Source organism: Schistocerca serialis, chromosome 8 (assembly GCF_023864345.2).
Source record: "Schistocerca serialis cubense isolate TAMUIC-IGC-003099 chromosome 8, iqSchSeri2.2, whole genome shotgun sequence".
Lineage (NCBI taxonomy): Eukaryota > Metazoa > Arthropoda > Insecta > Orthoptera > Acrididae > Schistocerca > Schistocerca serialis.
The window spans coordinates 121,089,500-121,233,678 of NC_064645.1; positions in this window are offsets into that span (position 1 = coordinate 121,089,500).

Genomic DNA, 144,179 nt, shown 5'->3' on the forward strand with positions numbered 1-144,179 from the left:
AATCGTTAATCTTTAAATTTTAATGATTTATCATGTAATAGAAATTAATGGAATTTTTAGTACCCATGTGGAGGACGTCACCCTTGTTACGGTTAACGACAGCATCATCTACAAGCGGTCGTCAACTGAATATTAGACGAGCATATTTCTTCAGGGCTCCAAAATTATAGAAATCGCATGGAGGGAGGGGTCCCGATGAGGATGGGAAAGGGCTCCTGCAGTAGTTGAAAAAATATTGGGAATATACGGGCCCATCCATCGACTGGTATTCGTCCTGCTGGTAGTATAACTGAATATTGACAACAACAAAGAATAAGTTTCGCAACTCTGTGACCGACTAGTTACTTCCTGGGCGGCACAGAATCATCTTGCTAAATTCACTAAATTATTCGTTTCATGTCCATTGAATAATCTTCGTGATTTTCACTTAGCTTGTGACATAAGGATATCGTTTTATGATTTTGAGTCCAGAAAGTAGTTTCAGGCGCTAATTGCTACTAAGTCTCGTCTTTCACGTTGCGATCTATTTTTTTCTGGCCATCACTGGGACAATATGAGACGAATGCCGCAGTTCTTGCTATCTCTTACGACAGTTTCATTATCTGCATTCTACTATGGAAGTGCTCGGAATTCATCAAACTTAATACCAGGATGTCACTACAAACTTCCACAATCTCTCATTGGTTCAAACAATCAGTGAAGATGAGATCAGGACATTGGAGTGTTTCTTAACAAGGACAGTTCGTAACAAGGACAAATCCGCCATCTTACAAGTGGTGCGTGGAAGTGGCTTCCGAGTGTTACAGGACGCAGCCAGCTAGCAATGTGCATTCTGGCGGAGTGTCACATTATTTATCAAAGAAACGGGCAAATTAGAATGTGCTTAATGGGATGTGCAATACGGGAACAACGACGATGGTAAATGGATTGCTTACAGACAACACAATTCACAAATACGTATGTGATACCCAAGTTACAACGAGTAGCGTCCGTTTATCCTGTAGTATCTAATACCCCAAAGCAGAATCTATAACTTGGAGCGTAAACCTTATGGTCAGAAATTATTCTGGAGTTGCCCTTCGAGGTTATAGCAACTCCCATTTCGAACGGACTGGTCTACTAAATCCGCGGATTTATTTTCGTATCGTGGTAATAAAGGAGATGTACGGCAACTTTCAATCGACAAAAAATTTCGTCAGAAAAACTTTTATGCTCCACTACGGCCACGCAGACATGTCGCCCCAAACACAGGTATAGCTCAGTTCCCCTTTCCATATCTAGGCAAACCACATTGTTTATGTGATGTATTGGTGAGAAGAACTTACGCCTATCCACGGCTATATTTTACGATAGTCTTGAAGTCACCTCCTCCGTATCCAAGACAGAGCTTCAGCCCTAGAACGAACTGGGTGCGTATGTGGATTAATTTCCATCAATCTTTTCTGCCCACTATAGTCAAGTCACAAGGGTACGATGTTGGCAATGACGAAGTGGTGACACGAGAGAAGCTATTTCGTACTATAATGACGCTGGACCTGTATTGCACTAATTGTGCTCTACAAGACACCCTAGAGCAGGGCTCCGTGTATGCCGATCAAAACAAAACGTCAACGCGGGCGCGTGAAAGATTGGTCCATATTACCAGCACGGTAGCTTCAGCAGAAATAATAGAAAATCTATTACAAGCATTTGGTACTTCTATCCGGCTGCATAGCGGAACAGCTCACTGTATGCAATAAGTGGCTCACTTTGTCTCTTACGTGCTCTCGATTTACAGCCCATTTATAACGAGTTTTCGAGACTACTGAAGTCAGCAACACTGGCTATTAAAGGAAATTTACAACAGAAATCTAAGAATTTATCTGCAATTTTTGGAAGCCTCTCTGTCAGGTAGACTGACGTTCTTATACAGTTATTTTTTTCTACTCTTCATGGAGTCTTATTGTTTTCTCTCAAGAAAATTTCACATCAAGAGTCTTTGTCCTGTTTTTTTTTTCGGGTTTGTTTATTTGCTTCAAGAGGAATGGCTATTGTTTCTTTAGAATTTTCTTTCCAGTTGTCTTCCAGAATAATGGGTCATGATGTCTTCGTTTCCCAAGATGACGATTCTTAGCTTTCTGAGGAAATTTATTTATTTTTCGTTTCGCGAAGAGGTTATTTTATTTATTTGTATGAAGAAGTACTTACTATGTTTTTCATGAAGAAGCTCATCCTCTACCTCAAGGTACTTAAAGAGACTAGAAGACACATCAGAACAATTTCCGCGACGAAATATAATGACGAGCTACAAGCTTGAGTGAGGCAGTTTTGCAACGAGCCTAAGATGGGGTCAAAGTGGAGAGGATGAAGGTTCACCGCAAAAAAAGGAAAACTTAAAAAAACTTCTTCATCAAGAGTCGTCTCACTACTTCCAGTACCTCACAGTGGAAGCAGAAACTATCTTGATACCACGCAACTGATAATGCCTCTTTCCATTTCTACTTACAAAATTTTTGGTTTATCTCATTACACAAATCATTTATCAAAAGCCATTACATAGGACAGCAAGCAAACATAGATGCTTCCGAAGCGCATAATATCTTACTAATCCATGCCGATACAGGCACTGTTGAGTTACAGATATTTTATGTTTTATTAAAATAGACATTTGTATTGGTATAGAGTATATTTCAGTAGCGTTTCCTTTAATTTATTCAAAACAAATTTAAAGTCTAGAGGAAATTAATCTACAATATATTCTCTCACATTATCTAAACCAATCTGACAATGTTACATGTTTACCAATTCTTTGCACTGTAGGAAACTTGTCAACATGATGTCAACAAACCAAGTTTGGATTGCATTTACGACCGAAAAAGAATTTTCTTGAGAGTTATTCGGTAAGAACCACTACACGAAAACATTACTAGTACGCTCATAACGTGCGACAGACGAATGTGTGAGCCACAGCACTTCGGACGCGAGATACAGCCCCTGGAATGAAATTTGAGGAGCAATTCATACTCCGCCATTTGCTTAACTAGTGTCACGAAACGTAACATTCGACGAAGTGATATGTCGGAAGAACAAATGTTATGCAGAGCTTTTCCGCCGTATATCTCGGATCGATGGACAAAATAGATTTTATATTGCGGAAACGTAGCTTAAAGCCTATTTAAAAACAGACCAAGAAGATTGAAATGTATCTGACGTCAGCAAAGGACAGAACGTAAACGTTTGAGGGCATAAGATCAAAATAATAACTGCATGAGCGATGACTTCCAGAAGTCTCCTGAATTCTTTTGTTTGTGAATTAAGCAGCTTTGGCGGTAGGTTTTTTCTTTCGTTTTTTTCACACTATGACTGAAAGGTGCCTAAATTGTTGGCAACAAATGTCAGCTGTCATGGACACACCCCTTGGGAAAAGTTCGTAGTGCACGAGATCCTTTTTGAGCCACCAGACGAAAAAAATTATGTTCACACTACCTTTTGCTGGAGTATATATCTTTTGTTAGAGCTCAGCTGTTAATATATTCCTAAGAATTTAAAATAAAGGCATCATAACGCGTCACCAGCAACAATAATACATGGGACTGCTGAGTGAGCGAACTGACGACGTTCAAGCAAAAATGCAGTAATTGTCATCCTTTTGCTTTTTGTTGCTTTGAATTAGCATATGGTGCTCCCAAACACGACTTCTGGTCCTTGTCTAGTGGCTCAAATGGCTCTGAGCACTATGGGACTTAACATCTCTGGTCATCAGTCCCCTAGAACTTAGAACTACTTAAACCTAACTAACCTAAGGATATCACACACATCCATGCCCGAGGCAGGATTCGAAACTGCGACCGTAGCAGTCGCGCGGTTCCGGACTGAGCGCCTGAACCGCTAGACCACCGCGGCCGGCCCTTGTGTAGTGAATGGTTCAAATGGCTCTGAGCACTATGGGACTTAACATCAGACGTCATCAGTCCCCTATAACTTAGAACTACTTAAACCTAACTAACCTAAGGACATCACACACATCCATGCCCGAGGCAGGATTCGAACCTGAGACTGTAACGGTCGCACGATTCCAGACTGAAGCGCCTAGAAGCGCTCGGCCACATCGGCCGGCCCTAGTGAATGAAAACGGTTAATATTCGAAGTTTATTTCATATGTTATCGAGACTTCCTGAATGTGAAAAATCATTCGTCCCAACACCATCCCTCTCTTAAAAGAAAAAAAAATCCATTTCTGACTCATTTTGTGCAAAATCATTCGCCCCACACACACAATATAAAGGTTTTAAGCTCTCTATGCTGCCTTCACCCCTCTATTAAACCCTAAGCGAAAATGTTAGTCCTTTTTCCATTTGCGACTCTATTTTATAACACTTACACAAGTTCGGAAATTTCAAGTAAGCAAACTCCAATACGTAACTGCAAGATAAATACTAGAACTTGGAATAAGAAAATGACAGTTGATAAACGCTCATAGCGCCGCACAACTGTGGTCACCTAGTCGGATGGCACTGACGTCAAACGGTGGGTGGCGTGTGGGCGGTAGCCAGTAGCAGATTGCCGCTGTAGGGCGAGGAAACTCTCTAGCGTAAACTGTTCTGATTTGACGCAGACAGGATCTGTTTTGCGGAATTGTTTCTGGAAGTTTTTGCTATTAATGATGGGTTAGAAAGTGAAGCGAATTATCTTCGAACAGACAATAACTTTAGATTGACGAGCAGACAGATAAGATTATCAGACAGCCAAAGTGTTGTTCTCAAAGGCAAAGGAAGGAGTGGCCGAACTCATCAGATTGTGACCGCATTGCCCAACGTTTACAATTAGACCGTGAGCTGATATGGTACGTAACAACTCCCGAAGAAGACAACACTTCCTGCAGACATTTCTGCATCGTATAGTGTTACCAAATTGTCCGTATGGCTGGGCTTTGAATTCTGAGTGGCGGACTGTTTTCTTGCTGTCTTAAGTGAACGACTCTAACTTAGTCTCAGCTGCCGTCGACCTGCTGCTTTGTTTCAAGTCTAAGACCGTGCCTTTCGAGCACTTTATTATATGGAAGTAAATCTTGGAGTTTGAGTCAATCAGAAGAGAAGGTAATTGTAGTGTTTGAGGTGTGGTACTATAGAAGGAAGCTGAAAACTACGCAGTCACTTGAGGTTCGTCACAGGATCGGCGAGGAAAAGAACATGTGAGAAATACTAACAACAAAACAGAAATACCATGATTGAACATGTCTAGAGACATAAGGGAGTATTCTGCAGGTTACTAGAGAAAGCTGACGAGGAGAAACACTGTAGGAGAAATCAAGGATTGGAAGAACTATAACAAATACATGAAGACCTTGGTTGGAAATGGTACTCTAAGTTGAAGCCGTGATGGGACACATCAAACCAGTCAGTGAACTGATAACCCAAAAAAGTGTTCCATAACAACTTATTTCAAAAAGTGCTATGCGTATATAGTCACACACTACTGTATTGAACATACTTCTCAGTTTTCCTTGCACTATTAACTTCCTACAGAACATATCAACTAATATAAGAAGTATTCATATCATACCTTTAACATTACTACTGTTATATGTTATGAAAAGGATAGTTGCTGCTCAGTAGTTGCTACTCACCATAGTGGAGATGATCAGTGACATACAGGTACACCAAAAAGATGGTCAAAGTGAGCTTTTGGCCAAGGGCCTATCGAAAATAGACAAAACACACACACACACACACACACACACACACACACACGCACGCACGCACGCGAACGCCAGTCACACACATATGACATGTCTATAGTCTCTGGCAACTGAAGCCAGATTGTGAGCAGCAGGGGAGGGGCAACAGGGTGCTGGGGAGGTGGGGGGGGGGCAGGTGAAGCCTGGTGTGGGGCTGGGGAGGGATGGCAGAGTGGAGGTGGGATACGGTAAAGTGTGCTTGTGGGAGTGTACAGGGATGAGGTGGAGAGAGGGTAGAGCAGCTAAGTTTATTCAGGAGGTAGACATAGGATTGGCAGAGGGGGGTGGGTTGCATAAAAGGAGAGAAATAAAAGGATTAAGGGTGTATTGGTGGCATAGAGGGCTGTGTAATGCTGCAATGGGAACAGGAAAGGAGCTAGATGGGTAAGGACAGTGGATAATGGAGATTGAGTCCAGGACGACTACGGAGATTTAGGATAAATTGCAGGCAGAGTTTCCAACTGCACAGTTCAGAAAAGCTGGTATTGGTGGGAAGGATCTAGATGGTTCAGGATGTGAAGCAGTCATTAAAATGAAGAACATTGCATGGTGTTCGACAGCATGCTCAGAAATGGAGTGGGTCTTCAGTTTCTTGGCCACAGTTTGTCAGTGGCCATTTTTGCAGACGGACAGCTTGTTGGTTGTCATGCCAACGAGGTATGCAGCTTAGGTTGTAGATCACATGACTGGTTTTACAGTTTTATGGGTAGATGATGTTTGTGGTGGGAGGGATGTGTGGGACAGGTCTTACATCAAGGTCTATTAGATATGAACCATAAAGCAGGCTGTAGAATGTATTTCAGTTACTCCAGCCCTTGGTGGTACTGAATCATGATGCGAATGTTCTTCTGCAGTTGGGCGGTGGGACTTTGGGTGCAGTGGATGAGGTGCGGTGGATGACTGGAAAGTTAGGGCGTGGGAGAATCGTTTTGTACAATGTTGGGAGGGTAATAATGGTCTGTGAAGGTCTCAGTGAGAACCACAATATATTTCGATAGGGACTGTTTGTCACTGGAGATACAGTAGCCATGCGTGGCTAGGCTGCATGGTATGGAATGGGTGGAAGCTGTCGAAATTGAGGTATTGCTGCTGGTTGGTGAATTTGATGTGGGTAGAGGTACTGATGTAGCCATCTTTGAGGTAACAGCAACATCAAGGAAGGTGGTTTCAAATGGTTCAAATGGCTCTGAGCACTATGGGACTTGCATCTGAGATCATCGGTCCCCTAGACTTAGAACTACTTAAGCCTAAATAACCTAAGGACATCACACATATCCAAGCCCGAGGCAGGATTCGAACCTGCGACTGTAGCAGCAGTGCGGTTCCGGACTGAAGCGCCTAGAACCGTTCAGGCCACAACGGCCAGCGAAGGTGGTATGTTGGGTGGAGTAGGACCAGGTGAAGCAAAGGGGAGAAGTTGTTGAGTTTCTGAAGCAATGTGGATAGGATGTCCTCACTCTCGATCCAGATCATGAAGATATCATCAGCAAATCTGAATCAGGTGAGGGGTTTGGGTGTTTAGGAAAGACTCCTCTAGATACCTCATGAGTAGGTTAGCACAGGATGGTGCCATATGCATGCCTATAGCCATACACCAGTCTGATTGTAGGTAATGCCTTTTATACAGCCAAGACACCTGTGGCCATCACCTTTATAGTGATGAGCAGGTTCTCTGGAAATATACAGAGGGGTCTCACTGAGCCCTTCAAGCCATAATTACTTTCCCAACTTTGTACAAAAACAGAACTCCCATGCTTTATCTTTCCAGTCATCCACCATCCCCCCAAAGTCCTACTGTCTGGCCACAGAGGAATATTCCCTCGTGAATCAGTACCACCACGACTGGAGCAACTGAATTACATTAGTTGCCAGGGTTTCAACGACGTTTTGGAGTTCCCTGAAATGAGAAATCTCCTACCCACTATCCTTCCCACCCCTCCCACAGTGGAAGTCTGCTGCTCAACGAACCTACACAGTATTCCTGTCCATCTCTATACAACCCTGCTCCCAACTTATCGCTTCAAGGCTCATATCCCTCTAATAGAACTTGATGCAAGATCTGTCCCCCCACCACCAACTACACCAGACCAGTCAGCAACATCACCTATCCCATCAAAGGAAGGGCTATCTATAAAACCAGTAATGTGATCTACAAACTAAGCAGCAAGCATCGCTCTGCATTCTTTGTGGGCATAACAACAAACAAGCTGTCTGTCCACATAAATGGCCATTGATAAACTGTGTCCAAGAAACTGGTGGACCATCCCATTGCTGAGCACGATGCTCAACGTGACGTTCTTCATTTCAATGACTGCTTCACACCATCACCAGCATTTCTGAATTGCACATGTGGGCACTCTCTCTGCAACATATTCTACATTCGCATAATCCTCCTGGCCTCAACCTCTGTTAATCATCGTACTTACCTATCTAGTTCCTTCCCTGTTCCCACTGCAGCACTACACAGCACTCTATTCCATCACTGCACCCTCGATCGTTTTACTACTCTGCTTTTCCGCTACCCCACACCCACACACTCTCTCCCGCCCTCTGTCTAACCTCCCGGCTCCACCTCGTCCATGCATGCTCCCAGAGAGCAGTACTGTACCGTCCCCAACCCCTACCCTGCTATCCCTCTCCCTGCCCACCCCAGCCTCCTCCTTACCTCCGTCACACAGTTGCCTTTCCCATCTTGTGTTACTGCTCACTGTCTGGCTTCAGCTGCCAGAGTCTATGGTCATGTTTGTGGGAGTTGCATTTGCGTGAGGGCGTGTGTGTGTGTGTGTGTGTGTGTGTGTGTGTGTGTGTGTGTATGTTTGTGTATGTCGTCTGTTTTCGGAGAAGGCCTTACTAGCTGAAAGCTCACTTTCCGACGGTCCTTTCGTTGTGCCTGCCTGCGACTAAGCATCCCAGCTAAATGGTGATTAGCAACCATCCTTTTCATAGTATTGTTACGTTCCATCCAAGATCTTCAATTATTTGCCATTGGTATCATTATTACACAGGCATATAGCAGGTTTAAAAGTTAATTTACAAGGGGAGGCCGCCAATTGTGAAATTCAGATTCGATTCATACTGCGCATAATAAAAGCTCATGGCCAGAGGTGTAATGTGGCAAAGCACCAAGATGCACTTCTCAGCCGTTGTCGAGAAAATTGACAGCTAAAAGAAACCGTTGCGGTGAAATACTCTCTACGATTAATGATTCCCTACAGCGTCGTGGCGCAGCGGTAAGCGCTCGGGTTCGTAATCCGAAGGTTGCCGGATCGAATCTCGCGTTATGCAACCTTTTTTTTTTTTTTAGTATTTGTTTTTTATAATTCAAATATATATATATATATATATATATATATATATATATATAATTCCCGGCAATCAGTTGAAACAATTATGCATATAATAAGTTGTTGAAAGTCGTTGTCGTGGAAAAACTGGCGACTTCGAACATCATTATGTTTTCCGCAAACAAAGTTGTATTTCACAAATGTTATTAATTGTCTTCATAATGTTAACCACGTATAGTTAACGGAAGACGTAGAAACGATATTCCGAAACGAATACGTATAGCGTAAGTCAAACGTTCGAATTAGAACAGAGAGCCCACGAACACAAATTTGCTGTGGCAGGTATGAAATATAAACTCCGTTACTCGCTCGTTACACTTGAAGGACAGATGTTGAATGGGCCGAAACGAGCCGCCGCACAACAGCGTAGTTGCCTGCTAACTTCGAAAGAAGGTAGATGCGGTCCATAGCGCAACTTATAACATTGTCGAAAATCAGTGCGGACGGGAGAGCTTTGGTACACCCTGTTAAAAAAAAAAACCGGAAAAATGGAGGCGGTACAATTGGAGAGCGATCCGCCTTCACCAACATGCATAAGCAATTCATGAATATATATATATATATATATATATATATATATATATATATTTGAATTACAAAAAACTAATAATAAAAAAAATTGCATGGGGTGAGATTCGATCCGGCGACCTTCGGATTACGAACCCGAGCGCTTACCGCTGCGCCACGACGCTGTAGAAAACTATTAATCGTCGAGAGTATTTCACCGCAACGGTTTCTTTTAACTGTCGATTTTCTCGACAACGGCTGAGAAGTGCATCTTGGTACTTTGCCACATTACACCTCTGGCCATGAGCTTTTATTATGCGCAGTATGAATCGAATCTGAATTTCACAATTGGCGGCCTCCCCTTGTTAGTAGTTAAACAGGTAAAAATCTAATCATTACAGGCAGTTCGGCATGGCTGCACTTCTCATTTGTGTACTGTACTTTCTGAGTGAGGGCCATTTGTTTTGTGCTAAGCATTAGAACACGAGTTGTCACATCCCAAGTGATTTCCCAGTAGTTCATTTCTCTAATACATAGTGTTAATGAGGACAGTGAGCTATGCACTGCTTCTCTACCAACTGAACCTGCTTCTAGTAACAATAAGAAGAATAGCAATTTCTGTTGTGAACAGTAACACAGATGTATGCGTTCAACGTACTGACGGATAACATGGACTCACGAAACCGCAACGTCATGAATACACAAACGATGGCAATGCGTTGGACCCTGAACCTCTGTAGTTGTATGTTTCCTTTGGGTTTACTCATTGCCAACATTATTCATAATTGCCCCCAGATATCAGGATATCTTAATGCAAAGCGATATTTCATAAGTTGTTGTCCATAACAGACTATAGGGAACGTTGAAATACAACTTGATCTAGTGAACAAGCAATTTCCTTAAAATCGGTTAACATTTATATGGCGATTGGGAAGCTTATGGTAATGTGATTACTTTTAACTGTCCTGTTTGCCAATGAACATTTTGTTTTGTACAGCAGTGAAGCATACGTCTGAAACACGTTTCCGGGTTCAGAGAAAATTGCTCTCCTTATAGAGTCCAGTCCATAGTCTGCTAAGAACGAACGTCCAGGAAAATAAGTAAGGTGAGATCAGCCATTGAAGGACGAGTGGAACATAGCGTTGCGGAGAGTTCAGCCTCATTTCATTTCTGCGATATGGGCTAAAATTTCATATGCAGATGATATATGGAAATATTGTCTGTAGTAAACAGTAAGGCACAATTTTTTAAATCTTAAGCTGAAGAGACGCTCTATCCAGACACTTTTTTTAAAGTATCCCGCGGTACTAAGCGTGATCGAATGACTAGCGTGGAGAAAGCCAGCATTTCGTCTTCACTTTGGGAGAACTTTTGCAAGGGGCGTATGTAGCTTGTATGGATGTCCAAGTCACACCTAGTCTCGCTACTGACTGCAGTCGATGCTGTTTACCGTTTCCCTTGCACAGGCGTGGCGCCATATCTTTTGAAAAGGCGATCGCAACTGCCCAATGTCGGTTGTTGTCGTCCTTCATTGCTATTGGAAGAATGGCTCATACCTTTCTCAGCATTGGAACTTAGGCATCATTCAGTCTTACGGCCTCCTAATAATTAAAGTTATTGACCTGTTTAACAATCTTGAGCGCCTGTCCGTAATACATGCTCGAGGCACTAAGTTTTAATGTATTTGTCTGGTGGACCATTGGTCTAGGCGTAGTAATCAAAAAGTCCTCGGTCCCGGATAAGAATCCTGCCACTGCTAAAATTTTGATTAATAATCAACATTGGCGGCCTAAGACATCCCGCATAAGTCACCCTCATTCTGCCAACGACCTCGGTCAAAAAGGGCGGAGGTGCGGACAGAGGCTCAGGGCACTCTCTTGTCCTAGGGGTGGGAAACTACCCCTAAAGGCGGAAGAATCAGCAATGATCAACGGCACAAGAATGCAGAAGGCAACGGAAACCACTGCATTAAAGACACGTAACATATATACACAGGACATGTGGGCTGTAATCGAAAAAAAGTCGCGATGATCTCTCCATTGGCCAAAGTTTCCAGAATAGTTCACCATTGAACGTGGTAGGCATACTAGAAAATCTAAAAAGGGAAATGAAAGGCTCAATCTAGATATAGTAGGGGCAGTGAAGTGGAATGGAAAGAAGACAAGTATTTGTCGTCAGATGAGTATAGGGTAATATCAACAGCAGCAGAAAATGGAATAACGGGAGTAGGATTCGTTATGAATAGGGTGGGAGTGCAGAGAGTGTGTTACTGTCGACAGTTCAGTGATGGGGTTGTTCTTATTAAAGTCGACAAAAAGCCAACACCGACAACGATAGTTCAGGTATACATGCCGACGTGCAAGCTGAAGATGAATAGATAGAGAAAGTATATGAGGATATTGACAGGATAATACAGTGCGTAAAGGGAGATGAAAATCTAATAATCATGGGGGAGTGGAATGCAATTGTCGGGGAAGGAGTAGAAGAAAAGATTACTGGAGAATATGGGTTTGGGATAAGGAATGAGGGAGGGGAAAGACTAATTGAGTACTCTAATAAATTTCACCTAGTAATAGCGAATACTCTGTTCAAGAATCACAAGAGGAGGTAAACTTGGAAAAGGCCTGTTAGACCACATCATGGTCAGACAGAGATTCCGAAATTAGATACTGCATTGTAAGGCGCACCCAGGAGCAGATACAGACTCACACCACAATGCAGTAGTAATAAAGAATAGGCAGAAGTTTGTGACATCGGTAGGGAAGAACCAATATGCATTAAAGTGGGATACGGAAGTACTGACAAATGACGAGATATGCTGCAAGTGCTCTAAGGCTGTAGATACAGCAGTAAGGAACATCTCAGTAGGCAGTGCAGTTGTAGACGAATGGACATCTCTAAAAGAAGGGCATCACAGAGTTGGAAAGGTACAAAGAAGGTAATTATGAAGAAACCATGGTTAACAGAAGAAATAATTCAGTTAATCCATGAAAGTAGAAAGGACAAAAATATCCCGGGAAACTCAGGAATACATAAATACATCTCACTGAGGAATGAAATAAATAGGAATTGCAGGGAAACTAAGACGAAATGGCTACATGAAAAATGAGAAGAAATCGAGAAAGAAATGATTGCCGGAAGGACAGACTCAGCTTACAGGAAAGTCAAAACAACTTTCGGTGACATTAAAAGCAAGAGCGATAACATTCAGAGCGCAACGAGAATTCCACTGTTAAATGCAGACGACAGAGCAGATAGGTGGAAAGAATACACTGATGCCTCTATCAGGGGGAAGATTTGTCTGATGTGGTAAGAGAAGAAACAGGAGTCCATTTAAAAGAGAAAGAGGATCCAGTACTAGAATCAGAATTTAAAAGAGCTTTGGAGCGCTTAGGATCGTATAAGCAGAGGGGATAGATAACATTGCATCAGAATTTCTAAAATCGTTGGGGGGAAGTGGCAACAAAACAACTATTCACGTTGGTGTGTAGAATGTATGAGCCTGGCGACATACCATCTGGCTTGAGAAGAAATATAATCCACGAAATTCCGAAGACAGCACGAGCTGACAAGTGCGAGAATTGTCACACAATCAGCTTAGGAGCTCATGCATCTAAGTTACTTACAAAAATAATATATATCAGAATGGAGAAGGAAACTGAGGATGTACTAGACGACGATCAGTTTGACTTTAGGAAAGGTAAAAGCAGGAGAGAGGCAATTCTGACAACGCGATTGTAAATGGAAGCAAGACTAAAGAAAAATCGAAACACATTCATATCCTTTGTAGACCCAGAGAAAACGTTTGACAGCCTAAAATGGTGCAAAATGTTAGCAATTCTGAGAAAAATAGGGGTAAGCTGTAGGGAGAGACGGGTAAGATACAATACATGCAAGAGCCAAGAGGGAATAATAAGAGTGGACTGGAATAAACAGTCCAATGAGTACAGAATGTGGACTGAGAGTAAATCGAAGAGAGACGAAAATAATAAATAGTACCAGAAATGAGAACAGCGAAAAAATTAACATTAGGATTATCAAACAAAGGAAAATCCAGGATGGAATGTTGGTAAGTCTTTTTGTTGTGCCTATCTGCGACTCAGCGACTCAGCATCTCCGCTATATGGGAATGGCAACTTTCCATTTTGTAAATTGTTAACGTCAGAATTGATGGTCACGAAGTGTATTAATTTAAGGAATTCTACTATCCAGGCAGTAATATGACCAATGATGGACGAAGCAGACTAGAACTGGGAAAAAAATGCATTCCTGACGAAGAAGAGTCTACTAGTATCAAACATAGTCAACTTGAGGAAGAAATTTCTGAGAATATACGTCTGGAGTACAGCATTGAATGGTAGTGAACATGGATTGGGGGAAAACTGGAACAGAAGAGAATCGAAGCATCTGAGATGTGGCACTACAGACGAATGTGGAATATTAGGTGGAGTGATAAGGCAAGGAATGAGGAGGTTGTGCGCAGAAGCGGAGAGGAAAGGAATATGGGAAAAACACTGATTAGGAGAAGGGACAGGATGATAGGACATCTGTTAAGACTTGAGGGAATGACATCCATGGTACTAGAGGAAACTGTAGAGGGCAAAAACTGCAGAGGAAGACACAGACTGGAATATATATAGGAAATAATGTGGGTTGCAAGTGCTACTCTGAGATGAAGAGGTTGGCAGAGGAGAGGAATTAGTGGCGGGACGCATTAAACCAGTCAGAAGCCCCCGCCCAAGCTGATTCTTTTCGAGAGTTCCTTTGCGTTCCTGTGCATTCACTAATGAATTAGCTGAAAGACAGGAAAAGAAGTGACTGCCTCACTTCCACTCGAGTATTGAGAAAACACGTGACGTTTTGCTCTGCGCGGGAGAACGCCCAGATCAAATTTTAGTGCAGACAGTTGCAAGCAAGGTGTGAATCGGACATTCGTAGAAGCTACAGTACCTATTGGATTTTCCTCTGCGGGTGGACCGGAAACTTAAGACTTCTCTAAGAAATTCCTTCAGTCACGACTTAACATCAAGGAATGTTCCACTGCTGGGAAACTGAGAATTTAACAATCGGTCTAGTTAGTGCCAGAGAGAAACAGGACTCAGAAATATGAGATGTGTCGCTCTCTCTCTCTCTCTCTCCCCCTCTCTCTATCATCCTCCCTCTCTCTATCATCCTCTCTCTCTCTCTCTCTCTCTCTCTCTCTCTCTCTCTGTGTGTGTCTATACGTGTATTTACAGATATATATACACTCAAGCGCCAAAGAAGTATAGGCATACGTATTCAAATACAGAGATATGGAAACAGGCAGTATACGGCGCAGAGGTCTGCAACGCCTGTGTAAGAGAACAAGTGTCTGGCGTAGTTGTTGGATCGGTTACTGCTGCTAAAATGGTAAGTTATCAAGCTTTAAGTGAGTTTGAAAGTGGTGTTATAGTCGCCACACGAGCGATAGGACTAAGCATCTCTGACGTAGCGACGAAGTGGAATTTTCCCGCACGACCATTTCACGAGTGTACCGTGAATATCAGATATCCGGAAAGACATCAAATCTTCCACACCGCTGCGGCCGGAAAAAGGTGTTGCAACAAGAACGCGACCAACGACGACTCAAGAGAATTATTCAACGTGACAGAAGTGCAACCCTTCTGCAAATTGCTGCTGATCTTAATGCTGGGCCATCAACAAGTGTTAGCGGGCGAACCATTCAACGAATCATCATCGATAAGGGCTTTCGGAGCAGAAGGGCCACTCGTGTACCCTTCATGACTGCACGACCCAAAGCTCTATGTCTGGCCTGGACCCGTCAATACCGACATAGGACTGTTGATGACTGGAGACATGTTGCCTGGTCGACTCTCCTTTCAAATTGTATCGAGCGGATGGACGTGTACGGGTATGGAGACAACCTCATGAATCCATTGTCCCTGCATGTCAACGGGGGACTTTTCAAGCTCTGTAATGGTGTGGGTGGGTGCAGTTGGAGTGATATAGAACACTTGATACGTGTAGATACTATTCTGACAGGTGACACATACGTAAGCACGCTGTCTGATCAGTAGCATCCATTTTCATGTCTATTGTGCTTTCCGACGGACTTGGGCAATTCCAACAGGATAATGCGACACCTCAAACTCCAGTATTGCTACAGAGTGGCTCCTGCTACACTCTTCTCAGTTTAAACATTTCCACTGGCCACCAGACTCTCCAGACATGAACATTATTCAGCATATCTGGGATGCTTTGCTACGTGGTGTTCAGAAGAGTTCTCTACCCCCTTGTACCCTTGCGGATTTATGGACGACCCTACAGGATTCATGGTGTCAATTCCCTCCGACACTACTTCAGACATCAATCGATATCAAGTCGTGCTCCGACACTAGCACTTCCACGTGCTCGTGGGAGCCCTATACGATATTAGGCAGGTTTACCAGTTTCTTTGGCTCCTCATCTATATATACACAAGGTGTTTATAAATGAATATCGGGGTTTTAACGCTTTATAATATTTATTATATTAAACTTACAGTTATAAATGATATGTAAAATGAAAGAGCAACTCGAACAGTTTTACCAATAACCTTATAAATGTTCAATGTGAGCACCATTTGTCACACGGCACACATCAAGTCTATAGGCAAGCTCTTCCCAAACGTTGATTAGTGTGTCTTCAGTGATAGTAGCAACAGCTGTTTTAATCCTGGTCTTAATTCAGGGAGGTCTGCTGGTAGTGGAGGCACGTACACAGGATCCTTGATGAAGCCCCAAAGGAAAAAATCACTTGGCGTTAGGTCGTGTGAACGTGGAGGCCATGCAAAGCAAGCGCTGTCATTGGGCCCCTTGCGGCCTATCCAGCTACTGGGTCCAGTGAAGTTCCACCAGTCACGTACTTGGCTATGTCAGTGAGGTGGTGCACCATCTTGCTGGAAAACGAAGTTCTCTGGCTCATCTTCTTCCAACTGAGGGAAGAGCCAATGCTCTAGAATTAAAAACCGGATTGAAGCAGCTGTTGCTACAATCACTGAAGACACACTTATCAACACTTGGGAAGAACTAAGCTATAGACTTGATGTATGCGGTGTGACAAATGCATACCTTAAGAATTATGAGCACTTGTTTAGTAGAAGAGACGTGTTTCAGACTATTGAAGATGAACAGGTGCTCATAGCTCTTAAAGCATGAGATTTAGATCCAATGTTACTTTCTCCTCCCAAAATTCGGAAAGCAAAGACTTCGAACATGTTTCATACTATTGTAAAGGAATAAGTGCTCATATTTTTGTTGACGCCCTATATATAATCACTTCTGGGACGTAAACTCGGCCAGCAATTGAAAACCATGTGAAAAATGCTCATCTGACCAAACGACATTCTTCCATTTCTACGTAGTCAAAGTGTTACTGCTCGGGCACAATGTTTTTTTTCCTGTTACGGGCGTCTGTATTATTAATGGGTGGTTTTGGAATTCCAACTCACCCTACAATTCCCCCATGGAATTCCCTTCGTGTTGCTCTCGTACTGACAGTTTTCACGAGTGCTACATTCAGTTGTGCAATGACTTGAAGCTGTCGTCCTCTTATATTTCGTCACATTTCTCTTCAGTTATCGTCTGTTACGACCACCCGTTGTGACTTAGCGGACGATTTTTCTCAGCTTTCCCCATATGCAGAGTAAATCTTCGATACTGTGCAGCGTGAAACATCAAACACTTCGGCTCCCTTGGTTACAGTAGCACCCACCACATGAGCACCAAAAATTTGCCCTCGTTCGAACTCACCAAGAAGTACACTACTCTGTCCTGGCCACAACGGACAATTGCAAAAAACTGAACACCCTTCACAGGTTCCTTTCGCGAACAAATACAACAACGCAATCTGCTGGCTTGTCTTGACTTCTGAATTTATGAGCAAGCATGCAATTCTCGCTGTGTTTTGATGTTTTCGTCCAATCGATATTGTATTTGGTGTGACTAATTCCTACTTTTGCTGTGCTGAGTTTTTTTCAGTAAATATGCTTGAGAATAAATGTATGATCTACTAGTCACATGATTTGCATTATTAAATTCACAGCCAAATCTCAGATTGTAGTCAGCCATAATGTTGTGGCTCGGGAGAATGGTTATGGTGGATATTTCTTTGAACATGGTGTAACTTCGGTTTTCAGTATAAGTCTTTAGCACTGATGAAGTGCCACGTTCTATAAAAGCAAGAGTTCATTCATATATCGAGAAATGAAATTCAGATGAGGACTGCTATAGTCTGCTATATGAATAAACAATAGTTCTCGCCCCAATGGGATGAAATCAAAAGGCTGTACTGAATGGCTAATAGAAAGAGAGCGAAAACAAAACGAATTTTATTCCTCGAGAAAACTTTTTTAGTGAAGTACTCTTGTTCCGTTTGTGACGTCTCTTATGGCACACTGGAACTCACGTGAAAAGTCATCGAAACATTCGATACAAGCACTTGCGTATTTTTCTGCAAATAACGATTCCACAACGTGCTAACGTATCGAGTAGGGCTCGCGCAGGGATTTGCTCAATCAGAGTATTGAGGGAATCTGACTGTAGAGCGAAAAATATTAACTGCAAATACTGTTGTTTGCCAATATAGCGGCTGTTTGACATCACTCGTAGCGCACCGAGTTAAGTCCTTTTTAATCTGAAAAAGTAATGAGAATTTCCTTTTACTGGAACGCCCATGTTTTTTAAAAGAATTACAGAAGAAACATCTGCCGCACGAATGGTTTCCATCTGAGATAAATGTGAGAGAACCGAGAGTGCTGATACGGCGTTATTTCTAATTTACGTCAAGTGATCGAGATAACCATTTTAGTTTTTCGTGCCAGTATGGGGAGTCCGGTATGTGAAGAAACGTTACTGGCTACCGTTAACGCAGTGACCTACGTCCTTCATACTAAAATATTTTTTAACAGAATAAGTGAAATTTGATCCAGTTTAAATAATGACTTAAGGGAAAAGTTTACATTTCTAACATGCTTTCACTAACCAGGATAATATATCATACTGAAGTCAATGGCAGCTCGTAACCACAGATTAGTAATTGTAAACGGCTCTATTGAGGATACATATTTATTCGAACCTTCTGATTTATTACCATATACTTTCCCCAAGTTGATGTTCGCTGTATGAAAATACGGGGGCGTCGGTTGTGTTCCAAAATTGAGCAGCATAGAAACAGAAGTGATGACACTTTCTGCAGGGCCTGAGACCATCACTTAGCAGGACAATGCTCAAGCACGTACAGTGCAAGCTGTTACTGATTTGTTTGACTGATGGGGCTGCTAAGTGCACATATTGCACTCCCCTGACTTAAGCCCTCGTGAGTTCAACTCGATTTCTAAACTGAAGGAAACACTTCACGGCATTCGCTTCAGAAATGCTACAAATTCGTCGGGCAATAGACCGCGCCGCTCGAACTGTCAACACAACTGCCACTGCTAAGAGTATCGTACGACTTCCACATCGCTGGCAACGGGTAATCCACAATGCTGGTGACTACTTTGAAGGTCAGTAAAACTTTGAAACACGTATCTATTTTGCACGAGCAGTAAATAAATACAGAATGACATTTTCACTCTGCAGCGGAGTGTGCGCTGATATGAAACTTCCTGGCAGATTAAAACTGTGTGCCCGACCGAGACCCGAACTCGGGACCTTTGCCTTTCGCGGGCAAGTGCTCTACCAACTGAGCTACCGAAGCACGACTCACGCCCGGTACTCACAGTTTTACTTCTGCCAGGAGAGCTTCTGTAAAGTTTGGAAGGTAGGAGACGAGGTACTGGCAGAAGTAAAGCTGTGAGTACCGGGCGTGAGTCGTGCTTCGGTAGCTCAGTTGGTAGAGCACTTGCCCGCGAAAGGCAAAAGTTCGAGTCTCGGTCGGGAACACAGTTTTAATCTGCCAGGAAGTTTCAGTAAATAAATATTTCCACTATTAAAGTTCCAACACTCGTATAATAATCGAACGAGGTTGTGGCTCCAGAATGTGATTTTCGCTCTCCAGCAGAGTGTGCGCGGATATGAAAATTCCTGGCAGTATTACAGCTAGAAACTAAGCATTTGTCTTGAAGCTGATGGCGCTCAAATATTCCGATTTCGTTCATCCATTACTCGGAAATGATAACACTTCGCGACTTCCAACAAGCTTGACATATAACTTCAAACTTTTACGAAACTTGTTCTCGCTGACAACTTCCACAAAATGATGGAAGGAAAAGAGTTTATCGCTTACTATCTTTTCACTGTCCATGAGGCATTTGCCATGACGTTTTAATTTTTACTTCTTTACTATTAACGCTATTCGCAACACACCCTGCAGACCGTATCAACATATATTACGGAATGCACCTGCAAAAATATATCACTGTACGGCACATAGGTCAGTGGGATATAACGTGATAGACACGTAGACGTGTGACAAACAAGCTTCTGCTTACATTGGCGTGCCTGTGCTGCTTTCCAGTCTTTAGGAACAGAGCTTTCGTCAAGTGAGCGGTTGTATATGATTGCTAAGAAAGGCGCTACTGTGTCTGCATACTCTGAAAGGAACCCGATTGGTGTACCATCTGGACGGGAAGACTTGCCTTTCTTAAGTGATTTGAGTTGTTTCGCAACACCTAAGATATCTACTTTTATGTCACTCATGCTAACAGCTGTTGTGGTTTCGAATTCTGGGATATTTACTTCGCCTTCTTTCGTGAAGGAGTTACGGAAAACTGTATTTAGTAAGTATGCTTTAGTGGCACCATCATCGGTGACATTTCCATCGCTATCGCGCAGTGACGGTATTGACTGTTTTTTGCCACTGGTGTACTTTACATACGACCAGAATCTTTTTGGGTTTTCTACCATATTTCGAGACAATGTTTCATTGTGGAAACTATTAAAAGCATCTCGCGTTGACGTCCGCAGTAAATTTCGAGTTTCCGTAAAAGTTAGCCAGTCTGTGTTCTTCTGAATTTGGCATGCTTTTTTCGTTGCTTTTGCAACAGTGTTCTGACGTGTTTTGTGTACTATGGTAGATCAGTCCCGTCTCTTATCAACTTATCTAATTGATCTATTGCTGTCGATACCGTATCTTTGAATTTGAGCGATGTCTAGTCTACAATTACATAATTACCATGGAAGGAATGGAGCCTCTCTCTTAGGAAGGCATCAAGCGATTTTTTATCTGCTGTTTGAAATAGATATATTTTGCGTTTATTTTCCATCTAGGTCTTCACAACATCTGGGAAGACATTTACACGCTTCACTGGCACATATGTAAATCGAGTGACATATGTTTGAGTACAAAATATTTTTGAGTTAACCGAGTAGCAACAGAGGTTCTTGATCCCATCGTAGAATTACAACCACCAGAATAAAATCCTATAATATTGTTTTCAGAATCGCTGTATTTAGAAAATGGAAGATTTAGATTCGAATAAAGGTTTTTGCTTGAGGTACCTTAATTTGGCTTGACATATTCATCCTACATAAAAATTTCACAAACGTTCCAAAACTTACTTTCAATTTTATATGTGTCTTTACCAAAACATCTATTCACGACATACAACGATTAACAGATACTACGTCTGTTGATTCGTCAGGAAAGGCACTGAATTCTGTGTCTCAGTTTTGCTGCAATTTCGTTCTTGCGGCTCTCCTCCATCACGTTGTTTACGGTACGGGAACATTTAGTGCGACGCAAAGCTATGGCGTCGGTGATTTTAGAATCAGGATAGCAACTCTTAACTACGCCCTCCAGGTGATCAACAACACTGAAAGGAAGATTTTGTTCTGCCACGAATGCTACCAATTTAACTTCAGCAATGTGAGCATGATTATCTAAAGACGCATGAATTATAGATAATTTCACAAATGTACTCAAAATTGTGTGGCTTTTAGATGATACAATCTTCACTTTTTTGACATGATTTTCACTTTTAGAAAGAATCCCATTTCAGACACAGAAGGTATGTCACGGATCTAACATCTCGCCCTTTCATCGTTCATTTCATCAATGCACACCTAACCTTTAAATTCAGTAATAGTTTCCCAGAATTTTCTATATTTTTATTCTCGCCTCTTACATTTAAACACGTCCACTGTAGATTTCTTGGAAGTACTAGGACCACTTTCAATGTGTTCTGTTCCCATTGACTCAATTTTGCAGTACTTAACACATTATAAATCACTCACTGTTCTACATCTGCATCTGCATCCATACTCCGCAAGCCGCATGACGGTGTGTGGCTGAGGGTACTTTGAGTACCTCTATCGATTCTCCCTTCTATTTCAGTCTCGTACTGTTCGTGGAAAGGATTGTCGGTATGCCTCTGTGTGGGCTCTAATCTCTCTGATTTTATCCACATGGTCTCTTCGCGAGATATACGTAGGAGGGAGCAATATACTGCTTGACTCCTCGGTGAAGGTATGTTCTCGAAACTTCAACAAAAGCCCGTACTGAGCTACTGAGCATCTCTTCTGCAGAGTCTTCCACTGGAGTTTATCTATAATCTCCGTAACGCTTTCGCGATTACTAAATGATCCTGTAACGAAGCGCGCTGCTCTCCGTTGGATCTTCTCTATCTCTTCTATCAACCCTATCTGGTACGGATCCCACACTGCTGAGCAGTATTCAAGCAGTGTGGGCGAACAAGCGTACTGTAACCTACTTCCTTTGTTTTCGGATTGCATTTCCTTAGGATTCTTCAAATGAATCTCAGTCTAGCATCTGCTTTACCGACGATCAACTTTATATGATCTTTCCATTTTAAATTCTCACCTAAGCCAGTATTTTAAGTGTATTCCTTCTCACTTTTGCATGAGTACCGCGCAGGATGCAAAGCAGTCAATATGGTGATTTGCCAAGTGATTCTTCTCGGGGAATAACCTAACCTGACTTCTACAGCAGCAGCGAAATGTAACTGGGGAATCCCAAGACTGGACAGAACGGTAAATAGGCTACTCAAAATCGTATTTGGGTAATAAATTGTCAAAAATTAAGTGAACCATAAAAATTAAATTAATACACAAGACGAAAGCTTGAATTCATCCTACAATAGACGGGCGACCCGAAGAGTGGATCGTATGTTCTTGCACCGTCTTAAATTATGGGATATGTGCCATCCAGATCGTACGGTTGGCAACGCTGGTCCTAACGGATACGTTCGCCGTACGACCGACACTGATTTCTGCGGTATCTTCACGAAGTGTTACTAGTCTATTAGCGCCGCTGCCGGTCGTTAAGTGAAGGCCATCGGTCACTGAATGCCCATGGTGAGTGGTAATACCTGAAATGTGTTATCGGCACACGCTTGACACTATGGATCTTAGAATATTGAATTCCGTAACGATTTACGAAATGAAATGTCCGCTACGTCTAGCCCGGACTACCATTCCGCGTTAAAAGTCCGTTAGTTCCCGTCGCGTGGTTATAATCACGTCGGAAAACCTTCCACATGAATCACCTGAGTACAAGCGATCACTCCACCAACGCACTGCCCTTTTGTATCTTGCGAACAGGGTACAACTGCCATCTTTATATGTGCGTATCGCTATCCCATGAATCTAGTCACCTCAGTGAAAGCTCAACGTTACATGAAACATTACAAAATGTTTCCATCTGTGCAATACATTTTTTATAAATCTTAGACGTAAGCGTATTCATACAGTTGCCATCAGTGTACATATGAGTACCCAAATATTCATTATTCCTCACTTGTAATCATTACATAAATATAAAATGATAGCGTTTGACAGCAGTTAGTTATGAAGTAGCACATAACTCAAAGCAGACTGCTTAGGGCGGTTGTTGTTACCGGATCCAGAATTTGCATGTTATTAATACGGTCCATTTAATGTCATAAATGATGAGTGGTTTTTGATTAATGGTCTTCATCAAGATTCTGTACAATCTATTCTATCTCAATGCAATTCTAAAGTGGGAAAATTTTTTATACACATTCTGATCTTTGCTCCTCTGCTTTTCCTTCCGCTTTCAGTGTTAAGTCAATCATTCGTCAATGCCTTACCAATTTTTCTGCTTGTTTCTTCCTCCTCGAGATCATTTCTGTAGTATGTACACCCTTCGGCAACACACACACCTCTCACATTACCGTATCACAGCTGTCCCATTACTCAGTCAACTTACGAGTACTTATCCTTTCCACAGCTCGTGAAAGCCCATACCCGCCAAAATAGGGTCCACAATTAAATTTTTAAAATTTTATGCCTAAATTAAGAAAATCCCTTGTTTTCTCTTTATTTTTCTCTGATCTGAAATAGAAATGTAATTACTTCTCGAGTGACAGTGTCAGGTTCTGCTTTTTGTTATTGTAATTGTGACGATTCAATTCCGTCACGCCTCGGGTCACATTCAATACCTGGCCAGTGGCTGCCGCGCGCCCTTCGCTCATTGCCTGAACAATGTTGACGTCGGTGGCAACAGAAAGAGAGAGCGTTCCGTTGACTGCGCAGCTTTGATGGACGGCCAGAGCTGTGCGGGCGCAGTTCGCTATGTGTCTTGAGTCGGTGACAAGTGGAACCCATCAACACATTCTCAGTCTGCATATGATTTCCAGCTGTGGTTAGAGGTTGTGGACGCGGGTGTATTGGATTCTTGCCTCGCGGGAAACATGTTACAGACCAGCGTGCATTGATCTGCGGACATCTGCATCTACATGGATACTCTGCAAATCACATTTAAGTGCCTTGCAGAGGGTTCATCTAACCACCTTCATAATTCTCTATTATCCCAATCTCGTATAGGGCGCGGCTAGAATGAACACCTATATCTCTCCGTACGAGCTCTGATTTCCCTTATTTTATTATGATGATCGTTCCTTCATAATTCTCTATTATTCCAATCCCGTATAGCGCGCGGCTAGAATGAACACCTAAATCTCTCCGTACGAGCTCTGATTTCCCTTATTTTATTGCGGTGATCGTTCCTTCCTATGTAGGTCGGTGTCAACAAAATATTTTCCAATTCGGAGGAGAAAGTTGCTGATTGGAATTTCGTGAGAAGGCTCCGTCGCAACGAAAAACGCCTTTCATTTAATGATGTCCAGTCCAAATCCTGTATCATTCCTGTGACACTCTCTCCCATATTTCGTGATAATACAAAACGTGCTGCCATTCTCTGAACTTTTTCGATTTACTCCGTCAGTCCTATCTGGTAAGGATCCCACGCCGTGCAGCAGTATTGTAAAAGAGGACGGACAAGCGTAGTGTTGGCAGTCTCCTTAGTAGGTCTGTTACATATTCTAAGTGTGCTGCCAATAAAACGCAGTCTTTGGTTAGCTTTCCCCACAACATTTTCTATGTGTTCCTTCCAATTTAAGTTGTTCTAATTGTAATACCTAGGTATTTAGTTGAATTTACGGCTTTTAGAATAGATGGATTTGTCGTGTAACCGAAGTTTAATGAGTTCCTTTTAGCACTCATGTGGATGACCTCACGCTTTTCATTATTTAGGGTCAACTGAAACTTTTCGCACCATCCAGATACCTTTTCGCTATTTGTTTTGATCTTTTGATGACTATTAGTCGATAAACGACAGCCTCATCTGCAAACAACCAAAGACGGCAGATTGTCTCCCAAATCGGTTATACAGATAAGGAACAGCAAAGGGCCTATAACACTATCTTCGGGAACGCCAGAAATCATTTCTGTTTTGCTCGATGACTTTCCGTCAATTACTACGAACCGTGACCTCTCTGTCAGAAAATCACATATGTTGTTGTTGTTGTTGTGGTCTTCAGTCCTGAGACTGGTTTGATGCAGCTCTCCATGCTAATCTATCCTGTGCAAGCTCCTTCATCCCCCAGTACCTACTGCAACCTACATCCTTCTGAATCTGCTTAGTGTATTCATCTCTTGGTCTCCCTCTACGATTTTTACCCTCCACGCTGCCCTCCAATGCTAAATTTGTGCCGGCCGAAGTGGCCGTGCGGTTAAAGGCGCTGCAGTCTGGAACCGCGAGACCGCTACGGTCGCAGGTTCGAATCCTGCCTCGGGCATGGATGTTTGTGATGTCCTTAGGTTAGTTAGGTTTAACTAGTTCTAAGTTCTAGGGGACTAATGACCTCTGCAGTTGAGTCCCATAGTGCTCAGAGCCATTTGAACCATTTTTTGCTAAATTTGTGATCCCTTGATGCCTCAGGACATGTCCTACCAACCGATCCCTTCTTCTAGTCAAGTTGTGCCACAAACTTCTCTTCTCCCCAATCCTATTCAATACCTCCTCATTAGTTACGTGATCAACCCACCCAATCTTCAACATTCTTCTGTAGCACCACATTTCGAAAGCTTCTATTCTCTTCTTGTCCGAACTATTTATTGTCCATGTTTCACTTCCACACATGGCTACACTCCACACAAATACTTTCAGAAACGACTTCCTGACACTTAAATCTATACTCGATGTTAACAAATTTCTCTTCTTCAGAAACGCTTTCCTTGCCATTGCCAGTCTACATTTTATATCCTATCTACATCGAACATCATCAGTTATTTTCCTCCCCAAATAGCAAAACTCCTTTACTACTTTAAGTGTCTCATTTCCTAATCTAATTCCCTCAGCATCACCCGACTTAATTCGACTTCATTCCATTATCCTCGATTTTCTTTTGTTGATGTTCATCTTATATCCTCCTTTCAAGGCACTGTCCATTCCGTTCAACTGCTCTTCCAAGTCCTTTGCTGTCTCTGACAGAATTACAATGTCATCGGCGAACCTCAAAGTTTTTATTTCTTCTCCATAGATTTTAATACCTACTCCGACATTTTCTTTTGTTTCCTTTACTGCCTGCTCAATATACAGACTGAATAACATCGGGGAGAGGCTACAACCCTGTCTCACTCCCTTCCCAACCGCTGCTTCCCTTTCATGTCCCTCGACTCTTATAACTGCTATCTGGTTTCTGTACAAATTGTAAATAGCCTTTCGATCCCTGTATTTTACCCCTGCCACCTTTAGAATTTGAAAGAGAGTATTCCAGTCAACTTTGTCAAAAGCTTTCTTTAAGTCTACAAATGCAAGAAATGTAGGTTTCCCTTTCCTTAATCTTTCTTCTAAGATAAGTCGTAAGGTCAATATTGCCTCACGTTTTCCGACATTTCTACGGAATCCAAACTGATCTTCCCCGAGATCGGCTTCTATCAGTTTTTCCATTCGTCTGCAAATAATTCGTGTTAGTATTTTGCAGCTGTGACTTATTAAACTGATAGTTCGGTAATTTTCACATCTGTCAACACCTGCTTTCTTTGGGATTGGAATTATTCTATTCTTCTTGAAGTCTGAGGGTATTTCGCCTGTCTCCTACATCTTGCTCACCAGATGGTAGAGTTTTGTCAGGACTGGCTCTCCCAAGGCCGTCAGTAGTTTTAATGGAATGTTGTCCACTCCAGGGGCCTTGTTTCGACTCAGGTCTTTCAGTGCTCTGTCAAACTCTTCATGCAGTATCGTATCTCCCATTTCATCTTCATCTACATCCTCTTCCATTTCCATAATATTGTCCTCAAGTACATCGCCCTTGTAGAGACCCTCTATGTATTCCTTCCACCTTTCTGCTTACCCCTCTTTGCTTAGAACTGGGATTCCATCTGAGCTCTTGATATTCATACAAATGACTCTCTTTTCTCCAAAAGTCTCTTTAATTTTACTGTAGGCAGTATCTATCTTACCCCTAGTGAGATAAGCTTCTACATCCTTACATTTGTCCTCTAGCCATCCCTGCTTAGGCATTTTGCACTTCCTGTCGATCTCATTTTTGAGACGTTTGTATTCCCTTTTGCCTGCTTCATTTACTGAATTTTTATATTTTCTCCTTTCATCAATTAAATTCAATATTTCATCTGTTATCGAAGGATTTCTACTAGCCCTCATCTTTTTACCTACTTGATCCTCTGCTGCCTTCACTACTTCATCCCTCAGAGCTACCCATTCACCTTCTACTGTATTTCTTTCCCCCATTCCTGTCAATTGTTCCCTTATGCTGTCCCTGAAACTCTGTACAACCTCTGGTTTAGTCAGTTTATCCAGGTCCCATCTCCTTAAATTCCCACCTTTTTGCAGTTTCTTCAGTTTTAATCTACAGTTCATAACCAATAGATTGTGGTCAGAGTCCACATCTGCCCCTGGAAATGTCCTACAATTTAAATCTGGTTCCTAAATCTCTGTCTTACCATTACATAATCTATCTGATACCTTTTAGTATCTCCAGGATTCTTCCATGTATACAGCCTTCTTTTATGATTCTTGAACCAAGTGTTAGCTATGATTAAGTTGTGCTCTGTGCAAAATTCTACCAGGCGGCTTGCTCTTTCATTTCTTAGCCCCAATCCATATTCACCCACTATGTTTCCTTCTCTCCCTTTTCCTACTGTCGAATTCCAGTCACCCATGACTATTAAATTTTCGTCTCCCTTTACTACCAGAATAGATTCTTTTATATCATCATACATTTCTTCAATTTCTTCGTCATCTGCAGAGCTAGTTGGCATATAAACTTGTACTAATGTAGTAGGCATCGGCTTCGTGTCTATCTTGGCCACTATAATACGTTCACAATGCTGTTTGTAGTAGCTTACCCGCACTCCTATTTTTTATTCATTATTAAACCTCCTCCTGCATTACCCCTATTTGATTTTGCATTTATAACCGTGTAATCACCTGACCAGTAGTCTTGTTCCTCCTGCCACCGAACTTCACTAATTCAGTCACATAACTGAGACGATATTCCACAAGCACGCAATTCCCTATGAGCCGCTTGTGTATTACAGTGTCAAAAGACATCCAGAAATACGGAATCGATCTGAAATCCCTTATCAGTAGCACTCGCCACTTCATGTGAATAAAGAGCTAGTTAACCTCGATATGTTAAAAAGTATTTTTATCCAAAAATTTCTATTCATTGCCAATGCATGGTGCAACATCTCTGTTAGTTTGTGTGTCCTACTGACTGGCAGTTTCTGTTAATACTTTCTAGAAGGACGGTAATGACTGATTACGTATTTATTGTCTCTTGCGTTGTTGTCAGTGTATTTGGTGAGCCCTGTAACATACCCCTTTTGTTAAAACCACAATTTATTTCCTTATGTTGCATTTTTAAACTGTTGTAATGCATCTGCAGGCATCAAGTCGCGTTCAGCAAGTGCAGCGGCACGTTCCCCGCCAGATATCTGAAAGCATGGGTGACGTCACAGGGAGAACATCTGCGGAGCTCGAAACAAACGTATGTGAGCTGAAAAGAATACACTGACTGCGAGTTCTCACTTTCAGTCACTATCAGGCAGCTCGGTTACTCCTTCAATTACATTATCTTCAAGCTTAGTATCACGGTAATCACTTCGGCTATGGCTATCTATGCTACCTAAACGTATTATTATTTCATCTACACTGAAGCGCTAAAGAAACTGGTATCAGCATGCGTATTCAAATACAGAGATATGTAAACAGGCAGAAAACTGCGCTGCGGTCGGCAACGCCTATGTAAGACAACAAGTGTCTGGTTAGATCGGTTACTGTTGCTACAATCGTAAATTATCCCTATTTAAGTGAGTTTGAACATGGAGTTATAGTCGGCGAACGAGCGATGGGGCACAGCGTCTCTGAGGTAGCGATGAAGTGGCGATTTTTCCGTGCGACCGTTTCACGAGTGTACCGTGAATATCACGAATCCGGTAAAATATCAGATCTCCGACATCGCTGCGGCCGGAAAAAGATACTGCAAGAACGGGACCAACAACAACTCAAGAGAATCGTTAAAAGTGACAGAAGTACAACACTTCCGCAAATTGCTGCAGATTTCAACGCTGGGCCATAAACAAGTGTCAGCGTGGTAACTATTAAACGAAATATCATCGCTATGGGCTTTCGGAGCCGAAGGCCCACTCGTGTACTCTTGATGACTGCAAGGCTTTACGCCTCGCATGTGCCCGTCAATACTGACATTGGACTGTTGATGACTGGAATCATGCTGCCTGGTCGGATGAGACTCGTTTCAAATTGTATCGAGTGGATGGTCATGGTCGGGTATGGAGACAACTTAATGAATCAATAGACCCTGCGTGTCAACAGGGGATTGTTGAAGCTGGTGGACGCTCTTGTGGGACGTGTGCAGTTGGAGGTGACACGTACGTAAGCATCCTGTCTGATCACCTGCATCCATTCATGTCCATTGTGCATTCCGACAGACTTGGGAACTCCAGCAGGACACCGCGACACCGCAAACGACCAGAATTGCTGCAGAGTGGCTCCAGGAATACTCTTCTGAATTGCAACACTTCCGCTGGCCAACAAACTCCCCAAGTATGAACATTACTGAGCATACGAGAATGTCGGTTGCCTTGCAACGTGCTGTTCAGAAGAGATCTCCATCCCTTCGTACCCTTACGGATTTATGGAGAGCCCTGCAGGATTCATGGTGTCAATTCCCTCCGGCTCTACTACAGACGTTTATCGAGTCCGTCACACGCCGTGTGCCCATTGGAGCCCTACACGATATTAGGCAGGTGTGCCAGCGTCTTTGGCTCTTCAGTGTAATTCACAGTCGATAGAGATTTCTTGTCGCATGTATTTTCGCCCAATATTTTTAACATGCTCTCACAACGGAATCCAATCTTATTTAGTCACTTTATTAAATTTCTCCCCACGCTAATATTTTACGAATGTTGCGTTGTAGAGAACATTCCTGAAAGCTACCCTATGTTTCACGATAGATCAAATATCCTATGTTGGATTTCGTTCTGGATGCTAAGGGGGAAGCCCTAAAGCAACTTGATCAGCAGTTTGTACAGTCTTATTGACGTAATACTCGATAATCCTTGGGTTGATTCTTCAAACAAGCTCATATAGAATTCAGCTTATTATCGAAGAGTAGGATACATTCCTTTGTTAGCCACTTTCTTTAGTGGGATTTAACGTTGGAGCTTTGATTATTTTAACTTTGTGATACGTACCATTGTCGACTGCTAGTATAGAGTTAGGTTTTAAACTGGGAACCACCTTTCCTGTCTACCACTTTTCGTAATTTTGTTGGTTTATGTGCTAGTAGTAGTTTCCCGTTGTTTGCTTTGACTTCCACATGATAAGCGCATTCCGAGTAAACTCATTTTCACCGCCTGCATGAACTATTATTAGGCGTTGTCCGAGTGATACAGGTTTGAGGAGACCGCGGGTTGCATTATGACTCTGTAATTTCGCACTTACGTGTGATTATAATACGAAAGTTTCGTCATAGTAAAAAGTCCCTGTTTCCCTTCCTAGGTTTTTTAATGGCTTCAAACACGCAATTACTTTCTCTCGGACGTTAATTCTCTATAACAACATCAGCCGTCTTTTTTCTTTTTTTTTTCGAGCGGTAAAATAATTTCTCTAACAACCGCCTTAAGCTAGTGTTCCTACCTTGAAGCTCTATGGTTTCTTTCAACTGCCGTTTAATTCCATCTACTGCAGCCACTCGTTTTTCGGTCAGATATGAAGTTGCAAACAATTGTCTTAGCAACGGCATCATCAAACCTATCGATATCTATAGCCTGGAGTTACAAACTTCCGGCCTCCGCCTCCGCCCCCACCAGATTCCGATAGCCTGCCTTTCCTTTTAATTTCCTGGATAGTGTGCTACGCGAAACGCTTGTGGACACTTGGGCTCCCAGTTGAACATGCTGCACCGGAATGTTCCTTCGCTAACTGGACTCATCATCCATAAGAATTAAAACGTTATGTACAATTTCCCCGAGGCTGACTATTCAGTTTCCTGCCATTTAGTTTTGAAGTACCAATAGGCGAGATAATTTCAATCCTAAGTCCCTGCGCACTAGCAATACGAACACGGAAAAACTCACAAACTGACAAACGTGACGGACCTAAGGCAGCAAAATGTATAAGCACTGAACGTTACCTCTCTGCTCACGTGCAGTTGCCATCCGGCATCACACTGTAAAGATCGCGGAACGTTCAGCTACAGTGAGTTGTGTGTAATGGAGGACGGGCACAATCGGGTGCAATATTTCAGTTCCCTCGCTGGCTGACGGAGCAATGGGACCATATGGCGTTGCCAGTGGACTGTAGTGTGAGGCGCTGTGGCAAGACGTGAGAACGCCCGTCACGTCAACAACTACGTACTACGTAGGAAAACCACAGTTGCTGTCATAAAGATGGTATCTGTTCTTTCGGACATGTTCGAAAGAACAGATACTATCTTCATATAGTTAAGGCTAACCAGCCATTGACCTCCTTCTTCTGTGCTGGATGCACACGCAATGTCCGAACTCTCACGGGACTGGGTAAGATTGTCTGCCGCGAGTAATGAGTGTAATGGGCAGGGGCACTACGAATGTAGTATGTGGACATTAAGTTGGGAATGTGGGTCTCACGGGGAGCGTGCAAGGGATAAATCCCTGCAGTCGCACTACCCTCCGTGCCCTCGGTGGCTCAGCTGGATAGAGCGTCTGCCATGTATGCAGGAGATTCCGGGTTCGCGTCCAGGTCGGGGCACACATTTTCAACTGTCCTCTTTGATGTTATCAACGCCTGTCGATAGCTTAGGATATTCAATTATCATTTCATACAGTTAATATCACGCGAAGAAACTAATCTTGCTTAATAAGAATTTGCCAACAGAAGTCACTTTCCAGTACAAATATTAAGAGAAACCTGCAGGTCATTAATACATTTTTACAAAAATAACTTCAGGAATCGATCATCTTAATAAATAAATGAATAATGGCTGGCTCTGAGCACTATGGGACTTAACATCTTAGGCCATCAGTCCCCTAGAACTTAGAACTACTTAAACCTAACTAACCTAAGGACATCACACAACACCCAGCCATCACGAGGCAGAGAAAATCCCTGACCCCGCCGGGAATCGAACCCGGGAACCCGGACGTGGGAAGCAAATGAATAATGTTCAAGCTAACGAAAATGTACGACCGGCTACAAAATATCACGAGTGTAAGTACGGGGTAGAGGCTACGTGCCATATTCGTCAGTAGGCTGCCTTCCGATGTAGTTCTGTCGTAATACCATTGTGGTGTCACCGCCAGACACCACAATTTCTAGGTGGTAGCTTTAAATCGGCCGCGGTCCGTTAGTATACGTCGGACCCGCGTGTCGCCACTATCAGTGATTGCAGACCGAGCGCCGCCACAATACAGGTCTAGTCTAGAGAGACTCCCTAGCACTCGCCACAGTTGTACAGCGACTTTGCTAGCGATGGTTCACTGACTACATACGCTCTCGTTTGCAGAGACGACAGTTTAGCATAGCCTTCAGCTACGTCATTTGCTACGACCTAACAAGGCGCCATATTCAGTTACTACGAATGTACTTTGAACAGATAATATTGTGAATCGTGTACCGTCAAGAGCGACGTTCATCATTAATGGATTAAAGTTAAGTATCAAACTAATTACGTCCGCTTTCTGAATTCTAGTTCCTTGTCATGTTCCAGACCTCACGTCAGTATAGTTTTTCCCTCCTCACGCCAGCCTGCGTGAGCTAAAACGCGTGCATTTCGGCCTCCATTAGTAACACGGTGTTGGCTCTTCTGCCAACACAACAACCATGCTCTCGTGAAATTGTTGGTTTCATTTAATCATTATTAACTGTCTCGATATTATCAGTTTATGGCGTTTAGTAAGTAAATACATTATAATGGCATTATATTGGCATCCCTGTTCAACGTTATTCAGAAAAACATAGCTTCCCGCTTCATCACTTAGAATGGCGGGAGGTAAAATTGCACTTTAATGAGAACTGCATGGCGCTCATAATGCTTCTGCGAGGGACAAACTCCAAGAGCTTCTCGGCAAAACAAGGAATCTTACACGACTCACTAAGATAGTCCAAGACGGATTGTCTTAATCTCCGCAAAACTCGTATGGAATAGCACGGCCAGTCATACTGTACGTACGCCTCATATCATCCGCTGCGGACTCACTGGCTGCACTGGGACATTTCTGGAGGTGTAGTGCAAGTGGAAGGTCCTTGAAAGCCCCATACAAATTAAAGTGTTCTATCAAGAACTGAAGTTGGTTTCGCGCAACTGTCAACCTGAATCTCGAACTGCATGTGAGAGCTCTGGATATTGATGCTGTTTTAAAACTTACGTGTTTACAAACGTATGATCTCAATGCTACTTCCTTTAATTCTGATTTGTTAATTGTGAACTTCAATTTTATAAATTGTTTAACCTTCCACGTAAGTGGTGTTGTGCTTTTTTTTTAAATTATTGCTCACCACTTTCCTCTCTTGATTGGTGTTTGTTTTTAATACACGCTCTTGTGATGATAAGAAAGGAAATATTTATTTCGAATGTTGTTGCACATACCTCTTGATCTTGCACCACCACTCCCATCTACCACCACAGGAACTGACGGTGTGGCAGCACAAACAGGTGAAGTAAAGCCCATGTTTGTCCAACACAGCGAATTAGCAAATCGATTTAATATACAATAATTTACTAATCAATATTAGACCTTCGCTGGAATGTAATCACAAGACTTCGTGGTAGGTACAAAGCTGCCGCTGTATCGAGAATTCCGGGGCCGATATTGGTGAAGCTAGTAGCGTCTGACGGTTACTGCTTTAACAGTAAAGATGTTAAAATGGCACCAATAATCGTAATCGCGTCAGAGAGATGGTACACAGACTGACTACAATGAACACGTTCCTCATTTCTTTCTGCACCGATTCATTGTCTCAGTTTATAAGTCACTTATGCCCAGTATCCTCTACAGAATCTTTTATATACATCCACTTTTTTATTACTGCGTGTTGTTCTCTCGGTAGCAATGTTTAGTTTTAGCAATGTAAACTAGAATACCCGAGACAAATTTATGCGTTTTTACGAACAGTCCTTCTCCGTTGTTGCTAGTGCAACCAATAACTACTATGATGACTCGAATTCCTCCTAGTTTTTCCTGATTACTTCGTTATATATGTGTGTGATGAGAATCATATTAAAACAATGGAGATGCACAGGTATGTCGTCAAATTAAGTGTACTTATGTATAGCACTGTGCACTCTACTGCGTGTCAACGTTCTTTTAATGCGATTCAGATGACGCTTCAGCGAAACAATCACATTCGAAAATAACATTAAGCAGGCGAAATAAGTTTACGGTGCAACATGCCTAGAAGAAGGGACTGGTTGACATGACACATCTTGAGGAATCAGGCGGTATAGTCAGGTTGGTAATGGAAGTAAATGTGGAAGGTAAAAATTTCAGGAGACTTGACTAGTAAGCAGGACCAAGTGGATGTGAAGAGTGACCCTGAAGTCCGTTAACCATTGAAACTTCAATATTTCACTGAATAACATAGGTAGAGAGGTAAAAACTGACGCGACGCACGTGCTTTAAAAGACAAGGGGTTCTACTGAAACCAAAAAAAGTGCACAAAATGGCCAACAGATGACGCTTCATATGATAGAGCAATAATTGGCGTAACAATTAATTTTTAGCAAAGATGTTATCTATAACAAATGCTGAGCAATACCTACAGTCGAGGGAAATGTTGCGAACGGCACTGTGCAGTATATCAGCATGTATGGGAAGAAATTGCCATTGGATGTTTTCTTTTAGCATCCCTAATGAGGTCGGACAGTTGCGGTAGACTTGCGACTTCACGTAACCCCACAACCAATAATTACATAGATTGAGGTTTGGGGCCAGGTCTCGCATATTTACAAAATACAACGCCTAGAAAGCAGCAGAACAGCAGCCAGAACGAATAAGGTTTCTAGAAAGTACTCCGAGTACAAACCAGACTCCACAGGAAGGGCGTTGGTTTGGGTGTTGCCGGGAAATGTTACGTAGACTCGTGATGTATCACTTGAGCTCACAAGTCAAGCCAAGGGGCGTGTTAGCGCATTGGCGGTGACCGTATATATATTCATACTGGGCTGCGTACCTCCCTCTAAGGAATCTTGCAGTTAGAAGTAGTGTGCTTTCATTCATTATCCTATTGTAGTTATTCAAGTCTTGCCTTTGTTCGATTATTTCCCTATCAAGTTCCATAACTCTTTCAAACTTCCAGTTGGCCACCTACATGTTAGCTGACTGAACAGACTTTCTCAAGCATCGATGAACTTCTAGACCGCTACCTTGTCGCGATACAGGGAGGCCAAGCGTGATGAACATAGAGGCTCAGCATATGATCCTCCCCATATGACGTGCACTTTCACACACATGTAGAAATACGGGGTGGAGCGCCATCCTGCATAAAAATCGTAGCTTCCAGCAGGTGTTTTCAGCCAGGCAAGTGATATTGCGATTTTGCAACACAGGGGCATACCTTGCTCCCATCAAGCTTACAGTTTGAAAAGAAAAAGGGTCCGATCACGATTAATGTGACAAATCCTTACGGAATTGCCGGCCGGAGTGGCCGAGCGGTTCTAGGCGCTACAGTCTGGAACCGGGCGGCCGCTACGGTCGCAGGTTCGAATCCTGCTTCGGGGATGGATGTGTGTGATGTCCTTAGGTTAGTTAGGTTTAAGTAGTTCTAAGTTCTAGGGGACTGATGACCTCAGCAGTTAAGTCCCATAGTGCTCAGAGCCATTTGAACCATTTCAACCTTACGGAATTCTGACTTTATCGTCATACTGTGGGGTTTCCAAAACAGACCTAGGTTTTACGGTAGCCCAAATTATGCAGTTATGGGTGTTCTCATGTGATTCACTGAAGTGTTGCTGTCCAAAGCCATCTGTTAATCGGTTTTTTGCACTCCTTTTTGGTGTCAATAAAACATCTAGTTTCAGGCATGTTTGTCAAGTTTTACCTCTTTACCTACATCATTCCTGGAATCAATGCATTTTCAAATGTTAGATGATGTTTACGTCACCCTGTAGGTTGCAGTAGTCGTGCAGGGCATGAAGCCAGTCATCCAGTTGCAGACAACAGACAATAACATTCGACGACTTGCATTATGTGAAAGTTATGCCAAACACACATGGGCGTAGCCAAAACGGGGCAGTTTCCCCCCCTCCCATCCCTCCTCCCTCCTTTCTACCCCGCAGAACAAATGAACTTCATGAACCAAACTCGAATCCTGCCCGACCAAGGACGTATCATTCCGTTACCAGTTAAGTAAAGCGAAACGTTTATTAGATCTCGACTAGCAGCGAATGTACCCAGAAGAATTCCTCGTGAAATCTACAAATTATTTCGGCATTAACCGTAAAAACAATATGCATTGCACCCCCACCCGCCCCCTCTTAGCTCATATCAGTAAACCCCGATTCGAATTCCCGTGAATAAAGCATCTTTTAAACGTCTGAATACATTTGAGTTATCGTGTTAAACATTTTGCTTGAAGCGTGTAAGCGAGAAAAAGTTTAGAAAAAGGTTGAAATCATGTCTTAAGTTTGTAGTAAGTTGTTAAGTCATCACATTATGAAGCACTGGATGTATATAAACTGGATAATTGGCTCTCCCTCTTAAACGGTACTTAGTTTTCACGGATCTCAATGTTTATATAGTTGTATATACTGACCTATGTGTCGTAAATTGGCATAATTCAGCAGGTACATTCAGTGATATATGTAGATACCGTATGCAAAGCGTGTTGCGAGTGGAGTCAATAATAAATGCGTAATAAATTAAGACGTTATGTCTAGTATTGAAGCTTTACGGCGCGATAATTTTTAAGAAAAAGCTAGTTTTTCACCCACTCAAATACACTCCTGGAAATGGAAAAAAGAACACATTGACACCGGTGTGTCAGACCCACCATACTTGCTCCGGACACTGCAAGAGGGCTGTACAAGCAATGATCACACGCACGGCACAGCGGACACACCAGGAACCGCGGTGTTGGCCGTCGAATGGCGCTAGCTGCGCAGCATTTGTGCACCGCCGCCGTCAGTGTCAGCCAGTTTGCCGTGGCATACGGAGCTCCATCGCAGTCTTTAACACTGGTAGCATGCCGCGACAGCGTGGACGTGAACCGTATGTGCAGTTGACGGACTTTGAGCGAGGGCGTATAGTGGGCATGCGGGAGGCCGGGTGGACGTACCGCCGAATTGCTCAACACGTGGGGCGTGAGGTCTCCACAGTACATCGATGTTGTCGCCAGTGGTCGGCGGAAGGTGCACGTGCCCGTCGACCTGGGACCGGACCGCAGCGACGCACGGATGCACGCCAAGACCGTAGGATCCTACGCAGTGCCGTAGGGGACTGCACCGCCACTTCCCAGCAAATTAGGGACACTGTTGCTCCTGGGGTATCGGCGAGGACCATTCGCAACCGTCTCCATGAAGCTGGGCTACGGTCCCGCACACCGTTAGGCCGTCTTCCGCTCACGCCCCAACATCGTGCAGCCCGCCTCCAGTGGTGTCGCGACAGGCGTGAATGGAGGGACGAATGGAGACGTGTCGTCTTCAGCGATGAGAGTCGCTTCTGCCTTGGTGCCAATGATGGTCGTATGCGTGTTTGGCGCCGTGCAGGTGAGCGCCACAATCAGGACTGCATACGACCGAGGCACACAGGGCCAACACCCGGCATCATGGTGTGGGGAGCGATCTCCTACACTGGCCGTACACCACTGGTGATCGTCGAGGGGACACTGAATAGTGCACGGTACATCCAAACCGTCATCGAACCCATCGTTCTACCATTCCTAGACCGGCAAGGGAACTTGCTGTTCCAACAGGACAATGCACGTCCGCATGTATCCCGTGCCACCCAACGTGCTCTAGAAGGTGTAAGTCAACTACCCTGGCCAGCAAGATCTCCGGATCTGTCCCCCATTGAGCATGTTTGGGACTGGATGAAGCGTCGTCTCACGCGGTCTGCACGTCCAGCACGAACGCTGGTCCAACTGAGGCGCCAGGTGGAAATGGCATGGCAAGCCGTTCCACAGGACTACATCCAGCATCTCTACGATCGTCTCCATGGGAGAATAGCAGCCTGCATTGCTGCGAAAGGTGGATATACACTGTACTAGTGCCGACATTGTGCATGCTCTGTTGCCTGTGTCTATGTGCCTGTGGTTCTGTCAGTGTGATCATGTGATGTATCTGACCCCAGGAATGTGTCAATAAAGTTTCCCCTTCCTGGGACAATGAATTCACGGTGTTCTTATTTCAATTTCCAGGAGTGTATTTATGACGTCATATCTCTTGAGCTCTGCCTCGTACAATGGTTTAATTTTCGATGTGAATTCATTGGTTTGTGAGGATATAGTCTGCAAACTGTGTTGTGAATAGAGTTTGTAGTAAAGAAGTAAGAAATTAAAAAGTCGTGCATGATGCTGCTGTTTTGCTGCATCAGTAGTGAAAACGTACAGAGCATAAAATTTTCTCCATTCATCAATTTGTGGATGGTGTCGGGGTGAAAATATTTTCGAATGTGTTCGAAAATATTTGTTACAATTTGTTGGGAGTCGGTAAGTGCTCTCGTTCTCAAATACTGGATGAAGAACGTCCAGGCATTTGCACGCTTTCAGTTACGTTGCTTGGAAATAAACACACAGTTTCAATTGTAATGAGTGGCATGCATAGACAACCTCCAGGGTGGTGTACCCTGGGCAACGGACTGCTAAGGCAGGACGGCGAGTAGTCCACACCAATGGCAGCCATTCTAGATCATAGAGCCCTCATGGCTGTTCAAGACTGCAGCGCAAGAAAACAAACTGCAACAAATTTTTGTCTATCCATCCTTGTGTGAGGAATTCTCTATTGTAAGAAAATTGAACACCTGCAGCCGTCCTTATGTTGTCATTTATTGTGTAGTTACCAATTTCGGTGCACCATCTCCAGGTCTTTATTGATGCTGAATGCTCCGTAAGGGGCCTCCCGGCCAATGACGCCAAACGCTCATTCTACAGGGCTATTACAAATGATTGAAGCGATTTCATAAATTCACTGTAGCTCCATTCATTGACATATGGTCACGACACACTACAGATACGTAGAAAAACTCATAAAGTTTTGTCCGGCTGAAGCCGCACTTCAGGTTTCTGCCGCCAGAGCGCTCGAGAACGCAGTGAGACAAAATGGCGACAGGAGCCGAGAAAGCGTATGTCGTGCTTGAAATGCACTCATATCAGTCAGTTATAACAGTGCAACGACACTTCAGTTTCACGCGTAGCCCGTGGAAGTCGACGAATAAAGCAAGCGGGGAGCTAAACGTACCACAGCCGACGGTTTGGAAAATCTTACGGAAAAGGCTAAAGCAGAAGCCTTACCGTTTACAATTGCTACAAGCCCTGACACCTGATGACAAAGTCAAATGCTTTGAATTTTCGGCGCGGTTGCAACAGCTCATGGAAGAGGATGCGTTCAGTGCGAAACTTGTTTTCAGTGATGAAGCAACATTTTTTCTTGATGGTGAAGTGAACAGACACAATGTGCGAATCTGGGCGGTAGAGAATCCTCACGCATTCGTGCAGCAAATTCGCAATTCACCAAAAGTTAACGTGTTTTGTGCAATCTCACGGTTTAAAGTTTACGGCCCCTTTTTCTTCTGCGAAAAAAACGTTACAGGACACGTGTATCTGGACATCCTGGAAAATTGGCTCATCCCACAACTGGAGACCGACAGCGCCGACTTCATCTTTCAACAGGATGGTGCTCCACCGCACTTCCATCGTGATGTTCGGCATTTCTTAAACAGGAGATTAGAAAACCGATGGATCGGTCGTGGTGGAGATCATGATCAGCAATTCATGTCATGGCCTCCACGCTCTCCCGACTTAACCCCATGCGATTTCTTTCTGTGGGGTTATGTGAAAGATTCAGTGTTTAAACCTCCTCTACCAAGAAACGTGCCAGAACTGCGAGCTCGCATTAACGATGCTTTCGAACTCATTGATGGTAACATGCTGCACCGAGTGTGGGAGGAACTTGATTATCGGCTTGATGTGTGCCGAATCACTAAAGGGGCACATATCGAACATTTGTGAATGCCTAAAAAAACTTTTTGAATTTTTGTATGTGCGTGCAAAGCATTGTGAAAATATCTCAAATAATAAAGTTCTTGTAGAGCTGTGAAATCGCTTCAATCATTTGTAATAACCCTGTATTTCCATTCATGCTGAAGGGGTTATCAGGATCCATGTATACGATGCATCAGAGGCCAAGAACTGGTTTGCGCAGACTACCTGTAAATGTGATGTCGTCCGTCAACTGTTGTCGTCTCTCTAACCATCAGCTGTCAACATTTGACATTTGATGGTTGGAGAGACAACATCACAGTTACAGATAATCGGCGTAAACCAGTTGTTGGCCACTGATGCATCATATACATGGGTCGTGATAACCCCTTCAGCATCAACTAAGTCCTAAAGATGGTACACTGAAGCGATGAAACTTCTAACTACACAACAAATGACAACATAAACACGGCTATAGCTGTTTCATTATCTTACAACTGCAACAAATGTTCTTCGCAGAACCAAACAAAGATTATGAAGAATTTAGGACCAAGTATCCATATTTTACAAATCGGTATGGAAGGACTATCAAAAGACAGATGTGAATACTTCAGGAAACTGATCTTGATCACAATACCGATATCACAGCTCTCCAACAATCCGATCTAAATTAAGATAACAAAGGGTAATGCTGCAAGATACAGAATGATGGGATACCTGTCATCATATATACGCTTCTGTATCACGTAAGTATTAAATGGCAAACGTGATATTAGGGGAGTGTGTTGCCAAGAGATTAGAGCCGTAGAAGTTATTACTCTGGAGTTGAGCGGATTAATTGTTGTTTAGAGTACAAACCACAGAACGTCCAGTGGCCCTCTTCCAGTGTTACAATTTGTACCTTAGCGGTATATATATTTAGATGACTTCAACAGCCATAATACAATTTACGGTTAGTGATGAAAATGTAGAGGAACTAGTAGGACGGGCAGAAGGAGAAAAACTCTGTCTTAGCTACGACGCCAATGGAAAGAAAATCTTTCGCGCTGCTAGATGGCACACTGATTATTGCTGACATGTACTTTCTCTCCACTGACGAAAACACACTTCCTTTGAGTTATACAATATAAGTTCTAAAAAGTTTCCCTAGAAGCCAGCACTGCTCCACAATAATTAAAACAGAGTTTGAGATACCCATCATAAATTCCATTATCAAGTCAAGATGGAATTTCAGGAGCAATATGTACAGAAGACTGACAGCAGCTTACGTTGGATGCCCCAAAGAGCAGAAAACTAAAAGAGATTTCAAAAATGGTTCAAATGGCTCTGAGCACTATGGGACTTAACATCTGTGGTCATCAGTCCCCTAGAACTTAGAACTACTTAAACCTAACTAACCTAAGGACATCACACACATCCATGCCCGAGGCAGGATTCGAACCTGCGACCGTAGCAGTCACACGTCTCCGGACTGAGCGCCTAGAACCGCGAGACCACCACGGCCGGCGAAAAGAGATTTGTACAGGTCATTATGGGGCCAGCCAAAATAATATATCTTAAGGATTCAGGGAACGTTACATCCCTTGCTGGATGACACAATAGAAAACATATATGCGGAATACTACCAAACTAAAAAACTTGACACTGGTAAAAGAATATAGAATAGCCAAACAAAGCGAGAAAGCAGAAATGGATGGACTTAACTTCCAGTTTAAATTTCGCTCATTCAAGCAGAAAGGCATGGACATTATTAACGAAACTTGGCAACACAACCAGTATCTGCAATCAGCAACGGGAGATAACGCCATAGAACTGGCATCAACATAAAATCAAGATCCGAGAAGATCCTCGTATACTGAAGCACTGAAGAAATGAAATCGGTGGCTACCTTCATGACAACAGAACCTTAACAGGTCCCTTTAATGAAAGGTATGCAAATACTGAAAATGTGAAAGCATTAGGACTGGACGGCACATTCCTTGAATTTAATAAACATGCTCACGAATGTGGAAGAACTTGGTTTGGGAGGTTCTAAAACGATACACTCGAGACTGAAAAAGAGTAACAGTTCAAGATTGCACATACACAGCAACCTTCAGATCCAGATGACCCCTGAAGTTATCGTCGAATTGCGCTGCTGTGCGTGTGCTTCACACTCTTGTAATAACTTATTCTTAACAGAATTCAAGGAATAATAAACAACATAACTTCAACATATCAGACTGCTATCGGAGCTGCTGTGAATAGATTCTAACCTTGACATCCTGTAAGGAGGCCGGATTATAGAAGAAAGTAAAGACATCGGTCGCCCTCATTGATCTGTCGGCAGCATATCGTACTGTATGGTTACATGTACAGCTGCAGAAGCTGTAAAAGCACATCCCAATTAAGAAACTGACGACACACGTAGGAAATGTTAAACAGCCGTTACTTCAAGGATAGCGTTGGACAAAATCAGAGTAAAGAATAGGATTCTCTAAGGATCAGTTCCAGCATCCTCGATCTTTAATCTGTACATCTGTGATAGGCCAAACATTAGTAAAAAAACGTTTTGCTATGCCAATGACCTTGCAATAGCCATACAAACCAGCGCACTTCAGGAAGGAGAAAATATATTGTTTAGTGATTTACAAACTCCCAGCACATATTAAAAACATAGAGAATCCTACTAAAAGCAACCAAGGAAGAAGTCTGCGCATTCCACCTAAACAACAGAACTGCAAACCAGCAAATCAGTGTCAACAGGGGATTAGACTCAATTCCAGCATAAATACCTTGGTGTTACTCTGGATCGGTCTTTAACATCCGAAAGATGCCTGCAGAATACTAGCCAGCTGCTAAAGACCTGTAATGACATCCCAAAAAAAAAATGGCTGGCACAACCTGGGGTGCCGAAATGTCCACTGTATGCACAGCAGCTTTGAAACCGCAGCTGAATATTGCGCCTCGCTATGGCAACACAGTACTCTTACAAGAGAAATAGACATCCGCCTGAATGAATCAAAGAACTATTGCGGGCACACAGAAGTCCACAATCATCCTTTGGCTGCACGCCATCAAAAAAATTCTACTACCTGAATTTCTCCGCCAAGAAGCAACCAGCCGAGAATGAAGGGAGCTGCATTACCATGACTACCTCAGAGACATTCCAATTCATATAGCACTAAATCACCCTTCTCCAGACTGTTTGATATCACGCATTACGCTGTGGCATAATGGTAGAAACAAGGACACGTTTGACATGAAAGAACAGTGACCCAAGAGATGGCATCTTGCAACAATAAAACAACAAGGTGTTCAAGATCTATCTACCAATATTTGATCTAGGAGAAGTGATTGGGGAAAATTGAACAGGGTAAGAACTGGTCCGAGGGTGTAATGCTGTGATGCTCAAGTAGCACTCCTAACCTATCCAGGGTGCTGTTGTGGGGCCTTCCACAAATTGCTGCAGATTTCAATGCTGGGCTATCATTGTCAGCGTACTGTCAGAGACTGCCTCAGAGAAAGTGACTGTATTAATGCTGCGCCATCTTCTATTATTCGCTTCATTCACTTGAACTTTGATTAAATGTACCTATTTTAAATAACAGTACTAATTTTATAGTTTAAATGTTCTTGTTGGTATAGTTAAATTATTAATTTTCAGAATTTAGACGAATTAGCTTTGTTTCTAAACCCTTAAACCTATGATAGCAAACTACACTGAAGCGTCAAAAAACTAATATAGGCATGCTTATTCAAATACAAAGATATGTAAACAGGCAGAATACTGTGCTGCAGTTGACAACGGCTACATAAGACAACAAGTGTCTGGCGCTATTGTTAGATATGTTACTGCTGCTGCAGCGGCAGGCTATTAAGAGTTAAGCGAGGCTGAATGGGGTGTTATAGTCGGTGCGCGAGCGATGGGACACAGCATCCTCGAAATAGCGATGAAGCGGGGATTTTTCCGCACGACAATTTCACGAATGTACCGTGAATATCAGGAATCCGGTAAAACATCAAATCTCCACCAGCGCTGCGGCCGGAAAAAGATACTACAAGAACGTGACCAACGACGTCTGAAGAGAATCGTTGAACGTGACAGAAGTACAACCTTTCCACAAATTGCTGCAGATTTCAGTGCTGGGCTATCATTGTCAGCGAGCGAACCATTCAAAGAAACATCATCGATATGTGCTTTTGGAGCCGAAGGCCTACTCGTATAGGCTACCCTTGACAACTGCACGACAAAACGCTTTACGCCTCGCGTGGGTCCGACAACACTGTTGATGTTGGAAACATGTTGCTTGGTCAGACGAGTCTGATTTCAAATTGTATCGAGTGGATGGAGACAACCTCAGTAATCCATGGACCCTGCATGGCAGCAGAAGACAGTTCAGGCTGGTGGAGACCCTGTATGGTGTGGGGCGTGTGCAGTTGGAGTTATATGGGACTCCTGATACATCTAGATAGGACTATGATAGGTAACACTTACGTAAGCATCCTGTCTGATCACCTGCATCCATTCATGTCCATTGTGCATTCCGACCGCCTTGGGAAATTCCAGTAGGACAATGTGACATCCCACACGTCCAAAATTGCTACACTCTTCTGAGCTCAAACACTTCCGCTGACCACCAGACATGAACATTATTGAGCATATCTGGGACGCCTTGTAAAGTGCTGTTCAGGAAAGATCTACACCCCCTCGTGCTCTTACGGATTTATAGACAGCCCTGAAGGATTCATGGTGTCAGTTCCTCCCCCCCTCCCCCACACTACTTCAGATATTATTCGATTCCATGCCATGTCGTGTTGCGGAACTTCTACGTGCTCGCGGGGGCCCTGCGCGATATGAGGCAGATGTACCAGTTTCTTTCGCGCTTCAGTGAATATGTATTCCACAGTGTTTCCTGTTGTCGCCATATGATAAATTAAAAAACTGCAATACTTGTGTTATTCTGTTAAACTTATAACATAAGATTATGCCTCTTAATGATAGAATCTTCTCGTGGTGTCTGCATCAATAGTTGTTATACTAAGCGCTCGTTGTTTAAAATAAACATAATCTTCTGAGCGAATGAATGTTTCACTGTCGTTCTTGAATTCGATGATCAGTTCAGGATGAGCTTGTTGGACTTGGTGCAGTATGTCGTCACTCATATTCACTTTGAGGAAGTCTCGTAGCTGTTTTGGATTCGATGGGTTACATATTGATAGAATCTCTCATCTGTTCAGCTGAAGCTGTGGGTAACGTTTCTTCTTGTGTTCATTCTCAATGGTTGTTGTTTTCCAGTAGTGCTAAGCATTGGCATGCTTCTCTATAGTCTGACATAGGAAACCGTCAACAGTCTTGAGATCTGAAACTTGTTTGGCCCCCTATTTGGTACTGCAACATCCAGAAATAGAAACATTTCGTGTCGTTCGGATGTAAGTTGTATACTCGACCTAGTGCGCCAGTTTTCATGATTCCTGTATCATCGTCAACTGGCATTCCTTGTTTTCATCGATGAAAGATTGTTCCTGTTGTGTTCCACATACAATAGTGATGGACGTTGACATAAGATAATGCATGGTACTGTTGGTAAAAGCTGTTAATGTAGTGTTCTGAGGTGGTTCGTTTGCAATTTTTCTGATGGTGTCTTCTGTGAAGTAAACTCTCTGTCCATTTTCCAAACGTACTGCTAGATGTTGCACAGCTGGGTCGCGTTCGTGTATGGGAAAACCAAAAATACGCCATGTTGCTTTGTTCAAAAAATGGTTCAAATGGCTCTGAGCACTATGGGACTTAACATCTGAGGTCATCAGTCCCCTAGAACTTAGAACTACTTAACCCTAACCAACATAAGGACATCACACACATCCATGCCCGAGGCAGGATTCGAACCTGCGACCGTAGCGATAGTGCGGTTCCAGACTGTAGCGCCTAGAACCGCTCGGCCACTCTGGCCGGCTTCTACGTTTATATCTGCTTGGAACATCTTGGAAAGTAGTGTGTTACGTGGTACTATTCACTGATTATCTACTTCCAGTTCGTCGCTGCCTCGTATTCGTATTTTTGCTGCGAAGCCACCGTTTTTGGGTGATCATCTTCCGTATTTTAGATAGCCATCAACTTCGGTTTGTGTGTAGTTCAGGTATGGTTTTGGGTACTTTTTTGCAAATTTTCCAGAATTGGGGATTAATGGCTTGCATGGTCCGTAAATCATGTTTTTCGCTACTATGTCGTACAGTTCTGGATCTTCTTGTCCTGGGATATACCGCTCGGATTATTTATTCGACATCCATGGGATGAATTCTGCAAGTAGCCATGTGAGATTTTGTGAGTGAGACAGTCCACGTTATTGCCGTTAAATTGTGTACATACATTATTTAACGATTCCAAAGATGTGGCATTTTGGGATGACATCAATAAATCTGATTTGTTTTTGTTGGAAAATTCGGGCGATTATATCGTGTCGATGTATGGGGTCTTGTCCATATCTCAGTTGTTCTTTGATTTCTGATTCCTGGCCACAACGAGTTGCATGTGAATGTTATGAAGAGGTCAGGTCGTCCAAATTATCTTCTGTAGGTCATGACATCTTGAGTGTATTCGTGCATGTGTGTCGGACTTCCTATATATGATGAGGGCATGATTACCATTCTTCCAAAGTCGTCAGTGTTTCCGTCATACATGATTCATTGAAAGGTGAATGTATTCCTCCGGGCATAGTTTCTTCTGATTCACTCTTAGGTAAAGCGTCCGTTCCACTTCTATCTACATGGAATTATTGGAATAAACGACAAGTGTTGAGAGTGTGATTGCTTGTTTCATTGTCTCTGATCGTTAAGCGGGAAACATAGTGCTCCTCGGAAGTGACAGTTTTGTTTGTTTGTTCACCTGTTTCAGGTTGGATTTGTTTCACATTGAAATGATGCACCTCTTGTCCGTGCAGAAATATTAATGGATAGTGGAGGGAATCATATGAACAGTGTGTTTCTACAACGTGTTGTAGTCCTGCTCTTTTTCGTTGTACAATTATGTCACGGCTTGTGTTTTCACAATTACGATGGCGACTTCGTCTGTCTGAGGTGTATTAAATCGACATTCGTGTTCTCCAGGTGGTCTTTTGTCTGTTCGAATTATAACTTTATAGTCGTCAAAAATCATTTGATCTAATGCTGGTGTCAATATGCGAACCATTAGTTCCCGTTCGTGTAAGATCCTCTGTACATCTCGGAGTACTTCTCGTCTCAGTCCATTGATAATTGTGCATCATTGTTCAACTTCTACTTCTTCCATTTCCGATGACATATACTTGCAGGAATTTATGGTCTTTGTAGGGTAGTGGTAGCGATGATCCCACGTTGTGATAGATTTGTTCAAAAATGTTGAAATGTGTGTGAAATCTTATGGGACTTAACTGCTAAGGTCATCAGTCCCTAAGCTTACACACTACTTAACCTAAACTATCCGAAGGACAAACACACACACTCATGCCCGAGGGAGGAGTCGAACCTCCGCCGGGACCAGCCGCGATAGATTTGTCCTTGGACGGAAACAACATAATGGATTTCATCTTTGTTAGTGTTGATCAAAATGACACCGAAAGGGGTCATTTGGAAGCAGGCGTTGTACGCTTTTATATTTGGAAGAAAGTGTTTTGATTCTGTAGTTTCTCCGGTCGTATTATGTAAAAGTTCCTGCGGAGGTGCTTGCAGTGGTGGTAATCGATTTTTTCCATCCATGCAAAAGAATCCTGGTGTTTCTCCCTTGAATTTTCTCGTGTTGCAAAATTGGCAAATGTTATCAGTTTTTCCGATTACGACGTGTTTGTGTTCGTTGTATTCTTTAGTCGGGTTGTAGCGGAATGATTGATTTGTTAGGTTGTACTGTTTACTTGTCCTCGTCCGCGTTTCCCGTAGGGTAACATTTTCACGGCTGGCTTCAGTTGGCAATCTTTTATTATGAGACTGTGTCGCAATTGTTGATTCTTCAATCCGTTCATTTCGTTGTTCTTCGGTTTCTCTGCTTCTCAAGGTGCTCATTCTCGCTCGTTGCGAATTTAAACGTCTTCGTTGGTTTCGTTTTTCCACTGTCCTTTTTGTTTCCGCCTTTTCTTCAGAACTGACAACATTTCCTCCTCTTTTATGTTTGACAATTGCCTAAAAATTAATCAAATCAAATTTTAATTAACAAATACACTAAGCACACATTACATACTTTTCACAGATTATTCACTTTCACTACTCACACTTCACTGTTTGCTTTTTTTCAATCACTCCATTTCTTTTTTGGTTCTTCCCTTCGTCACTGATAAGAAACTGACGTTGGAACCCACGACGCGACTTGCTTTATACACCCCAAACCAGGGGTAGCCATTTCAGTGGCGAATTCCAGAACATACCGAAAAGGCTTAGAATAGTCCACAATGTTGTAGAGTATTCCACCATATTCTGCAGTGGTCTGGAATGTTCCACAATGATCTGGGCTATGAGGTTCCGGGATGTTCCCGAACATTCTGGAACCTTCCCGAGTTTTCCGGACTATCTCCGAACATTCCAGAATATCCCGGACCACTGTGGAACATTCCGGAACATTCTGGAATGTTGTGGAATGCTCTCGAACACTCTGGAATGTTCCAGAATACTCTATAATGGTCTGGAATGTTCTAGAAATTTCTAGAATCCGAAACTTCCCAGCCCTTATATATTCAGAAGCACGCCAGGTAAAAAAGCTAACCTTCTTCATGGATGGGGTTAGAGGGCTACCATACCATATAACACCCTTGAATAACACCCTTGAACGTACTGGGACTTGTTTCGGAGTTTTATCGGCAAACAAATTGTACACTTTTATAATATATATTGATTATTAATATCCGACGACAATTTGCAAACGAGTGTCACACTTTCGCACGTAATTTTTGACACGGCCGGTGGGCCAGGAACATAATATACACGTTCTATCTCTATGGTCAGTAATAAGAGCGGGGGAAAGGAAACGTACTATATTGAAGAGCCAAAGAAACTGGTACACCTTCCTAATATTGTGTAGAGCCCCAGCGAGCAAGGAGGAGTGATGCAACACGAAGTGGCATCGACTCGACTAATGTCTGAAGTAGTGTTGGGGGGAACTGACGCCATCAATCCTGCAGGGCTGTCCATAAATCCTTAAGATTACGAGGGAATGTAGATCTCTTCTGAACAGTACGTTGCAAGGCATCCTTGATATCGTCAATAATGTTAATGTCTGGTGGTCATCGGAAGTGTTTAAACTCAGAAGAGTGTCCCTATAGCCACTCTGTGGCAATTCTGGACGTCTGGGGTGCCGCATTGTCCTGCTGGAATTGCCCAAGCCTGTCGGAATCCAGAATGGGCATGAACAGATGCACTGTCAGTGTCAATGAAATACACCAACGTCCGTTTATCTTAAGATGTTATTTTATTTTATTTGGAAGGCTACCAGTTTCGGTATTTCACTATGCCTTCTTCAGGTCCCATGTGCATCTCTACAAATAAAGGAAAATGTCACATAAAACCATAAATCTCTGGATGTCGTGAATGCAGTCGCTACACTACTGCTTCATTCGAAGACTTGACAACAGTTGCAATCAAGTCTTCGAATCAAGTACCAGTCTAACGACTGAATTCACGACATCCGGAAATTTATGGCTCTATGTGACATTTTCGTTTATCTGAACAGATGCGCATGGGGACTGAAGAAATGGAGTATTTATCTATGTACCTTATTTGTTCTTTATTGTGTTCTCCACATCATTTGTATTATAGTTAATAGTCTTGTGACAATATTGTTTTCAATCTTGTGGGCACCGCCACCTTTAAAAAGTAGCTACACTGGTGTCGAAAACTTAAGGACCAAAGTAAAAAAGCTCGATGAAAGTTGGACCATTCATAGAAAGATCTGCTACAGTGTATAATGAAAAGTAACTGAAAGAAATACGCAATCAGGCGAACAAAAAATACAATGTTATTCAAACGCCATAATTACACTGAACAATGATGATTCATGACGGTCCGCTGGGTATTACCAAACACAGTATTTGGTTCTTAATATGCGGTTTTTTCACCACGGACGGCAATGCATGCTCTGTAACTTTCTCCCTCACTGACGACGAGGTTGGTAAGGAATAGTTGTTGTAGCGCGTTTCTCTCCTAAACCAGCCGATGGGTGAGCGTTGGTACATGTGCTGCAGTAATTCTCCCCAGAACATCCCACACGTTCTCGATGGGATTTAAGGTGGGAGAACGGGCAGGCAAATCCGTTTTCCAAATATCCTCTCCTTCCTGGACCTCCCACTCGGCTTCCAGGAGCAACAAAATTTCATTTTCAGTATTTCATATAAACTGAGGTGACGAAAGTCATGGGATACCTCCTAATATGGTGTCGGCCCTCTTTTTCCCCGGCATAATACAGCAGCTTGACGTAGCATGGACTCAAAAAATAGAAACCCCCTGCACAAATATTGAGCCACGTTGCCTCTGTTGCCGTCCATAATTGCTAAAGTTTTGTCGGCGCAGAATTTTGTACACGAACTGACCTCACGATTATGTCCCTTAAGTTTTCGATGGGATTCATGATGGGTGATCCGGGAGGCTAAATCATTCATTCGAATTGTGCAGATTGTTCTTCAAACAAATCACGAACATTGTGGCCCGGTGGCATGGCGCAATCTCATCTAAAAAAATCCATCGCTGTTTGGGAACATGAAGTCCATGAATGGCAGCAAGCAGCCGACCATAACGATTTCCAGACAATGATCTATTAAGGTGGACCAGAGAAACCAGTCCATTTCTTTCATTAAAAAAGTTACTTCCTCTTTTAAAAATATTTTTTCCACTGAAGTTAACTTAAATCAAGCAGAAGTCCAAAAATAAACCATGGATTACACAAGGAATAAAGATATCATGTGCGACAAAAAGGAGGTTTTATCTACCACGTACGGGTAGCGTCTTTGATTCATAATCAAAACGTCTTCGGTCCCGGGTTCGATCCCCGCCACTGCACAAATTTTGATAAATAATCAGCATTGGCAACCGAAGACTTCCTAGGGGTGGGAAATTGCCCCTAAAGGCGGAAGAATCAGCAATGATCAACGACATGAGGATGCAAAAGGCAATGGAAACCACTGCCTTAAAGACACGTAACGTGTATCCACAGGACATGTGGCCTGTAATTGAAGAAGTGTCATGATGATCTCTCCATTGGCAAAAGATTCCGGAATAGTCCCCCATTCGGATCTCCGGGAGGGGACTGCCAAGGGGGAGGTTACCATGAGAAAAAGATTGAATAATCTACGAAAGGATAACGTTCTACGAGTCGGGGCGTGGAATGTCAGAAACTTGAATGTGGTAGGGAAACTAGAAAATATGAAAAGGGAAATGCAAAGGCTCAATCTAAATATAGTAGGGGTCAGTGAAGTGAAGTGGAAGGAAGACAAGGATTTCTGGTCAGATGAGTATCGGGTAATATCAACAGCAGCAGAAAATGGTATAACAGGTGTAGGATTCGTTATGAATAGGAAGGTAGGGCAGAGGGTGTGTTACTGTGAACAGTTCAGTGACCGGGTTGTTCTAATCAGAATCGACAGCAGACCAACACCGACAACGATAGTTCAGGTATACATGCCGACGTCGCAAGCTGAAGATGAACAGATAGAGAAAGTGTATGAGGATATTGAAAGGGTAATGCAGTATGTAAAGGGGGACGAAAATCTAATAGTCATGGGCGACTGGAATGCAGTTGTAGGGGAAGGAGTAGAAGAAAAGGTTACAGGAGAATATGGGCTTGGGACAAGGAATGAAAGAGGAGAAAGACTAATTGAGTTCTGTAACAAGTTTCAGCTAGTAATAGCGAATACCCTGTTCAAGAATCACAAGAGGAGGAGGTATACTTGGAAAAGGCCGGGAGATACGGGAAGATTTCAATTAGATTACATCATGGTCAGACAAAGGTTCCGAAATCAGATACTGGATTGTAAGGCGTACCCAGGAGCAGATATAGACTCAGATCACAATATAGTAGTGATGAAGAGTAGGCTGAAGTTCAAGACATTAGTCAGGAAGAATCAATACGCAAAGAAGTGGGATATGGAAGTACTAAGGAATGACGAGAACGTTTGAAGTTCTCTAACGCTATAGATACAGCAATAAGGAATAGCGCAGTAGGCCGTACAGTTGAAGAGGAACGGACATCTCTAAAAAGGGCCATCACAGAAGTTGGGAAGGAAAACATAGGTACAAAGAAGGTAGCTGCGAAGAAACCATGGGTAACAGAAAAAATACTTCAGTTGATTGATGAAAGGAGGAAGTACAAACATGTTCCGGGAAAATCAGGAATACAGAAATACAAGTTGCTGAGGAATGAAATATATAGGAAGTGCAGGGAAGCTACGACGAAATGGCTGCAGGAAAAATGTGAAGACATCGAAAAAGATATGATTGTCGGAAGGACAGACTCAGCATACAGGAAAGTCAAAACAACCTTTGTGGCATTAAAAGCAACGGTGGTAACATTAAGAGTGCAACGGGAATTCCAATGTTAAATGCAGAGGAGAGAGCAGATAGGTGGAAAGAATACATTGAAAGCCTCTATGAGGGTAAAGATTTGTCTGATGTGATAGAAGAAGAAACACGAGTCGATTTAGAAGAGATAGGGGATCCAGTATTAGAATCGGAATTTAAAAGAGCTTTGGAGGACTTACGGTCAAATAAGGCAGAAGGGATAGATAACATTCCATTAGAATTTCTAAAATCATTGGGGGAAGTGGCAACAAAACGACTATTCACATTGGTGTGTAGAATAAATGAGTCTGGCGACATACCATCTGACTTTCGGAAAAGCATCATCCACACAATTCCGAAGACGGCAAGAGCTGACAAGTGCGAGAATTATCACACAATCAGCTTAACAGCTCATGCATCGAAGCTGCTTACAAGAATAATATAGAGAAGAATGGAAAAGAAAATTGAGAATGCGCTAGGTGACGATCAGTTTGGCTTTAGGAAAAGTATTCTGACGTTACGGCTAATAATGGAAGCAAGGCTAAAGAAAAATCAAGACACTTTCATAGGATTTGTCGACCTGGAAAAAGCGTTCGACAATATAAAATGGTGGCAGCTGTTCGAGATCCTGAAAAAAGTAGGGGTAAGCTATAGGGAGAGACGGGTCATATACAATATGTACAACAACGAAGAGGGAATAATAAGAGTGGACGATCAAGAACGAGGTGCTCGTATTAAGAAGGGTGTAAGACAAGGCTGTAGCCTTTCGCCCCTACTCTTCAATCTGTACATCGAGAAAGCAATGATGGAAATAAAAGAAAGGTTCAGGAGTGGAATTAAAATACAAGGTGAAAGGATATCAATGATACGATTCGCTGATGAAATTGCTATCCTGAGTGAAAGTGACGAAGAATTAAATGATCTGCTGAATGGAATGAACAGTCTAATGAGTACACAGTATGGTTTGAGAGTAAATTGGAGAAAGACGAAGGTAATGAGAAGTAGTAGAAATGAAAACAGCGAGAAAATTAACATCAGTATTGATGGTCACGAAGTCAATGAAGTTAAGGAATTCTGCTACCTAGGCAGTAAAATAACCAATGACGGACGGAGCGAGGAGGACATCAAAAGCAGACTCGCTATGGCAAAAAAGGCATTTCTGGCCAAGAGAAGTCTACTAATATCAAATACCGGCCTTAATTTGAGGAAGAAATTTCTGAGGATGTACGTATGGAGTACAGCATTGTATGGTAGTGAAACATGGACTGTGGGAAAACCGGAACAGAAGAGAATCGAAGCATTTGAGATGTGGTGCTATAGACGAATGTTGAAAATTAGGTGGGCTGAAAAGGTAAGGAATGAGGAGGTTCTACGCAGAATCGGAGAGGAAAGGAATATGTGGAAAACACTGATAAGGAGAAGGGACAGGATGATAGGACCTGCTAAGACATTAGGAAATGACTTCCATGGTACTAGAGGGAGCTGTAGAGGGCAAAAACTGTAGAGGAAGACAGAGTTTGGAATACGTCAAGCAAATAATTGAGGACGTAGGTTGCAAGTGCTACTCTGCGATGAAAAGGTTAGCACAGGAAAGGAATTCGTGGCGGGCCGCATCAAACCAATCAGTAGACTGATGAAAAAAAAAAAAAATCTCTGATGTTAGTATTGTAATGCAGTACAAAGAATACTGCAGAATACTGAAACAAGTAATACAGAAATTTGATACAGTGAAGACAAAGACAGGTGGAGCCAAAATGGAAGACGAACAGATAGCTCTAAAAATAAATGAAACATTGGTAACAAGTGCATGTAGTGCTCCGAACCTCTTCAACGACTGCTTTGCCTTTCTTACTGACTGCGTAGGGTTATCAGGTTCGGTGAACGGTGCAATGGAGTATTTGAGGCCAGTATTTGCAAATAACCAGTAAAATGTAAATGAAAAATCTTCCAAAGAAGTAGCATCCACCATAAAATCCTTAGAATCTAGGTAGTCTAATGATTATGATAACACATCAAAGAGTGTTCATGTGAGTTGAGTTCTGTCTTAAGTTGTGTAATCAATCTCATATCAGTGGAATATTTCCAGACTGGCTAATATATGCTGAAATTAAGCCTCTCTACAAGAAGGGAAACAAAAGAGATACCATCAAACTATCGACCAATTTCATTTTTTCCGGCCTTTTCAAAAATTTTGTAGAAGGTTATGTTCAAGCGTCTCCTTAAGCATTTGACTTAAAATAATATATTATTCAAGTCACAGTCTGAGTTCCTTAAGGTTTAGAATATAGAGAAAGCTGTTTACACGTACATAATTCATTAGATAACAAATTAGAGGCTACTGACATTTTCTGTGACCTGTCCAAGGCCTTTGACTGACTGAATCATAGCATCCTCTTAAGGAAATTACAATATTGTTGCGTCATTGGCAGTGTTGCGAAATGGTTCGAGTCTTACGTAACTGAAAGGAAACAGAAGGTGTTGTTGCGAAATACCTGTACAGTAAGCAGTCAGTCTTCACTGATTGGGAATTAATTACATGTGGTGTTCCATCTTGGGTCCGCTGCTTTTTCTTGTGTAAATTAATAACCTCTCGTCTGTTAAATTTCCAAATGCTAATTTAGTTTTGTTTGCAGATGATACAAACAATGCTATAAGTAGCAAGTACAGATTTAGAAATGGCTGCTAATAAAATTTTTAGTGTCATTAGTAAATGGTTTAAAGGCAATTCACTGTCATTAAACTTTGAAAAAAACCACCTTATGCAGTTCAGAACTTGTGTGTAACATATGAAGACATGCAGACAGAAAAGGTTGACAGTGTTAAATTTCTGGGATTACAACTCGATAAACGCGTGGGAAGGGCATACCACAGAATTGCTGAAGAGCCTCAACAAGTCTGTATTTGCAGTGAGAATGATGACTGAGGCAGGAGATATAAATATAAAAAAAAGGCCTTGTATACATTGCTTACTTTCAATCTGTTATGTCATATGGGATGATATTCTCTGGTTAAACAGAGCAAAAGCTTTTAGCGTGCAAAAGCGTGTAATAAAACTCATTTGTGGCGAAATTCAAGGACATCATGTAGGAACCTGTTCAAGGAACTTTGTGTTCTAACCGCGGCTTCTCAGTACATTTATTCTTTAATGAAATCTGTTGCAAAAAAATGTGTCTCTATTTCCAATCAATAGCTCAATACGTAGTATCAATACGTAGTATCAATACTAAGAATAAGAACGAATTTCATAAAGACCTAAAATCACTTACCCTGGTCCAAACAGGGAGCCAATATACAGGAACAGACATTTTCAATAAACTCGCGGCAACCATTAAAGACTTGGTTTCAGTCAAAGCACAATTTGAACAAAAGTTTGAAAGACCTTTTGATAGGCAACTCTTTCTGCTCTATAGATGAGTATCTTAACAGGAATTATTCAACCAGCCTGAGTAAAATTGTGTGTTAGATTTCAGTTTTGACAGCTCTTGATCAGAGCAGTCGAGTTATTTTGTGTATGATAAATTTATTAAAAGTGCATAACTATGTTTCATTCTGATAGTGTATTAATTCTTAAAATATTAGCAGTTTCAATTTACTGTAATGTGTGCACTTACTTTGACAGTCTCCTGACAAACGATCAGGGCGGTGAGTATTATATTCAAATGTTTTATGTTTTTCGTATTACACTTTCTCAGTCGTTCTACACTCACGAGAATCATGTCATTTTTGGGTGTCTGGAAATAAAACTTAATCTAATCTAATGTAACCACAACCCCCACCATTATGGAGGCACCACCAGCTTGCACAGTGCCTTGTTGACTGCTTGAGTCCATGGTTTCGTGAGGTCATTTTCTTCATCGGCTCTTAACAACTGAACTCGGGACTCATTTGACCAGTCGTCTAGGGTCCAACCGGTACGGTCAGCAGCCCAGGAGAGGTGCTGCAGTCGACGTCGTGCTCTTAGCAAGGGCACTCGCGTCGATCGTCTGCCGCTATAGCCCATTAACGCCAAATTTTACCGCACTGTCCTAACGAATACGTTTGTCGTAGATACTACATCGTTTTATGTAGTGTTACATGTATGTTAGTATTGACAACTCTACGCATGTTGCTGCTTTCTGTCGTTAAGTGAAGGACGCCGGCCACTGCGTTTTCTATGATGAGAGGTTCAAAAATGGTTCAAATGGCTCTGAGCACTATGGGACTTAACTTCTGAGGTCATCAGTCCCCTAGAACTTAGAACTACTTAAACATAACTAACCTAAGGACATCACACACATCCATACCCGAGGCAGGATTCGAACCTGCGACCGTAGCAGTCGCGCGGTTCCAGACTGTAGCACCCAGAACCGCTCAGCCACCCCGATCGGCCATGATGAGAAGTAATTCATGAAATAGTGTACGAGTATTCCCGGCACTCTCTTGACGCTATGGAACTCGTCGTATCGAATTCCTTAACCATTATCGAAATGGAATATCCCATGCTTCTAGCTCTATCTACCATTTCGTGTTAAGAGTCTGTTAAGTACAGATGTCACCTGCGCCAATTCACTGCCCTTTTATACGTTGTGTACGCGACACTACAGCCATGTGTTTATGTGTGTATCGCTATCTCAAGACTTTTACCTCGTCAGTGTAAATATTGACCCGAATATAAAAGTTTCAAATACTTCTCATCAAAGGGTGTCATTTTAAAGATGTAACACTGGAAGTTAAGCATTAAATTTAGAATTTGTGTACATGGCTTAATATAGCGTAACTTACGACGCTCAAATAACGCGGGATTTATTCATCCAGCCCTCAGCGACTTCGAATCAACTTTACATACATACATTTTCAAAGCTTTTCTAAAGTTTCTCTGACTTTAAACATTTCAAATTCTTGATGTCACACATTTAACACAGTAATTCACTTGCTAAGTAGGTTGTCCATGCTTGCCAGTAATTCACTTGCTAAGTAACTTGTCCATGCTTGCCAGTTTCCTTTTTTAGTGAATCGCAGGTTGGAATACGGATATCATTTTGCCTTTTGAACGTACAGTGCATTCATTTTCCTCAAGAGCGTAACAGACGATTATTACTGCATTTAGGCGAAAAATATGAGTTGCAGTCATACTTTAGTAATCATCATCATCATCATAATTTAAGACTGATTATGCCTTTCAGCGTTCAGTCTAGAGCATGTTGTTGTTGTTGTTGTTGTCTTCAGTCCTGAGACTGGTTTGATGCAGCTCTCCATGATACTCTATCCTGTACAAGCTTCTTCATCTCCCAATACTTACTACATCCTACATCCTTCTGAATCTGCTTAGTGTATTCATCTCTTGGTCTCTACGATTTTTACCCTCCACGCTTCCCACCAATACTAAATTGGTGATCCCTTTATGCCTCAGAACATGTCCTACCAAACGGTCCCTTCTTCTTGTCAAGTTGTGCCACAAACTCCTCCCCCCCCCCATTCTATTCAATACCCCCACATTAGTTATGTGATGTACCCATCTAATCTTCAGCATTCTTCTGTAGCACCACATTTCGAAAGCTTCTATTCTTTTCTTGTCCAAACTATTTATCGTCCATGTTTCACTTCCATACATGGCTACACTCCATACAAATACTTTCAGAAACGACTTCCTGACAGTTAAACCTATACTCGATGTTCACAGATTTCTTTTCTTCAGAAACGCTTTCCTTGCCATTGCCAGTCTACATTTGATATCCTCTCTACTTCGAGCATCATCAGTTATTTTGCTCCCCAAATAGCAAAACTCCTTTACTACTTTAAGTGTCTCATTTCCTAATCTAATTCCCTCAGCATCACCCGACTTAATTCAACTACATTCCATTATCCTCGTTTTGCTTTTGTTGATATTCATCTTATATCCTCCTTTCATGACACTGTCCATTCCGTTCAAGTGCTCTTCCAAGTCCTTTGCTGTCTCTGACAGAATTGCAATGTCATCGGCGAACCTCAAAGTTTTTATTTCTTCTCCATGAATTTTAATACCTACTCCGAATTTTTCTTTTGTTTCCTTTACTGCTTGCTCAATATACAGATTGAACAACATCGGGGAGAGGCTACAACCCTGTCTCACTCCCTTCCCAACAGCTGCTTCCCTTTCATGCCCCTCGACTCTTATGGCTGCCATCTGGTTTCTGTACAAATTGTAAATAGCCTTTCGCTCCCTGTATTTTACCGCTGGCACTTTCAGAATTTGAAAGAGAATATTCCAGTCAACATTGTCAAAAGCTTTCTCTAAGTCTACAAATGCAAGAAATGTAGGTTTGCCTTTCCTTAATCTATTTTCTAAAATAAATCGTAGGGTCAGTATTGCCTCACGTGTTCCAATATTTCTACGGAATCCGAACTGATCTTCGCCGAGGTCGGTTTCTACCAGTTTTTCCATTCGTCTGTAAAGAATTCGAGTTAGTATTTTGCAGCTGTGACTTATTAAACTGCTAGTTCGTTAATTTTCACATCTGTCAACACCTGCTTTCTTTGGGATTGGAATTATTCTATTCTTCTTTAAGCTTGAGGGAATTTCGCGTGTCTCATACATCTTGCTCACCAGATGGTAGAGTTTTGTCAGGACTGGCTCTCCCAAGGCCGTCAGTAGTTCCAATGGTATGTTGTCTACTCCCGGGGCCTTGTTTCGACTCAGGTCTTTCAGTGCTCTGTCAAACTCTTCACACAGTATCGTATCTCCCATTTCATCTTCATATACATCCTCTTCCATTTACATAATATTGTCCTCAAGTTCATCGCCCTTGTATACACGCTCTATATACTCCTTCCACCTTTCTGCTTTCCCTTCTTTGCTTAGAACTGGGTTTCCATCTGAGCTCTTGATATTCATACAAGTGGCTCTCTTATCTCCAAAGGTCTCTTTAATTTTCCTGTAGGCAGTATCTATTTTAGCCCTAGTGAGATAAGCCTCTAAATACTTACATTTGTCCTCTAGCCATCCCTGCTTAGGCATTTTGCACTTCCTGTCGATCTCATTTTTGAGACGTTTGTATTCCCTTTTCCCTTCTTCATTTACTGCCTTTTTATATTCTCTCCTTTCATCAATTAAATCCACTATTTCTTCTGTTACCCAAGGATTTCTACCAGCCCTCGTCTTTTTACCTACTTGATCCTCTGCTGCCTTCACTACTTCATCTCTCAAAGCTACCCATTCTTCTTCTACAGCATTTCTTTCCCCCATACCTGTCAATTGTTCCCTTATGCTCTCCCTGAAACTCTGTACAACCTCTGGTTTAGTCAGTTTATCCAGATCCCATCTCCTTAAATTCCCACCTTTTTGCAGTTTCTTCAGTTTTGATCTACAGTTCATAACCAATAGATTGTGGTCAGAGTCCACATCTGCCCCTGGAAATGTCTTACAATTTAAAACCTGGTTCCTAAATCTCTGTCTTACCATTTTATAATCTATCTGATACCTTCTAGTATCTCCAGGATTCTTCCACGTGTACAGCCTTCTTTTATGATTCTTGAACCAAGTGTTAGCTATGATTAAGTTATGCTCTGTGCAAAATTCTACCAGACTGCTTCCTCTTTCATTTCTCTCCCTCAATCCGTATTCACCCACTATGTTTCGTTCTCTCCCATTTCCTACTCTCGAATTCCAGTCACCCATGACTATTAAATTTTCATCTCCCTTCACTACCTGAATAATTTCTTTTATCTCATCATACATTTCATCAATTTCTTCATCATCTGCAGAACTAGTTGGCATATAAACTTGTACTACTGTAGTAGGCATGAGCTTCGTGTCTATTTTGGCCATAATAATGCGTTCACTATGCTGTTGGTAGTAGCTTACCCACACTCCTAATTTTTTCATTATTAAACCTTCTCCTGCATTATCCCTATTTGATTTTGTATTTATAACCGTGTATTCACCTGACCAAAAGTCTTGTTCCTCCTGCCACCGAACTTCATTAATTCGCACTATATCTAACTTTAACCTATCCACTTCCCTTTTTAAATTTTCTAATCTACCTGCCCGATTAAGGGATCTGACATTCCACGCTCCTATCCGTAGAACGCCAGTTTTCTTTCTCCTGCTAACGACGTCCTCTGGAGTAGTCCCCGCCCGGAGATCCAAATGGGGGACTATTTTACCTCGGGAATATTTTACCCAAGAGGACGCCATCATCATTTAACCATACAGTAAAGCTGCATGCCCTCGGGAAAAATTACGGCTGCAGTTTCTCCTTGCTTTCAGCCGTTTGCAGTACCAGCACAGCAAGGCTGTTTTGGTTAGTGTTACAAGGCCAGATCAGTCAATCATCCAGACTGTTGCCCCTGCAACTACTGAAAAGGCTGCTGCCCCTCTTCAGGAACCACACGTTTGTCTGGCCTCCCAACAGATAACCCTCCGTTATGGTTGCACCTACGGTACGGCCATCTTTATCGCTGAGGCACGCAAGCCTCCCCACCAACGGCAAGGTCCATGGTTCATAGGGGTAGGGTCTAGAGCATAGTCCCCCTTATAAAATTCCTCCGTGATCCCCTGTTCAGTACTAACATTGGTGCCTCTTCTGATGTTAAGCCTATTACTTCAAAATCATTCTTAACCGAATCCAGGTACCTTCTCCTTGGTATACCCCGACTCCTCCTACCCTCTACTGCTGAACCCATGAGTCTCTTGGGTAACCTTGCTTCTCCCATGCGTGTAACATGACCCCACCATCTAAGACTGTTAGCCCTGACTGCTACTTCTATAGAGTTCATTCCCAGTTTTTCTTTGATTTCCTCATTGTGGACACCCTCCTGCCATTGTTCCCATCTACTAGTACCTGGCTAATTTCATATCCGTAACCTCAATCTTATTGATAAGCTAACCTGAATCCACCCAGCTTTCGCTCCCATACAACAAAGTTGGTCGAAAGATTGAACGGTGCACAGATTACTTAGTCTTGGTACTGACTTCCTTCTTGCAGAAGAGAGTAGATCGTAGTTGAGCTCACACTGCATTAGATTTGCTACACCTCGCTTCCGGTTCTTTCACTATGTTGCCATCCTGTGAGAATAAGCATCCTATGTACTTGAAACCGTCCACCTGTTCTAACTTTGTTCGTCCTATTTGGCACTCAACCGGTTTATATTTCTTTCCCACTGACATTACTTTCGTTTTGGAGATGCTAATCTTCATACCATAGCCCTTATATTTCTGATCTAGCTCTGAAATATTACTTGGCAAACTTTCAATCGAATCTGCCATCACAACTAAGCCATCCGCATATGCGAGATTGCTTATTTTGTGTTCACATATCTTAATCACATCCAGCCAGTCTATCGTTTTCAACATATGATCCATAAATAATATGAACAACAGTGGAGACAGGTTGCAGCCTTGTCTTACCCCTGAAACTACTTTAGTAAGTAAATAAGAAATGTTTTTATTGACCCTTCTCTCTCTACATACGTAAACTCCCGTCCACTGACCGCTCCTTTTTGTGTGTTTGGTCTGAGACACTACTTAGAAATTTTGATACGGTCTTGGAATTCTCCTGACCAATATCTTGCCAGTATCGATTTCGATCAGGTGCTAAAATTGTTGAGACTCTCGATTCTCATTTCAAGGTAACCTAAGCGCAGGAAGTTTCTTGTGCCATCTGTCTGTAAATCTTGTTCTTCGTTACATCGTATTTTAACTGCTTCTGTCTTGTACTCTTTGCAGTAGAAGTTGGGAACCAACCCAGAATAAGCCTAAACAGGTGTGGGTAACCACCTAAAATGCACCGTCAGGCTTGCCCTATACCAACCAATGGTCGTTAATCTGCCGCGCGGATTTCATCCAGGCCTAGCCCCCACTCCCCGCCCCGCCTTCTGCGCTGCCCGTTACGTTATAGGAGCGAGTCCTTTTACGTTAAAAATATACACTAGTCTCAACAAGAATCACTTTCCCTGCAGATTTTTAGGGAGCCTTTATATTTAGCTGAGCAAGCAGTAAAGGAAACAGAAGAAAAATTCGGAGTTGGAATTTAAATCCATGGGGATGAAATAAAAACTTTGAGGTTCGCCGATGACATTATAATTCTGTCAGAGACAGCAAAGGACTTGGAAGAGCAGTTGAACGGAATGGACAGTGTCTTGAAAGGAGGATATAAGATGAACATCAACAAAAGCAAAACGAGGATAACGGAATGTGGTCGAATTAAATCGGGTGATGCTGCGGGAATTAGATTAGGAAATGAGACGCTTAAAGTAGTAAAAGAGTTATGATATTTGGGGAGCAAAAGTAACTGATGATGGTCGAAGCAGAGAGGATATAAAATGTAGACTGGCAATGGCAAGGACAGTGTTTCTGAAGAAGAGAAATTTGTTAACATCGATTATAGATTTAAGTGTCAGGAAGTCTTTTCTGAAAGTATTTGTACGGAGTGTAGCCATGTATGGAAGTGAAACGTGGACGATAAATAGTTCAGACAAAAACAGAATAGAAGCTTTCGAAATGTGGTGCTACAGAATGATGTTGAAGATGAGATGGGTAGATCACATAACTAATGAAGAGGTATTAAATAGAATTGGGGAGAGGAGAAATATGTGGCACAACTTGACTAGAAGAAGGGATCGGGTGGTAGAACATATTCTGAGGCAGAAAGGGATCACCAATTTAGTATTGGAGGGCGACACGGAGGGTAAAAGTCGTTGAGGGAGACCAAGAGATGAATACACTAAGCAGATTCAGAAGGATGTAGGTTGCAGTAGGTACTAGTAGATGCAGATGCTTGCACAGGATAGAGTAGCATGGAGAGCTGCATAAAACCAGTCTCTGGACTGAAGACCACAACAACAACAACATATTTAGCTTTGACCTGTACTACTTTTTCTAACACACTGTATACGTAAACAACAATATTTTCCTTCGTTGGGTGTAAGAAACCCGTTTCCGTGTTTTTGGTACTGCGTGCACAAAGAGAGAAACATCTAGCTGACGGACGGACGCGGCTGCCGAGTGTGTTTTGTACGTCGGCGTCTGCGTGGGCCCGTTTGCTGAGAAGTCCTCGAGCGGAAAACAAGCGGCTGACCACAAAGGGTAGGCGCGAGGTCTTGTTTAGGGACGGCAAACACCGCAGGGCGCAGCAGGGCCGCCGACGGTGCAGCCGTCTGCATGCTGTACCGCTTGTTCACCGTGGCTTTCCCTCCTAGCCGTACTCCTGGCTGAGTTGAGGAACCGAGGACACGTGAATTTAACGAAAACATGTATACAATCGACAAAATAAATGTAGCATACAGCTTTGTTGTCAATACTGGACGTAACAGTAAATGAAAATGATTTTGTTCTGTCAGGTATAAGAAAAAATAAAGAAGATAAGCAAATGTCTACTTGATAATGAAATCCCTCGGCTAGCAGGACAGAGCGGATGAGGTTATATTTGTGGAAAGGGGCCAAAATAAGTTACTGTCAGTTGCACTCAACATATAAACTTTATTTGTTAAAAAACGCAATCACACAAGCAAGAATCAAAACTCTCAAGGTTTTAACGAAAGACCTCCTTTGATTTAAATAAGATCGGCTGAAGGCCACATCGAAAATCCAAGGCACAAGGCCTAAGCAAGGAAATTAGGTACAGGAGTTCTTCTGGAGGTTTCACTTCTTTACAAAAGAAACAATTTATTCTCAATATAAATAGGCTGAAGCCTTCGCTTAAATTTTTCCCATAGAACTCGGCTGAAGGCCACACATTAATCAAGAACAGTGTTGTGGCTTAAGGCCCACACAAAGATTTGCAATTTTTAACGTAAGTAGGCTGAAAACTCGGCTGAAGTCCGCGAATAAAAACAATAAAACAACTTAACGGCTTAAGGGCTAGGAAGAAGAGCTTTCAATTTGAAAAGGCTGAAGGCCTTATCTTAAAATATTTCGTGTAAAACTTTGGTGAAGGCCTCATACTAAAGAATAACAATCTCGTGGCTTAAGGGCAAGAGAAGGATTTTGAATTCTTAATTCAATAGAGATTAAAACTCGGCTGAAAGCCACACACCATGCAGAAAACAATTTTACGGCTTAAGGCCTAAAAGAAAAGCCTTGCAATTTTAATAAGCTAAAACTCGGCTGAAGGCCACACAGAGTGCTTAAGACTAAAAAGGAAATCACTATGTAAAACACAAGGAGCGGCGCTCAGAAGGTTCCAAGGGCTGGCCTGGGAAGGTAACAGTAACGCACGTTATGTGAGACAGGCAGCCAGACCGACAAACTATTAATCGGAAGACAACATAACCAAGGGAAAGACCGACTTCGAATCTGATCGATTTCCAACGCTCAGATTCAACTGCACAGGTAATGGAAAATATCCGCCGATGAAGAGAAAACCAAGATACCAATAACTTCAAACTCGGCCTCACCGTGATCAAAGAACCAAACACCACTCTAGACAAGGTTAAAAGAATACCGAAAACACAAGCCACAACTGTCAAGTCACTACGGGAGGTTGCAGATGCTAGGCAACAAAACACACGATTTGTTATTACACGCGTCAACGGCTGACGAAACAACAATCCGCAAATGACGAACAAATCGTAACAGCCGAGTTTTGAGAACAGGTAACTAATTACTCAACTTGAGGATCCTGCATCGGAAGAAAGCGAAAAGTCGCTCTCGCAGCTAACGCCTCGAAATGGAACAGCGCGTGCCCGCCGCCAAAAGCCGCGGCCTGTCTTCGCGCTGTGGAGACTGCGTCGCTGCTCAGTTCCAACGAACGAACAAGGTCCACCCACATCCCAGCTCGGAAAATGGTGTTCGTCCTGAGGATACAAGACGTCGTCGACTGAGGCGACCGGCCGAGCAAACGACCAACGGCAGCCCACTTTCGCCGACAGCGATCCCGGTGAATACTAACATCATACGGACCCGGCTGTTGCTGGCTGCCAACTGCGAACTCTTCCCCGACTGATACTGGAGTCAGTGCTCAGCAGTCCACATGTCACTATCAGACGACCAGCCGACCGACCGACCGACCAACGGCCTTCCGTCTGCGTCGACCACAGTCCTGGCGGACCTGCCTGCTAATGACTACCAACTCGTCCAACCACCGAGTAACGACGAACCCGACTCAGTCCCCAACCCAAAACCGACTGAGACTCAGAGCCGACTGACTAACATGCGACTGTCTGCCTTCCGACTGACAGTTCTTGTGTGTGGCCAGCGGTCGGCTACTACTGGCTATCCGTGCCCGACGCTGATCCGTGCTCGACTGCCCTTCTGGTCCGTCTCCAACTGACCTCCAGACACACAACGACCCGGAAATACTATCGGTCGCTCCAGAAATGGTACGACAGTGCACTTACCGATACGCGCTGCTGCTGCCACTCACGGGCAGGTAAGGCAGGAAGCTAGTGACGCCAGTAAATGGAATAAGAAAACGAGGCGGCGGTACCGTAATAGAAGATGACAAACAATTAATGGCATGGACGCGAGCCGTGCACGGCTCAGATAAACATTAGCAAAAAAGAAAAAAAAAGAACTTACAAAAGTTTCCACTTCAGCTACAACTGTTTCTTTTCACGATCATCTTGCATAGATCCTTCTTAATGAACCAGTTAGCTCTCGTCGTTCTTGGGGGAACTTTTAAATGCTTAACTCCGTTTTCATGTGCTCTTTTACAAAAGAATATATAGGAGAACTGACCCAATTCAATCCCTGTATTACTGAAAAATTTAGTGAAATACATTTTAGTGTCAGTGGAACTTGGAAACAGCTGAAATCGAACAAAGCTCCAGGGTCCGACTTAATTCCTATCATATTCTGTACTGAATCTGGAGCTGAGTTAGCCCCTCTGTTATCTATCCTTCGAACAAGAAACTGTGCGCAGTATGTGGAAGAAAGCACAAGTCACACCCGTTTACAACAAGGGTGGTAGAAGTGATCCACAAATCTAGCGTCCCTTATCCTCGACATTGGTTTGTCGTACAATCTTAGAACATATTCTGAGCTCAAATATAATGAGGTATCAGTAATGAAATGAACTCCCCCATGCCAACCAGCACGGACACCCGGCAACATCGATCATGTGAAGCACCACTCGCACTTTTCTCACATGACATACTGCAAGCTTTGGATCAAGGCAGTTAGATAGATGCGGTACGTCTTCATTTCCTAAAAGGATTTGACTTAATACCACATCTTCGCTTATTATATAAAATGCGATTGCATTGAGTATCAGGCGATATTTGTGACTGCAGTGAGGATTTTTTGGTAGGGAGGTCACAGCAAGGTACCTTAGATTGAGTATCTTCGACAGGTGTGCTCCAGGAAAGTGTGTTGAGACCCATACTGTTCAAGTGTTATATTAACGAACTTGCAGACAGTGCTAATACTTACCTCAGAAATTTTGCAGATGACACAGTCATCTCCAATGAAGTACTGTCACAAAGAAGCTGCATAAACATTAGTCACATCTTGTTAAGGTTTGAAAGTGATGGCGCCGGCCACGGTGGCCGTGCGGTTCTAGACGCTGCAGTCCGGAACAGCGGGATTGCTACGGTCGCAGGTTCGAATCCTGCCTCGGGCATGGATGTGTCTGATGTCCTTAGGTTAGTTAGGTTTAAGTAGTTCTAAGTTCTAGGGGACTGATGACCTAAGATGTTAAGTCCCATAGTGCTCAGAGCCATTTGAACCATTTTTTTTCAAAGTGATGCACCTGGGTGTAGCATTATGCGGCGTAAAGCAGATGGTAAACTTCGGTTTATTGGTAGAATTCTGGAGAAATGCACTCTACAAAGCAAATAACTTACAAATCAGTCGTGCGACCCATCCTCGAATTTTGTTCAAGTTTGTGGCACCCATATCGAAGAGGACTAACATAGGGTATTGAACGTGTACAGAGAAAGGCAGCACGAATGATCACAGGTTTGTTTGATCTGTGGGAGATTGTCACAGAGATGCTGAAGAAAGTGAACAGACAGACTCTTGAAGATAACTATCACTAGAAAGCCTACTTAGGAAGTTTTAAGGACCGACTTTAAACGATGACTTCAGGAATACACTACAACCCCTACGCATCGCTCTCGTAGGGGACAAGATTAAATAATGACATTATGCACGAAGGCATTTAAACATTCATTTCTCCTACGCTCATTCGTGAATAGAGCGTGAAAAATCATGACTCGTACAGAGTGCCACGCACATCCCAGTGCTTTTCAGAGTATAGATTTAGATGTAGACGTAGATGCATATTAGATTAAGGGATTTTGATTGCACATTCATTTGTCCCTCGATAAGTTTATCATTATTGTTAGAACAGAAGTTACTCGCATGAATTTTTATGTCATATATATCGGACGTGAGTCACTGGAAATCTACCAGTTTTTGTCGCCTATTAATAAAATTAAATTATTGATCGTAATAGGAAACAAAACTGATTTCTTTCTGTCAGTACAGCCACAAAAAAAAAAAACGAAAAATAAGGAAGTTTTTTTGAAAAATGAAGAAACCGCAGGACAGTTGCTTCACCTCAATCTTTCATTGTGTACACTACCAGTATTGGAACACTTAAAGTTCCACCATCTGGTGTAAAAAATGAAATCACTTAATCATCTGAGGTCATCCTCACCCCGATGTTGTCATGGAAACAAAGATTCCGTGTCAGGAGCGTAAAAGCTACAGAAATTCCATAACAAACCGATAACAATTTCTGCGCGACCCTTTTCACACGAACCCTTGTCTCCCTGACAACACTGGGGTGAGGATGACCTCAGATGATGAAGTGATCTCATTTTTTACACTGGGTGATGGAACTTTAAGTGTTCCGAAACCGATTCTGCAAGCAATAAAAGATTTTTGAACTAAGGAACTGTCCTGCGGTTTCTTCATTTTTCAAAATGGACTTCTAGAGTTGCGTGTGTTGCATAAGAAGATACACACATTTGCTCTGGATAAACACAAGCAAAAAAAGAAGAACAAAACCTTACAAAAGATTCCACTGCAAACAATTCACTTTCCGATTACTGTCATCTGGCATAACACTTTGTTTAGGAACCAGCTGGCCCTTCTCTAGTTGGGGAGACTTTTGAACTTGCTTTGGCGTAATCTTTTGGGATAGTGACCTATTACTTCACAGATGTCTCTATGAGGTGCTATACGGTCTCTGGTGGGACAGAACGATCGCAAACCACTCGTTTTGGCATGATCTATGTAGGAGAATATGGAGGCCGTTCCATCTGATTCTGTGCTGCACTAGGAAGATGTTCACAAGGTTGTGCACTGTCGTCCATCAGCATGAATCCCGCGGCAATATGTTGACAAACTGGAAACACAAATTCGTGCAGTGATGTCGGCCGCCGACCGGTGCGGCCGTGCGGTTCTAGGCGCTTCAGTCTGGAACCGCGAGACCGCTACGGTCGCAGGTTCGAATCCTGCCTCGGGCATGGATGTGTGTGATGTCCTTAGGTTAGTTAGGTTTAACTAGTTCTAAGTTCTAGGGGACTGATGACCTCAGACGTTAAGTCCCATAGTGCTCCGAGCCATTTGAACCATTTTTGATGTTGGCCGCCGACGTATTGGCACAAGGAGTGTCTTGCGGCCAAACATGATTTACCTCATATTATGACAGAACCAACTTAATTGGATGGAGGCCTCGTTGGCTCCACACACGAATATCACTATTGTCAGATGGGGGCTGATACAGGTCTCATTAGTCTCATTAGAAAAGAGTGTTGTGCCACACTGCTGCCTATCCGACAAAGAGTGATTTCCTGCCCTTCCGACGCTAGTCCCTCTCCGAACCCGATCTAGGAAATGAATCTTGCGCAGTCTTCTGGCACGTAATCCCTGCTCACTGAGCCTGTTTCGCATTGTTTGTGTTGACACCTGCACTCCTGTAGCTGTTTGGAACTGACGCCGTAGACGTGTAGCATTGTAATGAGGGCTTCTGCTTGGCGTTATACGCAAATATCGCTCCTGCACACCTGTTGATTTTGTTCCCGTGGCCTTTTCTTTGACAATCCTCAATTTATCCTTCGCTAGAAATTTGTTCCAAATTCTAGAAGCATCACTTTGACTCACAGTGACACTCTCTGTGACGGCTATGTTTATTATTACCCGCTCCATTGGAGCGACTATACGGAGACTCTGATAGTATGCAGCAACGTAACATTACTAATGACACAAAATACAAGCCCCGAAATGTTTGCTGGTGACACGGTTACCACACACTGCATATACTGCCCCTCACGGTAGACGCATGGACCGTTTCCGGTAGAATTAAATTATAATCGAGCTGATGTGCTGAAATCATAACGTATTTCTGGATCAAAACGTTCAATATTAAACTTTCTTCAACATGCAACATTTATTTTGCGAATTGCACCCTTATTCTGAGGATCATCTAGATATAGGAGGGTCAGTGAAGTGAAATGGGAAGAAGACAATGTTTTCTGGTCAGATGAGTACAGGGTAATTCTAACACTAGCAGAAAATGGTATAATGGGAGCAGGGTTCGTTATGGTTAGGAGGTTAGAGTAGATAGAGTTACTGTGAATAGTTCAGTGATAACGTTGTTTCCATGAGAATCAACAGAAAACTAACACCGACAACGACAGTTCAAGAATACTTGCCGATGTCGAAAAGTGAACATGAAGAGAGAGAAAGTGTATAAGAATACTAAACTGGTAAAGAGTGATGAAAATATAATAGCCTTTGGGGACTGGAATGAGGTTGTAGGGGAAGGATTAGAAGAAAGTGTTACAAGAGAATGTGGGATTTGTACTAGGAATGAGAGAGGAGAAAGGCTAATTCACGTCTGCAGTAAATTTCTGTTAGTAATAGCGATTACTCTGTTCAAGATTCATAAGAGGAGATATGCTTGAAAAAGGCCGGGAGATACGGAAAAGTTTGATTTAGATTACTTTATGGTCAGACAGAGATTCCGAAATCAGATAAGGCGTACCCAGGAGCAGATACAGATCCACATAATAATTTTGTAGTGATGAAGAGTTGGCTGAGGTTTAAGAGACTGTTCAGGAAGAATTAATACCCAAAGAACAGTGATACAGAAGTCCTAAGGAATGAAGAGATACGCTTGAAGTTCTCTAAGGCTATGATGATGATGAAGTCCCAAACTCTGAGGTGCGTAGGAACGATGCGGGAAACCCGCACCTCCGACTAGGCAAGGTCCTAGCGGAGGTGGTTTGCCATTGCCTTCCTCCGACCGTAATGAGGATGAATGATGAAGCTGAAGACAACACAACAACACCCAGTCATCTCGAGGCAGGAAAAGTCCCTGACCCCACCGGGAACCGAACCCGGGATCCCGCGCGCGGGAAGTGAGAACGCTACCGCAGGACCTCGAGCTGCGGACTTCTAAGGCTATAGATACTTTTACAAGGAACAGCTCAGTAGCGAGTTCGCAGTGGGCGGTCACACAAGTTAGAGAGAAAAACGTAGGTAGAAAGAAGGTAACTGCGAAGTACCCATAGGTAACAGAAGAAATATTTCAATTCGTCGGTGAACCCAGGCAGTAAAAGAAAAATCCAGGGAAATCAGGAATACAAGACTTCAAGTCATTTAGGAATGAAATAAATAGGGAGGCCAGGCAAAGTACGGCGAAATGGGTGTACGAAAACTGTAAAGAAATCGAGAAAGAAATTATTGTCAGAAGGACAGAGCATATAGAAAATTCAAAATAACCTTCGGTGAAATTAAAAGCAAGGGTGAAGAGGGTGTAGAATCACCCAGCCAGTTGCAAATAAAGGTTTATTAACCCTTTAACGTGGTTCTGATATTTGTAAAAAATCTTCAGAATTACAGCAGTTTGCCTTGGTCCCTGCCATAAGGTACATGTAACTTATTCAAATATTTTGTCCTGTGACGCTTTTACAATTTTATGTTGACAGGAGCCTGCACCTATGGTCATTTATTAATGAATAGTCGTTCTCAAATACGATATATGTAATCTGGCGCTATCTAAAGCCATGGCTTGCAATAATTTTGTTTTATCAGTTTCGTTTATGACAAGAGCAGCTCGGCTTCATCTAATCTATTGTACCATCGTGTGATGTAATAAGGCCATTAATTGTGAGGAAGATATTTTTACAAATATCGAAACCATGGTAAAGGGCTAATAAACATTTATTTGCAAACTGTTGGCCGATTTTTCAACCTCATCAGATCTATAATGTTGCTGTTTCGCAGGCATATTAAGATTTTGAGAAGCAAGGGTGAGAGCTATGGGATTTCCACTGTTAAATGCAGAGCATACAGCAGAAACGTTGAAATAGTACACTGAACGTCTCTACTAGGGGGGCAAGACTTCTCTAATGATGTGATAAAAGAAAGAGTACTCGACAGGGAAGATATAAGGGTCCTATTAGAATTAAAAGACTCTTTGAAAGACTTAAGATCAAATAAGACAGAAGGGATAGCTAATATTTCATCAGATTTTCTAAAAGAATCGGGGAAGTGGCGATAAAACGACTATTCATGCTGGTGTGTAGAATATATGAGACTGGCGGTATACCATCTGACTTTCAGAAAGAACATCATCCACAGAATTCTGAAGCTCGCAAGAGCTGACAAGTCAGATAAATATCGCACAATCAGTTTAACAGCTCATTTATCCAAGATGCTGAGAAGAAGAATATACAGACGAGTGGAAAAGAAAATTGAGGATCAGTTAGATGAAGATCATTGTGGCTAAGCAAAGGTAAAGGCACCAGAGATGCAATCCTGAAATTGCGTTTGATAATGGAAGCAAGGCTAAAAAAATTTCAAGACACGCTTAAGAGATATGTCGACATGAAAAAGGTGTTCGACGATGTCAAATGGTGAAAGACGTTCGAAATTATGAAAAGAACAGCTGTAAGCTGTAGAAGAAGACGGAGCCAAGAGGAACAATTGAAATGGAAGACTAAGAACGAAATACTTGGATTGAAAAGTGTTTAAGACAGGGATGTAATTCTTCGCTCCTACTGTACGATTTATACAATGAGGAAGCAATGCAGCAGAGAAAAGAAAGCCTCAAGAGTGGAATTAAAGTTCAATTTTAAAGGATATCAGTGATTACACTTGCTGAGATTACACTTGCTGAGACATTTCTAACGTTAGTGAAAGTGAAGAAGAATAACTGGATCTTGTAGAACAATAAACTGGTAACCAAGATCGCAGGAATTCTTTTTATTCCATGATTACCGGTTTCGGCAACTATTAATATCACCATTGTTTGCTTTGATGTTGTAACCTGTATGTGTCCTAAGATCCGATGATGACGGCTTTAGTTTCGCCGAAACCGGTAATCATGGAATAAAAAGAATTTCTGCGTTCTTGGCTACCAGTTTATTGTTTTGGTTTAAATGGCTCTGAGCACCATGGGACTTAACTTCTGAGGTCATCAGTCCCCTATAACCTAGAACTACTTAAAGCTAACCAACCTAAGGACACCACACACATCCATGCCCGAGGCAGGATTCGAACCTGCGACTGTAGCGGTCGCGCGGTTCCAGACTGTAACGTCTAGAACGGCTCGGCCACTCCAGCCGGTGTTTATTGTTTTACAAGTATCGAGATCGCTCCCACATGAGCACAATGCGCTCCCTACAAAATTACTGGATACTGAATGAAATGAACACTCTAATGAGCATAGAATATGGGTTAAGAGTATATCGAAGGAAGACGAAAGTAACAACAAGTAGCACAAAAGAGAACAGAAGAAACATAACATCATAACAGATGATGACGAAATAGATGGAGTTTAGGAATTCTGTATTCCTGTGCAAGAAAAGTTTACTAATTTCAAACACAACTGTTAACTTGGAGAAGAAATTGCTGAGAATGTACGTTTGGAGCACAGCATTGTATGGTAGTAAAACATGGACTGTGGGAAAACCGGAATAGAAGAGAATCGAAGCAATTGAGCAATGTGGTGCTACAGAAGAATTTTTTAAATTGAGGGGACTGATATGTTATGCAATGAGGTTCTCCACAGAAATGGTGAGGAAAGGAATATATGTAAAGTAGTGGGAAGAAGAAAGGACAGGACAAAATTTGTTAAGACGTCACGGAATAACTTCCATGGAAGTAGCGGGAGCTGTAGAGGGCAAAATCTGTAGAGGCAGACAGAGATTGGAATATATCTAGCAAATAATTGCGGACTTAGGGAGCACGTGCTACTCTGAGATGAGAAAGTTGGCGCAAGAGAGGAATTCGTGGCGAGCCGTTTCAAACCAGCCAGAACTCTGACGACTTGTTAAGAAACAAGCCTTATGTGGTGTATTGCTCGGCAGGACGAATTGGTTACCTGGCCGATCTGACTGCTCAGACGTGTTTATGACCGAGAAGGGGGGGGGAGACAGTAAGGCTGTACACTCCAGCACCTATACAAGAGAAGCAGTGTCACACGCTACACGTCTTTAGGCGCCACTGAAAAGGTGCCTACTAGAACAAGAATAGAAACGTCATGTGCGGTTCGTCGTATCTTGTCTGTCTTCAACGCTTCCCTGGCAGTAGCCGTAAATACGCATTTTCCGGTGACGTCGCTGTTTGCCACTGCAGTGTCTGTTGTTTTCCGTTGTCGGCTGTTTGAGTCACGGATGACAATGCGGACACTTCGTCTGAATCTATGCTGGCTGATTTTATTGTATTTTCAGTTTCTCCATCGGTCGAAGTGTCTCTTCTCCAGTAGCCATTACACATTTTTCTTTTCGCTTGATAGACGACCTTTCTAGTAGTGTAATGTCATAACAGTAGCCCGTAATGTCACAGCGACAACAGTAAACCTTGTCTAGTTCTTAGCATTTTTGGCTAGTAGCGCCAAGGTTCCGGGTTTGAGTCCCACGTACCATCTCGAAACATTATCCTGTGGGAGGGTCTTGAAAGACGTCCATTCAGTGAGGCCAACTGTATAGCCCCTTGAAAATAAGAGCAACGTAATCCTTAAGTCGGCGGAGCAATGTTACGTCGAAAGTCCTGCATCTGAATAGGTATCAAAACACTTGTTTATTACCAGCAGACCATCAGCCTTTACTTTTTTTCGGCTTGGAGAGCAAGATTTGCGTATTGCTACTGCACATCTTATTCTTTGCAAGGTTACAGATTAGTTTACAGGAATTAGGTGTAGAAAGTAAATAACCGACGAAGGACGTCAAGGACTCAGCCAAAATAGGACTCCAGATGCTGGTATAAGCCTATTTACATTGTGCTCAGGTTCGGACAGGTTGTTCCACCAGGTATGAACAGGAACAATAAAACAATTAGGTTTTAGAGCTCTAAAGCAAGAAAAAACATTATTGATGGCTCTGAACACTATGGGACTTAACTTATGAGGTCATCAATCCCCTAGAACCTAGAACTACTTTAACCTAACTAATCTAAGGACAGCACACACATCCATGCTCGAGGCAGGATTCGAACCCTGCGACCGTAGTGGTCGTGCGGCTCCAGACTGTAGCGCCTAGAACCGCTAGTCCACTCTGGCCGGCCAAAAAAAAAAAGAAAAAAAAATGACTCCATATTTCCTAAAATCTGAAAATATTACATATAACTAAAGGTACTACAGTTGCGCCTTTTCCACAACTCAACAGCATCCATGAAATTAGCCAGCCAGTGCTCCAGTAACTCCATTAACGAGACGTCTCCTTTGGCACAGTTGTACACATTTGAAACGAGTACCAACTAATACCTAGAGCACCGCAACCGAGAAATTTATTTTCAACTGTTATCGTTAGCTGAATACACTCCCCAAGACAACCCATATCCACAAAGATACCACAATAAGAACTTTAGCACAGTCAGCGGTCACCTCAGGCAGTTAAAAACAAGGTGAAATTTGCAACAACATCCCATCCAGGGTGCATATTTAGAGGGAAATTAACTGAGAGGATCACAAAAATTACTATTAGTACTTACTTTACCATCTTAAAACAATAGGAATTCATAAATCTAACATACTGTACCATTGTGATTGGCACCTGAATTATAAGCATCAGTCACAAGAATAAACCTTCGTCGACAGGTAAATGATGAGACAGCCGATCATGCATGAACACTATGAAATTTCTCCCACGCAGTTAGTTATGTACACTCGCTTAGGTACAAATGAGCACCATTATGATGTATCTCGATCAGTGTAAGCTCAATATTAAATTCCGTCAAATGCAAGGCTCTCACAGCAGATACACTTCGATGAACTATATTCGCGACCGGATTAGAACATGCATCTACCACTTGGATATGTTCCAGACCGGCAAGGAACCGAAGAGATTGAATGTGGCTATTAATCAATAGCCAGCTCGAAGTTGAGAAACCCATCACCTTTCCAAGTTGATGACTGTACTATGCATGGGCGATGTTGATGCGTTCGCCGACAATAGACTCCGTGGCCAATTCCTACCAAAAACCGATCCTCTGTCCGGCGCTTGTGCAAGTGGAACTCTCGCATTTTCGCCACGCGGCAAGGAAGCTACCGACACCACAGGCGAATACATCGACCGTAGCTTAGCGGATGCCAGTATGACCGTATCAGATGACAAGGCAGCAGCATGAAGGTATAAAATTTATTTTCGTGAAGTTAAGTTAATAGATCAAAGAGAAGGAGGCTGGTGCTCGTTATTTAATGGCAGAATTTCCGGCCTTCCTTATATCTATGTATTTTTAAATTTTCTGTTTATTTCTACACAGCAGTCCGAAGTAGCACACTTGTCTGTGATATTTGCGGGGATGAATATGCGTTTTCACGTCGACATATAATTCCTTCAGCAGCTGCATATAACATTTCAGAACTGTTGGAACTTATGTACTATGTCATCTCCGCCGCCATTCTCCTCGAATGTGTATCTGTGTGTATTCCTATACGTTGGCTCAAAAAATGGTTGTAATGGCTCTAAGCACTATGGGACTTAGCATTTGAGGTCATCAGTCCCCTAGACTTAGAACTACTTAAACCTAACTAACCTAAGGACTTCACAAACATCCACGCCCGAGGCAGGATTCGAACCTGCGACCGTAGCAGCAGCACGGTTCCGGACTGAAGCGCCTAGAACTGCCCAGCCACAGCAGCCGGCTATACTTTGGCACAATACTCATTCTTTGTGACACTCCGTAACACGCAAGCAAACGGCCCTTCCAATTAAAACCTCCTTAACCAGTGTTTAAATTACCCTACCTCTTCGCGCAAAAGCTTAACAACGTGCAGGGTAGTAACAGGCTTACGCCTTCTCATGTCTGCCGTTAATATGACTACTTCACTGCCAAATGCTACGGGAGTCTCACACATAAGTTTGTGCAGCTACCATACAGAGACACTTAATACAGTGATGCTAGGGGCCAGAAACCTACATTTTCGAATAATGGCGTTGATAGCTATCGCATCAGATAGAAACTTACATTTTGAAAGGCGTTTCGAGTCATCTTAAGCCATTTGAACTCGAGTAAGTGGCTAAATCAACCAGAGGAATATCTAAGGGTTTGAGGAGAGAAGTTGAATGTAAAGTAACAGAATTAAATTTGTTTTTGACGTGGAAAGCAAGAAAAAGCAAACAAAGTACAATGCGACACATGTTATTCTCTGTAAATACAAAAACATTGGTGCAGTGGCTAGTTATATTAAAAGAAAATATTTTACCGACATTACACCCTCCGTTGACTCGTAAAAAATTATAACTTATGCATATAAAAATCATTTTGGTTCTTAACTTTTGTAATAACTGCTAAAAGTTGGTGACTGTCTTGATGTGAAAAGGTAATCCCAAAATCATGAGCAGAAAGGAAGGTGAAAAATACGTTGAGATTGCCTGGGGATCGAAACTGTAAGCTTTATACCCGTAGTCTGGTACCTAAACACTCAGCCACACCATTTTAACAGCGCTGAAGGTAATTTACTTGCCGATTACGGATCTGGCACTGTTCCCAGGAGCAATGTATGTTTGTATCGCACCTAACGTGTAACATAGTAGACATTTTGAAAATCTCGTGACATCGTCGCCTCCTCCATTTTCTCATAGTCTCCAGCTACAGTATAGCAATTTTCTGATCGAGGCGTCTCCCGTGGTTGGCTCTGCACCGTCTGCTCCACTTGCCTCGGTCGTCAGGCGTCTGCTGTTCGCCTCCTACAAGAGTACCGATGACGACCGCAGGGAGTGAGTTTGTCGGAACCTCTGACCCGCACGGCAGTTAACCACGTTCTCTCACCAGTTCTCATGCGAGAGCTGCGGAAGTCAAACACGAGGGCGCTCATGGCACAAGCGGTGATGTTATAGTGAGTGGTGGGGCAGAGGACCAACAGGGGAGCACAGGCGGTGCCACACTAACTGCAGCGAGCACTTAGCCTCCGTCCTCGTGAATGGAGACCTCAGCGTATGTCTGTGTGACGTCAGCAATGTAGTGTTATTGCCGACCGACACAAACCCTTGAAGCCTGAGGCCAAATTACTCTGTGTAAGACACAGCTGCAAAGTACTAACGCGAATTATTTACAGACGAATGGAAAAACTGGTAGAAGCCGACCTCGGGGAAGATCAGTTTGGATTCCCTAGAAATGTTGGAACACGTGAGGCAATACTGACCCTACCACTTATCTTAGAAGAAAGATTAAGGAAAGGCAAACCTACGTTTCTAGCATTCGTAGACTTAGAGAAAGCAGTTGACAATATTGACTGGAATACTCTATTTCAAATTCTGAAGGTGGCAGGGGTAAAATACAGGGAGCGAAAGGCTATTTACAATTTGTACAGAAACCAGATGGCAGTTAGAAGAGTCGAGGGACATGAAAGGGAAGCAGTGGTTGGGAAGGGAGTGAGACAGGGTTGTAGCCTCTCCCCGATGTTATTCAACTGTATATTGAGCAAGCAGTGAAGGAAACAAAAGAAAAATTCGGAGTAGGTATTAAAATCCATGGAGAAGAAATAAAAACTTTGAGGTTCGCCGATGACATTGTAATTCTGCCAGAGACAGCAAAGGACTTAGACGAGCAGTTGAACGGAATGGACAGTGTCTTGAAAGGAGGATATAAGATGAACATCAATAAAAGCAAAATGAGGATAATGGAATGTAGTCGAATTAAGTCGGGTGATGTTGAGGGAATTAGATTAGAACATGAGACACTTAAAGTGGTAAAGGAGTTTTGCTATTTGGGGAGCAAAATAACTGATGATGGTCGAAGTAGAGAGAATATAAAATGTCGACTGGCAATGGCAAGGAAAGCGTTTCTGCAGAAGAAAAATTTGTTACCATCGAGTATAGATTTAAGTGACAGGAAGTCGTTTCTGAAAGTAGTTGTATGGAGTGTAGCCATGTATGGAAGTGAAACGTGGACGATAAGTAGTTTAGACAAGAAGAGAATAGAAGCTTTCGAAATGTGGTGCTACAGAAGAATGCTGAAGATTAGATGGGTATATCACATAACTAATGAGGAGGTATTGAATAGAATTGGGGAAAAGAGGAGCTTGTGGCACAACTTGACGAGAAGAAGGGATCGGTTGGTAGGACATGTTCTGATGCATCGAGGGATCACCAATTTAGTATTGGAGGGCAGCGTGGAGAGTAAAAATCGTACAGGGAGACCAAGAGATGAATACAATAAGCAGATTCAGAAGGATGTTGGCTGCAGTAGGTACTGGGAGATGAGCGAGCTTGCACAGGATAGCCGGCCGAAGTGGTCGTGCGGTTCTAGGCGCTACAGTCTGGAGCCGAGCGACCGCTACGGTCGCAGGTTCGAATCCTGCCTCGGGCCTGGATGTGTGTGATGTCTTTAGGTTAGTTGGGTTTAATTAGTTCTAAGTTCTAGGCGAATGATGACCTCAGAAGTTAAGTCGCATAGTGCTCAGAGCCATTTGAACCATTTGCACAGGATAGAGTAGCATGGAGAGCTGCATCAGATCAGTCTCAGGACTGAAGACCACAACAGCAACATTATCTTGTCAGAGATTTTGTCAAAAACTTCTTTGACATAACTGTTTCATTGAGCTGTTACACGATTGTAAAGTTTTTCGTCGTTGTTGTTCAGGAATGGAAGCCGAACAGTTGAAGCAACAATGTTGGTGGTGAGTGCATTGCTTGCAATGTGAAAGGGATGGAAACGATTGTGGGTGGAACCATGGATAGCGGAAAAAAGAGCTCGAATTGTTCACCAGAATATGCTTCGTGAGCTACAGTGCGAGATCATAGAGAACAACAAAAAATAATTTATGAAAGGGTCTCTTCATATCAGCATAAATGATACTCATTTAGGAAATACCATTCCTTACTTTCATTCTTCATAATCAACGTTTTTAGAAAGTTTCCAGATGTGTCATTCACAATTTAAATGATGAAACACGGCACTAGTTACGTATTTCTTCACGCTGAATACGATGCGTTTTGAGAGTTTATTCTCATTATCAAGGGAAAACTCTTACATAGGTATTTTATATGGTCTTCATACGTGTGTAGTTCTGCCTCACTTCCTTGCAGCTGTATTTTTATGGTTTACTGCAATCACACAGATTCCTTTTGTGCGATTTTCGTAAAACTCATTTAAAACATTTACGTAAATATTTGTACTCGGTTACGAGAACAATTTCTCGCAAAGCTTCGTACAAATCGTGAAAAAATACGTAACCGGCGCAGTACTTCATTATTTATATGAGGAATGCTATTTCTGGTAATGACCCTGTCATAGTTAGGTCAAGATTTTTAGCTACAGGCAAAAGTTATTCCTGCTTGTTAAATAGTACTCGAATCCCACACTGTAACATTTTACGTATTATTACAGAAACATGCGAACCCATACACAAATCACCTATGGAGGAATTTATGAAGGTTAAGTTGGATTATCCAGATTACAAATAAATACATTTATTTTATTAACATACACTTTGATTACTCTTGGCTCTTCACATCATCGTCTGCTTCCACATGCCTTCTTTTTATACGTAAGAACAATATCATCCAAGTGCATCGATCCCGGTGCAACTGATTACTGCAGTTATTTCTCTGTAAGAGCCCAACGGTTGATTATGGTTTTTGTAGTCAGAGTGTTTCATGTTATGAAAAATTTCCGTATTCATCACACTTAGGAACGATCACTGTGGTGGTAGCCACCCACCAAATATACTTCTACATTTTGTAGTTTGATATCAGGTAATGCAGCATACCTTCTAAACAAATTAGAAGTATTTTGAATATTTTTGAACCTGCTTATGGTTATTAAAAAATTAAAAAGAAACTGATGCCATTTTTTCGAAAATGCTTCCTCAAATTGAGGTACCGTTTAATCCAATGTTATACACTTGAAGGAGACCAAATTTTTACCAGATGTGCATGACATGATGGCTGAGGTACTAGACCTATTTAATTTCACCTGTTATGTATATTACATCTTATGTATATCACATCTTACAACTTAATTTTTATAATTTTTCCCAATAAAAATGTTATGTCTTCTATAATTTAGTTGATTCTGCAATAAAACTTAAGTCTACTACCTAAGTATGGACTATTGCAAGTTACAGAAAAAAATTAGAGCATTGCTTTACAAACTTTATGAAATATTTGTACGTGAATTCCGAAAAATACGACCTGCAGGAAATTGCGAATGAAGATATGAGTCCAATTTAACTGTACTTCAGAACATTCCTAAAGCATAGTATTCATCCTGCAGCGTTTCTTCATCTTCATGCTTCGTCTCGGCGTTCCTTTTAGCACTTCTTGCTTCTTTAGTAACTTGATGAGCGAATCTTTCAGCTTCATACACCTGTTGTCTGTCACACGCAAGCAGTTGATCTTCCATGTTAGAGCCACATTTTATGCCTAAATTTCTCAGGACTTCCAACCTTCCTATTACTCCATCACTGAAACATATCACTGCATCTAGTACACCAACTTTTAATGTATTTAATCCTACAAAAACATTCTTTGGTAATCTTTCCCATATGGAATGGTTGAAACTTTCATTTGTATTCTGAGTGCCCACATGAAGACATTTACTGAGCAAAACGGGATCACTCACGTCTCTAAAAGTTGGTTTTATTTAATTCATAACAGGCTCAGGAACAGAATGCGTATGTTGGTATATTGGAACACTTCCTTTTGCTTTTTGGTAACCACACCAAGAATCTGCTCCTTTAGGGAAAAGCCCGTGAAAAGGGTGGTCATCCGTGACAAATTATGAAAGTAGGTGGCCCATACAGATTTTCTCATTGCTGCAACATCATTCAGAGCTGCATTTCTTCTAATGGCCAGTTCATAGTAACGCTGAAGAAGCTCTATTTCAGTTTCTGTCAGTCTGCCTCGGCCAGACAGAGACTTCCCATCAGATAGCAACTTTCCTTTCATTTCTCTTCGTAGCTTCCTCAATCTAGCACCCACCCTCTTTTGCAGATGTCGACAACATTCCTATTTTGTTACCAAGCTATCACCATAAACACTGAACTCATTAATTTTGTTGAAAGCTTTAGAGTCCCCATCGCCTAGGTATTTCGTATATCTAACGTTGTAAACAGGCACCGACCTCTGAAATATTTGTAGAGCTCCACCATACTCCATACCTGCACTGTAATCATCATAATTCTTAGAACACTGATGTTCGATATGTCCGTAGGTGTTACCACGGCAGGTGCGTCAATACTTAGATAAGCACACAACATTAACAACTTTTCCATACTCCAGAGAAGTAGCACTTACAACACCATTCAAGGAACAATATCCTCGGCGTTGCCATGTCCCATCAAGTGCAACAGCAATGTCCTGGTTCCACTAATATTTACAGTTTATCTACTGCACGTTTCATAGAAGCGTTAGACACAGCCATCAAGGCAACTAAATGTATTTTTATGTACTTGCTATACCTACTGGGAGGAGGAGGAAGGTCCATCTAACCATAAAAGTTTGAGAAGCCTATTTTCCTTTTCCTATTGCACTCATTGCATACACTAACTTCAAATTCACATCATATGAATTATGCACAATGTTCGAAGTCATTTTCGAGGTAGATTTATTGCAGGATCTACACAGAACAACTAATTTTGACGCTAAACCCTTCCTGCTACTTTGTTGTTCAGTTATTTCCAGACAGCCTACACCATCACATTGTTTACATTTCGCCACTTTCTTTATCAAAGAAGATAAGGTGCCCACACCACCAACAACAAATCCACTACAAACAGCGTCATTGTTAACACAAAAATTTGAATCACCAGGAGGCGTGCCATGTGGGAGTTCCTTCCCTGAACAACTGATACATAGGTTACTATCAACACTGTGGCTTACTTTGTTTGTGGACTGGTTATCACAGAATATCCTTTATTGAATTTCTTGATCCATGGCATAGTTCGTATTTATTGCACACTACAGGATATGTACTTCCACAAATATATGTAGCACTTGGTCAACAAACATTCAGTAGCACGTGAACAAATTGCTTCAGTGAAACAAAAGTAAATACTAGCAAAGATAATCATTTACAGACACTAGAAACCTGCACTGGTACCAAAATATACAATGTATCTTACGTATATCACTGGAAACAGAAAGTTCACAGTTTTTTTCGAAATAATAATAGTTACTGTAACAGAAATAAAGGGGGCGTGGCGGCATATATGACCGTAAATTTAAAATTTTGTATATATAGGCCATTTTTCATTTGAAACCCTATAATGTATATATCAACGTAATCAGGAATGACTATAGAATTTGAAAAAGTCAATAAGAAAATTTCAATTTTCCACCATTTATAAGTATCCTGTATTCTTAAAAACCATCCACAGGCTGGCTGGCACACAGGAACTCGACACTAATCCACCAGGCGGATTCGTGCCGGGGACCGACGCGCTTTCCCTCTCGGGAAGCAGCGCGTTAGACCGCGCGGCTAGCCGTCGGGCTTATGAGACACTTATTAATCAGGAGTTTCTACAGAAGTCACTGTCAGGTCTTTTACCCGTAGATCTCCAAACAACACGTAGTTCATTTTTAATACTCTCATTATTCTGAGTTTCTTTTTGAAGTCTAATCTTGTAACACCCCCCCCCCCCCCCCCCACTCCCCCACGTTACTACTTGCACTCAACTTCCAGAAGTCAGAAGTGTCTTATGTGTAGCCAGTACGTGCATAGAGGATGGTACAATAGGCGTACGGTATCACTGGACGTCTGGACGTGCTTTAAGACTGTACGTTCTTTGTCTATGTTAGATAGTCGTCCAGTAGTACACTTTCTATCTGCTTTCCCGAGAAGCTCTCTAAGATTATGTCCCTCGCAGAAGCATTACCACTGCAGTGGGATTCTCTGTAATGTGCAAGTCTACGTCCCGTGATTATAAGTGATAAATTGGGAAGCTCTATTATTGGAAATAACATTCAAAAAGGATGTCATTATGATAAATTTACTTACTAAACCCCATAAACTGATGTCGACACAGCTGATAATGATTAACTGAAAACAATTGCCTGAGAGTAAGGTCTTACGACAGGACTAGATCGGAAGGCGATTGCCGACTATGGCGAGTAGCCTCCATCCTGTACTCCTTACTTACACTGGTGATATTTCGTAGTCGTTCGTAGGTTTTCCTTTGCTTGAACATTATTTATTTATTTATTAAGATGCTCGAATATTGGCGTTGTTTTATTGTTGTAAGAAAGTACTCATGATCTGTAGGCTTCTCTTAATATCTATATTGGAAAAAACGTCTTTTATCAGCATATATTTATTAAGCAAAGTTACTGGCTTCGAGCTAGAGTATCTGTGCTTGCCGTAAGTACCTCGCTGCTGACATAACGGGCGTTCTCATGTTTAGCCACAGCGCCTCACACCATCGTCCACTGAAACCTTACTCCCGACTATAAGCCCTCTTCTGTACCGCTTTACTGACTGAATGCTGCATGATATCTGCAGATGCGGTACAACATTGTGAAATTGGAATACAAAGAAATAAAATGCGACTTGAATACAAGAGTACCTTGTACCCTCTGCGAAATTGACATAACATGCTCCACACATTTTTCTGCAGCGAACAAACCTGTTCTATGGATGATCTGTCTGGAACTTATTTCGTTAAGAAATATAGGTTGACTTTTACACAGAAGAGTCCAGCAACCAGTAAGAGTCACCCTATATTTTGTGCTCAGCCACGGGCTCAATATGTCAGTTTTTGACAAAATTGCGTTAAGAAATTTACGAAGCCCATTGAAATCGTATTCAGTTAATTGAATTGTTTTGTCTTCTTTTTGTGGTTTTTGTGTGTAGCAAAAAAAGGCGTATATTTTTAACCGCTTTTAGAGGAGGTTATAGGTCCCAGTAGTAGCAGACTTTTTCCGTTGCATTACAAACTGACAAAATTTCTCAAATAATGGATAGCGACACAGTCCACTGTCAACACTGGATGATAGTTCTTGCAACGGATCTGGGGTCGATAGCGCCCAAAATACCGAGAGTGGCCAACGGGGTTTCCCAGATCACAACCGCGTTCCACAAAGAACAGACCCCAGAACAATACCAGCTTCGTGTCGTCAAGCTGGCTACCTGCCAGTCGTCGCAGGCTCCATATCAAGTAGGCTGACTCAACACCAGCAGTGGTGCGTTTGTAGCGAAAGCCCAAGACCCAGCCTCTGGATCAGTGAAATGACAGCTGTAAAACTTGTTATGTATGAGGTGGAAATATAGTCCTCATGGAAAAAGGGTGACCCGGCTGAGTCACTCAATTTGACTCTTAGTGGCCATTAATTGCAGGCGTTGATCACGTAGGCTGACGAGAGGATCAATCAACCATACTTGACGGGATGTATCTGGAGCATCTTAGGTGATTAGAAAGTCAGTAGACAGGAATACAACAAAATACTTAGCTCTAAATCAGCATCAGCGGTGAACGTCGATCTTGACTTTGTACAATAATATTTACAAGTGCAGTTATAGACTGAACTGCGAATACTTCTATGCAATTCTGATTGCTTAACACATATAGATCAATTGTCAATGCATAATGTATGTCGCGCCCGGCTAGGTTATGGCTACTGACCTAGCTGAAGGCTATGCTAACTAGCGTCTCTGCAAATGAGATCTCTGAAGCTATAACAAGTGAACCATTCCTATTAAAGTCGGCTGTAGAACTGGTCAGTGCGCTAGCTTGTCTCGTGAAGACCAGCCGAGTTGGCGGCGCTCGGTCTGCTAGCGTCGACAGTGGCGACTCGCGGGTCCTACGTGTACTGACGCACCGCGGCCGATCTGAAGCCTATAACCCAGCCAGTGTGATGCCTTGCGGTGACACCACAATCCTCCCCAGCAAATCGGCAAACGGCGGTGGGATACGGCTTACGACCGCCTGGGGGAGGACCCCATGCTGACGTATGCGAGGAGGTGGGGAGCCGAACTTCAGGCGAGGTGGTGCCACGCGCACCCCTCCATTCGGACGGCGGGGAGAGAGGAAACGCCTGTAAACCTCCCCCAGGGTGCACGCCAGCATGAGGTGTCGGAGCCCTTATAGCTATGGGAGGGGCCGAAGGGTCGACCTCCATCGGTTCAGGACCAGTAGATTAGCTAAATGTTCTTCCTCCATCCTTCCCGAGACTACAATACCACAGAGCTCACAATACTTCACGTCAAGTTGACGGAGAACGTACTGTATTTCCCACTCGCAAATTCCGTTGGCTATAACTCCATCTCAGATAGGTAGATAGGTCCTCCGCGCACATGTAACCCTCGCAAAGAAAAAGCTCTGACATATTTTACGTGAGAGACGTGGAAAAAGTCCTGAACCACGAGATGTAGAGCGAAAACAACAGTCCCGTCAGTCAGTGTTTGTGAGCGCAGCTGCTTCCATCTTCTCAGTGCCTGCGAGTGTAAACACTCGTGTTACATCAGATTACATTCCGTATTTCTACTTTTTTATAGTATCATACCAACAGCTTGAGTTGTGGATGCTGAAAAGAAGGTGAGGTAAACTCTCGCGACAGTTACTGGTCAAGTGATAGTAGCCGGACTTTTCGCGTATTAAGGTGCGTTGATTAATTACGTGAGGAGCTTAGGAGGGGGGGTGAAGGGGTCGGGCCGAACCTCTAACATTGTCCCGTGGGGGAGGGGGCGGTCTCGGCAAACGCCACGTAATTTTTTCCGCAAGACACAGTGTAAAATTGCGACAAAAATTAAGTAAAACTCGTATCTCCACTAAAATATGGCTAGATCTTTCACAATGATTATATCACAGCCATGCGAACCCCAATAAAGTACCACAGTAGCCTGTAGATGGTTCAGCCGCCACCGGCGGACAAATTCGTGACTCGGGAAACGCTACGGCGTAGGAGCCGGGAGGCAGCCAAGCGCGGATAGGTCATGCCCTGCTGTGTTTACGCTTTCTTCCGTTATTCTAGGTGCTCACTCAACGCTGTCACTCGTTCAGTGTGAGTTATCATGTTTATTATGCTGCATGCGTGAAAGGACACGTGTTCGAGATGAAGAAATGGTGCCAGGAAGGAATGACAAAGTTATTAAGCGCATTGAAGAAGAGATTACCTAAAAAGGTAGGCTTTGTGCTGCAAGTTCAGCTTGAGATCAAACAGCTCCCAGAGAAGGGGCGGAGAGAAAGGCCCGGACTACTCTGGCATTCCTTAGTACGATAGGGTAAATACCTTTGTATTTTATAAACATCGGGAGACCGTGATTCGAAGGGGAATACTCGAGCACTTTCTACTTGGGTTTTCACCACCGACGGTTCTGTAGTGAAAACAGGTATGTGCCACACACAATGCCCAATTCACATATGTAATGTTTAAGGGGTGCAATCCATCCACGGAACTCTGGATTTTGTTCCCATTGTTTTCGGTATTGGTTTTTGTGTACCGTATTCGTTGAGCTTCCATCCCTCTTTTCTCTTTTTCCCTATTCCACAACATTTTGTATTGTTTATTTCTTCATAACTCTATCTTTCGGAGTCACACATTAAAGTAAAAAAGTAGTTCAATCCTAATTTTAAACCGTAATACCCGTACAGAAACACACGGTTAGTACACATTTTGAGAAACTCAAGTGAAATTAGGGCGTTGCGGGTAGAGGGCGAGCCAGATATCATGACCTCTCACCAAAATCGCTTCACGTAATTACTGGACACCCCCTTAATCTGACCCACTTTTTTGTTGTACAGCATTTAGATAGTGTTCCCGATAAGAGAAAGTGCCGCGAAAAAATCATTCAAGCCAATGGGCTCAGCAAAGAAGCAAACAATGGCAGATCGCAGAACATGGTGACGGCATATCAAGTTTCCGAGGACAAACACAATAAAAATCACTCGTTATTAATGCGAAAATTAGACGGTATGAAACGGCTATAAATCCGCAAGCTCTCTAGGCAACAAAATGAACTTGCACACATAAAGTAGGAGAAACGGGAAAAAATGGAGAAAAGAGACAGGAGAATTCTTAAAAAATTTCTGGGGCACACCGTTGACGAAAATGGTAGCTACAAATTAAAAATCCAAAAGTCTTAGGTAAATAAAATGATGTTATGGCATTGTTGGCCGGGAGGGCCCATTCGAGTTTGGACCCGAAGTGCAAGTCTTATTTCAGTCGGCGCCACATTGGGCGACTTGCGGTCGATGATGAGGACAACCCAACACCCAGTCCCCGAGCGGAGAAAATCTTCAACCCGGCCGCGAATCAAACGCGGGCCCAGTGTATGGGAGGCAACCACGTTACTATCGAGCTAAGCAGGCGGACATTTTTAGGTGAGGTCAACAAGAAGACATTAAAAACGGAGCATTAGTCGGAACCGAAATAAACTTCAATAGTTTTCGAGAAAAAGTAAAGAAACGAGGAAGAATCGGCATCAAGTAGAAAAAATAACAGCAGTACGATGGTATGAGAAAGTACGAGGGAGGCAAGAAGAAGAATCTCATACAAAAGAATAAATCCTCTAAGTACATATTCCACATGGTCCACAGTTGGTCGTAGTGGATGCAAGAAGAATGCAAAAACAATATCTTTTAAGTCGATAATGTTCGTAAAGGGGAGGGAAAGGAAGAGTTTGATATTTTATGCAGACCGTGTTCTTTTAGATCAAGCGAACGAAATTTTATCAAGCTAGGAATGAAATTGTTGTTCTTCAAAAGAAACAAGCGTACAGATACTCTTCTTAATATACGCAGATGGAAATGTGTGGCTAGGGCCTCCCGTCGGGCAGACCGTTCGCCTGGTGCAGGTCTTTCGATTTGACACCACTTCGGCGACCTGCGCGTCGATGGGGATGAAATGATGATGATTAGGACAACACAACACCCAGTCCCTGAGCGGAGAAAATCTCCGACCCAGCCGGGAATCGAACCCGGGTCCTGAGGATTGACAGTCTGTCACGCTGACCACTCAGCTACCGGGGTCGGACATATACGCAGATGAGAGCTACAGAGCGTAATGCGGCTCATCTTCATGATAACAGGTGACACAGTGATATGGTCCCCAGTGGACGCAGGTACTGCACTGAGTGACGGACGACAGCGGAGGTTTGACTGGCCTGCTACAGTCGCACCTTGTAAAGTCGTTCCCCCGTTGTTGAGTAGGCCATCTGGTCTCCCTTAACGGGGGATGTAACGGAAAATGTAAGCATTTATTTAAAAATCATTACAGCCATATTTATAAATGTACAAGTCTAAAATTTTGCATGTGTAAAGAAAGAGAGCTGTATTTTAACGGAAAAATATAATGAAACATGCGGGATTAATATTTTGCCGGAAACTTTAATTTTTAATTTTTTTATTGTCTTTTGTATAAAAAGCCAGAAGTCAAATTCTAATCGTGCAAATAGTCTGAAAATTTTTTGTGGTGTCCTAAGAAGGTTATAAGACCACTGAAATACAGTTACTATTTTATGCTACAAATTGTATCAATAACAGAGGTTTTAATCCTCCCATCCAAAATCAACTTCTTTTCTATATACAATCATCCAAAAATCAGTATGTAATTAGAGGATACCGTATTTTTTAGTTCCAGGGAAGCAGCAACACGTTGCGAACAGTGCATGAAAATTTCATAGCATTAGCGCATATACTTTTTGACAAAAGGCTTCTAATAACGTAGGAAAGTAAAACAGAGAAAATGAAGTTCAAAGACTTTCTTCTCATACTTCTACATGTAATAAGTTTAAATCAATTTTAAAATCCTCCATACTGATACTCATCCTCTAGGTTTCTCTTTTCTCCTCTTGGAATCTACCTGGCCTGTATTTGTAGGTAAGACACTGATTTGTTAGCTTTTTTGAGCCTGCTCTCGTCGATGGCTTAAAATGCTTTCATCTACATCTACATCTACATGGATACTCTGCAAATCACATTTCAGAGACTAGCAGATAGTTGTAAACACACTAGGATCTATACCAACTCTTCTTCAGTACTTCAGTTCTGTCATTATTTCCGATATTGTAACATAAAAATGCATCATAGACATCTATTTTGAGTAGTTCAAGTCCACAGAATGTCCTTTTTGAGCATCTAATCCAAATTTAATTATTAAGGCTTTCATTTGCATTTTGTGTCTTTAAGTGAACACAATTCCTCAATAAATCAGGGTTTGTAAGAAACCTGATTGTGGGCTTAATTGCATTCATAACAGGTTCTGGTAATGAGTATTTATGTGAATACGGACTCCATCCCCCCACTTAAGCCACTATAATTTTTAGAGCATGCTAGTGCATGCTTTTGTTGCCACAGTTTCTCACTGTCTTTATTGCTGGACATTTTCCTTGTTGCACACTGGTGGCAGTATTTAGAAATAATTTCTACATCTAAAACTTTACCTGAGTCAATACCAATACAGAAGCAACCGCATACAGAGATGTCTGACCCTTTTTCATCCTGATGTCATCTACAGACACACACACAGGTCAGTAACATTTGTAGGAGATTCACTGTCATGAATATCTACCCCAGGATCTAATACTTTTTTGTTTATTTCCTCCAATTCCTCCACTGCTTTCTTCATAGAAACTTCGGCAGTATCGCATACAAAATCAGACATTTATTTCTTTTTTCAAACTTTGCACAATGTGGTGCCATGTTTAGAAAACCACACAATAAATTACATCCTTCCCTGCCCTGTCAAAGGCATCTCAGAGCATATGCTAACCTAAAATTGCTTTCATAGGTACTAATGTCAGTGCCGGCCGCGGTGGCCGTGCGGTTCTAGGCGCTCCAGTCCGGAGCCGCGCTGCTGCTACGGTCGCAGGTTCGAATCCTGCCTCTGGCATGGATGTGTCTGATGTCCTTCGGTTGGTTAGGTTTAAGTAGTTCTGAGTTCTAGGGGACTGATGACCACAGCAGTTGAGTCCCATAGTGCTCAGAGCCATTTTTTTACTAATGTCAGTGTTTTTGGGGGAGGAAAATGAAAATTCATAGCCACACGAATTACAAATTAATTTAAAATCACAAGCTATTTCCACTTTTCTTTCTTCAACAACAATAATGTATTCCGTATTTTTACAGCTAAAATATGAACATGAAAACTTTATCGCCTGGCAGAGAAGCTCTAAATCAATAAGTCTGAATGCAGAGGAAACCATATCAACATTATTCACGCACCTGTACTACTCTCCTGTCCCAAGTTTCTAAGCTGAAGCTGAGAGCTTCTGTTCTACATTTCGAGCTGCTTCCTCTTTTTTGATTGTAAACCGATTTCCGCGAAACCATCGTTTCCTAAACACATTTTCTCCACCACACATTATGCATAAATCTTGACTTACACGTGAAGGTTTGCGAATTCAACGCTACACCTACTAATATGTGTTGGTACTGTCAAAACGTAAATAAACTACATGCAAGGAAGTTTTCAGGCAAACATATACGAGGGGCGTTCAGAAAGTAAGCTCCGATCGATCGCGAAATGGAAACGACTGTGAAAATCCGATAAAGCTTTGCACAGATGTGTTGGGTAGTGTCTCTAGTATAACCCCAGTTAGCATCACGTCGCTCTTCTCATTTCTGAGCTCGCAGTGAGTGCGTAAAGATGTCTAGAAAATAGTGTCTGCCGCCAAGTACGAGGGCCTGGTGAGAAATTTCGCCTGAAGCTATGCAGCTAACATTACATAACCGTCGTGCTGTTTCGTCTTCACGACAATTCTCAGCCGCATTCTGCAGGGGCAATGAAGATGCTCCTGCATCGTTTTGAAATGGAAATGTGAGATTACCCACAATACAGTCCGCAATTGTCTCCCCTGAGTTTCACCTCTGGTCACATGAACCGCTGTCTTTGAAGACAACATTTTGACACAGACAACGAGGTGTAGGCCAGCGTGGAGAATTGGCTTAAAGCACTGGCGGCTGCCTTCTATAATGAGGCTATTGAAAAGTTGGTACAACGCTATGACAAAAGTCTAAGTCAGAACGGCGACTACGTAGAGAAGTAGCTGAAAGGTGTAGCTAATTGTTACAAGTAAAACATTTCTGATGTTCACTGTGGTTTCAATTTGGCAATCAATCGGAGATTACTTTCTGAACAGGCCTCTTAGATGTCAGCCAGAGGTATAGATGTCATCCAAAGATATAGAGAGAAAAGAACCTTCACACAAACAAATATTCCGCTGAAGCAAGCAGTTTCTCAAATGTCGGAAAAGATGGGAGTGGCCGCCAGTGTAGAGTTAATCAGTTTAACAATTTAAAGGCATTTTAAAGCTGCTGTCACGATAAAATTCACACACAACTTAGATTAATAGATAATATTTTTGAAAATCGATTGTTTTGGACTAAAATCCATTACATACCCCCCCCCCCCCCCCCCCCTCCCTTTCGTTTGGGTCATCAGTGTTCGGACTGGTTTGATGCGGCCCTCCACGTACTCCACTCCTGTACAACCTCTTCATCTCAGAGGCACTTGCAACTTATGTCCTTAATTACTTGCTGGATGTATTCCAATCTCTGACTTCCTCTACAGTTTTTGCCGTCTACAGTTCCCTCTCGTAATATGGATGTCATTCCCTCATGTCTTAACAGATGTCCTATCATCCTGTCCCTTCTCCTTAACAGTGTTTTCCACATACTCCTTTCCTCTCCGATTCTGTGCAGAACCTCCTCATTCCTTACATTATCAGTCTACCTAATTTTCTAAATTCTTCTGTAGCTCCACATCTCAAATGATGCAATTTCTTCTGTTCCATGTTTCACTACCATACAATGCTGTACTCCAGACGTACATTCTCGGAAATTTCTTCCTCAAATGAAGGCCTATGTTTGATACTAGTAGACCTCTACTGCCCAGGAATGCCCTTTTTGCCAGTGATAGACTGATTTTGTTGTCTTCCTTACTCCGTCCGTCATTGGTTATTTTACTACCTTGGCAGCTGAATTAACTTCATCTACTTGGTCACCATCAATCTTGATGTTAAGTTTCTCGATGTTCTCATTTCTGCTACTTCTCATTACATTCGTCTTTCTTCGATTTACTCTCAATCCTTATTCTGTACTCATTAGGTGGTTCATTCCGTTCAGTAGTTCATGTAATTCTTTTTCACTCTTATTCAGGATGTCAATGCCATCAGCGAATCGTATCACTGACATCCTTTCGCCTTGAATTTTCATTCCATTCCTGAACGTTTCTTTTATTTCCAACATTGCTCCTTCGATGTGCAGATTTAACAGTTGGGGGGAAAGTCTACATCCCTGTCTTACACCCTTTTTAATCGGAGCACTTCGTTCTTGGTCGTGCACTTTTATTATTCCCTCTTGGCTCTTGTTCATGCTGTATATTACTCGTCTCTCCCTATAGCTTACATCTATTTTTCTCAGAATTTCGAACATCTTGCACCATTTTACATTGTTGAAGGCTTTTTCCCTCTTAAGTACAGACCTGTTCGCTGTCCGTGCCGCAGTTGTACTGGCTATCTAAAGTACGAGGCAAGTCCGGAAAGTAAGTACGGTTTTGAAGAAAAAAAACGCAATAGTACATTTTGACTTGAAAACAAATATTTGTATAAGAGGGAGCATTTATAAAACTATTTTTCTGTATAGTTGCCACAATTGTTCAGACATTTGTCATAGCGGGGAACCAAGTATTCTACGCTCGCTTCATAGAAAGATACCGCCAGTGAAGACAGTCACCGCTTCACACCGTGTTTTGCGTCATCATTGCTATCGAAATATCTTCTTCCAAAATCAAGCTTCAAGCAGAAGAACAAGAGGTAGTCAGAAGGAGCGAGACTGGGGCTGGGCGCCGGCCGGAGTGGCCGTGCGGTTCTAGACGCTACAGTCTGTAACCGAGCGACCGCTACGGTCGCAGGTTCGAATCCTGCCTCGGGCATGGATGTGTGTGATGTCCTTAGGTTAGTTAGGTTTAATTAGTTCTAAGCTCTAGGCGACTGATGACCTCAGAAGTTAAGTCGCATAGTGCTCAGAGCCATTTGAACCATTTGAACCTTGGGCTGTGCGGCGGGTGATCGAACTGCTCCCAACCGAATTGATGAATAAGGTTTTGAGTGACACCAGCAGAGTGGGAACGTGTCTTGATTCCAGGCAACACAGTGCCTTGACTGAGCATTCCCAGCCTTTTATTTTGAATTTCGCGCTGAAGTTTTCTCAATATTCCACAATATCGTACCGCAATGACCGTAGCACCCCCGTGAAGGAACTCAACAAGCTAAATTCCTTCCCTATCCCAAACACAGAACACATAATTTTTGTCCTGACAACGTTGTTTTGAATTTTTGTTTTTTGGGGATCGTGAGTGGCTCCACCCCCATCGACTGTTGTTTCGATTCTGGAGTGACGCGAGAGACCCAAGCATCATCATCGGTCACATTTCTGTACAAGAATTCATATTCCGAATTACTGGATCGGGTGAAATGTCAGAGGAGTGGCAAGTTGGTTTGTTTTGTGGACATCCGTAAGCATTTTCAGAACCCAACGGTAACACAATTTGCGAAATTTTAAGCGATTTGTGAGGCATAACAGTTTTTAAAATATGTGGCAACTAATAACAAAGCATTCGTATTGTCAACCGTCTCTTTTCACGAATATTCTCTTTCACCTTCCCAACCAAATTATCATTGAAAACAGAAGGCCACACACTCTGAGCTTCGTCATGAACATTGCTTCTTCATGAACATTGTTTGGTCGGATTTTGGAATGTCTCACCCTCCTTTCTCACGATTTCATGAGTCAGTACATTGTCACTATAAATCTCTGCAAGCTGTCGATGAATTTCAGCCGCCTAAGCGTTCCTTGCGTTCCAAAATCGTTTTACACAACGCACTTTACAGTTGGAGCGTTGGGAGATTGTCTTAAATATTTTAAAAGATCTCTAAAAAATTTAAACGCAACACAGTCCGGCTGTAATGGCGTCAGTGGAAAGACACTGAACAACAAAGGCGAATGTGAAAGCCCTGAACACTATGACGCTAGTGCTGCGATGGCAATAGAAAGAAATGGTACTTACCCTGAGGTTACAAAAGTCGCGGTGCATCGATATGCACATGTATAGATGACGGAAGTACCACGTACACAAGTTAAAAAACAACAGTTTATTAGTGGAGCTCTCATTTGTACTCAGGTGATTCATGCGAACAGGTCTCCGACGTGATTAAGTCCACCCGAGTGGAATTAACAGACTTTGAACCCGGAATAGTAGTTCCATTTGGAAAATAGTTAGGGAATCAAATGTTTCTAGATCCACAGTGTCAAGAGTGTGCCGAGAATAACGAATTTCAGGCATTATAAAAAAAAAAAAAATGGTTAAAATGGTTCTGAGCACTATGGGACTTAACATGATCATCAGTCCCCTAGAACTTAGAAGTACTTAAACCTAACTAAACTAAGGACATCACCCAGTCATCACGAGGCAGAGAATATCCCTGACCCCGCCGGGAATCGAGCCCAGGAATCCGGGCGTGGGAAGCGAGAACCAGGCATTACCTCTCGCCACGGACAACGCACTGACCAAAGGCTCCCCATCTCACGACGATGAGCAGCGGCGTTGCATAGAGTTGTCAGTGCGAGCAGACAAGCAATACTGAGTGAAATAAACACAGAAATCAATGTGGAACGCACGACGAACGTATCCGTTAGGACAATGCTGTCAAATTTAGTGTTAATAGGCTATTGCAGCAGATGACCGACGCGAGTGCCTTTATGTTATGGACATCGTCTGCAGCGCGTTTCTTGGGCTCCTGACCAAATCGATTGGACCCGACACAACTGGAACCCCTTGGCGTGGTCAGATGAGTCCCGATTTCAGTTGGTAAGAACTGATGGTATGGTTCGAGTGTTCCATACACACCGTGGACCCAAATCGTCAACAGGCACTGTGCAAGCTGGTGGAAGCTCCATAACGATGTGAGCTATCTTGACATGGGGAAGACTGGGTGCTCTGGTCCAACCGAGCTCATCACTGACTGGAAATTTTTATTTTCGGCTACTTGGAGGCCATTTTCAGCCATTAATGGACAACGGAATTGTTGTGGATGAAAATGCAACATGTCACGGGGCCATATCTGTTCGCAATTTGATTGAAGAGCATACTGGAGAACTCGAGCGAAGGAACTGGTCACCCAGATCGCCCGACAAGAATCTCATCGAACATTTATGGGACATAATCGAGAGGTCAGTTCGTGGTCAACATCCGGCACCGCCAACACTATTGCAATTACGGATTGCTATAGAGGCAGCATGGCTCAGTACTCCTGCAGGGGGTTTCCAGCGACTTTTTGAGCCCATGCCACGTCGAATTCCTGCACCACGCCGGGAAAAGGAGATCCCAAATGATATTAGGACGTATAGTATGGCTTTTGCCACTTCATTGTACTTCCCGGATACGCATCTTAATTAAGTGAAACTGTCGATTAGCTGATGATACAGGGTGATTCAAAAAGAATACCACAACTTTAAAAATGTGTATTTAATGAAAGAAACATAATATAACCTTCTGTTATACATAATTACAAAGAGTATTTAAAAAGGTTTTTTTTCACTCAAAAACAAGTTCAGAGATGTTCAATATGGCCACCTCCAGACACACGAGCAATATCAACCCGATACTCCAACTCGTTCCACACTCTCTGTAGCATATCAGGCGTAACAGTTTGGATAGCTGCTGTTATTTCTCGTTTCAAATCATCAATGGTGGCTGGGAGAGGTGGCCGAAACACCATATCCTTAACATACCCCCATAAGAAAAAATCGCAGGGGTAAGATCAGGGCTTCTTCTCGGCCGTCCAGAACTTTTCCCTTTGCACAAACACCCATTCTCTGTAAACTGTTTATACCAACGCTTAATACACCACCTATCAGGAGGTTTAACACCATACTTCGTTCGAAATGCACGCTGAACAACTGTCGTCGATTCACTTCTGCCGTACTCAATAACACAAAAAGCTTTCTGTTGAGCGGTCGCCATCTTAGCATCAACTGACGCTGACGCCTAGTCAACAGCGCCTCAAGCGAACAAATGTACAACTAAATGAAACTTTATAGCTCCCTTAATTCGCCGACAGATAGTGCTTAGCTCTGCCTTTTGTCGTTGCAGAGTTTTAAATTCCTAAAGTTGTGGTATTCTTTTTGAATCACCCTGTATATCTTTTTAATATCATAGAGGCATTACTCTGTATGAATTTTTGTCACTACCTTAAAATCTATGATAAGAGGAGCGTACATTTCGCCGAACTCTTGAGTGAGTGACTTTCAAGGAATCCACGGTTCTGCACACAAAGTTTAAGAAACGTTGCTATTTGAAAGAGATACGTGTAAATAAAAGTATCAGAGCCGGCCGCGGTGGCCGTGCGGTTCTGGCGCTGCAGTCCGGAACCGCGAGGCTTCTACGGTCGCAGTTTCGAATCCTGCCTCGGGCATGGATGTGTGTGATGTCATTAGGTTAGTTAGGTTTAAGTAGTTCTAAGTTCTAGGGGAATTATGACCTAAGATGTTGAGTCCCATAGTGCTCAGAGCCATTTGAACCATTTTTGAAAAGTATCAGCCGTGCCACCCATAGGAAATCAACGAGCATCAGTCTGTCATGTATTTCTGTTATACAAGATGCAGACCCAACCGCAGCAACTGCAACTCCGTGAATTGCAGCTCAACAGTTTCTTAGAAGCGGGAAACTGTTGGCAGTGGTAACACAAATACAACAGCAGAAGTCTGCCGCTCCGGAGCTGTTGCCACACCACCGTGGGGAGTGTCATTGTCCCACGCAGCCGCAGCGGGAACTAAGATAACGACAGTAAGCAGGAGTGCGTCCACAGCACTGCTGGCAACAGCAAATGCAGGCAACGCCAGCAGCACGTAGCAAGCGTAAGTGCAACAAAAGCCACTTCACACTTCCTGCAGATAAACTGTGTGCCGGAACGAGACTCGAACTCGGGACCTTTGCCTTTCGCGGGCAAGTGCCCTACCAACTGAGGTACCCAAGCACGACTCACGCTCCGTCCTGACAGCTTTTTTCCGCCAGTACCTCGTCTCTTACCTTCCAAACTTTACAGAAGCTCTCCTGCGATCCTCTTACTACACCGCATTGGACAGAGTAAAATACCAGTGAGTGCCTTCGTAATAAAAAAGCAAAACTAGCATTACTTCTGAACCAGCACAACAGGTGCAAGATTGTATATGTACGAGAGGGGTTTAATAAGTGATGCAACATACTTTTTCTGAAAATAGGTTGGTTTTATTCAGCATTACAAAAACTACATTATTCCCCACTCTTTTGTCTAGAAAACGACGTTGAATGCGACGTACTTACGCTACCTTACTGGGAGGGAGTATATGCCCGCGTGCTATCACCCTAGTGGTCGACGTCGGTGCCAACGGCTTGCTGCATCGATAACCTCCACATCGTCCACATACTGATTCTCGCGGAGTGCATCCTTCATTGGGCCAAACAGACGGAATTCGGAAGGTGCGAGATCCGGGCTGTAGGGTGGATGAGGAAGTATAGGCCAATGAAATTTTGTGAGTTCCTCTCGGGTGTGCAGACTTGTGTAGGCCTTGCGTTGTCATGGAGAAGGAGAAGCTCGTTCACACTTTTGTGCCGACGAATATGTTGAAATCGTTTCTTCAGTTCCCTAAGACAGGCACAGTAAACTTCAGAGTTGATCGTTACATCATGAAGGAGAATATAAAACAGAATAGCTCTTCAGAGCTCCAGAAGGCAGCCGTCATGACTTTACCGGCTGATGGCGAGGCTTTGAACTGTTTCTTCGGAGGAGAGATGGTGTGGCGCCGCTCCATGTAAAGCCGTTTCGCTTGCAGTTCGAAGTGATGAAATATTTTTCATCATCTGTAACGATGTTCGACAAAAAATATCACGATCACCTTCGTAATGCGCAAGAAATACCGCACATATTGTCCTCCCTTGCCCTTTATAGTCGTTAGGTGGCAAGGAATCTATCTGGCGAACGCGTCAGTCGGCACTACCGACAAAAACGTCCAGTTGTGCAGCGATGTACTTGACTGTGATCCGTCGATGACCTCAAATGAGTGTCCGCAGGTTCCAACATTGCAGGAGCTACAGTTATATGCGGAAGATATGGCAGGTCTGCACAACATTGTTGCAATGATGACAGACGCCTCGGTGAACGACTCACCGTACTTTTGTTTACTGCCAGATCTGCGTAGACATTCTGCAGGCGCCTACGAATATTTGCGATGCTCTGGTTTCCCGACAACAGAAACTCAAACACAGCTCTGTGCTTGGATTGCAACTCCGTTACGGAAGCCATTTTGAAGGTTACGCAAAGCGCCGCTACCTATTGGAACTTCATGAAACTGTATAGGATGAAGCAGGAATATTTCACGATGTTCCACAACAAATTCTGAATTTTTCAACCGAAATATTCCAAGAAAATGTTTTGAAATTCATTCCTGGAAATTGAAATAAGAACACCGTGAATTCATTGTCCCAGGAAGGGGAAACTTTATTGACACATTCCTGGGGTCAGATACATCACATGATCACACTGACAGAACCACAGGCACATAGACACAGGCAACAGAGCATGCACAATGTCGGCACTAGTACAGTGTATATCCACCTTTCGCAGCAATGCAGGCTGCTATTCTCCCATGGAGACGATCGTAGAGATGCTGGATGTAGTCCTGTGGAACGGCTTGCCATGCCATTTCCACCTGGCGCCTCAGTTGGACCAGCGTTCGTGCTGGACGTGCAGACCGCGTGAGACGACGCTTCATCCAGTCCCAAACATGCTCAATGGGGGACAGATCCGGAGATCTTGCTGGCCAGGGTAGTTGACTTACACCTTCTAGAGCACGTTGGGTGGCACGGGATACATGCGGACGTGCATGGTCCTGTTGGAACAGCAAGTTCCCTTGCCGGTCTAGGAATGGTAGAACGATGGGTTCGATGACGGTTTGGATGTACCGTGCACTATTCAGTGTCCCCTCGACGATCACCAGTGGTGTACGGCCAGTGTAGGAGATCGCTCCCCACACCATGATGCCGGGTGTTGGCCCTGTGTGCCTCGGTCGTATGCAGTCCTGATTGTGGCGCTCACCTGCACGGCGCCAAACACGCATACGACCATCATTGGCACCAAGGCAGAAGCGACTCTCATCGCTGAAGGCGACACGTCTCCATTCGTCCCTCCATTCACGCCTGTCGCGACACCACTGGAGGCGGGCTGCACGATGTTGGGGCGTGAGCGGAAGACGGCCTAACGGTGTGCGGGACCGTAGCCCAGCTTCATGGAGACGGTTGCGAATGGTCCTCGCCGATACCCCAGGAGCAACAGTGTCCCTAATTTGCTGGGAAGTGGCGGTGCGGTCCCCTACGGCACTGCGTAGGATCCTACGGTCTTGGCGTGCATCCGTGCGTCGCTGTGGTCCGGTCCCAGGTCGACGGGCACGTGCACCTTCCGCCGACCACTGGCGACAACATCGATGTACTGTGGAGACCTCACGCCCCACGTGTTGAGCAATTCGGCGGTACGTCCACCCGGCCTCCCGCATGCCCACTATACGCCCTCGCTCAAAGTCCGTCAACTGCACATACGGTTCACGTCCACGCTGTCGCGGCATGCTACCAGTGTTAAAGACTGCGATGGAGCTCCGTATGCCACGGCAAACTGGCTGACACTGACGGCAGCGGTGCACAAATGCTGCGCAGCTAGCGCCATTCGACGGCCAACACCCCGGTTCCTGGTGTGTCCGCTGTGCCGTGCGTGTGATCATTGCTTGTACAGCCCTCTCGCAGTGTCCGGAGCAAGTATGGTGGGTCTGACACACCGGTGTCAATGTGTTCTTTTTTCCATTTCCAGGAGTGTACTTTGCAGTCTAGTAGAGATTACGTTAGCTAAAGTGGTCTAGGGGTGGCGTCTTTGATTAATAATCAATACGCTTCCGGTCTGGGATTCGAATCCCCTCGCTGATTAAATTATGATTAATAATCAGCATTGGCGGTCGAGTACTTCCGGCATAAGAAGTCACCCCTCATTCTGCCAACGGCCTTGTCAAAGACGGCGAGGGGGACCGGAGGTTCAGGGCACTCTCTTGTCCTAGGGGTGGGAAACTGCCCCTAAAGGCGGAAGAATCAGCAATGATCAACGACATGAGGATGCAGAAGGCAATGAAAACCACTGCATTAAAGACACGTAACGTGTATCTACGGGACATCTGGCCTGTAATTGAAGACATCTCATGATGATCTCTCCATTGGCAACAGATTCCGGAGTAGACCCCCATTCGGATCTCTGGGAGGACTGCCAAGGGGCAGGTTACCATGAGAAAAAGATCGAATATTCATCGGAAGGATAACTTTCTACGAGTCGGGGCGTGGAATGTTAGAAGCTTGAAGATGGTAGGGAAAACTTAAAAACGGAAATGCAAAGGCTCAATCTAGATATAGTAGGGGTCAGTGGAGTGAAATGGAAAGAAGACAAGGATTTCTGGTCAGATGAGTATAGGGTAATATCAACAGCAGAAGAAAATGGTATAACGGGAGTAGATTCGTTATGAATAGCAACGAAGGGCAGGGAGTGTGTTACTGCGAACAGTTCAGTGATAGGGTTGTTCTTATCAGAATCGACAGAAAATCAACGTTGACAACGATGGTTCAGGTATACACACCCACGTCGCAAGCTGAGGATGAAGAGCTAGAGAATGTGTATGAGGATATTGAAAGAGTAATACAGTATGTAAAGGGAGATGAAAATCTAATAGTCATGGCAGACTGGAGTGCAATTTTAGGGGAAGGAGTAGAAGAAAAGATTACAGGAGAATATGGGGATGGGGCAAGGAATGAGAGAGGAGAAAGACTAATTGAGTTCTGTAGCAAGTTTCAACTAGTAGTAGCGAATACTCTGTTCAAGAATCACAAGAGGAGGAGGTGTACTTGGAAAAGACCGGGTGATACGGGAAGATTTCAGTTAGATCATGGTGAGAGAGAGATTCCGAAATCAGATACTGCATTGTAAGGCGTACCCAGGAGCAGATATAGACTCAGATAACAATATAGTACCGGAGAGGAGTAGGCTGATTTAAGACATTAGACAGGAAGAATCAATAAGCAAAGAAGTGGGATACGGAAGTACCAAAAAATGACGAGATATGGTTGAAGTTCTCTGAGGCTACAGATAGAGCTATAAGGAATAGCTAAGTAGGCAGTGCAGTTGAAGAGGAATGGACATCTCAAAAATGGGTAAACACAGAAGCTGGGAATTAAAACATAGATACAAAGACGGTAACTGCGAAGAAACCAAAGGTAACACATGAAATACTTCAACTGAACGATGAAAGGAGGAAGTACAAAACTGTTCTGGGAAACTCAGGAATAAAGAAATACAAGTCGCTGAGGAATGAAATAAATAGGAACTGCAGGAAAGCTAAGACGAAATGGCTGGAGGAAAAATGTGAAGACATCGAAAAAGAAATGATTGTCGGAAGGGCAGAATCAGCTAACAGGAAAGTCAAAACAACCTTCGGTGACTTTAAAAGCAAGGGTGATAACATTAAGAGTGCAACAGAAATTCCATTGTGAAATGCAGAGGAGAGAGCAAATAGGTGGAGAGAATACATTGAAAGCCTCTATGAGGGGTAAGATTCGTCTGATGTGATAGAAGAAGAAACAGGAGTCGATTTAGAAGAGATCGGAGATCCAGTATTAGAATCAGAATTTAAGAGAGTTCTGGAGTACTTAAGATCAAATATGGCAGAATGGATGGATAACATTCCATCAGAATTTCTAAAATCATTGGGGGAAGTGGCAACAATACGACTATTCACGTTGGTGTGTAGAATGTATGAGTCCGGCGACATACCATCTGACTTTCGGAAAAGCATCTTCACACAATTCCGAAGACTGCAAGAGCGGACAAGTGCGAGAATTACCGCACGATCAGCTTAACAGCTCATGCCACCAGGTTGCTTACGAGAATAACATACAGAAGAATGGAAAAAAATATGAGGCTGCGCTAAATGACGATCAGTTTGGCTTTAGGAAAGGTAAAAGCACGAGAGAGGCAATTCTGACGTTGCGGTTCATAATGGAAGCAAGACTAAGGAAAAATCAAGACACGTTCATAGGCTTTGTCGACCCGAAGAAATTGTTCGACAGTGTAAAATGGTGCAAAATGCTCGAACTTCTGAGAAAAATAAGGGTAAGGTACATGGAGAGACGGGTAAGATAGAATACGTGCAAGACCCAAGAGGGAATAATAAGAGTGGACGAGCAAAAACGCTCTGATTAAAAAAGGTGTAGGACGGAGATGTAGTCTTTCGTCCCTACTGTACATCGAAGAAGCAGTGATGGAACTAAAAGAAAGGTTCAGGAGTGAATTAACATTCAAGGTGAAAGGATATCAACGATATAATTCGCTGGTGACATTGCATTCCTAAGTGAAAGTGAAGACAAATTACATGATCTGCTGAACGGAATGAGCAGCCTAATGAGTACAGAGTACGGATTGAGAGTAAATGGAAGAAAGACGAAGGTAATGACAAGAAGTAGAAATGATAAGAGCGAGAAACTTAACATCAGGATTGATGGTGACGAAGTAGATGAAGGTATTCTGCTACCTAGGCAGTGAAATAACCAATGACGGACGGAGCAAGCAGGACATCAAAAGCAGACTAGAAATGGCACAAAAGGCTTTCCTGGCCAAGAGAGGTCTACTAGCATCAAATATCGGCCTTAATTTGAGGAAGAAATTTCTGAGAATGTACGTCAGGAGTTGTATGGCAGTGAAACACGGACTGTGGGAGAACTGTGACAGAAGAGAATCGAAGCATTTGGATGTGGTGCTACAGACGAATATCGATAGTTAGGTAGTCTGATAAGGAATGAGGAGGTTCTGCGCAGAATCGGAGAGGAAAGGAATGTGTGGAATACGCTGATAACGAGAAGAGATAGGATGATAAGACGTCTATTAAGACATGAGGGAATGACTTCCATGCTACTAGAGGGAACTGTAGAGGGCAAAAATTGTAGAGGAAAACAAAGATAAGAATACATCCATCAGATAATTTAGGACGTGGGTTGCATGTGCTGTGTGATGAAGAGGTTAGCACAGCGAGTTGTTGTATCCAGCTCGAAAACAGAGATACTCTGATTGATCGCAAGCTTGTGTAATGCTTCGAATTACGGTAGCAATTGCAGCAAGATTAACAGTGTCGGCGACATTTCTCACTGTAACATTCAGCTATTTCAAGGCAGTAGCGCAATAAAAATCGCCAGACACGATCACTATGACCACTCCGATGAGGATTTGTGTGTTGTCTATATTGAGAATAAATATGAAAAAGTGGGAAAACTTCATCCTATGTCACTTTCTTCTGGATGGACGTCAGAGCCTCGACAAATTTAGGAAACACCTCGTTCTAAAGGGCTACATTCAAAATGGAGCCTGGTGGAGTCGTACCTTTCCTCAAACTTCATCCTGTGGCCCTAGCCCGACACTTATTTAAAGAAAGCAACGACTGGAAAAATAAATTTGCTGATATCAAAGTAGGTACGAATAAGATAAGACTTAAGCTCAGATTCGACAATGTGACTAATTTACTTGTGATGATTGATTATGAAAACAGTTTTTTCGAAATAAAATTTTCTAGTGCAGCTCATGATGCATAGAAATGTCCGGTGATAAATATCTGAAAGTTGCGGAACACCAAGCATTCAAAATTTTTAGAATGTACAGTGCTATCGGACATGGAGCATAACACAAAAGGCCGATGGTACTGGGCGATCAAGCATCGGGTTCTACATCACCCTTGGTTTCTCAACTCGATCCTCACGAGAAATGAAATTGTTATTATTAACAAACTAGGAGCAGGTCATGTGAATACTGATGTAAGGACACATTTATTAAATGAATACCCTGTCTAAGATGCGCTTCCTACCTCGTTGAAGACGTCTTCGTACAGATACTAACAGAATATGATAAATACGACTATCCTATAGTAATTACACTAATATCAATGTACGGAATATCTGAGCAACTGTGTGATTAGCTCGAAGAGCTCTTAGCAAATGGAACCCATCAAGTTATTCTTAACAACAGAGAAGTCCTTAGATACACATTATGTGATCAAAAGTATTCGGGCACCTGGCGGAGAACAACAAGTTCCTAGGGCCCCCCATCGGTAATGCTGGAATTCAATATGGTGTTGGTTAGATTAGATTAGATTAGATTAATACTAGTTCCATGGATCATGAATACGATATTTCGTAATGATGTGGAACGAGTCGAATTTTCCAATACATGACATAATTAGGTTAATTTAACAACATACTTAAGTTAATATAATAACTTTATTTTTTTGTGTTTTTTTGATTTTCTTTATTTTTTATTTTTATTTTTTTATTTTTTTTCAATATTTTTGTTTTTTTTTCTTTTTTTTCTTAATTTATATCTAAAAATTCCTCTATGGAGTAGAAGGAGTTGTCATTCAGAAATTCTTTTAATTTCTTCTTAAATACTTGTTGGTTATCTGTCAGACTTTTGATACTATTTGGTAAGTGACCAAAGACTTTAGTGCCAGTATAATTCACCCCTTTCTGTGCCAAAGTTAGATTTAATCTTGAATAGTGAAGATCGTCCTTTCTCCTAGTATTGTAGTTATGCACACTGCTATTACTTTTGAATTGAGTTTGGTTGTTAATAACAAATTTCATAAGAGAGTATATATACTGAGAAGCTACTGTGAATATCCCTAGATCCTTAAATAAATGTCTGCAGGATGATCTTGGGTGGACTCCAGCTATTATTCTGATTACACGCTTTTGTGCAATAAATACTTTATTCCTCAGTGATGAATTACCCCAAAATATGATGCCATATGAAAGCAATGAGTGAAAATAGGCGTAGTAAGCTAATTTACTAAGATGTTTATCACCAAAATTTGCAATGACCCTTATTGCATAAGTAGCTGAACTCAAACGTTTCAACAGATCATCAATGTGTTTCTTCCAATTTAATCTCATCAATGGACATACCTAAAAATCTGGAATATTCTACCTTAGCTATATGCTTCTGATTAAGGTCTATATTTATTAATGGCGTCATACCATTCACTGTACGGAACTGTATGTACTGTGTCTTATCAAAATTTAGTGAGAGTCCGTTTACAAGGAACCACTTAGTAATTTTCTGAAAGACAGTATTGACAATTTCATCAGTTAATTCTTGTTTCCCAGGTGTGATTACTATACTTGTATCATCAGCAAAGAGAACTAACTTTGCCTCTTCATGAATATAGGATGGCAAGTCATTAATATATAATAAGAACAACAAAGGACCCAAGACTGACCCTTGTGGAACCCCATTCTTGATAGTTCCCCAGTTTGAGGAATGTGCTGATCTTTGCATGTTACGAGAACTACTTATTTCAACTTTCTGCACTCTTCCAGTTAGGTACGAATTAAACCATTTGTGCACTGTCCCACTCATGCCACAATACTTGAGCTTGTCTAGCAGAATTTCATGATTTACACAATCAAAAGCCTTTGAGAGATCAGTTTGGCAGGCATACGTCCAGTCAGGTGCAGGAATGTTTCTTAGGGAATGGCACCCCATTCTTCACAGAGTAGAGCACTGAGGAGATGTATCGATGTCGGTCGGTGAGGCCTGGCACTAAGTAGGTGTTCCAAAACATCTCAAAGGTGTTCTATAGGATTAAGGTCAGGACACTGTGCAAGCCAGTCCATTACAGGGATGTTATTGTCGTGTAACCACTCCTCCACAGGTCGTGCGTTATGAACAGGTGCTCAATCGTGTTGAAAGATGCAGTCGCCATCCCCGAATTGCTCTTCAACAGTGCGAAGCAAGAAGGTTCGTAAAACATCAATGTAGGCCTTAGCCGTGATAGTGCCACGCAAAACAACAAGGAATGCAAAGCCCTCTCCATAAAAGACACGACCACACCATAACACCACTGCCTCCGAGTATTACTTTTGGCACTACACACGCTGCCAGATGACGTTCACCGGGTATTCACCATACCCACATTCTGCCATCGGAGCGCCACATTGTGTACCGAGGTTCGCCACTCCACACAACGTTTTTCCACTGGCCAGTCGTCCAATGTTTACGCTCCTTACACCAAGCGAGGCGTCGTTAGCATTTTCCGGCGTGATGAGTGGCTTATGAGAAGCCGCTCGACCATGGAATCCAAGTTTTCTCACCTCCCGCCTGACTGTCATAATACTTGACGTGGATCCTGATGTAGTTTGGAATTCCTGTGTGATGGTGTGAATAGATGTCTGCCTATTACACATTACGGCCCTCTTCAACTGTCGGCGGTCTCTGTCAGTCAACAGACGAGGTCGGCCTGTACGCTTTTGTTCTGTACGTGTCCCTTCACGTTTCCACTTCACTAACACATCGGAAACAGTGGACTTATGGATTACAGGAGAATATGGGGATGGGGCAAGGAATGAGAGAGGAGAAAGACTAATTGTGTGGAAATATCGCATACAGACGTATGGCAGTCGTGGACTGTGCGGCTAGTCCCGGCGGAGGTTCGAGACCTCCCTCGGGCATGGGTGTGTGTGTTTGTCCTTGGGCTAATTTAGGTTAAGTAGTGTGTACGCTTAGGGACTGATGACCTTAGCAGTTAAGTCCCATAAGATTACTCACACATATATATACACACACACACACACACACACACACACACACACACACACACACACACACAGACGTATGACACAAGTTACACCCAGTCACCTGACGACATTCGAAGTCCGTGACTTCCGCGGAGCGCCCCATTCTGCTCTCTCGCGATGACTACTGAGGTCGCCGATATGGAGTACCTGGCAGTAGGTGGGAGCAAAATGCATCTAATATGCAAAACGTCTGCTTTTGGAGGGTGCTGGATACTTTTGATCACAAAGTGTATGTATATAAAATTGACGTCGTGGATAACGCCGGAAGTTCCACGAGTGTTTTCGAAGTCGGAGCGCTAGAAAATTGTAACGAACTGCAGGAGGATCTGTGCAGGATCGAGGCTTCGTGCAAGGACTGGCAGTTGACCATCGACATAAACGAATTTATCGTATTATCCATAAATTGCCAGAAAGCCGTTATTGTACGATTACATGCGTGCAGAAAAATCACTGGAAGCAATCACATCCATTTAACTTGTAGGGATACGCGTGCGCAGCGATTTTAAGTGGAACGGCCAGGTATGAATAATCGCACGTAAGGCAGATGTCAGACTGAAGTTCGTTGGAGGAATTTCAGGATCCACACAGACAGGAAGCAACTCACGAAACCCTCGTTCGACCAGTACGTGATTATTGCTAGTCACTATGGGTTCCGTACCAGATAGGATTGGCAGAGAAAATAATTAATAACCAAAGAATAGCAGCACATTTGTTTACAGGTTCGCTTACCAAGGGCAAAAACGTCACTGAGTTGCTCAGTAGCTATAGTGGCAGATGTTACAAGAGAAGCGTTATGCACTATGGTGTGGTTTGCTGTTAAAATTGTAAGAGCGTTCGTTTCTAGAAGAATCGAATAATACATTTCTTCCTCCTGCGTATATCTCGCGAAAAGGATATGAATATGAAACTAGAGCGATTCGAGTTACCATGGGCACTTAGCAGCAGTCGTACTTCCCACATGCTATTCGCGAATGGAACAGGAATGGGGATGTAACAATAATACACAAAGTACCTTCCATCACTCACCATAAGGTGTCTCTAAGAGTATAGATGTAGATTTAAATACAATATTTAAAAATTAAGGATTATTTTTCTCTTAGAATAGCTCTTTTTTCCCTTAATTGAACTGTTGCCAAATGTATTCACCATTTGATCTGTCTTAGTAAGGAGGAAATTTAAAATATGAGGAGCTTTTTTATGTCTCATTATTACAAATTTGTGGCTTTTATTGCAACGCCGCTGTCAGAGGAAAGTAAAATTATCTGGGACAGTAGTTCTCTACTCTTTATTAAATTTTCTTATGTAGTATATTCTCTTTTATATAATGTTATGAAGACAAACAAATGTCCTTTTTCTTTCATTTCGTGGCATAGTTATTTCTGGTGACATGATCTTTACCTGAAGTTAATAAATAAAAAAATGGAAATTAAGAAAAATAAAAGGCAATGCAGCAGTAGCAGCTCCAACAAACCAAAAATTCAGGAACTGTACTGACATGGACCGAAGGGAAACATAACAGGACTTCAGACATAAGAAAATAATGACCCAAACATAGACTTACTAAGCGAACTGGATGAGTATATGATCATAAACACACAGAAAACATCTCAACGACGGTAGAGTGGTCATAAACTAATTTTGTACAATAATAACTGCGAAACAGTGAGTTTAAATATCAACAAGCTTGTAATCAAGTTGAAAGTACTGACATTCCGGTTGAGATTGGGCTCGTACAAGAGATAAGCACGGATGACGACTAGAAACCATATGTAACACGGCAACCTTGCTACGACCTGCTTTTCACATGTCTGATGCCATCCTGGCCAGATGAGTAAGAAAAGCGAAAAGAAAAAGCCTAAAACAGCTGCAAGACATTGATAGAAACATGCAATAAATTCTGTCGTCATATCCCACGCGTAAGATTACTTCACAAGATATTTCAGCTATAAAAAACAATCAACGAATAAACCTCAGACATTCGGCATTAGTTATCTCCTCCTCTTTTCGGCAAGTTAAACCATATTTCCAGCTAGTTTAATCTACATTACACACCTCACATATCCCATAGTCCTATACCGTCGTCCTTTCTCCTGTTTCACTCGTCTACTGCGAAGAGGAACTGTTCTTATTCTACCAGTGATTCTGTCTGCGCAACAACATCCTCCAGTACCTGGAAGAGCAATATCTTAGCATTACTTAGATTGTCAACAGCATCGTCGTCATCAACATCTCCTGGAGTACCAGATGCAACATCACAATCAGCGGTATCGACAGGAGTACCAGCTACAGCATCATCATCACCACCTAGAGTACTAGCTTAACATCATCGTCATCAGCGACATCAGAAGTATCAGCTCCAGCACCATTATCAAAATCATCACCCGGAACACCAGCTGCAACATCATCATCATCAGCCAATACCTGGAGTACCACTACCAATATTATCATCGTCATCTCTTGAAATACAATCTCTAGCACTATCAGCATCATCACCTGAAGAAGCGGCTGTGGCACTGTCAACATCACCAAAAAATGATAACAACCCCTTCGCGATACCACTTCAACAAATAATAACCATAACAACAGCGTCCATATGTAAATTTGAATAATCACATGTGTACCGTATGCCTTTTTGAAAAATATATTCGGCTTATATGTGTATAACTTTGTATGGTTCCAGAGCAGTAATGCCCCCCACTTAAGTGATGGAATGAAATTGACGATGAAGAGTAAAAAAGAAAAGCAACATGGAAAAAAAACAGAGATAAGGCGCTGAGTTAGTCGAAGAATGTGATCACAGTGACAGTCATCGAAAGAGCTCAGCGTTTCGACCAACTACCCGGCTTGGATAACGAGGAAATACGGCGCCGCCGAACGCACTCCAGCAGACGTCTCCTGTAACAGAGAGTCGAAAACCATAACGTAAAACCGAATTTGAAGACCAGCGCTGGAGATAAATTGCTGGAAGCCGACGGATCTTAACGTAATTCTATCTCGCAGTCTGGCGTATGGTAGGCTAGAAACTGACGGAGATGAATAATGAGATTTTAAAGTGCCCATAGCTCAAAAATTCTGCCGGAATTTTTCTGCAAAGGGTGGGCACTTCTCATATCTGAGAAGAGAGCTGCCTGCCGCTTCAAAGGCTGTCAGCTAATAACGCTGCTCGACGGTGACAGCAAAATCTCCATAAAATGCACATTGACAAACATAGAACGCCCGATGAAAAAAGTTATCAGCCCCCGTCAGACGTGCGCAGACAATTCGGATAGGCCTATAGCTTAGGTTGCCACATTTTTATCTTTCTTACATGTAGTGTGATGGAAATAACCACGCAGTTCAGTTAATAGACTTGTATTGACCCTCAACCTCCCCAATCCGTATTCAGCGGCTAAATCAGTTACAGAGGGAAATACAATAGGTCTAGGTGCACTGTAGCATGTCCTTCGCCGGTTCCTTTTACGTAATTTACCACTGATCAAAGACTCATGTTCAAGTTGAATCGGATGCGATGATTGTCGCATTACATTTTCACACCAATCTCGTAGATTAAATTTTGATTGATGAGAGCCTTAATGAATGTAGCACAACCTGGGCCACTTTGCCTGTCTGGTTGGCTACATGCCAGGAGCTAACTCAGGACGTCACAAGCCACGCCCACCCACATCTATCACGTGACGAGCAATGCCTCCTTATCTATGATGTCAACAATTGGGCGGTAAGCCAAGCTACTCTCCTGCAATCACAGTGCAAGATTTTACGATGGAACAGCCAATCGCATGAAGTAATTTACTGGCCATTAAAATGAAACACATGAGGCAGTATGTACTGGTCAGGTTCAAAAATATCAGAAAGAACTTTACCGTCTATCAAAATATGGACAATATTTTTATGTCAAATACTGTACATATCAACTAATATGTAATGGCTGTAGCTTGCGGTAGTTACACAACTAAAATACGTCAGCAACTTCCGCACAAATCCACTGTCACGCACCCGCCTACCTACCCACAAACCCACCCATCCATGCGCACGCATCCCCTCCCCCCCTCCCCCCCCCACACACACACACACACATACACACGCACACACACAGATGCATACAAAAACCCAACCCCGCCCCCACCACCTCCTCCTCGCAACACTCACAAAATATTATGGAATGAGCTTACAGGCTATGTAGGGCTCGCGAATGTCCATGGTTCGTTCTCTGTACCAGACTTAGTGTAAGGCACAATGAACCCTCAAATTAGGTATTTACACGTCTAAATTGTTCTGAGAGGCTTGTCAAATGTCACAATGTTTTCTCAACATGTAAAATGTCTACAAAGATATGCCAACAACACGAAAAATGGAGTGAAAAGAGAAACAAAAATGTTCAAGCAACCCTATGGCTTTTGTGGAGCATTTATTTAGATTACCGGTTTCAGCAAACTTTGTTGCCATCCATGGATCTTATTCACTACACTCCAAAGAATAGCGTATATGATCAGGAAGATGACAGCGTAGTTTGCTGAAACCGGTAAAGTTTGAAGTTTTTTGCTTGTGTTTTCATATTAATGTAGGACGCCCCCAAACAGGACAAATGTGAAGAATATACAAATAATGCAACATTTACATCAGGTGTCACTATCCTATTTCAACACACACACACACACACACATACACACACACACACACACACACACACACACACACACCTGTCAAAACTGAAGTCCAAAATATATCTGGAGGCTCACATATGCTATTTCCACATCTAGGTTGTTGCAAAAACATGCTGGTAAAAATAACATCCTAGGTTATTAGTTGACATTTCATTTTAAGGCCTAAATGAAGCTACATATCAAGACTGACCTCAATAGGCTTGTAACTGCACAAAAAGCAAGTTCTCTAAAATATGCTAAACAAGCAAGCATCACTGGCAGCAACTGGAAGAATGCAGTTAATGTTATATTAGCCATAAATGACGATATGAAGAAAAACAAAATTGAACAAGAAACATATTAGGAGGAAGAAGGCAAAAAGACCCCTAACGTGTACGCCATTTGTCGCAATGTTATATTCATTTTAAAAACGTCCATCAAGCAGATAAATTTTACTTTTTATCACCAAACACCAAGTTTGCGGGGAAGAAGACGGTTTAACAGTGACTTTATTGCGCTGTATCACTTCCACTACATTCTTTCGTAATACCCAAAAGTAAGTTCATATGTAAAGATGGCTGAAGACAGTGGAATACAAGCTTCGACACATAGAGATAAAATTTCAATACCTCTTTGCACCGCAGACGTCTGATCAAAAAATTAAAAATTCAGTCTTTGCTCTAAAATAAAATTATGTATCAAAATGTGTAAGACTCTGGGCACAAAGTACATGTGACACTTCTGTCGTAATTTAAACGTTTCGTAACAGTAAAAAAAGAGAGGAGAGAATGCACAGCTTGCATAAGGGCAATACTGATAAAACTTACAGCCGCGCTGGATTAGCCAAGCGATCTTAGGCGCTGCAGTCATGGACCGTGCGGCTGGTCCCGGTGGAGGTACGAGTCCTCCCTCGGGCATGGGTGTGTGTCCCATAAGATTTCACACACACATTTGAACATTTTGAAAACTTACAGGTTAAGCATCACTTGCTGACGAACGAAGTTCGGTATCTGACCACACTTTGCAAGCACACTGAAGCTTCTAATTAAACAATGCCACTTATAAAGTATGCTTTACTTGTCAAAATACAAGTGGCCAGCTTATATGTACTATGAAAATCAATTATAAACTACTCAACGCTTATTTCGATCTTTGTACCATGCGTTAAATTTATCATAATGCATAAAAATTTGTTGTATCACATTAACTCCACTTACAGCTTAAAGTGCGTTTGATGACGAATATTGAGAAACTAAATCATGTTATTTCCATGATGTTAGCATTGAAACTATTGTATGCTAATAAAAAGCAGTTTCACCATTCATCCAAGCATCTTTCCAAGTTTGGATTGCATTTAGCATAGCAATATGATCTGAATGCCTATCGCTAGCGAATGCTTTTGTTGTTAGATCAAAAAGTGATTGCCCATTAACGTGATGAAATCGCTTCCCATGTTCATCACTTACTTCACCACAATCTTTGGGGAAGAAGTCAAGATGACTATGTAAGAAATGCATTTTCAATGACATGTTTTTCATTAGATGACAACATATTATCTACAATCTTCTTGTAATTTATTGCTCGTTTGTTCCCTAAGAACAGTAAATAGACTCTCTTAAAACGTTCCCATGCATGCTTCTCATCACCTTGTGTGATTCCATCAAAAGTATGGTCTCTAAAAAGCTCTCGAATCTGTGGGCTTACAGAGATGCCCTCCTGACATTACATAAGTAAGGGACTTTTTGCCTTAAGTCCTTAAATGCGTCACCATCTTTGATCATTCTCTTAACAAAGTTTTTCATAAGACCCAACTTGAGGAGCAAGGGTGTAAGCAGAATCTTTTTATGGTCTACTAGAGGTTCAATCTTAATGTTCTTTATTCATCGTTGAAGAGATTTTCTGGTGGGCCATTCATGTTTAATGTAATGCGATGCACGAGCTCTGCTATCCCATTCACAGAGAAAACAGCAATATTTAGTATACCCTAACTGCATATCTAATAGCAGTGCAATCACTTTCAAGTCACCACAAATCTGCCATTGAGAGTCGTTATAGTTGATGGCTTCTAGTAAAAATTTCATGTTTTATTATGACTCATATGCACACTATGCCCAACTGGAATAGAAGTAAGCTCATTACCTATATGTAAAAGCACTGCTTTTAAGCTCAACTTTGATGAATCACCTAATGTGTCTCCACTCATCAGTGTTGTAGTTCATTCTGAGAGCCTTCATTAGACCATTTATGTCAGCACATGCCACAAGACTATCTTGCATGTTAAAAAGAGGACTGAATTGTTGCTGTCTTCTGCGGTAGGATGAAACATTTACATTGCTTTCCAGACAATTGAGCTGCTGCAATCTTGATGCTAAAAATCTCAGCCTTAGTTTTAGAGAGCTCCAAAACGCTCATGATTTTTGTGGATCATCAGTTGATATATTTGGAAGATACTCTGGATCTTGTGATGTACATGGTTCAAGAGATTCTGTATCCCGACAGGTACTCTGTCGGTGGTTCAGGTATTGGCAATCCTTCCCCGTGTGGAACTGGACGTATGGCAGATGGAATGTTAGGATGTATCACTGTCCGCTTCTTCTTAGACATTCCCTTCTTGCTAGGAGGAACAATACAAAAGTAGCAGTCACTGACATGGTTAGTTGGCTCACGTCAGATCATGGGCACCGCAAAGGGCATTGAACGTCCTTTCCCATGCATCCAATTCCTGAGGTTGCTGGCACAAGTGTTGCAGATCATATGTGAAGCACAGGGTTTATCCTGATAGCCTATTTTGTGCCTAAAATAACAACTGTAAGCTTTTTTAATCAATTGAATTATTTGCTGTTTCTCTGAAGTAAATGTCACTTCTCCCCACACATAGCAAAATCTGTCAGCGCTGTTGACACAAAGTCGTTGCATTTTTGTTCACTTCAGTAGCAGTCAACTTTAACAACTGGTAGTTAATCTGGGAGCAAATGTGCAAAAATTATTACATGCATAAATAAAGCCACTGAAGTTGCAAAGGAGGGAGACAGAAAGATCACTAAAATTTGTATCAAAATGTTTATATCAAAAATATCGCACACAAGTAAGACCAGAGGCAATAACATAATCCTTTGTTACTAGTTGTTATGACTTTGACAAACCATTATAATATTTGATTTTAAACTTAACATAAAAATCCGTACATAGTTATCTCACTATAATAAAACAGTGTAAAATGAAAACTAGAGCTAATTTTGAATGGTCATCGTGATAATCGCGATCAGTACATTGAAATTGATAGTGATTGGCTATTTTCATTCGATTTACATTTTCATTGTTGCACAGTGTTATTAGGCACCCAGGTAATCAACTTATTGAATTAAACTAATGTACCTATTAACATACTGATGATAGTTACATTCATGATGACGACATATTAGTGATGGATGATTCAAAACAGATTGGATGATGATATACGGGCGATGACGTTAAAATAATACATCCTGTGGGGGGAATGAATTTACTTACAGTAAATTTGGGCATATGGGATGTCCCAGCTGAAGATAATGTGGTGAATTTAAGCCAATGATTGCCGGCTGGTGTGGCCGTGCGGTTCTAGGCGCTTCAGTTTGGAACCGCGTGACCGCTACGGTCGCAGGTTCGAATCCTGCCTCGGGCATGGGTGTGTGTGATGTCCTTAGGTTAGTTAGGTTTAAGTAGTTCTAAGTTCTAGGGGATTGATGACCTCAGATGTTGAGTCCCATAGTGCTCAGAGCCGTTTGAACCATTTTTTTAAAGCCAATGATTACGTGTGACGTTGGACTGTCGGCTGGTGTTAAATGCGCTGATGCTAAATGAGATGGGTGACACCTGCACTGTTTGTGACACTCCCTTGTCTGGTGTACAGACTAACGCTGGATTATTTCATGGCAGTGTTTCCACCAAAGCTCAAGCTTTTAGGATTCAGTCTCAGTTGGCGCGTACAGGAAACATTCTCCAGGGTTTAACTAAAGTTTATAAAGTTCCAGAGCAAATTACATGACCTGAAGTTTTAAAAAGAGAGTTGGTTCAGCTAGCGTCATCGTCTGGAAAAGTGGGATTAGGTTGTAAGGGTTAGGTTCGCTACTTGAGCAACTGAGTCGTGAAGAGGGAGGTAGGTACTAAAAAAAAAAAAAAAAAGTCAGGGGAACAGGATGAGCATGTTTCAGTAAATTTCCGAATCCACTATCGTCAGTGGCGCAGAACATTCAGAGTGTGTCCATAGATACCAATCAGCGAGTAGTAGGTAATTTATATTACTCTGAAGTGTCAGGTACGCCAAGATCGCTTGTAACTCTTTTATTGCTTACCAGTTCCGACTGATCTGTGCTGTCATCATCCGATCTTCTAACACATTAAGTTCATGATCCTTACGAACTTGCAAATCACATAATGACATCGCGTAGTTTTACATTAAAATGTAGCGAGTGACATTAGCATGTGAAACATAAAATACTTTAGAGATAAAACATACGTTATGTCGCACTAATGTCCTAGCTCAATCGTTCACTTAACGCCACTATGGCGACTGTGATTTTAACTGAACGAATGCGCCAGGACATCGGTGAAATATGATGTGCGTTTTATTTTGGTGTTATTTTATGTTTGACATGCTTATGTTCCTTGCTACCTGATATTATAAAACGACAGAACAGCATTATGTCACTTGTAAGTTTGTAGAGGTCATGGACTTCTGTTAAGATCCGATTATGACAGCACGATATTTCGAAACCGGTTATCAATAAAATGATTTCCAAGCGAGCTTGGTGTACCTGATATTCCAGAATAACAAAAAAATTCAAGATTATTTGGTTTTTCAAGTAGTGTATTCTCTAGTGCAAAACAAGTTACGCCACTTGTTTGTGAAGCAATTAATAATAGTGTCTCCATGTTCGTATTTCGGAAGTCATTATTAGGTCATTTGTCCAGTAGGGTCATTTGTCACGAGATAGTGACGTAGCTGTGTTACCAGGAAAAAAGCGGAAATGAGCCGCTGGTGCATTACACTGAATGTTTACTTGCATAAAATTATAGGAAGCAGACATAATTACAAATATTTTTGAGATTTACGACCTGAGTACCGTATATGTCTTCTGTTTGTTGAAAGACCGAGAGGTTTTGTGGTTTTAGATAAGATGGTTCTTCAAATTGAGAAAATTCAGTTTTGTGACTGTCAGTGTGTAACTAACTTGGATAATCTCGAAACACATGTGGTGGAAGAATTTCTGCCGCAGAGAATGGCTAAGCAAAAGACACGCGAGGAAATGTTGTATTATGTGCGCTGGCAAAAGTGCCATTTGGTATGTGACTTTACAGTGCCTTAGAAAGTTAAAAAAACTAGCTGATGCCAGAAGGATAACGGCAAAATTAGAAGACATGAGTGGTCTGATCGGGAGTTGTAAGAATGATAAGGCGGTGTCATGTGTTTGTTTTGCTATCTGTCTGCGTGACTCTTAACCATGAACCAATGTGTGCGCTAGTGGATTCTGGTAGTAACATCTCAAGTGTTACAGTATGTTCGCGAATATTTGCTAGTTGCCTCACCTTGTGACATTCAGTCAACGGACAAGAATTGGCAGTAATGGGGAATGTTAAAATTAGACGTGAGATTCAGAGGTTGGCATATCCTGTTGAATTTATTGGTGTGAAAGGTTTGTGAACGTCGGTTTTATTTGGTTTTGATTTTTGATAAAAACTCAGTGTGGTTCAAACTACAGCTGCAAATGCTATATGGTCAAGTGTCTGCCTGATAATCTTTTCTTGTGTAGGCATGGTGGACTTGAGTGGGTTTCTAATGTCAGTGCACGTGACACAGGTTTCAAGGTAGATAATTTAGAGGAAAAGAATAACATGTTGTTTGTTAAAGATTTTGGAACTGTTTCCTGACCTTTTGACGGATAAACTCGGTGTGACAGATGCAATAAAATATTAACTCGTGATAACCGATCATGCACCTGTTTTGCAGTCACCATATAGGCTTACACAGCTAAAGATGAAAGAGATAAGGAATATAATTGATCAACAGTTAAGAGACGGAGTAATTAGGTCCTCTGTGTCGACTTACGCGTCGCAGATATTTTCAGTAAAAAGCCGAGAGGGGAGGGATTCAAACCGGTAGTAGATTATAGTCTATTTAACCAGAAGGTTGTGTTAGAGTCTGGTGCCTCTTCCTGACTTGCATAACTACTTTACATAATTTGCAGGCGCTCAGAATTTTATGATGCCGGATTGGAAGCAGGCGTACCACCATGTCCCATTAGCCGATGAGTCAAAAGCAATTAAAACTTTTGCAACGGATTAGAACTTGTACGGATGTAATGGGTACCTTCTGGTTTAGCCACAGGAGCCGTAGTTTTGTCTACATTATTAGATTCTGTGTTGGGGGATCTGAAGTACAAATTTGTCTATAATTACCTCGATGATGTGGTAGTACACAGTAAACCTTTTGAGAAGATTTTAGACATATGCAGAAAAGTTTGAATAGATTTCTAGAAGCTGGGTTAACTGTAAAATACTCCAAAGTGGATCTATCCAGGTGGTGAATTTCTTTTCTTCAACATGTAGTTTCCCCTTCTACGCGAGTTAAGATGGATCAGGAAAGAACTCAAAGTACTCATCAGTTTCTCCCTTTGTCGTGGTGAAAATGAGTTGTGTACTTAATTTCGATGGTAGAGCTTTTTAGGAAATATGTGCCAAACTTCGCAGAACTAGTTGGGCCATTGAACCAACAGAGGCGAATAAACGAAAGTTTCAGGTGGACCAAAAGCTTTAGAGTAGCTTTTGAAGGCTTAAAACAGACCCAAGCAAGTGCACCGTTTTTTGCTGTTCCAGATTTTTAACGTGATATTATCCCCCAAACGGAAGTTTCAAATTTTAGGCTGGCTGCATTATTAGTACAGACAACGAAGTTATTTCTTATAACGTTTTTCTTAAAAACTGTTTATATTTGGTTTACTAAAATTCATTTAAATGCAAAATTAAACTGTCACTGTTTGGAAACCAAAGTAAATGAATGCATTGTTTAAAATAAAGAGATATCTGCAAGTTGTAATTTTGAAACTGCCAGTCTCTTGTAATTAGTACAATGGAAATGGAAATGAGCGTTTGGTGTCATTGGCTGGGAGGCCCCTTGTGGGGCAGGTCCGGCCGCCTTGGTGCAGGTATTATTACATTCGACGCCACATTGGGCGACATGCGCGCCGTTTAGGGGTGAAATGATGATGAAGACAGTACAACACCAGTCCCTGAGCGGAGAAAATCCCCGACCCATCCGGAGGAGGAGGAGGAGATTAGTGTTTAACGTCCCATCGACAAGAGGTCATTAGAGACGGAGCACAAGCTCGGGTTAGGGAAGGATGGGGAAGGAAATCGGCGGTGCCCTTTCAAAGGAACCATCCCGGCATTTGCCTGATGTGATATAGGGAAATCACGGAAAACCTAAATCAGGATGGCCGGACGCGGGATTGAACCGTCGTCCTTTCGAATGCGAGTCCAGTGTGCTAACCACTGCGCCACCTCGGTCGGTCCGACCCATCCGGGAATCGAACCCGAGCCCGCAGGACGGCAATCCGTCACGCTGATCCCTCAGCTATCGGGGCGGACACTAGTCCAATAAATAAGTTTCTTTCAAGTTGGTGGTTAAACATTTTTTTGTCCCAAGATCTCCTACTCTACAAGCTTGAAACTACCTGTTTAGTACAAAATAATTTATATTTATCTGTTTCCAACTGTCTTTGAACTTATATTTTTAAAGTTACTTCATCAATGTAGACCAGTTTATGGAAATTAGTTGTATTCCTGTGTAACATAATTGCACTATTCATATGTATCATAATTTGAATTGCATAAATAATGATCTACACGTAAAATTTGTTCAGCTATTAGTTTACCACACTTTTCTACCATCTGAAACGAATTTTATGTTCATTGCGTTGCATATAATTTCGAGAATCTTCCCCAAAGAGAGAGCTGTTCATTAACTGATAAAGATTCTTTTGAAATTCATTGATAGGTGTCTTTCACATCTATGCAGTAAAGTCAACATACTTTTTCAATCATTGACTTTGTATAAATATTAGGGCACTATGTACCTTTGTCATTCCTAAAGACATACTAGTCAGATTCTTAATGAGCAATGTAATGATGTTTAATGTGTAATGTAGTTAATAGTTTCTGCTTATTGTCAGGTGCTAATGGGAAAATCTTATGTTTTCCTTGTAGCTTCTTTTGGACACTTCAGATTAACTTCAGGTATATTTCCAGTACTTTAATTATCAGTTATCTATTCACATCAATATTTAAATCACTTTAAGTTAGAATTCGACGTTGCAAACCAATTTAAATTATTTGAATCTAAATACATCAGGAAAGGTCATTCTTGGTCATTATCTTTCAAACATATATTATTTGCTTTAACATACCTCTTACAACACTGTGATATGCCACCTTTTGTTTAGTTTTCAAATACTGGAATACAACTATGTAATAATTCAAGTGGTTCTGTAGTCATTTTCAACATTTCATCCCATAACAAATCGGTTGCAGTGTAATGCACCCTGTGTTCCATTAGATGTAATAACATATTTCTAAAATTTTCAAACACAATACATCTGCAAATAATAGCACATTAGTTTTTAGAGAAAATATGATATTCATCCACAGCTCTTGTATCATACCTATTTCACAGTAACATCACATCATTCACATTACATTCATTCAGCTTACTATAGAATGATTTCATAGGTGGAAGCTGGATTTCATTCTATCTCTTATAAACATTGATATACTCATATGCATAAAAACCCTTCCTAGTAACCAGATTCACTTGATGCATAAAGAATTGTTCAATAATAAATTTGATGCTAGCTTGTTGTATAATGATTGCATGGATCTGACAGTATATAAAAAAAAAACATTTTAAGCTACTTGCTTGCTTACCAAAGCTTATAGAGTGCTCTTCAGTATTTGGAATAAAATAAATCTCCTTATCACCACATCCAAACTCTTTGACAATAATGTATTAGTCATAGTCAGCGTTATTGTGTAAGAATACAGATACAAACATTTGTTATTGAAGTTTGTTATTATGTACATTAGACGTCGGAGCAATGTAATCTGCAGTGAGATGATCGTGATTATATGTCTTTTTATTCTCTGATGTAAAAGGTGCTTCACACTGTAGACGTCATTTGGCTTTATATTGAATTCGTTTTTGTTATTACTTTGTTAGGTCAGTCACTGGGGCAGTTTGTAAAGAACCATGTCCAATTGTTTCAGCCTCATTTTTTATTAAATCAGTAAATCATGGCAATTATATATCAATGGCTCTTTGTAAAGTCCATGAATGTATTTTACCTAATAACAAAAGCCTGAGGGTTGCTGTTTTTGGTATTCAGTTGTAGATGATTCATTTGGATTTGATTTGCAAGTATTCATCTTCAAAAGGAAATGTAAAACATCAGCAGAGATTACAAGTGGAACAAGCATTGCATATTTGCAGTTTATAAATTCCATGTATTCAGTTTCATCAGATAGTGTAATTTTAACTAGCTCATTTTTGAATAACTATCCTTGTGCATATTTAGATTACCTTCTCAAGTAAAGTGTAGCACACACGTTTCACACGTATCTATTTTTGCGTGATGTGATGTGTACTGTGCTCGAACTAAACCAGAAATATTCTTATTCCAAAAATAGTAATAATTATTACCATCTTTCGTTTAGAGTACACGTATGTGTTTTCCTTTTAATATTAAGTTAGATCTAATGGATGTACTGCGTGCTTCTCATCGTATGTGTGTACATTAATGGATGTACTGAGTTTACATTTAGATATATCATAAATTTTAATTGGATCTTATATTGGGTCAGTTCCGATGTTTAATTTTTTGATGTATTCTCTGTAGTTACCAGTTTCATATAGAATTTTACACTTTTCAGGATCAACCAGGTACAATACTGATGCCAAAAGAAAACACATTTTAACATTATTCTTACGAGTTATACAAGCCTCTTATTGGTACTCGCTTTTTTAATTTCATGTTCATGATAAACCAAGGAGTCATTTGTATTTCTTAAAGCCTAGATCAGAACATATTGTCCTATCCAACAATGAAAAAGTTCCATGTTGCACTGCATGTACTGTAGCAGGAGCAACTTCGCTATGCAGTCAAAGGTGGCAAGGCCATACTAAAATGAAACTGAAGTATGGAGTGAGAGAAAAAATAAAAAGAAATTGAAACTATCCTGAGTAGTATACAGTGATGAGTAGCTACAATGGGTGAGTAGGCGAAGCACAATAAAATCCAGTAACCACTTATAGTAGGAAATTTACTCCTCATTACCAAATTTTGGGTCATGGTCGAGAGAGCTACACTAAAGAAGCAAGAATAAATGAACTTTATCCATCCCCAACAACGGAATACAACTAAAAAGTAATTCGAATTTGAATCAATACTACGATCTGAATCAATACTACCACTGATAAGCACTCAGCACTGGGAAAGTTGTGACTGCAACATCAGTGCGGCCACATCAGTGGAGATTTGTAGGGTGCGAGGATGGCTGAGGAGAGAGTTCTTGGCGAGGCGGAAGCTTGTGGCCAATCGGAAGAATATTACTATTGTGCAGTGCTATATAAGAAGTTATGTGTGCAGCTAAGATGAAATGTCGAAAATGTTAAAGGACTTTATTTAAAGAAACAGCCAGCAAGGTATAAAATTGAAATGTACGGATCCTATTGTTAGAAATACTGACTAAGATAATTAAATTGGTTATTGTGTTCTCAAATGCTGTAGTGCCTACTTATTACTTAAAGTATGTCTATACTATCCATTTCCTATTAATAGCAACAGAAATAACGATATTTTTAAAGTTTTCATACAGCTACGAGGGACTGGCTGCATGTCGGCAAACGTCATAGTTAAGGCAGAAGGCGCATTGCTATTTACCTTGGTTGTGATTTAAATCGAACTTCTTTTAATGTGTGGTGTAGAATAGCAAAGAAAATTTCCACTTCTTTCTGGTCCCTTTGGTTTCACTGTTCGTAGTTGCTATGTCTCATATCTGGTCGTGATCGAACATGATCACGACACAAATAAATTAAGTGCCAATGCGAACTCTGTTCTTAATCTTGAGAGCGCCACGCCTTCTGCAAACGATTTCAGGCGAAATATAAACTATCACTTACAGTACTTACGTTTTTTGAAAAGTCTTTGCTCTTCCCGCAAAGAAGTTATGCAAAACTCACAACAAATTTCTGAATCTTCACAAGAGAATAATAATCTAATCAAAATATAAATATTTTTTTTAAAAAAAGAAATACACTACAAAATGTGGCTGACAGCAAACATGGTGTGCTTATATCGTGGTCCTTCGTTTATCCTGCGTCTCTCACAATGGGTTGCGAGTGTCTTTGAGAGGCAACAGCCCTCAGTACACTATTGTGTTGCATAACGGTGGCTACGAGGGTTACCACAATTGCTTTTATTCGACGTTATTTTTTTCGCGTCAATTTTAATTCTCACATTTAATGGAGGATTCCATGTTAGCAGATTTTTGGCCGAGCTGGTATTCAAATTTATTACACCCTGTCACAAAATGAGTATATACGTAATTCTGCTTTGAATGGTTTTGCTTCTTGCCACCGAGTGCAGTTCACAGTGATTTGCAGAGTATGACTGTTGATGCAGTTGAGCATGCTTTGCAATCTTAGTGATGAGAGCATTCTTCCTTGCAAATGCTAAAAGTACATCAATAGTTGCCGGAATGTGTTTGCAGGTTATTAACTGGTTCTGTACTACAAACAACACATTTCAGCAGAAATGGATGTACAAGACTCATCCTCTCATTACAATACAGGATGAGCCTTGTACATTTATTTCTGATAAAAGGTATTATTTGTAGTACAGAACCAGTTAATAAACTTCGAACACATTCCGGCAACACACGGGTCCGTAAGCACTAACAAACAGACGTGAGTCTGCAGAATACCATGTGACGAAACGAACTTCCGTTTCGTATGAAGAAAGGAAATATGAAATCATTTACGCCACCCAATACTGTATTATGGATGACCAAAAGTTAAGCAGAACACGAGTAACATATTTACAATGCATTTCATAGAGTGCAATACACATTAAATCGTAATCAGGAACAGAACGCGATAAAAACTGCTCCTGTTTTAACAGGTGCTAAAGTGCGATTATTTCCACTTCATAATCATCACACTTGCGATATTCGGTTTTAAAAATAGATAATTTTACAGCCAAAAGGTACGATGTAATTTATAAAATTTTACGTGACTGTGAACCCCAGCTATCAGAAGTTAAACTTAGTTTTCAGTTGAGATTTCTCGGATATATAACTTTATAAGGTCAAAAAATAGTTTCCAAGTACTCACTTTACGACCTGACTATGAGGCCCGCCCATAGAGTGTAGATGTAAAATATTATAAACTAATATTCGGAGATCGCAAAGCAAGAATACGAATTTGCGCACCACATTTTTTCCGTATTCGAAGTTCACTACCAGGCTACTAGGAGTGCTGCTGTCGTTCTTTTTTTCATTATCATAACATGGGATATGCACTTCTTTTAATTCGGTGTTCTGTGCAAACAGTCGAGTGTACCTTTCCGAAGAAACAAGGGATTCCACATAAAGTAGCAAAAGATAATTATAATAATGTCTTATCAACTTTAATATAAGTACACATAAAGCTGCGATAGAGTATTTAATTATTACAAATTCAGCGTTACAAGAGCCAGATGTGGACTCCGCCCAGTCTGGTCACAGAACTTATTTGCTCTTTGGATGTAATTTGTCGGCGATTTCGATTTGAGCCACGGCGTGGAAACTCCCTCGCCCAAAAGTCATGAGTTCAACAGATTACAGTTTCCCCTACTCTCGCTCCATTTCTCTTCAGCGTGACAGAGAATTTCATTAAAAAGTTGGTCACGTCCCCAGCGCAGATGGGGCTCGTACGAACTCACTAATGTATTACATGCGAGGTTCTGACGTCGACCTTTTCCCTTCTCTGTTCCATCCCTTCTCGTCTTGGAGAATGAAAGAGATTAGCGGTCGGAACCAGTAGGAAGGTAGAACTGTAAGGGCAAGAGGAAGAGTTAGCACATGAGAAATTGTAGGAGGAACTATAGGGCTAGACTGAAATGTAATTTGGCAAAAGAGTTAGTGTATGGGCGAGAGGAATCAGTCTACTGATATCTGCTCAAAATGTGGGAGCCAAGTGGGCGATGGATACTTTGCATACTGGATGTCATGCACAACAAGAGAAAATAGTCTGAAGATAGCTTAAATAATTAAATTGATGCAAGTAAGATTTTTTGAAAACTGCGCACGCAGCTGTGTTTGAAATAAAAAGCTTTATGAATTTGCAATCGATGAACTGTTTGACAAACGTATTTCTAACATTGCTGCAGGAACATAACGTGTCCAGGCGACAGCATTTGATCAGAATTAAAAGCAGTCTCATTTTCTCATTCAGAATACACAATTTCTAAAGTGTCGCGAGAAATTAATAGGTCATATGTCATTTCCTACATACATTTTCACCCAGCATAGGTAGCAACAAATATGCTTTTCTCACGTTGTGCTAAAGCGGTATAAGAACTCCACGTTGTACTGCTGATATACACTGTGAAAACTATTCATGTTTTTACTCGGAGTTTGTAGCATACAGTAATCCTTCCGTTGTTACTGGTGAGATGAAGCATGAATGCCTGAAGATGATTACTCTTGGTTCACGTAGTGATTTATTTCAGATAAACTAAGAAGCAGTACTGACGCCTTGTTAGTGATGTATCATTACAGTACAAACGAAGATAGGTGACACAAAAAATAAAAACAAGTCGTTTCCCCATTTGTTTATTTCCCTCTGAACATCAATGTTGTATAAATAAATGAAATAGGATTCACTTTTTTCATGCTGCTATTTTCTATTCATGTAAAAAAAGATAAATCATAAGATGCAAGGAAATAAGGAAGATTAACAGAATACTAGGAATTCCCTCTGCTGCAGCGTTCTGTCAGCAACGATCATATTTTACTCCAGTTTTAAGAAATTATGTGCTGTTATGTATCTTCCCCGTGATAACAAATGATTTCTTCCCTCTACAAACTGTGCCGATAGCAACATAGTGCATGCAACTAATCAGAGTGACGAACATGAAGTAGATACGATAATGACGATGCATTAAGAACTTTTAAAGGAAATTCTTTTGCTGGTTTTCTAGAGAAAGGCAATGTTGAATTTGTTTTCATTACATTATTGGAGAGTAGGTGAAAGCGATAGTATGAAGCATAGAAAGTAGAACATGTTCCTTACATCACAGAAACGCTGTCCAAAGAAATATATTTCGTGGTTATTAACTGTTGTCATAAAGGAAGAACAGAACGTCGACGATGAACACAAGATGAACCATTTGGTGAAAAAGTTCGTTTTACAGTTTTTCTCTCTACAAGTAACGCTTTGACTTCTAATAAGGTAGCATAGATTAACAAAATGGGAATACTGAGAAACCAGACGTGTCATCAATTCTAAACTTTTCAGGAGATACAAAACACAATCCAAGTCTTAAAAAAATACAAGATTCCGGTTTCTTTCTCATTTTTCGTGAAAATGAATGTAGAGAGGGGAATGCCAGTACAGTGTAAAAGATTGTAATACATTTTCTTGTGAGTTAAAATTTATTTAGTGAACCTGTGAGATTTCTCAATATTTTGTATTAAGCTAGTATAAGCCATTATCTGACTCATACTTTTTTGTTAATATGGATAAAAGTCAAACACATTATGCCTCTCGTCCATTGAAATGCCTGGGCTAGCAGGACAGAGCGGATTAGGTTGTGGAAAGGGGCCAAAATAAGTTGCTGCCAGCAGCACTCAATATACAAACTTTATTTATCAACACACAGTATTACAACAAGGATGGCAAAACACTAAAAAATTTAATCGACCTCCTTTGATTAACTTTAGATCGGCTGTAGGCCACACTCAAAATCCAAGACAAGAGGCCTAAGCAAGAAATTGAAATACAAGGTTCTTCTGGAGGTTTCATCCAAGAGTATTTTCTAAATCTTCAATCTAAATAGGCTGAAGGCCTTACCAATTTAATTTTAGTGGAGCTTGGCTGGAGGCCGTATATCAAGCAATAAGAAGAGTTTCAATCAAAAGGCAGAAGGCCTTATCTTAAAACATTTCATGCAAAATTTGGCTGAAGGGCCCATACAAAAGCATAACAATCTTATGCCTTAAGGACAAGAGAATAAAATTAATTTGAGAGATATTAAGACTCGGCTGAAGGCCGCACGTCAGCAAATAATTTAACAGCTTAAGCCCTAGAAAGAAGAATTTCAATTTTAAAAGGGAGAAGGCCGTATCTTAAATATTTTTCATATAAAATTCGGCTGAAGGCCAAGATAACGAACAACAATCTCATGCCTTAAGAGAAAGACAAGAACATTAATTTAAGAGGTATTAATACTGGGCTGAAGGCCACATATCAACAAAATATGTTTAACGGCTTAATGCCTAGAGAAGGGTTACAATTTAAAAGACAGAAGGTCTTATCTTAAAACAACTCTTGTTAAATTCGGCTGAAGGCCCCATATAAAAGAATAACAATCTCATGCCTTAAGGGCAACACAAGATCATTAATTTAAGAGATATTGATACTCGGCTGGAGGCCACACATCAACCAAATAACTAAAACCCAAACAGGGAAATTACTATGTAACACACAAAGAACAGTGCTCAGAAGTTTCCAAGGGTCGGCCTGGGATTGTAACACTAACACCCATTTAGGTCAGACAGGCAGCCTGTCCAACGACTGCTGGCCGGAGTGGCCGTGCGGTTCTAGGCGCTACAGTCTGGAGCCGAGCGACCGCTACGGTCGCAGGTTCGAATCCTGCCTCGGACATGGACGTGTGTGATGTCCTTAGGTTAGTTAGGTTTAATTAGTTCTCAGTTCTAGGCGACTGATGACCTCAGAAGTTAAGTCGCATAGTGCTCAGAGCCATATTTTGTCCAACGAGTTCTTAATCTGAAGGCAACCCAACCGATAGACAGCCGACCGACCAACCAGCAAACCGACCACAAGATTTCTGTGGGAGGCACAGAATATTGGCGCCCACAACGACTAACAACACCACAGCTGTCGAACTAAACGCTGCATTGGACAGCAACAACACGACGAGGAAAATGCACTGCCGAAAATTACGTCAACGACCAAGGCAGGTAACTGGAACGCCAACGGCCACAAGGCAGAAGATACCTCTGGCCAACTTCAGTAATAGGGAATAAATTTAAACTCCACAGGAAGACGGCTGGAATCTTAGCCGACTTGAATAGATACACGTTGTTGCTCAGGGGAATGTCCCAAAAGCAACAACCAGGATCAAACGAAGAAATGTAAACAGTTGAGGCTCGATAGTAGGTTCAGCGAGGACCCAACTTTCATGTCCAAGATCTGTGGGCGACGAACTTCGTAGCACTCGCAAGCAGCGCCTCACACTCCAACCGCACGTGCACATTGCCAGCGGCCCCGGCTAGAGTACGGGCAACGGAGATTTCCTCGCTGCTCCACGTCAACCGACCGACTGCCCAAGCGCGAAAACGGTGAAAGGACCAAATATACGTCGGCCGATGAGACGACCAATCGAACGACCAATCAATGGTCGTCCCGGTCCAATCTCCCTCCGTCGGACAGTTCATGTGTGTCGCCAGCGGTCGGCGAGCACTGGCTGTCCGCGCCTCACCGGCGCTCCGTCCCCGACTTCACTGCTACTGCATCCCGACTGCACTGCTGGTCCATCTCCAACTGACTGCCAGACACATGACGACCCGGACATATTATCGGTCGCTCAAGAGGTGGTACGACAGCGCACTTATCGATACGCGCTGCTGCTGCTGCCGCTCACGGACAAGTAAGGCAGGAAGTTAGTGACGCCAGTGAATGGAACAAGAAAACTAGGCGGCAGTACCGTAATAGAAGATGACAAACAATAAACGGCACGAACACGAGCCGTGCATGGCTCATCCATTCTCTTATGAATTATGTTCGACACATAGTTCATTCTTTGGTATATGATGGGCAATTGCATATGCCAATTTACAAATGCTGGATGATTTCTTCTTTGTTTAGGAATGGTAGAAATCACCTTCGGTCATAGATTTTGTTAGCATATATATGCACATGTCGAGTATTCGATGTGTTCAAAACGGTGCTGACAACATGAAAATTTGAGAAAGCACACATCTTTGGTACATCTTTTGTCAAAAAATGAACTTGTGTGGTTTCTCAGTATTCGAATTCAACTGTTTTCACACTGATGTTTGCACGGCATGATTTCTGGTGATGTCTATAAAACTCTTAAATTGCTCTTTAGAAATTATGATGATGTACCGCCACATGTAACTGCCTATACAAAATGCACCAATGTTCCCATACGCTTGAACATCTGTGGTGTGTGCCAGAATACTGATGGAAGCCACTGACAGTGACACATATCCTAATGCTACTTCTTCACTGTCCATAGCAAGCAAAATATTTAAAGTGTGACGTGCTGTTACTAACTGTTCGTACATACATTACGCGTTTTGCAAACTCTGCTGCTGAACACCTCATGTTGGGGACTATCTCTTTAAATGGCAGACCGTTAGCTTGTCTCAGCTTCTCCAAAATTATTCAGTGCTAGATTGATGGTTTTGCAGGACATATTCGCTTCCAGCCTTCCTCCTACCGTTATCTGCCACAGACAACGTAAAACACTCACATACCGACATACACATTTACATGAAAGCGACAACTACAAATATAAAATATGAATGATCTACGTATATAGTATTGCTTGAAAGGTAACCCATTTTTTCAGATTCTCCGAAAATTATCGCTGCATGTGATTACACGAGAGTATATTTTTTGCAATGTGAGGCCAAGAGTGTATAAAATAAAGTGAACAGTTTATGTTTACTGATTAATCTATACGTTATGTGATAATCTGAATGACACTAAGAATAAGACTTTTCTGCCGAAGTACTGATGGGGTATTAATGTATTAGCTTTTATACAGTAAACTCGCTGACGTTTGAACTGACCTGGCTTGTTTAAATTCATAGAACCCCTTCCGTAATTTAAAACTCAAAGAGACAATAATATATATCACCTATTGATATACACCTCGGTATTGCATAATTATAATTTTGCTCTCGTTAAGTATAAGTGAATTTGCATTATTGCAAACGAATGTACTTATCGTGTATACTGAGTGTCCAGTTCGTCTTCTGGTTAACTGATTTGATTTTCAGTGGTCCCTCTCAAACGTGAATCTGCAACGTAATTATTGTTATTGAGATGCAAAACACTGTTTGAAACCAGAAATGAACCACTGTAATATTTTCTTGTCCCACCCTGATGCCATCGTCATTGCTGACAATCTCTGGTGTCATCGAGTTGCAGATGCTCGACGGTTCACAGGAACAGGACAAGGCAGTGCGAGCTATCTTAGCAATAAGATAATGACTGACAAAAAAAAATTGCCACGTAATTATAGCAGTCACTCTGATTCGTTGTCCAGTCGTAGAACTCTCTCTTTAGGACGAACTATCGAACTCTTTTCTAAATGGTGTTCGACTGGCATGTACCGGGATGATAAGCAAACACAGTTTCTTGCAGACTCAGCAATAGACGCCCAAGTATCGATGCATTTAAGTATGGTAACGTTACATAATTAACGTTGATACCGTACGCTTTCGCCCACACAATAACTAATTTTACAACAGATAGTTCACTGACATTCCAATACAAAAAATACAGAAGATGGATAGTCACTTATCGTAAAACAGCCCACAATCCAGACGTAGTACCGTCTGTCCTCTATTAAAATAAAGAGGATAATAGTTCGGTACACCACGTAACTTAATTCACAGTATACTCGCTTTTTGTGATGACATCGCTTCTGGTTCACCTCTTCCTAGCTTAGCGCACTGTTAGTCTTGCTTCCCTGTTGTCTTCAGCATTGATTTCTCGATACATATTCTGTCATGGAAATCTGGTTCCTTGATTTCTTCTTCCCCTCTTGCGACTTCTTTGTTAAATGTACTGGACCAGGCCTGCTGTCCAAACTTTAGTGTTTTATTGCAACAGTTGTTCTACAGAAAATTCTATGTTTCCTTTGTCTCCAGATGCTTATAAGCCACCCTCCATCTGAGAACAATACTTCTCTTCTCCTCTTAAAATCTTACGATTTCCCACAAACGAAAACTTCTTTGAAACTTCCTGGCAGATTAAAACAGTGTACTGGACAGAGACTCGAACTCGGGACTTTTACCTTTCGCGTGCAAGTGCTTTACCGATTGAGCTACCCTGTCTTTAGAGCCTGAATTCCGCCAGTACCTTGCGTGACTCGTGCTTGGGTAGCTCAGTCGGTGGAGCACTTACTCCAAAAAGGCGAAAGTCCTCCCGAGTTCGAGTCTCGGTCGGGCACACAGTTTTAATCTGCCAGGAAGTTTCATATTAGCACACACTCCGCTGCAGAGTGAAAATTTCATTCAAAAAATTGATTTTCCTTCCACGAAAAGACCACTTTTTGTCCTAACGACACGTTCTCAGCTGTCCAGCATTACGTGACTTAGTCCCAGCACAGACTAACGCCTTTCACTTGTTATTCAACCATGAATAAGAACTAAGTACAGAAAAAAATATATTATTGGGTCAAACTGTAAGCAGTTTACAAACATAAATTACAGACAGTTAAATTTACATGAAATAACAAACCAAATTCATCAGTTTCATTACGGTTAATTCATTTTAGAACACCAAGTAAATAAAATGTGATTAAGGATGTATAAGTAATTACAATCTTGATTAGACATGTAACCGAGTATTAAAATTGCGTTACGTTGCCTTGTGATAAAGTAATATATGTGTTAAGGTATTGTGGAAAGAGAGCAAAGGGTTGAAGACGTCAGTGCGCCTACATTCCTTTACACGGCTTTGGTTAAAATATTTGAAACAGCCTAGGATGAGATAAAACTTTGTGAGCGACGTCAGAACCATTCTGTCCCATTTCACTAACATTTATTCACGCGTTCACACAGTAACACTAGAAACATAAAACTAAATCAACGGTTAGTGCATGAAATTCAAATGGCTCTGAGCACTATGGGACTCAACTGCTGAGGTCATTAGTCCCCTAGAACTTAGAACTAGTTAAACCTAACTAACCTAAGGACATCACACACATCCATGCCCGAGGCAGGATTCGAACCTGCGACCGTAGCGGTCTCGCGGTTCCAGACTGCAGCGCCAGAACCGCGCTGCCACTTCGGCCGGCAGTGTATGAAATCCGTAGCTATAATACCAAGTAAGAATGTAAGCCCTAAAATTGTGGCTGGCTAGTAAGTGAGTGGAATGAGGTATATCGAAAAGACTGAGCTCCTCCATGCACACCAGCAAGGATTCGGAGAGCCTCCTTCATGTGGAACCAAACACGCGATCTTCTCCACTGCCACCCTGGAAGCCATGGATCAAGAAAATTAGATATACTTCTAATTGCAAGAAAAAAAATTTCACTAAGTAGCACACCCATGGTTACTAAAGAAAGTACGTCTACATTAAGTATCCAAGAAATGTCTGTTATACACCGAGCGAAGTGGCGCAGTGGTTAGCCCACTGGACTCACATTCGGGAGGACGACGGTTCAGCCCTGCTTCCGGCCATGCTGATTTAGGTTTTCCGTGATTTCCCTAAATCGCTCCAGGCAAATGAGGGATGGTTCCTTTGAAAGGGCACGGCCTACTTCCTTCCCTATTCCGATGAGACCGATGACCTCGCTGTCTGGTCTCCTCCTCCAAACAATCCCAACCCAATATCTGTGATACAAGATTTATTAGTGGGGGAGGGGGGTGAGGTTGAATGGGGTTGGAGACGAGAGCATGATATTATGGTGGGAATGCCGTCAGCAGACATAGAAGTTACCTCTGGCTTGAAGTTGGGAAGTACGTTTTGTATCAATGTCTTATCAAACAATATGAAGCTCAGACAAATGGTTCAAACGGCTCTGAGCACTATGGGAATTAACATCGGAGGTCATCAGTCCCCTAGAACTTAGAACTACTTGAACCTAACTAACCTAAGGACAACTCACACATCCATGCCCGAGACAGGATTCGAACCTGCGACCGTACCAATCGCGTAGTTCCGGACTGAAACTCCTAGAACCGCTCGGCCACCGCGGCCGGCGAATATCGGACATTCTGCAGATGATGATTCATCTGTAATGAAGGAATAATGTAGTACATTGAAGCACTCCCAGAAATTTGTGTTCGAACATAAATGCATATGCTAAAATAGACTGTTGTACCGTATTTTACCGGAAACAGCACCTGTGCAATGCCATCAATGCGCTGCAAATGTCAGCAGTTGTCAGAACACTGCTATGTGTAGGTGTGAGTGCTTTATGTCGAAACTGATTGAATTCGACCATGGGAAAGTTATTCATATATGCTTTCGTAAACAAGGGAGTCGAAATGTTTCTTGTTTCAACAGGAATCGTATCGAAGGTTTACAGATGCAGGGAAAGCAGAGGAACATCATTCGCTAATCGCTCACGAAGACGATAGTGTGTTTTGAGTGATCTTGACAGACGCTCAATGAAAAGAATTGTGACGAAAAATAAGACGATGACAGCTGCAAAAGTTACTGCAGAGTTGAGTGTCGCAATCGCGAAAACTGGAGCACGAAAATAACACGAAGGGAATTGCATAAGCATGGAACTGTAGGTTGAGCTGGAATCCCAAAACCAGTCATCAGCGATGCAGTTCCCCTAACCGGAAAAATTGGTGGCAAAGCCCTAAAATCTGGCCCATGGTGTAACAGAAGGAAGTCGTTTGGTTGGATGACTATTGTCTCAGAGCATTTCCAACTTCCGGTCGCGTTTACGTTTCCAGTGTGAAACATGACGGGGTTTCGGTGATGATTTGGTCCGCAGCTCGTGGTCTAGTGGCTAGGGTTGTTGCCTTGGATCACGGGGTTCCGGCTGCGATTCCCTGCCAGGTTGGAGAGTTTCTCTGCGGAGGGACTGAGTGTTTGTGTTGTCCTCATCATTTCATCATCATTATCATCATCATCGTGACAGTGGCACGATTGAATTGTGTAAAAATTGGACTGTTTAAAAATTGGGTCTTTGTACAGGCGCTGCTGACCGCGCAGTTGAGCGCCCATATACAAACATCATCATCTTCGGTGGTGGTTTGGGCAGCCATATCGTGGTATTCCATGTGCACCATTGTAACTCTTGCACAGTCGCATTACTGCCAACGACTGTACGACCATTTTGGCTTATGACATCCATTCCACGGTAAAATGTTTGTTTCCCAGTGGTAATGCTTTGTCCGAAGACGACAAGGCCCCTGTACACGCTGCTCGCATCATCCTGGACTTGTTTTGAGAGCTCGAGGATCAACTGGGATCAACCGTCAGGCCTCACCTGGCTACCAGAGTCACCACATCTCAATATTATTGAGCCTTTGTGGTCTCCTTTGGAGAGAAGGTTGCGTGACTGTTATCGAGATCATCACACCTGGCGTTGCCACTGTTTTTCTAAACCTATATTCATCTATTCCTGTATGACTGGAAGCTGATTTGAATGCCAACGTGTTTCCTATATCATATTAGGTTTGGTAATGTGTTGATTTTTAGTGTTTCCATAGTTATATCCAAATCCTGTATGTTAACAGAGCTGCACGTTCACTGAGTCAGAGCTTAGAAGGAATTGAAAGCAGTGGCCGACCTTTGTGACAGAGCGGTTCTAGACGCTTCAGTGCGGAACCGCGCTGCTCTGCTGCTACGGTCGCAGGTTCGAATCCTGCGTCGGGCATCGATGTGTGTGATGTCTTTAGGTTACTTAGGTTTAAGGAGTTCTAAGTCTAGGTGACTGATGACCTCAGATGTTAAGTCCCATAATTCTTGGAGCCATTTGATTTAAATCGAAAGCAGTGCCGAGAATTTGGAACTTGCTTTAACTGTTCACAATTGTAAAACTGAGTATTTCACAAAAAATAAAAATGTTGCACGCTATGATTACAATACCAATGAATTAGAGTGGGAATAGGGCAATTTGTACAAATATCTCGGTTCGACAATCTGTGAGGATATGGAACAGAAAATTCACATAGGTTCTAACACACTTAAACCAAGTGGCTTCACTTCATTGGTGAGATATTGGCGATCTTTAATCAGTCTACAAATCGGGTTGCCTACAAAACTGCCGGTGCGACGGTACTGCAATGCCTGTGTTATTTCGAATTACGATGCAGTGTTTCTTCGGACATGCACTCATGTTCGAAAGAAAATTGAATCGTAATGCGGAATAACACAGGTGCTGCAATGTCGTATTTATCAGGCCACACCGGGCAAGCGGCTTTCAAGTAAAATGTCTCCCCTGTACGGGAGTATTCATAATGGATGCACGAGTACCGGTTGTAGTGACGTGGTTGACGCCATTGGAAGTTCGGACCTGGCCGTGAGTCGTGCTCGGTTAGTCAAATGGTGAGTCGACCACTCGCGATAAGCGGGAGAACTGGGTTCGAGTCCCGGTCCGGATTGATTTTTGAACTGTCGTCATTCCATGACGCAATTGATGGTTGTCCATAATCGCAACTGTGAATACATTTCATGTTCTTCGTATAGTAGTGCTTTATTACGTGGACCCATGTCAAACAGGAGTGAGAGGGGGATGCTGAAAATTTTGAAGATAGTGCAGCACAAATGGTCAATATGCTCTATGCAGAAAAAAATGTCATGGAAATTCTGAAATATCTGAATTACAGACACTTGAAGGCAGACGCCGTCTACCCGATGAAAGCCTGAATTTTCAGAACCTATACTGAGAAATACACTGCAGTCACCTATATACTGCTCCTGCTGGGACCATGAAACTAATTACAGTAGGCACAAATGCATTTCAGACACGAATGGAATGGGAAAAGTCCTAATGCGGGCTTCATTGGGAACAACCCTCTGCCATGCAATTCACAAGGGTTTTCATGGTGTAGATGTAGATGTGGAAAGACATGTGATGAATTAGACAAACTAAGATTTCAGTTATGATACCTTACTATATTCATCTCATTGTTGTTGAAATTGAAGGTAGTTCATCAGACAAAACACCGGCTTTCCTCTCGTGACAGAGATCACTTTGTTAAAATTAGTGCACAGATATCAGTAACGTACATGCACCGTGCATTGCTAGGGGGACGATTGTATGCTATCCAATGGTGGATAAAAGTCACTTCGTCTCCCGTCAGTGGTCAATAGAAGATTTCTCGCACAGTGAACAGACGGCAATAGCACGGAGACTGGGGCCTGCAGTTTGCACTTGCACATGCACTTGCATGTATAGTGACAGGAGCGGAGTGATGGAGGGGGCAACGGCCAATCCATATAGGACGCCGACACGAGCAGAGTAGCCAGACCTAACAGATATCCATCCATGTACGCCGACGACACAGACTAGTCGTCCTCAGCACCATCGACTGCATTAATTCAGAGACAGACCAGTAGGTACAGAAATTATTGAACTATATGGCAAAAGCGTAAATTTGTTACAAACTACTGCATCCACACACTTTATTCACCATTCTAACGTCACTACACATAATCGGATTTACGTTATGATATGTTCAGTACGCCTGCCATCATTGATTATAATGTGATGGTGAAGCGCAAAGGAATAGCGAAATTCTGCATGACTCGCAGAAGTGTCCGAACACAGATGTTTCGATGACCTCCTAAATGGCTGTTTTCCGCTCAGCAACGGTTTTGGGGTTATTGATGTACACCTTCTGTTTAATATAGCGCCACAAAAATCAATTGCATTGAATTCTGGTTTCGCAGGACAGAGCGGATCAGGTTGTGGAAAGGGGCCAAAGTCACTCACTGTTAGTTACACAAGATCACAGAACTTTATTCCTCGAAACCCAATGTACAGTTTTCTCTTTAAAACAACAAGGATCAATTCACGGCTGAGAGCCCAAGTAACTTCTCAATAATAAAGTTTAAATAATTCCTTTTAAAACACAAGAATTTTTGAGAAACGGCTAAAGGCCCTAATTAAATAAAATTAAAATATACTCTCCGCTAAAGGCCCAATTAATATTACAAATCAGCAAAGGAAATTCTTAAAAGGCAAGTATTTACAAATTTCGGCTAAAAGCCATATTAAGGAAAATCAAAATTAATTCATCGGCTGAAAGCCCAATAATATTTCAACATAATAAAAGGTAACCTTTAAAGGCAAGTATTTACACAGTACAACAGAAAAGCATCTTAAGAAAACTTGAAATATCTTGACGGCTGAAGGCCCAAGATAAGCTGACAAACCTTAAGATAAGCATTTATACAGTACGGCTGAAGGCCATTTTAAGAATTCAGGATAATTAAAGAGAAACCTTACAGATGAGAATTTACACATTACGTCTGAAACCCACAAATTTTAAAACAAACGCAGCTGAATGCCTAAATACAGAGAAAACAAGAGTTTTAAACAAAACACGGCCGAAATCCTAATCTTAAAATACTTCACATGAGGTTCGGCTGAAGACCATGGCCAGCCGGAGTGACCGTGCGGTTCCAGGCGCTGCAGTCAGGACGCGAGCGACCGCTACGGTCGCAGGTTCGAATCCTGCCTCGGGCATGGATGTGTGTGATGTCCTTAGTTTAGTTAGGTTTAATTAGTTCTAAGTTCTAGGTGACTGATGACCTCAGAAGTTAAGTCGCATAGCGCTCAGAGCCATTTTTGAAGACCATGCCGCGCAGGGTTAGCCGAGCGGTCTCAGGCGCTGCAGTCATGGACTGTACGGCTGGTCCCGGCGGAGGTTCAAGTCCTCCATCGTGCATGGGTGTGTGTGTTTGCCTTAGGATAATTTAGGTTAAGTGGTGTGTAAGATTAGGAACTGATGACCTTAGCAGTTAAGTCCCACAAGATTTCACACACATTTGAATATTTTTTTGAGGGCCGTGTACTGAACATAGAACAGACAAAATTAATACACGGCTGCAGGCCTGGCGCAGTACTTGCGACAAAAGAAAATCACAATCACAAACAACAGAACAGTGGCGCTCAGAAGTGTTCCATGGGTCGGCCTGGGGAGGAAACTCTAACAACAATTTAGGCGAGACAGGCAGCCAAGCGTAACACTAAATAATCGGGTGGCAGCACGACCTAGGGACGCCTGACGAACCAACCAACAACCTAATCAATTCCCTGCTATGTTGCAACCGACCGACTGGCTACTCCAGCACGCAGACAGCATTCATCTGCTCAGCGGAAATCACAGAAGCTACACACCTTTCCACGTAAACACTTGCACAAAGAACTCCGACAATCCTAAAAGCAATCACCGTGGAACAACAAGGAGAAATGTCAAGTCACACACACACACAGAGTTTTCATTAGCGGTCGGCGACCAAATACACGTCGTTTGATGAGACGACCGAGCGAACGACCAACCAAGGTCGTCCCCACTCAAATTATGAGTGTCGGCAACGGTCAGGCGGGTCTTTGGCTGTCCGGAGTTCACTGCAGCTTCTAGTGCTACATATTTTGCTATTCACACACATTTAATCAAATATAGCAGTAATGATGATAATGTCTGGCAATGTTTGCCGACAAGATAGAGAATGCTAACTATAACACTAAACTGCGTACTCACGGCAGTTCTGCTTTTCCGTTTTTGGTACGACTTAGAAAGAGAGAAAAATTAATGGATGGTCGCCGATGCGCCGGTTCTCGGTTGTGTTCAGGAGACGTAAGGTTTGATTACGCGAAGGTGGTTTCGTGACTGACCTTTGACCCGGAATCTTCGATGATTTGGGAATGAATGAAAAACAGTGAAATTTTGTAAAACGTTATCAGACTGGAAATTGAACACGTTAATGTCCTCCCGAATACAATCGAGATACCGCGATGAAGAGCGAACCTGTAAAAATGCTTATATACGAGGGTTATTCCAAAAGTAAGGTCCGATCGGTCGCGAAATGGAAACGACTATGAAAATCCGATAAAGCTTTGCACAGATGTGTTGGGTAGTGTCTCTAGTATAACCCCAGTTAGCATCACGTCGCTCTTCTCATTTCTGCGCTCGCAGTGAGTGCGTAAAGATGTCTAGAAAATAGTGTCTGCCGCCAAGTACGAGGGCCTGGTGAGAAATTTCGCCTGAAGCTATGCAGCCAACATTACATAACTGTCGTGCTGTTTCGTCTTCACGACAATTCTCAGCCGCATTCTGCAGGGGCAATGAAGATGCTCCTGCATCGTTTTCAAATGGAAATGTTAGATTACCCACAATACAGTCCGCAATTGTCTCCCCCTGAGTTTCATCTCTGGTCACATGAACCGCTGTCTTTGACGACAACATTTTGACACAGACAACGAGGTGTAGGCCAGCGTGGAGAATTGGCGGAAAGCACTGGCGGCTGCCTTCTATGATGAGGCTATTGAAAAGTTGGTACAACGCTATGACAAAAGTCTAAGTCAGAACGACGACTAAGTAGAGAAGTAGCTGAAAGGTGTAGCTAATTGTTACAAGTAAAACATTTCTGATGTTCACTGTGGTTTCAATTTGGCAATCAATCGGACCTTACTTTTGGAATAACCCTCGTACATTGAAAAATCGTGGTAAGCTTAAAGAAAAGAATAAGCAGAGATTTCCTGTAAAGTGAAGCATCAATATCTTCTCAAAGACCAAAGGCGTTAAACTAATAGACATTAACAAATACATACGATGAATACAAAACTTACGTTTTTCTGTTTCTCTCATATATGTAACAGTTCAACATTCGCTGCTTTTGTCTCTCCGAGATTTCTTAAAAATTAAATGTTCTGGCGTGCGCATAAGTACTTTTTTGCGTCACGCTGTTTACCGAAGCACTTTGCTTGGTGATTAACATGGTTTTTGACCCTAAATAAAATAAAACTTGTAGCGGTGCTACACAACACGCTTAACAAGTCGGCGACCAAACATAAAAAAGTAATGAAGTCTCTAGAACATTTCTTAACAAATTATTGATTGTTCTATCAAATGTTTCGCAGCTTATTGCTACCGAGCGCTGTGGCAATGATTTGAATACCTGGCTACCTGCGCCCAGTTGGTCAGAGTGTGTATTTGAAATATTTTCAAAATGGTTCAAATGGCTCTGAGTACTATGGGACTTAACTTCTGTGGTCATCAGTCCCCTAGAACTTAGAACTACTTAAACCTAACTAACCTAAGGACATCACACACATCCATGCCCGAGGCAGGATTCGAACCTACGACCGTAGCAGTCGCGCGGTTCCGGACTGAGCGCCTTAATCGCGAGACCACCGCGGCCGGCTGAAATATTTTAACGCTGGACGCGCGTCTTGGTGTAGGCGCACATTATAAAGCATTCCGTCTCTTTACACATGCGCTGTGATGCTTAATTTCTTTACGAACTACAGCCCGATGGCTGTTCCTTTCTTTTATGACAAATATCTCATTTGCAAAGTATCTGAAATCCAATAATATTACATTGCTTCCCGCGTGAGGAGCGGTGACTCCGCTAGGATTATCGCGACTCACGCGTGATTGTAATAATATTGCTTTCGTGCAACAAGTTAGGATTATTCGTTGAAATTCTTTACAATAAATCACACATATGACATTAAACAAAGTGGTTGACATAAGGAATAAAAAGTAAATATATTCCCACTCATGAAGCCCGCATCTCGTGGTCGTGCGGTAGCGTTCTCGCTTCCCACGCTCGGGTTCCCAGGTTCGATTCCCGGCGGGGTCAGGGATTTTCTCTGCCTCGTGATGGCTGGGTGTTGTGTGCTGTCCTTAGGTTAGTTAGGTTTAAGTAGTTCTAAGTTCTAGGGGACTTATGACCACAGCAGTTGAGTCCCATAGTGCTCAGAGCCATTTGAACCATTTTGAACCTACTCATGAAATTAATTCTGACTTGTTTACAGAGTAATTACATGACGATCGACTTGTACTCATTCTAACGTATTATAATAAGATAACAAACGTTCATTTCTCAGTAAGAAACAATGAAATTAGGACCAAGATATACATACATAGGTACATAATACATGGAATAACAAATATTAAAATAATAAAGAAATAAATTATTCGACTTCACAGGAAGTCTTGGTGTATTGTGCACTCTTGGAAGAACATATTACAGAGAATTGACATTCTTGTTCTACCGTGACATTTACAGGAACATTTTTGTCGTGGTTTTGACGAAGATTTCTTGCGGTAAACACATAGTTCTTTAGTGATTTATGGCTTTCATGACGTACTTAAAAAAAAAAAAAAGATTTCCTACACTTGGGTAGGTCTAACTTGCACTGGGAGTGACAGAACTTCGGGTAAAAATGATACCACTGTACATGAGTGAGGAAATTCATTGCACTTCCACAATGGAGGAAAATTAGGGCATCACTTTCACTGTGATGGTTAAAGTGGTTGTCTGGACGTGATGGTCCGTTGGGAATACGTCGTGGATCAGGAAATGGAAGACTAGTTCTACAACGTGTTGAGCCGTTTGGCGGCGGTCTCTATTTCACGTGACACATGTTCGAGCTTCCATTCATGTTCCCATACATGAAAATACAAAATCTGTATTAGTATGTGCTTACTTACTGATAACTTGGTCTAAAAGGAAATTGGATTAAATAAGGATAACATTTTTTTGTGTACATGAAGTCTCATTATTTTATGAGTGTTTAGCATTCGTATTGTTTCAACTTTGTTGTTTAATTTTTTGTTGATACGTTTCGTTATTACTTGGCCTGGTCTATGAATTTGGTAGCAATTGTCAAAGTCGAGTTTGAGATTTTTATTATTAGTGTCTTTATAATTTCATAAGGTATATGAGTGCTTAACTTATTGTTTTATCATAGTTTATTCTGGTATTATTTCAAACACATTTGGCGACCACGCTCGTTGTGCAAAGGAATGTGGATTGTTGAGCGCGCAGTGTACACAGTGTTAGGTCAGTCTGTCATAGTCACATGATAATAGCTTGACGGTTCGACAACGCTGGCTGCTGTATTCTGCGAGAAGCAGAGCATTTGGTTACTACAAGCCGTGCTGTAAGTTTTACACACTTTCATCGACTACGAAATACAGGAGCAGACAGAAACGACAACTTCCGCATCTGTGTCGAAGGTGATTTCCGTAGAAGGGTGTACAGTACATCTACATCTACATTTATACTCCGCAAGCCACCCAAAGGTGTGTGGCGGAGGGCATTTTACGTGCCACTGTCATTACCTCCCTTTCCTGTTCTAGTCGCGTATGGTTCGCGGGAAGAACGACTGTCTGAAAGCCTCCGTGCGCGCTCTAATCTCTCTAATTTTACATTCGTGATCTCCTCGGGAGGTATAAGTAGGGGGAAGCAATATATTCGATACCTCATCCAGAAACGCACCCTCTCGAAACCTGGCGAGCAATCTACACCGCGATGCAGAGCGCCTCTCTTGCAGAGTCTGCCACTTGAGTTTATTAAACATCTCCGTAACGCTATCACGGTTACCAAATAACCCTGTGACGAAACGCGCCGCTCTTCTTTGGATCTTCTCTATCTCCTCCGTCAAACCGATCTGGTACGGATCCCACACTGATGAGCAATACTCAAGTATAGGTCGAACGAGAGTTTTGTAAGCCACCTCCTTTGTTGATGGACTACATTTTCTAAGCACTCTCCCAATGAATCTCAACCTGGTACCCGCCTTACCAACAATTAATTTTATATGATCATTCCACTTCAAATCGTTCCGCACGCATACTCCCAGATGTTTTACAGAAGTAACTGCTACCAGTGTTTGTTCCGCTATCATATAATCATACAATAAAGGATCCTTCTTTCTATGTATTCGCAATACATTACATTTGTCTATGTTAAGGGACAGTTGCCACTCCCTGCACCAAGTGCCTATCCGCTGCAGATCTTCCTGCATTTCGCTACAACTTTCTAATGCTGCAACTTCTCTGTATACTACAGCATCATCCGCGAAAAGCCGCATGCAACTTCCGACACTATCTACTAGGTCATTTATATATATTGTGAAAAGCAATGGTCCCATAACACTCCCCTGTGGCACGCCAGAGGTTACTTTAACGTCTGTAGACGTCTCTCCATTGATAACAACATGCTGTGTTCTGTTTGCTAAAAACTCTTCAATCCAGCCACACGGCTGATCGGATATTCCGTAGGCTCTTACTCTGTTTATCAGGCGACAGTGCGTAACTGTATCGAACGCCTTCCGGAAGTCAAGAAAAATAGCATCTACCTGGGAGCCTGTAGAGGTAAGTACAACACCTATTCACTTGCACTGTTCGGCTTCGCATCGTGGTTTCGTGGTACAAATACTTATAACATTACTTCACACGCGGAATTCCACAAGAGTCCGTGGAGTTATCACCTTTTCAGTTCACACGTTATTATAAATTCGTGTCCACATGCATTTGGTCGTCATTTTAAGGTTCAGACACTACATTTTTATACGTGTCCTTTAATTGCTTGTCTATAGTCATTATGTCTTGGTGATTTTGAACAGTTGTAAGCTGACA